Consider the following 122456-nt stretch of genomic DNA (forward strand, 5'->3'; position numbering starts at 1 on the left):
AAATGACAGGATATTACAGGGGGGGGGGGACTTGTTGAGAGAACAGTCTAGCTAGTGTCTGCCAGATTTTTTTTTCCACCAGAGCACTATATGCATATGGTGTTTCCTGCTTGGCAGGGGGTTGCTTGGCAGGGGGTTGGACTCAATGGCACTTGTGGTCTCTTCCAACTCTATGATTCTATGATTCTATGATTCTATGCTTCTGTAGTCAGTGGTGATGCAGAAGACTGTTCTTACCTATAAATGATTTTTAAAATGACAATAAAAGAAATACACTTTTCAAATTTTACATAATGGCACAGGTGAGGAGAAGCTGTCACTTATTATTTTGTGGGTCCCTACAGTCATTCCCCAATAACCTGAGAGTATTCATCCTGATTTGTTTGCACAATACTTGCAGGGATGTTACATGACATGCACTGCTTACTGAGAATTCATTCCGGTTTGTTTGTGGGGAGGCTAGATGGCATTCTGTTGAACAATTGTGACCCCATACTTTCCAGTGCATTTTCTCGCCACTTTCCTTACCACCCAAAGTTTTTGAAGTGAGTTTGTTGTACAAGAGTGACAAATCCACTTTAATTGTGCACTATATAATTTTCCTTGTTCAATCACACTCTTCGCTGGCAGCTTAAAAACAATATTTTTTTATTTGGTAGTTTTCTGAGCTATTCCAACATAACAAAAGTCTCCCTCGGGAAATTTAAAAAACACTGTCTGTGAATCTCCAATTTTCAGACACTTTTCTACTTACCCCAGTGTTGAAAGTGTAATGAGAAAAACTGAGCAAGTGGTAGATTGATTTGTATTTTTGTACATTTGCATGAAACATTTGTATTCAGAGATTAAAAATACGTGATTTGGTAAGAGGTCGAGTCATGCATTTACTGCTGCTTATTTCAAATAACAGTGGGACTTGATTATTATCAGGCCATTCAAAATAATTAGTCATTGTTACTTTCTGGGAACACTGTCATTAAAAGTAACAGCAGAGGCACCAATTAAACCCCAAGTGGCTGTAGCTGGAAACAAAACAAGAAGGATGATCGCTCTCCTGATGGTGCTGGACACAGAGAAGTGAGAAAATGTCAAGGGTTTACATTAAAGATAAAACATTTCTCACCCATGTCCTCATACAATTTATTTGCCTGGCAGAAACATCAAGTGTCATGTTGTTTTTAAATCAAGCAATGTCCTTCCCTCTGCACTGGTCCAGATACATACAGTTAGAACCTCTGGTGTTTCACGTTTGTGGTTTAGGACCCAAAAAACAAACAAACGGCTTGGCAAATAATGGAACACTCTGACACATGGGGATCAGCAATAGAACATAAGAATATAGGAATCTACGTTTATACATTGGTCCATGTAGCTCAGCATTGTCTACACTGACTAGAGTTGCTCTCCAGGGTCTCAGATAGAATTCTCTCTCAGTGCTAGTGGACCTGGCAGGGACTGAATGTGGGACCTTCTTTAAGGAAGGCTTTAAAGAAGGATAATGTAGACCTTTTGAGGGCTTGTAGGATGTTCTTTATATTTAAGAGTAAGGACTTTTGAGTGTCACATACTACTACTTGTACTACTACTACTACTACCACTACTACTACTATTTTATTTATATGGCACTAGACAGCACCCAACAAAATATTAAAAACACAATAAAACATCAACCATAAAAACTTCCCTGAACAGGGCTGCCTTCAGATATCTTCTAAAGGTTGTGCAGTGGTACCTTGGTAGTTGAACGGCTTGGCTCTGGAACAAATCGGCTCCCGAATACCGCAAACCTGGAAGTGAGTGTTTAGGTTTGCAAATGTTTTTTGGAAGCCAAACATCCGATGCAGCCCTTCCTGAAGAAACCAGAGGCCTTTCTTCTGGGCATTGTCGGCCAATTGGTGCCAAAGAAGGACAGAACTTTTTTTATGTATGCTACAACAGCAGCAAGGATTCTTATTGCAAAGTATTGGAAGACACAAGATTTACCCACTTTGGAAGAATGGCAGATGAAGGTGATGGACTATATGGGATTGGCAGAAATGACCGGCAGAATCCGAGACCAGGGAGAAGAGTCGGTGGAAGAAGATTGGAAGAAATTTAAGGACTATTTACAGAAACATTGTAAAATTAAAGAATGTTGAATGATGTTGGATTGAAATTAAGCGGTTTCCAGCTGTAATGATTTAAGAGAATATGGAAAAAAGGATTATAAATAGGTAATAATATAATGGTAAGGATTTGCTGAACTAACAATTTGTGGTGGAGTACAAAAAAGGGAGGTACAAGGAGGTCCGGGAAACAAGTTAAAGGAAAATAAGCAATTGAAAATATATGTGTTTTTAAATTTTCTTCCGGGTTAGCGCCAGCGGCTAATGGCGGATTCCCTCCGAGCTCCGGAGGGAATCGGCTCCACAGGATTAGGGTCGTACCGCTGCGGCGACGCGAAGACCCTTAAAAATCACAGGCGGTGAAGTCTCAGGAAGCCCATGCAGCTGAACAAGAAGAGAAACTTGAGAGCTTTGAGAGTGTGAAGAAAGAGATTGATGTTGTTCCTGAGAAAAAGGAAGGAGGAGCTGTAATTTTACAGATGGTAAAGGAGAGCCAGAGGCCTGACATGATGGCTGCAAAGGAAAATAAGAACTTGATGGTGAAAATTTGGTTTGAATTGGAGACTGAAGAATGGAGAGATCTCCTTGTGTGGAGATCTGAAGACCCAAGGATTACAAATCTGATTAAGGTGGAAGTTGGAGCTTTGGAGACATTTGGACTTGAAAGGAGTAAGAAACAAGATTTAGGCTCCACTTTTAAGTATGGAGGTCTGGTTGGAAGAAACATGGACTTTATTGGACTAGAGCTTCTCCGAGATTTGGTGTTTAATACCAAGGACTATCAAAAAAGCCGGCAGAGAGGAATTGAGAGAGAATTAAGAGATTTGTTAAATATTTATTGGTATTTTCAAGAAACACACAACAAACAAGAACAAAAAATAAACAAAATAAAAACAACACAAAAATACATAATATTCAAAACTAAACAGAAAAATAGAAAAAACACATAAAGTTTCTGATACTTATTTTCCTTAACCTTATTTCTCAGACCTCCTCACACCTCCCCTTCTTGTATTCCAATTTAAATTGTCAAATTCAGCAAGTCCTTAACTTATTTCTTCTCCTTAGCTTAAACAGGTTGTTAAAAATAAATTGAGGAAATGGAAAAAAGAAGTAAAGTAAAATAATAGTATGTGAGAATTAAGAGCCTCGGACGTGAGGTCTCCAGGCTGAGAGTAGATTGATTGATGGACGATTATTGGGGATTGGAACCGGGAAAGGGGGGGTGGAGTTTGGGAATCCAAAGGCTGTATAACTATAATTTGTTTTGTTTTTATTTTGTTTTGTCATTTGTATGAGAATTGAGGAAATCGTGGAAGGGAATTTAGGTCGACTTTAGAAAAAGGCTTTAAGAATAAGCATGGATGTATAATTATTGATGTTTATAAGGCAAAATTGGTTTTTCAAAATGAACTAAATATAAAATATAAAACAAAAAAAGGTTAAAAATTAGGGACAAGAAGTTGTTGAACTGTTGTTTAAATATTGATGTTTATAAGTTAAAATTGGTTTTTTTTAAATGAATTAAATATAAAAAGGTTAAAAATTGGGGACAAGAACTTGTTGAACCAACAATCTGAATTGGAATACAAGAGGGGGAGGTATGGGGAAGTCAGGGAAATATGTCATTGAAAATAAGGACTTTGAATTCTATGTGTTTTTTTAAAAAAATTGTTTCGTTTTTTTCTGATTTTTTGATGTATTATAATGGAAAAAAATTTAATAAATATCATTTTAAAAAAAAGAAGATTGGAAGAAATTTAAAGACTATTTACAGAAATATTGTAAAATCAATGAATGTTAGAATGATGTTGGATTGAAATTAAGCGGTTTCCAGCTGTAATGATTTAAGAGAATATGGAAAAAAGGATTATAAATAGGTAATAATATAATGGTAAGGATTTGCTGAACTAACAATTTGTGGTGGAGTACAAAAAAGGGAGGTACGAGGAGGTCCGGGAAACAAGTTAAAGGAAAATAAGCAATTGAAAATATATGTGTTTTAAAATTTTCTTTATTCTGTATTTTTGTTATTTATCTGTTTTTTCTCTTTTTTATTTTATTGTAATATCTTAAAATTTTTTAATAAATATCTTATAAAAAAAAAAATCCGATGCAGCTTCCGCGGCTTTCGATTGAGTGCAGGAAGCTCCTGCAGCCAATTGGAAGCCACGCTTTGGTTTTCAAATGGTTTCAGGAGTTGAACGGACTACCAGAATGGATTAAGTTTGAGAACCAAAGTACCACTGTATAGTTACTGATCTCACTGACATCTGCTAGGAGTGCATTTCAGGGGGCGGGCGACACTACCAAGAAGGCCCTCTGCTTGGTTCCCTGTAGCTTCTCATCTCGCAGTGAGGGAAGCTCCAGAAGGCTTTTGAGGCTGGCCCATAATTCTGCTCTTCCTTGAGAATGAACAAATTATGTCACTTGAGGCAATCAGTTGAGGCTTGAAATAATTATCAGGGCTTGGATATTTGTAGAACATAAGATAGCCACTCAGTAATAGAAGTAGAACACCACAGCATAAGAGAGCTGTGCAGGAGACATGCACACCCCAACGTCAGTCTCTGGAAATAGCCCTGGTGCCAGCCCCAGCCCACAAAACCACTCCAGAAGAATACCATGATTGATGGTGTCAAAAGTCACTGAGCAATCAGGAAGAACCAACAGGGTCGATCTCTCATTCTCTCTCTCTCCCAGTATAGGTCATCAACCAAAGCAATCAAAGCTGTCTGAATGCTGAAACTGCGCCCAAAGCCAAATTCAAATGGGCCAAGTGCTATTCTAGGCTGAAATAACAGAAGTATAGTGTACAGATCAAGGGAAGTAATAGTACCACTCTATTCTGCCTTGGTCAGACCACACCTGGAATTCTGGGCACCACAATTTAAGAAGGATGTTGACAAACTGGAACGTGTGTGCAGAGGAGGGCATCCAAGATGATCAAAGGTCTGGAAACCAAGCCTTATGAAGAACAGTTGAAGGAGCTGGGTATGTTTAGACTGTGAGGAGATATGATAGCCGTCTTCAAATATCTCAAGGGCTGTGGCATGGAAGAGGAAACAAGCTTGTTTTCTCCTATTCTGGAGGTAGAACCTGAACCAGTGGCTTCAGGTTACAAGAAAGGAGATTCTGACTAAACATCAGGGAAAACCTTCTGACAGTAAGAGCTTTTCAACAGTGGAACGGTCTCCCTCAGAAGGTTCTTGCTCCAGTTCTATGATTCTAAGATAAGCTGCTTTGTCCATGGACACTTAAAATTGCACATCCATCCCATTTTATTGTTTCCACAGTACTGCAAACCTGCCAAAAGAAAGACGTGACAGCCCCACTCTTCTCAGCTGCACACACTAGTTTAGAGTCAGAAGCATGGGAAATATCCCTGAAAAGAGCAAATAAAATGAAACAAGATGTTAGCCATGGAGGTCGAAGCACCACTGTGGGCAAGGCAGGGCAGTTGTTCCCATCCGCCACTGCAGATGTCTTTGGAACCAAATTTGGTAAAAAGCACCTGCATGCGTTGATCTGAAGGGATTGGGTGCTTTAAAAGTATGCTTTTGGTTAAAGCCAGCTTCAGTGCTCTGCCAGCAAAATCTAAGAACTTCAAGGCAATAAATGTAAACAAAGGTACAAGAAATGTTAATGGTGCAACATGATGAATTCAGCATTTGCTTTATATGAAACCCCCCCCCCAAAAAAAAATAAATACTCTACATAAAACATAAAAGTGCTGTATTGGTTAGAATAATGATGTGATAAAAGATTTTTACTGCCAAAAGTATCAAAAAGGGCACACCTACCATATGTTCTTGTAGGAAATTCTCCAGCAAATTTTAAAGCAGAAATGTGCCTCACTCGAAAATAAAAAAGGACAAGCAAGTGGAATTAAACTAAGGGGATGAAGCAAGAAGTTTTCTTTTTCTTTTTAAGCAATTACAGGTCGCTTGGCAGTCTATGCTGTGCCATGAAATAAAACCAGTTAATAGGAGAGAACTGGTAGAAGCATTAGCTCCTGCGACTGGGATCCTTCTTGCATCTGGCAAGGCAGATCAAACCTGCGCAACGCCAAAATTTGGCATGCACCCCTGCCTCTTGCACTCTATTCTAAATAATAGTTGTGGCGTTCCCCTGGGGTTCCGCCCCCAGTATGATCAAACCAGTTGCTCTCCTCTAAATCCGCCTCTTTGTTCAGGTGCCTCCATATTGTCTCTGAAGTACAGTATTATTATTTTTTTTACATTGAAAGTGCTTTACTGGCATTTTTCAGGCTCACAACCAACAAACACGCAATCCGGTCTTTTTTTTATTATTGTTCCCTTTTTGCAAATGAGAAGCCTAGACTTGAGACATTATCCAAGTACACTCAGCACATTTATGGCTGGACAGAGATTTACAAACCAAAGTCTGCCAAAGCAGAGTTCAACATTTCATCCAGTATGCAGCACTAGGATTTCATACTTTTCAGATATCTTTTTCCCCTCCTTAAAAGAAATTGCTAATTTCCTGCCCTGAATAGTACAGGAGCTCCAAGAGCAAGCATTTCTGAAAAGTGTCAATGTGTTACAGGATTTAAACCCTGCGATACTTCAATAACAGCTAATAAAATTACTTTTGTCAAAATCTTAACGTCTCAGATGGGAATTCCAGAATATATTTTATGTGCAGCAAAAGATGCAGTTTTTCCTGTACAATCACTTTTATGAAGCATGTCTCTTTTAAATAAAAATGAACATCTTAGCTTATTAAAAAAAAACTAGTTTTCAAAGGAATGCCTTGGACCAAATACTGCAGGTCTGGTTGTTGTTTTGTAATGCTGGAATGATATTTTCCCAAAAGTTAAAGCTCTGTGTACATAACATTTCCTGCCACAGTCCAGTTATTTTTGAGAGGTGGGCCATCCCTAGTACAGTCCTGGTCTTGTTACTGCCGTGGCGGTTGTCTAACCAAACATCGTATACTGGCAGGATTCATTAGCTGAAAACATCCCAAACTAACAGCTACATTCCTCTTAGGGTCAACTGATGTACTTTGTAAATAAAAAAATAAATACCAGCTCAAGAAAATCATGTGCACATGTTTTTCAGAAGATCTGGACACCCTCATCTCTGTATCAGAGAAGGCTTAATTGTTTAAATCTGTTTCAGTATTTTAACTTTTGTCTGTTTTAAAGTATAGCTGTGGGGTTTTTTTCCCTTGATTTCCTTGTTTTACCTTTGCTTCGAGGGTTTTTTGTTGTTTTGTACAATCAAGAGACGAATAAATTTTATGAAATAAATAGAAAGAAAGAAAGAAATATCTGGTTGGGCTCTGCACATTGCATGGCACTTGTAAAAATGCAAGTTCAAGGTTCAAACTTTCAAGCAGGCATGTATGTGCAAAAGCAATCCTTCAAATCAACCCATCCCAAACCGTTGAGGGCTTTGAATACAAACATTAATACCTTGAATTGGGCCTGGTCCTAAATCAACAGCCGGTGCTGATCCTTCAACAACAGCAAGCAACACGTCGGCTAATAATATGCTGACAATATTTTACTATACTGTTTCAAAATATTGACTGTGGAAAGGCATTCTGCCTCCATTTCAGTGATCTTTGACAGTGACTTACCACTCCTACCATTCCTGTTCATGGAACATTTATCTGATCCTTATTAATCTGTGACTCCATGCACGTATTATATGTCTTCTGTTTATGAATTTTGAAACAGTAGAGTAAAATATTGTCACTATATTATTAGCTGACGTGTTGCTTATTGTTGTTCAGAGTGTTTTGCAACACAGGATTTTCTTTAGTGCTGATCTTTGAGCAGAAGTGTGATACGCTGACAGGATCTCCCTTCTTTTTCCCTCTTCTGCAGAAATTTCCTTTTAGATCAGGGCCAAAGAGTTGCTGTTTGGGAAAAATCTACACGGGCAGTAATAAAGCCTTTTCTTGCACACCTGCTCTTCTTTTTAAGATAAGTTAAAACTAATAAAAGGAAACATAATTATCTTTCCCCACTATATTATTCCTTTGGCTGAAAGGAGATGTCCATTGTTGCAAAAGTCTCACCGCCTATCATAGTACAGGATCAAGTGATGGCTCGGGCATTCCTTGATTTCAGAATTCAACCACATGAAACCAGTTAATCCCACATAATTCAACTGCAACAGCTGCCTTCATGAACAATGTCTTCTCCAACTTTTACAGTACACCAAGATCTTTTATTTGAAGGTTATAGCTCCCCTTAGTATTTTACCAGCACTTATTGATAGTGAATCATGCTCTCTTGAGAAGTGAAAGAAAGCAATGGTTGAAATTTCTCTGTGTAAAACATTTGTCTGTTATTTGACAAGAGAAAAACATTATTTTCATTTAAATGGTTTTTCTTTTTTCACAGAACCTTGAACAACTTTCTCAATAGAATATAGGACATAATATTCTTTCTTTCTTTTATCCAGATCTCAGCTGAAGTACTTTAGCCAATTCAGAAACAATTGTCTACAAATTTGAGGTTGCAAGGAGCGGTCCAAGGGAGTAGACCAATTCCACCTTCATCCATGTTAACTCTAAATTGATGGATGCTACTTGAAAATACTCTAAACCAGAAAGCAAATGGCTGCAGTAGGTAATTCCTCATAATACTTCTCCCCACACCGGCTCTCTTTTTAATGCAGCCTTCCAAACGGCTTGATAGTCCGCTGCTTAACCTTCCCACCACCTTTTGGCTCATTCCCCCACAATTTTTTTGCTACTCTCACCGCCTCTGGTTGAAATGGTGAAGGCAGGTGCCTGCAAATCAGGAATGAACTAGGTGCGGACCAATAAATTTAAATGCAAGCCAGTACGTTTGCCTCTCTAGAATGTGTTCTTGAATTCTTGCTTGGGTGGATAGAAGCTGGAGAGGCTGTTGAGATATAGGAAGCCTCTGGCTTTTTGGTGGCCACCATATAGCCTACTAAGGTTCACTGGATATCTTTTCAGTGCCAGCTAAAGATTTTTTTACTGCCCTTTCCAAAAATTTTATTTTTGCAGGTATGCTGTTGCTGCATTTGTGCCCTGTTATTGAATTCATTGTTTGTACTCTGAGGATCCCAAATTCACAAAGAATTGCCTTTTAAAAATTATGCATGTTTCAGATGCAATTAACCTTCGCATGGGTCCACATAATAGAAAGTAACAAAACACATTTGGCAACGATGCACTGGCACTACAGAAAATCTGAGTCTGCCCTACAATGCCCTGAAGTGATTACCGTAATAATCCTCACAGTTTAAACCTGCTGGATATCATATTTTTCCTTGTAATGATTTTAACCTGCAATCCTATACACAGTTGTCTGGGATCTCCCATTTAATTCAACAAATCTCGCATCTCAGGAAACATGTATACGATTGCCCTGTTAGTCATTGCTTCCAGTGTTCACAGTGTTTTCTTAAAATGACAGCCTTCCTATGATCATTCTCTTTGGCTGACCCAGCTATAATATTCCTGCATTATGGCTTTCCCCCTTTTTTTTTCGCCTTATCCAGTTCTGCTATTAATTTGCAAGTGGTTCTGCTCCATACACTTGGCAGAAGTGTCCTTTTTCCACAGTGTACTTCTCCAGTTACTCTTTGATTTTTCTGGTTTATTTATTATGCTAGCATGGTTTTCTCTTGCATTTGCCATGGTTGTTTCTCTTTCTTTTGCGCACTGTCTCTCTCTGGCTACAGACACGTCGATGTAATTCTGGGCCCCACTTCATCCCCCCCCCCCCAAAAAAAGTTAATAAGCCTTGATAAAACCTGGGAGTTTTCACATAATAAAACAACAGCAACAGATTTTCTCAATAACCCAGATCCAAAGATATTTGTGTTTTCGTATTTGGCTTTTGTATCCTAGACATTAGCAAACCTTTTCCCAAGTACCTCTTCTGGAAAGTCTAGAGGGAAACAATGGTATAAAACATGTTCCTTAACTGAAACTTTCAAACTTCTAAAGGATAGCAGGGCAGAATGTGTGATGCACATCAATCCATACAGAAAAGACTTTTGTGGCATTCTGTGGACCAGAAATCATTTTGCAGTGGAGCAATGGGGATGCACAGGGCCGGCCCAACCACGAGGCGGGTTGAGGCCATTGCCTCAGGCGATAAATCCCTCCAGACCGCTGCCACTGCTGTGCTCTCTACCTTCCCCGCCCCCTCCGCCTGTGCCTGTGACATCCGGGGTATGACTGCCCAGTATAGGTGGGGTGAGTCATTTTGCCTCAAGTGACAAAATGCCTTGGCCTGCCCCAGGAATGCAAGAGCAGCAAGTAAATAATGACAGACACAAACTGTGGTTTGGATAGAATAAGGCCACAACTTTATTGATTACAGTGCAACAGGTTTGGCCCAATGATATTGGGCATGAATCCATGTGATCAAACACCCATGTGCCAGCTGGTTACATACATGTAACGTATATATGCAATAGATCAGGGTTTCCCAAACTTGGGTCCCCAGCTGCTGTTGGACTACAACTCCCATCATCCCTAGCTAGCAGGACCAGAGGTCAGGGATGATGGGAATTGTAGTCTAAAAACAGCTGGATATCCAAGGTTGGGAAACCCTGAAATAGAAGGGTGGGTGAGTGGAAAGCTCTGCTGAAGCCTGGGGTAGGGTGGTTTGGCGCACCTGCCTTTTGTGCTGCAGAGGCGGGCCAGACCTCGGTAGTCTTCACTCTGGTCCACCTATGGAGCCCCACCGCCTCTGGGAGCACACCAATGAAGCTGGTTGGCTTCCCACAAGCTCAGAGTTTCCACGTCCCACACACGTGGTAGCATGATGTTTTGCACCACACAGAAGACTCTGGAGAATTCCCTATCTCCCACCACCATGCCATGACTGCAAGGACCATTTCTGGAAAGGTAGGAATGGCGATTTCAGTTGTGCTGCAACAGATGTGTATAGTTCGCCCTCTTGTAACTGTACATGTGTCAGTTTGGCTTCAAATGACACTTTCCTCCTGCAAATGCTATAGGTTGGCTGCAGGTCAGTTAGACAGTATGCAACTGTTCTGTACGTAGTGCTAATTGTAACTGCCTGGCCCATGCTTAAACTATTCATATGCTTGGTTGCTTGGATACAACTAGACTCCAGAGAATTCATTTAAATCCACAAACCATTCAACAGCACCCTCAAATCTCTCTTGCAGATGAAAACAGGTCCCCTCCCCCCCCAAAAAAACTAGGTTCATCTTCAAATTATTTTTTCTGCAATACTTTAATCAATTAAATCACAGATGGAATAGTAACTGCTAATATTGTAAACTGTTCATCATACCTTATAAGCTATTCCCATAGTCACCCGAAAAGTGTCTTTCAAAGACTGTAGTAAAAATTTGGTTTCATGGGCACAGATAAGATGAAAAAGCCAAGCTGACGGTTGAGGGTACCTAACAACCTGGCAATCTTAATATTTCATCAGCATGCGTTGACATGGCATAATTTTGTTCTGTTTTAGGCATGCTCTTGATTGATTATTTTGAAGAAGCCCTGTTCATCTTTTAACTTGGGCAATATTATTAGTTCATTACAATTGCAAATGCTTCCACTCTTTGGGCAATAAAAGTACCTCTTTGTATAATTAAGAGAACATATAAATGAATCAGTTGATGCACTGACGGTTTTATGTTTTCAGTAATGCAACAATCTACTTGCATATTTCCCTAAACTTTCAAATTATGACTGTTAGGGGGAAATTATGGAGGTGTTAACCATATACTTTCCCTTGAACAAAAGCCTTTGCTTTCATAAATTGCTAGCTGGGGTGAGATGTATTCTGGACTGAAAACCCAGTGGGGCATAGGGGAACTACAATGTCTTGCCCCCTCTGCATCGTGTCCCATGCACCTGCAATTTACAGCAGGGAGCTGCCACTGAAGTGAATGGAAGAAAAGGCTTGCACTCAACAGCAGACAAAGTGAAAAAGGTAACATGTGATTTGTACTAGGCAACTAAATATTGCTTATTATCCCATCACTCTTTTAGTTAGTCTGAAACTCCTTTGACATATTCAAATTTAATGATAGTTGAGATTAGAAATGCACTGAAAAAGGACCTAATCCTGGCACTGCATTAAAATTTATTTGTTACGGCCTAAGAGAGACAGAGACAAGCTGGTAACCTCTTCTCTGGAGTGCACCATTTTGAAAGCTGAAGCATTCAAAGTTCTAAGCCACAGACATAATGAAGGTCAGATTACAATCCTGCTTTCTTCATCTCCTTGACCCAGAAGACGCAAACAGCACCAATAAAGTGATGTCACTCACTGACAATAGGAAACTGCAGCTGACAGGCAATAAGAGTCTAGGGCAATAAAAAAACAACTGTAAGGACCTCAGACTTATGAGGATTACATTAAAACAAAGAAATGTGGATTGACGTAAATTAGAAAATACTGAGAGACAGAGAGCAGGAACTGAACACAGGATGCATGTACACGTTCATGCTTATATGAAAACCAATGGGATCCAATTCCAGAGCAGACTAAAATGAATAAACACTATTTTTCCAAACCAGGGAAAGGGAGTTGGGTGAGAAGCAAAAATAAATAAATTTTATAGTCTGTAACATATAAATGAGCACACCACAGAAAAGAGAGAAGAGAACAAGAAAAATTGTTTGTTTTCAGGGGTGCCAACTTGAATAACATATTGGGAGTGGGGCTGCTGCTGAGCCTGTAATGCTATTAGCCTGAATTAATACTTTCAAGAAAGAGTCACTGGTGCTGTGTTTTGGGATGGGAGCCTGACAGATACGTTCACACAGTAATACTTGAAGTGGCAAAGGCCTGGGGCAGAGCAGGGTGGAGTTTACATATTTTAGGTGGGTTTAGTAGACAGCCATCGTTTCTAGCAGCCAGCGAGCTCTGACTATGACTTCCTCCTCCACCGAGACACAAGAAGTCCTCCCCTGTTGTACCTTCTGCCTTGCAGGATGGTGGAGTTCATAGGGGAGCATGTGAAGAGGACATGTGTGAGTTTGGTGCTATTTTGAAAGAGGCACTCCAAAAGTTGCTGGCTGCTTATTACAAATTTAGTATACTACTGTGGTGGAGAATGCTAGAGAATTTTCCTACTGGCCACCAGAATTAAAATGTCTGCCTGCTCCTCTCCAGCAACCTGACCACTATAACTGTAGACTTCTGGTGAAGATATACTTCTGCATAGTCACAAGTGAAAGTGTCATGTAGGTAAGACTCGCACAATCCATACTGCATTTGAAGACACAATGCTGGTTCCCCCAAGTGGTTGGAAGCCTAACAGGAGAGTCCGAAAACTTGGTATTCATAAGGCTTGGTATTCTCTAGTAACTGATTGCTACTGCCATTTTAAGCATTTTTTGCCCTCTGGCCTCTCTAGATTCCTGCAATGATGGGTTGAAAGTTAACAACATATAGTCAGTGGCACAGTAACTATTTCAAAATGCAGTCATGCAGCAGGGGGTTTGTGTGCCGGTGACTCCCCATGGAATTCTGCTCATTTATCTCTCTTTCTGACCTAGGATTCTTGCAAATGTACACCTCAGATCATTAAAAGCAAACCTCGGAAGTGATTTAGAAAACATGGTTTGTTTATTTAGCATCCAAATACAAAAGAACATTGCAAAGATACAGCATTTGCACAAGTTAAGTTGAAACTGTTTTCAGTTTTGCTCAAGTGAGACATTTGGCTCATATGAAGTTACTGTTTGTGAAACAAATTTTAATTATTGGCTCCAGTCATCCTTCTGGACTGCTTAGAACTCAACCTGAAGGGCAGAAAACAATAAAAAGCACAGCCCAACTTTATGGAACACAAAACACACGAAACAAAAGTAATTAACAGAATTATGTGAACTTAAAGTGAAGCACTGCATAACAAACTCAGCATATTATGAGAGAGAGGAGGGGGCAGGAGAGGCTGGAATTGAAGTTGGCAGAACTCATCCATATAAGCAGACTTTCAAAAAGAAGTCCTACCAACTTTAATTCCAATCATGTTTTAAGCAAAACATATTAAATTGCATATTCGCCTTCCCCTTGTGTCAGATCTATAGGACTATAGCTTTGTAGTGACTTTTAACAGTTTTTATAATGTATTCAAGTGGACTTCATCTCCATGCTGTGGACCCTCCTCCAATTGTTTGATTTCTCACATAAATCACACAGATAAATCTCTGTATCACATCAAATCAGTTGTCCTTCCCTGTTCTAGGCACTGTTGTGATAAAAAGCATCTTGTTTCAATCATTTCAGTATTTTCATTTTTAGAGTCTCTGCCTTCACAGGAATCTGCTGTTCATTTATCCAAGTTTTTTTGAAGTGTCCACGCAACTTTGTCAGCATCAAATACCAGCCCTTTTTTCTGTTAATTTGGATTCATCCATTTGAAGGAAATCCAATAATAATTATTTTTTAAAACCTGCTGCCAAACACCCATTTGCAATATTAAGCCCCCCATCTGGGGGCACCCAGAGTCTCAGTTTACTGGCTTCGCACTTCTGTTTATTTCTGTAGTGTCAAAGACAGGTTAAGCTTCTGGCATAAGACAACCACCTTAACAGCTTCAGGGGTGGGGGGCGGAAGAAGTTTTCTACTCCCAATCTCTTTGCATCATTCCAAGAAGCCTGTTCACTAGTAGGAAAGTTTTATTTGCAAGATTCATCTCTTATGTGACTAAACATCCTTTATTAGTAAACAGCCTTTTCTCTATATGCTCAGGATTAGCAATATTTCATTTTGCCGAATAAGAGATGTGTGCTGCCCAAAGGTTTCTGTAGACTCAAAGAGATGCATTCTAATTAAAGCCCAGCATCTTGTATCATTTCTCTCATCTTCTTTCTTTTTCAATCATTGGCACATTAGCAATTCCTCAATATTCCAAGATTTACAAAAACTACATATACATATATATTAAAAAAATCAAAGGTTAATCTTAAGGATATTTACACCATTATTGCAACATCATCACATGAATAAATAGTTACAAATTACTTCTGCTTTTTTAAAGCGACCAACGTATTTTCCATGCAACAGTGCAACTCGAATAATCAAAATTACCTACAGAGCAGTCCCACCCATTTCCTAGGAACCTCCCCTGTATACGACTTGTCCAAAATAAATGGGCAGAGCAAAAAAAAAAGGTTGTCTTGTTGTCTATGGTAGAGCATACCACACCTGGCTTAGATATTTCACTTTGATACCCTTCACTAGTAAAGCCTCAAAACATTTGTGAAGCTTCCCAAAAGCATAAGGTTTTCTATAGTTTTCTAACACGCAAGAACAAAAAAAGAGATTCAAATTTAAGGCCGGGGGGGGGGGTCCACACTGTTCCCAGAGCATTTTGTACTAATACATTCATCTGAGCCCACTCATCCACAGGACTAACAAATGGAAAAAAGATTTCTTTCTCCTAAGTGACACTAAAACTGAACTTTAATTTGGGATGTGTCACTTCGAATGGCATTGATACAGAAAGGGAATCTAGAAGGCATTGTAAAACCAGAAGTACATTCCATCCATAGTTGTTGGTTTTTTCCATTTGATTTACAGAAGTGGGAAATGCCAAAACTGCTTTAAAAATCATTTGTGAAAGTGCCAAAGTTCTGAGACTCATATCCATAATAACCCCACCATAAAACATGGTGAAAGAATTCATCTGCTTGCTTATACAGTAGCATAAATATGAAGTTGTGTTATCCTGAGTCAGACTAATAGTCCATATATCTCAGTACCGGTAGCAGTTGTCAGTGTCTTAGACATTCCCAGCTTTCCCAAAATCCCAATTAAGTCCCAAGGGCTTACAAAGTGCAAAACATACACTCCACCAATGATGGCCTTTCCTCTACCCTCACAGTCTCAAAGTACTGTTTTGGGGAAGAAAATGCTGGAAATGCAGCATTGTACCCACTGGAGTAATTGGGAAAGAACAATGGACACAAGGTGTATTTTTTTTCCAATGAAATTTTGCTCAGGTTCGTCAGGTACTGGCACCATGCCTTCCGACACACTCCATTTTCATGGGATAGTCAACCTGCCCTCTTCTTTAACCACTAAGCCATATTCATTTATATAAGTAAATATGCAGAGAAAACTGCTTTGCAAAGTGTTTCAGATTAAGTGCTCATATGAGCCTAAAGCTTCATGAATGCAGTCTTGAACTCAACTTTATTTTAAAGGAATTTGTATCGGCATCAAATAACAGCTTACTTCATCCAGATTTCTGAACATTCAGATGCTTTCCGTATTCCATGCCATGTCTATAGATATATTCTTTACACAAGCTGATACTGTGCTCCGACAAAGTTTTCTGATGCTCATTAAAGCCGTCCTTGCATCGCATCACCAATGGCTCCCCACACATCAAAGACAAACTCATCTGGAAATGCAAAGTCTCCTAAAGCTTCATCGAGGGCAATGGCGAACTCATCTGGGTTGTTCTTGCCTTTCCCAGCTTCTACCATCGTTGCAGCTAAAAGGAAAAAAGGGGTAGCAGTTAGTTACCTACTGCATTTTTCAGAGACACAAATATGAAATAGGGTGGTTATGTATAGATGACCTGCTTGGGGGCGGGAATTGCAACCTGGTGGAAAATGCAAATTAAAAAAAATTAAGGGCGAACATTCATCAAGTTTCTAATAGTTTAGAAGCACAAGTTCTGGTGGAAGTCCATGAAACATGTCTTAAGGGCACGCTTTCTTAAGATGTGGTCACTGACTTCCTACATACCCGTGCCAATGCTCAGAGTAAACTTGTATAGGATCAGGCTGGAAAGTGTTTTAAGGAAGGGCATAGCTCATTGGGCAAAAAAATCCTGCATTGTAGAGAGTTGGACTAGATAAGCCTCAGGGTCCCTTCCAGCTCTACAATTCGACACACATAAAATGACACACATGCACACAAAATAGTTTAGATTCAAAGATGCCCTTTCACTCTGGCCAGAAACAGCCCTTCACTAACAGAGGGAATGTTCCCGGCCAGAAACCAGCACATGTAAGGAAAGTGCAGGGAAGTTCTTCCATTAGCATAAGCTGTTACACAAATTCTGCTCTAGCTCTTTTACAGCCTTTTTTTTTTAATTGCTCACTGGAGTTTATATGCTAACACCTGTAACTTCCTTATGCTCCTGGCACTGTAACCCAACCCTGGACTGGAGCTGCACCAGAAAAGGTCTTTCACGAGCACTTGCAGAAAAGTTGGTGAAACCTCATTAAAACGTTATTCTTCTTCTGCTTGTGGTTCTCTGGATCCAAATCAATGTGTGCAAGAGAATGAACTGTGCGGTGAATTCAAAAGCTTAAGGTAATATGTCTAGTATTGAAGTATCATTAGAAAGCAATCTTAGAAACCATTGCATTTGAGTCAAACATACTGTATTACGTTTGTCAGAATGAAAACATTAGAGTTCAGCTCAGATTTTGACCCAAAAAAGCCCACAGTTCTAGTGACCACCACATTTTTAGTAGTGAATAAATTGTTTTATTAAGAGGTTTTTCTAGTTACACTTCTATATTTTGAGCGTCACATTTATGTAGCATCAAAAGTTTGCTGGTATTCAGTGATCACGTACTGACCCCTAGTGCTCACTGCAAAGGACTGCTATATTGTATAATGTTATAAGCTTTTACATGTTAACCTTTATATTTTTAAAATATATATTTTCTAGTACTGTACAAATATTGTGATGTTTCAAGTGCAATTCTACACACATTTACAGGATCATGGGTGCATTTGATGAGAGCAAGAGCTGGTTCTTAAGGAAAAACCTCTGCTCATACAAGTAACCTACCTGTGTGAACATCAAAGGGAGAGACTTTCAAGAGATCCAAGGCCCTCTTAGGAAACCTTCCATAAAGTTAAGATAATTTTTTTTAAAAAACCACACACTCCATCTGTGGGCCCAAACCCATGCAACAGATTCACCATTACAGTGTCAAACATCACCAGTTCTTCTGATCTAGTTATAGAGTTGCCGTCTGCATTTTTTCACAAGAAATTCTTTTCAGCATCCCAAGTGCAAGCTAAGTTGCATTTGCTTATAGCACAGTCCTAAGTACTTTAACTATAATCCCATGGGTTTCAGTGGGATTTACTTCCAAGCAAAGTGTGCCTAGAGTAGTTGCAAGGAAGTTACATGCAAAACGTGCCCCAAACAGGCACCTTTTACTAAAAACATTTTTTTATTAATTACAGTGTTAAGGTCCATTTTCAGAAAGGTACACATGTCACCTTTAGATCCCGGCTGGTTGAGCCAGTGGGTTCACAGTTCAAAAGAAGATGCCACATGTTTTAAACATTTGCAGCTACTGAGTATCTAGTGTAATATCAAAAAATATGAGCATTTTTTAATTTGTAATTGATCTGCATGTCACTCAAATAGCAAAGAGTTCTCACTCAGCTATATTGTAAACTTCTATGCCTCAAATGACTTTGCAGGGATCATCATTTAGTGGACATTGAAAGCCTATGTTACCTAAGAGTAAACTCCTTTTCTGAAATGAGCACAGTGGGGATGGGGAAGCATTAATCTTTTCCCTATTGAGTGCATTTCACAGTCCTAGCGATTAGGCTAATTTAGCATGAGTAATACAAATGAAATTCCTAACTGAACAGTAATTGGTGTTATTGGAACGAATCCACTTTTCACTTTTCATTTTGCTGAGCGATTGATCATATCTGCCGTCAGGGGCTTGTATCCAACAGTGAAAGGAATCCTGCTAACGGGGGTAAAATTCATCAGCGGAACGGGGAGGTAGTCCATCTTTGGCACTCCCCATGGTAGTGCCCTCTGCCCCCCACATCTAAATCTGCTCTAGAGAGTTGGGAGGGGTCCTCAAAAGCAGGTTTGGTGGTGAAGGGGAGAAGAGGAATTGGCAAAAAACCCATCCATCCCAGTTCCATTGAGAGTGTCTCTTCTGTCAATCACCACTGGATGCCACCATGGTATGAAATTAACTGGCATTTAACAGATTTGTGATAGCTAATTGTTATATATAAACAGAACATTGACATAAGAACCATTAGACACAACAAGATGTGCTCATTTCGTTGCCTTACTTTGCACTCTCAGATACGCAGAGATGATACAGTGGCTCCACACACAATATACATTGACAACCGGTGTATGCTTTGATTGCGACAAAAAGCAACAACCCCGTTTTGAAACCTTGGCCCTGATCCTAATGTAAGTGGAACAGTGTGTGGAATATGCAATGCATCCCCCCCAAAAAAAATTTATATATGATTGCATATATTCATCATCTACATTATCGGTACAGCAGGTGGCGCTGTGGTCTAAACCACTGAGCCTAGGGCATGCCAATCAGAAGGTCGGCGGTTCGAATCCCCGCGACGGGGTGAGCTCCCATTGCTCGGTCCCAGCTCCTGCCAACCTAGCAGCTCGAAAGCACGTCAAAGTGAGAGTAGATAAATAGGTACCGCTCTGATGGGAAAGTCACATGACCTGGAAAAACTGTCTGCGGACAAACGTCAGCTCCCTCGGCCAGTAAAGCAAGATGAGAGCCGCAATCCCAGAGTTGTCCATGATGAGACTTAACTGTCAGGGACTTTAAGCTCCAGCAGCACCAATTCATTGATTGGGAGAGATGGAATACACATTCAGTCTGCAATCCTCTACCCATCTACCTCAGAGAAAGCCCAATTGAGCTCAGCAGGAGTTACTTCTGAGCAGGCACGTATATCATTGTTTTCAGTGTGATAATTAAATATAATAAATAATAATAATAATAATAATAATAATAATAATAATAATATATTATCATCATCATCAGATAAAGATGTATATGTGGGATCTTATGCAGCACATACATGCAGCATGCGGGTTTCAACCCCACACATCTCTTTTGCAACGGAATCTGTGCATTAAAGCAGTCATTTATACGTTATGTTGGAAACTGTTGCAAGCAGAGAGACTGGAGAGTCATATGTTAATGTGGTCAATTAATTGGATTCCTAGCCTACCACGGCAGTGGCTCTGGGAACATAATAGCTCTATATCCAGGTCATTCTGAATATGGCTTACAGCAGCGTGTGAGGAGCAGAGTTTGCGCACGAGCATCAACCTCTCGTCTTGTTTGCTATCGCCCTTCCCATTTTCCAGGGTGACTGCTTGCATCGGGGAAGCCATCCTCTGTACACAGGGGAGGCATACATCTGGAAAATCGGAGTTCCAAAACGCATCGGAGCCTCCACATGCTGAGGAGGATTCCCCACTTCATAGAGTAGCTTCGGAAAACACAGAGGACAACGTTGGCGAGGATGGGAGGGTGAAGCCTCTGCTACCCGAGTGCTGCTCTAGGCTGCATTCCAAATGCCTGAATATGGCTAATATGTTAAACTGCTTGTTACAATGCAATGCAAAATTTAAATGAACCGGAAATCTGGACCCATATTAGAACTCCTCACACTTTGAAAACTGCAAACAAAATGTAGGATGCAGGAGAGACGTTTTACAACACTTACAGAAGACGCTCAGACTCAGATTTGGCAGCTCTCCAGCTGAACTAGAAATGAATCTTTCAGCGCAATCTCATACATGTCGCATCGGAAGTTAAGCCCCACTGAGCTTACTGGGCTTAGTCCCGTGTAAGTTTGTGTAGGCTTGTGCAGGGGATACTACTTTACTCGCAGTTCCATAAACACCCTTACCTAGTTCGAGGTCTCTTATTCCCATGTACATTTCAAGAAGATCATCAACCTTCTTAGTAGCTTTTTCTTCAACATCTGAAGGCTTTGACAAAACAAAGACACAAAGGTGAGAAGCAGTGATCGGACCAAAGGAGGGGTTTTCCGACCCCTTCCCTTCCCCTTCTTCTGCAGAAGCAGGAGAACTACATCCGCTATGGTCCCCTGGTTTATTGTAACATGCAGATACCCGGGTGACAGAGAGTGGGGGAGAAGGAAGAAAAACTTCCCTGTTCTCAGTGCTCACCTCTCTAGCTCATCCCAGCACCACCGATTAGAGGCAAGTAAGGAAGGAGGGGAATTTGTCTGGGGTGGGGCAGGAGTGGGATTGTCTTAGAAAGATGTTTTAATTAAACTAAGGTAGACTTTTGGTAGTTTGCGAAGCTATAGTCTAACACAAACACAAGTTGAAAGGTATATAACCTGCTTTCAAAAAACAATACCTCACAATCAGGGTGGTTTTTTAATCAACAGCACTTTCCAATAAAAGAAGAAAAGGAGGAGAACCTGCATTTGTTGTACTAGTATAATGAAGGAATGCCACAATTGGGTCTTGGCAGGAAGTAACCCTCATTTAAATTCCTAGGATTTTCCCTTATGTAACGTTTAAGAAGGAAAACAGAAACCCCAGTGTTTTGTTATTGTTATAATCTGTTCAACTGTGGCTACTTAAGTTTTGATGTTGGAGCTCACCATTTCTTCCACTGTTGCAGGGCCTTTGGATCTCAGTCGAAGAGTCTCTCTCCCTCGGGAGATTTTCCCCTCTGCAAAACCTCCACCTTTCGACCGTGGTTCAATCATTTCTGTAGCAGACATATTAATTAGGCAATTTGGAATTGCAATTCAAAAATAATAGTTGTTCTTTTAGATTATAAAACGGCAAGTCAAAATTAGGGTCACATTCTGCAATGTGATGGAGATTGGCAATCAATCAACACAAACATCTAAACTGAATTCTGCAGGGCTGTTAAACTGCTGGGGAAAGTCAATGTTTCAAACAACACTTTCTTAAGAGCTCTGGCAGGAACACTAACTATCCATACAGCAAAAGCTGGAAAAACTTAGTAAATAGACAAGATCCAGCAATGACAGCTTGCTGTTTTTAGAAAAAGTTTCTTTACTAACAGTTTAGTGCTGCCTAGAGCCTTACTCTAAGCTACTGAGTGTTTATCTGCAAAATACTTTCAAAACATTATGTAAATTATTTTTCAGAAATATTTCGTGTGTTTTGGCAAGCCTTATAGAATGTTGACATGTGCTTTAACTTTGCTTTTAGTTTATTATTGATTGTCTTTATTATTATTTTGAGCCGTTGTTTTAACTGTTTTGTACAGATAATTTTATTGTTTTATTCTTTCTGCAAACACTTTGAGGTTTTATTACAATGAAGCAGCAGATAATTTTTGTGAAATAAATATGTTCTTACAATGCTATTGCAGACATTACCAGCATTACCAGTTTTTAAATGCCTCTTTTTAAATGTATGCATTCTGACACCAAGTGTCCACTAGGATGCACAACAGCTCTGCTGATTATTTTATACCTTTCCTTTCCTTCCACTAGCCCCAAGTTCAATCACCTGAGATACCACTGAAATTGGGAACTTTCTGGAATTATACTAGGGTAGCTAATAATAAAATGAGGTAGGCAAGTGCTCTGCAATCAAATGCTCTGTATTGCCTTCTCTAAGGTGAGAGGGCAACACTACATCCCATTAAAAGTTAGGAACGAAATTACTCATAACTCAAATGGACTACATACCTGTGGACTGAAGGGCAGACACAGAATAAACCTGCCAAGAACAACTGCAATATATGTTTACCTCCTTTACAACTCTTTGCCCTACCTTTTGGAACTTGGAATACATATTTTGAGGGCCCACCTCATGTTTTATGATTCTAAGTTGTGTTAAACTGTTTTTCACATTGTGTTTTAATTGTTATAATCAGCCTCGAAGGGCAGGCATATTAATAATGACGATGATGTTTCAGCCATCCAAAAGTCCTCCACAACAGTGTTATAGGGCTAAAAACAATATTTACATTGTTATCCCACCCTGTCCCACTCAGATAGGTTTCTAACATATTTAAGCAAATAAAAATAAAATTTAAAATGTTATTTTAAAAAGGAGGGAAGGCTTTTCCCCTTCAAAAAAAGAAGAAGTCAGGCCCTCTCTCTATTCCCTACCCCTCTTTTCTTTTACAAAATCAAGCTTCAGAAATTACTTATCATTGTTTTCCAAAGGCTGCAATATGACTTGCCAGCAGAAACAAAATATTATCACTGGGCATCACTCCTGAAAACTGCCTCAGATCATTCAGAGACCTTAGGATTTGTTTGGTCATCTATCTGAAGAAGGTAGCCACATCAGCGTAGAAGATTAGCAGCTAATTGAATTGATTTTTTAAAAAATGAAATCAGGACCAGCACAGGGTCCACCATGCTTTGTTGGACATCACACTTTCAGACAAATGAGACTTGTGTTCGAACCATTATCAGTACAATTGTGCTATATTGTAGTTGCAGCTGGTTTCTACATACAGGACAAAGTGCTGCTTTTGCCCTATAAAGTCCTAAACAATCTGGATCCATGGCATCTGAAGGACTAGCTTCATCTGCATTAACCTACCCAATAATTACTGTCAATGTGACAGCACAGACTGCACTGTGAGAGGGAAAGAAGAGATGAGCCAACCTACTATCTTGGCTCCCTCCTGTGGTCTTTTGCTGCTGCCACCAAGTGGAAGTATTTCATTTTCCTGGCTGCTTCTACCCAAACAGCCCTTTATCCTCTGTGACTTCCTTACTGACCCAGCATACTACTGTACCAGGCAGTATGGGAAGGCAATTGGGCATGGGGTGAAAATCAAGGCATCAGAACAATCTTAAAGCAAGAATAAATGTAGCATCTACTGCAGGTTTTGAAAAGTTAAAACACAGTAAAAGCGGAATTTAAAATAGTTATCTGTAAGAATCATAGAATCAGTAATTAGAATATCAAAATACTATTTTAAAAGGACTGTTTCCCTACAAGATCTAGTAATAAAGCCATTTATTTCAACTCATCCCAGTTCACCAGCAGTTCAGTGTCCAGCCTTCTTGCTTACGTCCCCATAGCTTGAGCCTGCTACACAGCATCCAGAACACAAACACAGAGGTCTGGGTCCCATGCTCAGTCTGTCCCCTGCTGAATTAGACCTGAAACAGCAGAAGGCTTCTTTCATGCCTAACTAAGGCGGGGGGGGGGGTGATTCTGGTGGGAGACTTAATGCCAAAAAATACCCCCCCCCCGCAACCTGCATTTAGGCTTCTCCTGTTGTTACGATCCCACACACAGAGATAAAAGCAAGTTTATGGAACCCCAAGCGGAGCATCATACATGACGGGTGGCTGCAATTAGCTTAATAAGACAACGTTCGTTTTATGTCTCACCCTTCTAATTGCTTAAGCTTCCTCTGACTAATCAAACAGGCCAAGTTTTACCCAATTTGGAATCAAAAACAAAAGGAAACTACAGGTATAATTTATGGCGGATACATGTCACTCACCAAATGATTTCATAGGCTCTATCAATTTTAGCGTAAATGTCTGACCCTTCTCCAAGTCCTTTAAATTCTTAGCAACTTCATAATGGCGATAGCCCACTACGCTTTTTCCATTTATAGATTCTATGTGATCACCAACACATACCAGTTTTATTTGGTCAATAAGACTGCCTGCTTTAATTCTCTGTTGGATAAAAAGGCATTATTGTTAGTTGCGATGAATGCAGTAAACAAACAGCCTGGGCCAAAAGGGCTATGATGTGCATAGTATGACATACACAAAATACAAACCACAAAGCTCACCTTTTGAGCTAGAGGGAGTAAACAAGGAAGCACTGTAAAAGGATACAAAGAGCCCAGTTACCCAAACTAGGATACCCATATAATTTAAAATCTTATTGTTCGATTGAATTGATTTGCTGCTTATAACCCTACCACTTTTGAAATAGGTTAGTTTTTTGCCTTTTTTTACAATAAAGTTTCATATAAAATTTGTTAACAAAAATAAATAATTGGTAAGCATGGAACAGTGCTTGCACAGGCAGATTGCTAGATACTGTACCTTCAGTGCAGACAATGCAACTCAGACTAGACATGCAACAAATAACATTTCATACTTATCAAAATCAATACTTAAGGAAGGCAAGCATGCTGTGCAATCAAGAACTCAGACTCCATGTACATGTTCATAAAATGTACATGATACTGCTGAGTTATAATATTGTGCGACTTAATTCTTAGGGAGAATACATTTCTGGTCACCCAGCAGTTTCTGGGAACAAAGTGATTATCACTCCCAGTAAGATATTAGATCATTAGGATGATTAAATACACTTATAATGCTGCATCCAGACAAACCCATGGGCGAAACTCCAACAACAAGGGCACTCTGCTGTGGAAAGGGGGCAAATATAATTTCCACCAGTTCCACCTTCCCCCTGCAGTCCCCGCCCCCCGAAAAAAGCTGCTAGAGAGGATTGTGGGACCCTCTGGAACAGCATGGGGGTGGCATAATAGGCTGCAGGCAGAAGGAAGAATTGGCAAAAATCACTGCCCCCCTCCTTTCTTCAGAGGCAGCCTCTACTGCAGGCATAGGCAAACTCAGCCCTCCAGATGCTTTGGGACTACAATCCCCATCACCCCAACCACTGGTCCTGTTAGCTAGGGATCATGGGAGTTGTAGTCCCAATACATCTGGAGGGCTGAGTTTGCCTATGGTCTACTGCTGGACCTCAGTTCCTCCGTGAATGAGACACTTCCATTCGGAAAGCACAGGGCATACCAACCCATAGCAGACTAAAATATACTGTATGTGTTCTGCTAAATCTCTATAAGTTGGCCAGGTGGTTTTTATATTGTTTTTTAATGTCAGGGTTGCCCCGACCCAGTTTTTCCTCCCTGTGGCTTTTTACATTTTAGTTGGAAAATCTAATACAGGCAATTGTCATTTTGCGTGGGGGTTACGCTCCGGACATCTGTGCATGTCAGCAGGATCCATGTAAATGTTCTGTTCTACCTCACACCCATTCCACCCTTTTAGTGACTTTGCGGGTCACGCCTGGGTTCAGCGGTGTGCACGTGTGCGTGCACCAGTTGAATGTGCATCAATCAGTTGTTGCCTGTAATGGCTCTCCTACTATCAGATCTACTTTTGCACTGAGTTTGGAAAACACATCTCTTGACCAGTACACATGTATGCTAATGACATGTCCCTAAACAAGCCAGCATACTGCTTCATGCCTACCACTACCAATAACCGTATAATAGTCAATAAAATGTTGCTGACTCTGTTTGAGTTACGTGTATTCTAACAACGAGTTGCATCCAAAACTGCCCTTCCATGAACAGAAGGGTTCCTTTGGTTTGTGAAAGGAACTGAAGCCCAGTGGAAGTTTGAGAGGAGAGGTGTCTGAATAAGCTTTTCTGAGGGCTGAAGGGGAAAGAAGAAATCAGTGAAAAAGACCTCTCTCCAAGTGGGAACATCCATTGAGTATAATTCTTCAATACCCCCATTCAAATTATTGCTTTTGGATGTTTGCTAACTTACTTCCATAGTGCCAACACTACACCATTCTTGCTAACACAAAGAAGTATTTGTAACAATTTGCAACTCCATTTCTGCTCAGATCCCTCACAACTCATGGCATTATTCTTACCTTTATGAAGGCGCATCCGTTTCCATTGTCAGTAATGGTAAGCCCAAGTGACTCCTCTGATTTGAAAACCTCCACTTCCTTTTTGACTCCTTTTACATGAGCAAATATAAAGTCTTCGAGACCAATCTGCACTCCTAAGAGCTTGTCCATATCAATTTTGTGTGTGTTCAAAGTACAAAACATAATCTACAAGAAAAAAGAGGAAACAAATGCATTTTATCTGAGATACCTGGCATACACCCATGACTGACATATCATGGCCAACAAAACTGACCTATGAATGCAGGTGGTGCAAGCTGCTGTACCCTGTGAAAGCTTCTACACTCTTCAAAGTGCTCCTATAGTCTGAAGCGTGTGATCCCTTTGTCTATGTGTAGGTTGATCCCAGAGGCTTTTCCATGGAGAAAGCCTGTGTCACCCATGGATTATTGTAGGACATATTCCACAGAAGCAGAACCTTGAAATTATGCTGCTGTGGCTTTTACACACAATGATCTCCCAAAGTCTCTGCAATAATTATGTTACATAAATATTTGCCGTATGAAGTAAACGTAAAATATCTCATGAGAAGTAACATTCCCCTAAGTACTGCAAGATGGGTCTTGCAGGAAGATAACCAATACTTGAGAAGGTCGGTAGGAGCCTAATAAGTTTTTAAGTCTTTAAGTCTACAGTTAGAGGAGTCGGTTTGTAGAAGCTGGCATGAAGGTGCTCAAAAGTGAAAGTTATGGAGACTGAGGTGCAGAAAAGAGTGAAGAAAACTGTGTCTTGCCTACCCTGTTTCAGCACTTATCATCCCCTCTTTATCCAAGCTTCTACGAAACCCTGTGTAAGCCGCCTGGAACTCCCTGGAATCATGTACCACTTAGAGATTGGGGGTGATGTGCAACAGTAACATAAAAACTTAAGAATTTAAGACTGAAGGAACATTGTTTTTACAGTTTTGCAAAAGAAGTGTTTCCTTAGGTATCCTAAGCCGTGGATCTATAAGAGGGGCATAAGCATGAGGATCTGAGTAGAAGAAGAAAAAAGGAACACAACAGAGGTGTCTTTAGATGTTGCTTAAAAGTTATGCTACATTGCATGAATTTCTTCAACTTAAAAACAAGTTGTTACTGCCCATGGAAGTAATCCTTCAACTAGGGCAATTCACCGGCATTGAACTTTGTACTTCCTGGAGCAAATCATAAATGCTGGGTCTTTCTTGAGACTTCCTTTTTCACTAATGCCAAAAACCAGTAATAAAGTTTTGCACAGACTGGTTTTCCCCACACAAATGTTCAGACAAGCCTGACATCAGCTGTATGCTAAAGCACAACTGCACTGTACAACCTACACTCTGCTACAGTTTGGTTACATGCATGCTGTGTGCTGTTTCACAGCCAAGTACAGCCTGGGCTCAACAGTAACCATCTGAACATAATACCCATAATTTCAGATCAGCTAATGGTTTCTTTTTCCTTAATTGCAAGTAGTCGTCCTGATTATTCATTTCTACTCAGAAGTCCCATTGAGTTCAATAGGGTTTACTCCCAGGTTAAAAAAGATTTTTGTTGTCGGGTAAAATATAAAAGCTATAAATAAATGTGTATAGGATTGCAATCTTAACTGGTTCAAAGTATTTTGCTTTTACAGAGCCTGGAAAGATATGGCACTGTCTACCCAGCAACCCAAGTGAGCTAACAAGTTGCAATAATAATGAACCCTATAACAAGAGGCAAGTTCAGGATATATTTGTTTATCTGAATGTCTCCCAACCAATTAAAGATAAAATGAATTTGCATATTACCAAAAGTTCAGTATAGGTGACTTTGAGAATAATTGGGGGCGGGGGGAAAGAACACTTAAATTTATCCTAAGCGCACAAAATTGCAATTTGATAAACAAAAGCTACCATGAGTTGTTAGAAGGAAATGCCATCTTTGCTATTTTACATTTCATTAATTTGGGTTTCTCTAATATACCTGTCACATTAATATAGCAGCGCCTTCAAACATGAACAATTTCAAATCCATAATCACTGTGGAAGATTAATAAATGTTAATTAAGAAATGGTTAATTCAATATTCAAATAAGCATTTTAAGTTTGAGTTTCCTGTGGGGTTTTTTTAATTATTCCATTATGAATTCATACTGAAATACAAAATTTCCACTAGCTTTAGATACAAACAGAAAAGAAAAGCCCTCATAACCCTTATTTTTACTAGGTTTGCCAATAAGAAAAGACCAAATATTTCTAGGTGACTTGCATCTAGAAAGTGCTTTTTCATTCTCAACAAATTTTAACTTGCAATCAGTCTGCAGATCAACTAAAACTTTCAGCTAATTAAAACTCTGAAGCAGTACTAAAAATATGGTTCAGCCCTGATAAAACATTCAGGAAATAATTGTAGTGCCTCCATATAGCAATTTCCAAGCTCCTCAGATATTAGCATTGCTAGCTCTTGTGATTCGCATTAACAAAATCACTGCATTCCTGTTGTTTTTCTTTAAAAAAAAAATCAAGGGCATTTGCCATTTAAAAAAAATATTCTTGTTACTTCGACCTTGTCAACATACAGCTATAATCTCATAACTGGTTTCACACCTTTGACTAGATACAACTGGCAACAGAAAAGAAATGTGATATTTAGAAACATGAGATGATCTAACTCAATTTAGAACTGCAACTGGGCAGCACAAACAGACTGCCGCCTCTTCATGAACCAATTTTATGCCACCTCCATTGGGAAAGAAATGTCAGCCAAACTAGAACTTGGATTATTCATTCCACTCTGGATTTTTCTAGCAAGAATTCATTTTTATACGAGAAAGTGACAAAATTCTGTGCATCAGCATGCATTGTTAGGAAATTGGTGGTTAAATCTTTTTACCAACCATACTAGCACTCAGCAATCCATTCCAAGAGTGACTGTGAATGTGCAACAAAGCACGCCCATTTCTTAGTCCCTTGAGGTGCTGTTAATTCCTAACAGTCTTTTGCTGGCCTCTAAACTGTTAACTGCATTTGTTTGACTGTAATTTACACCTGATCTGTGATTGTAATATTGAAGATTGATTGATTGATTGATTGATTGATTGATTGATACAAGAGAGTAATGGCAGAACAAAATGTTTTCCCCCCCCCGAACTCTTAAAGGAGTAACTCAAGTTTCAAATAAACATGGCAAAAAAAGCACAAGAGAAAAATGTAAAATAGTAACATGAACATTTTATTTATTTATAATCTATATAGGTCACTTTTCTTAACAGATATCTCTCAAGGTGACTTACATGTTTCAACAGCAATACAAAAAAATGTGAAATATTGTAAAAGAATATTTGTACAAAAACAAAGCACTAAATGAACCCGAAATAATAAAGCACTTTCTCGGGGTGTTAATGCTTTGAGCCCTCCATTGTAGGCTCAGATTGTATGTATTTGTAAACAAACCACATATCATAAAGATACTGCAGTCAGCACTGTACCTCAATCCAAAGGGAACAATGAACCCTGGGTAAGTGTCTGTCACCCCTGGAATTTTGCACCGCTCAGAGACCGAGGTGGCATGCAACAATATTTTGCAGGAAATAGAGTCTCTACCCCAGACCTCAGGGAATGGGGGGGCAGGGGGAATGTATGGGAGAAGATGTTTCTAGAAGGCTACCAAACCCATTCCATTCAGGTCTGTAAAAGGTACTCACTTCTTTGCTTCCAAGTTCGTCAACATTGACGAATTTGGAAGCAATTAGGTAGCCAGTGGAGTTGAGCTACCATTGATGTTATATGCTCCCTATAAGGAGACATTTTAATACTATGGTATTTTGTAACATTTATCAAGTGTTCTTTTTCATTTCATATCAAACTCTGTTTGGTTTTGGTTTAAAAAATAATAATGCTGTTGCCGAAATTCCAGAGCTTAAGTGTTCATATTCTAGCAAAGGTTTGGGGGAACTTGGCTCATACTTCTCTTAATAGAAAGCAAACAAACTCCACTTCCTCTGGTTTCATCTATGCCCTCCTTTCAGGCATTATGAAAAGGTTCTGGAAGTGGAGCACACACACACACACATGCCTCAAAAAAGAATTTCTGCTGACTCAACACTGTTTCCTCCCTTTGCTGCTATCCCTAGTGCAGCCTCCCAAAGGAGGATACTAGTTTGGAGAAAGGTCCAATCGGGGTGAAACAGCAAGGGATAGACTCGTAGAACAAATTGCATAGTAATACGGTGATAAATCTACAGTCCTTAAAAACAACCGATTCAATGGGAAATCCACACAAGGAATGACATAACATCAAGAAAGCCCTGGATTTATTTTTAGCTGTATCGGAGTTTCACTTCTCCAACAAGTTTAACTCACTATTCAATAATTTACAGTAACCAGCACTGAAATAACTATTCCTAGAGCAAGAGAATTCTACATCCATTACGTGAAGTAGAATGTTTCCTGTGTGAGTCTTAAACGCACCTTTGTTTTCAGTTATTTCCAAATACATTCAAGTTACATGTTGCCACAATGTATAGTAGATTTTACCACTCACTGCTGACACAAAAAGGGGCTTTGCTTTTATTCTTTATGTGTTGATGTTAGCAATGCAGTACATAACTTTCAGCCCTTAAAAAACTCCGGATGTTAACTGCTGATTGAACTGGACACAGGATGAAATGCAGGTTGCACAATCCTTTTCTGATATAAATTCAGAAATAAATCTCATAAAATATAGACAGATAATCAGTAGAGGGAGATGAAACAGGCATAAGTTCAACAAGAAATGGAGACGGCACAGACTGGTGTGTAGAGGAATGGAAACAATACTACTTAATTATCTAATGGAACTGAGTAACTAGGTAGATTGTTTTCCACAATATGTCCACTCTCACCTTTATAAAGCATTAGTGACATGCTAGCAAATGGAGAGATCCCCTCAAAGTCTACTCCCTCTGAGCTATAGCAAGAAGCAATCAAGTTATTTGTACTTTGCCTAGAAATAAAAATACAGTAATAGTGTGCAAGAAAACTGCACAGAGCCACCATAGATATATGGATTTACAAATGGATGCAAAGCACACCAAGAAGAAATCTTTTTGAAATCTGAGCCACTAAAAGGAGTTATGTTAATTAAACCATGTAGCTTGCTGTAATCCTCCATGCTCAAAAAGGAGGAATGTGTTTATTTTACTCGAAATTGAGCTGTCAGCACCATTCAGAAGTTCCATAAACAGAACTAATACTTGAGCCCATGTTGCAATCATTGACAATGACACTGAAAAGTATAATTGGACACAATGCAAAAAAAAATGTATGATTGATGTTACAATACGACATTTCATCTGTATACCATTTGTTACAAATTCCGCTTCATTATAATTCACAGTTCCTAGTAGATGAAAGCCAAATAGTCTAAACATTTCCTTCACATAGTTTGCAAAAACCAACTTAGGAATTAGAATTCTTCCATGCATGTTCCAAATTTTAAAAGATGGTAAACAGAGATTGTATATCCCAGTCTCACGCAGCATTCTGATGGAATGATTTGTATATTTTGCACTTGCTTCAAGAAGAATTTCTATTTATTAAATTCCCATGCCTTCATTCATTCAAAGATCTCAGGACAGTTTACAATAGAAATGCTTATGTACAATTTTATTTTATTTTTTGTATCATATAGCCAGCTCTCTCATGATCCTCTGAACAAAACTCTACTGCACTGATGCAAGAAGCAAACAAGCTACTACCATTTCCAGGTTTTTTATAAAATGACCTACTCCCAAGCAATAGTGCATATCACTAGCATATTTTCCCTGATTTGCATAAGGCGTGTTAAATAGAGTGCATCAATTTTAAACAAGGCCAGAGTTAAACACCATCATACTTCAAGATAAACTAAGTAATGGATGACCAGGTGCAGAACTCCAAGCAACTCCTAGTTACAGGATTTATTTGTACAGGAATAAAAAGAATAAGAGTTGCCCCATTCTATGTGCTGCAAGCTGCCAGTCTGAGGACCATGTCTGGTGTGAAATAACTTTTGCAGTTCTTCGTCACTGGGGAAAACTTCACTGTCTTTCAAAGACCTTATTGTTCTTCATGATAATAAAGAAGAGATACTATTGTGACAAGCTGCAATGCCAAGGTAAAATGATCCATGTAGCCAGGAGTATAATTACATGTGTTCAGGCTTGCTTCTTTTTCGGTGCTCAAAGCTACACATATAGGACAATTACAACAACTTGGATAATGAATAAAAATGTTGCCTTTGGTTTAAGGTTAGCAACCTTTACAGAAGCAATTATACAAACCACAATGGAACCTGACCAACCTAAGAGGTTTGATAGATGCCATCAAACGATTTAAATGCATTCTCTTCGGAACAATAGCTGCAGAGCCCCTGCCCAGCCATTAGGCACAGTGAGACAATCTATCTCAAGTGCCATGTCTTCAGGTGCCATTAAAGGACAAATTATTGATTATATAGTTTATTACAGTTTTTTAAAATTATTATTACTTTCAGGGCAATAACATTTTTCTGCTTTTGGTACCATAATGACTGCAAACGACACCCAAACTGTTCAGTGGATCAAGACTTTGCCCTAAAAAGCTACCAAGTCTCATGACACAAGCATAGTATTGCGCCCATATATTGTGCTTTTAATGAATACGCAGTTACGATCTACAGTTCTATACTGACTTCCAGTTCGAATCAGAATCCTCACATCACCATGTGCTTATACTAAAAGGGTGCAAGAAAATCCACACTTCTATCACTTTCATGAGCTCCTTCCTCCAAAATTTAACATTTAAAAAAAAACCAAGGTGATTGAAGCAGAAAAGTGACACCCGACTCACATGTAGAAGTCTAGAATGCACCTTTCCACACCACTCATTGCCTTACTGCAAGAGTAGAGAAACAGAGATGTTCCTGATGCCACTGGGCTCCAACACCCGTCTGCTCTAGCCAGCATGGCCAAAGGTCAGGGTCAATGGGAGTCCAACGAGATCTAGAGCTGAGGTCGCCAATGTGGTGCAGCTGGACTGCAACCCCCATCATCACTGGCTATTGTGGCCATGCCAGCTGGGGTTGAATGAAGTTGTAGTCCAAAAACATCCATAGGGCACCATGCTGGCTACCTATGGATCTAGAGGTTTGTGGATTCTTCACCCCTGTCTTAAAGCTCCACCGCGTGTCAGAAAAAGAGAGATACAGGCTGCAATCCTAAACAGATATTCCTCAGGATAGTCTCATTGAACTCAGAAAAACTTCTCTGTAAACAAGTCTAGGATAGCTCAGACAGTTGCAGTGGGTTTGTGCAATGGTCTGCTCCTAATAATGCCCTGAGCTGCACTTCAGTTATCATATAGATGCATTGTGGTGGCAGGTGCAGTTATATATTCTCAACTTTCTTTCATCATGTAAGCCAAGGCATTGCATATATGATTCCAGAAGATACATAGGGCCAAGCACTGCTGAGCACAGAAAAACGCACTCCCCCTATACTCTGAGGCATCTTTTTAATAATAATCAATCAATGTTTCACTGTTGTTTGAACCAGGAGAGATCAGCACCATCGGCTGATCCACACTCAGTTAACTCAGTCCCTCTTGCCAAAAAATACCTTAAGGAGCTTTGAAATACAGGGTTGGCCCAGAATTAAGAGCAGATGAAATGCCCACAAAAGCAATTCTGGACACTTTTTTGTTGTTTCAGGAGTCAGCAGGAAAAAGGGAAAGAAAAGTGTGGCCTAGAAACTCGTGAAGTATTGTAGGGAAGAGGGCCTCTGAGCATGTGAGGAGTGCGTTTTAACTACAGCCTACTCCCATAGGCAGCAAGGCACCCTCCATTATCTCAATTTCCAGAAACACTTCCTTGCTAAGATCCTTAAAAAAAACCACCACCCACCCAAAAAGCTCTGTCTCTGGACTAACCCACCACTCCCTTGATGCTGATTTTTGCCACGCGTGGATTGGCAACTAAGCCAACATTTCGCCCAAACATGGAGCCATGAACGATGCTCGGGGTGATGGAAGAGCGTCGGAGGCGAACAGCCGAGCCAAACCAAAGAGCCGGTGCCCCGAGAAAGAGAGAGAGACCAGTCGGCTTTGGGGCTTTTGTCCCCCTGCCGAAGGGGGGCGCCAGATTTGGAACAAATCCCCCGTAGCGGGGGGCTTCCGTTCACGAGGGAGGCGGGGGGGATACCGCCCAGTCCCCTCTGGGCACGTACCTCGCTGGGGGCGATGTGGAACGCCTCGGCTATCTTGGCGTAAAGCTCCCTGACGCTGGCGAAGCCCTCCACGCGCCCCGTGGGGCTGCCGTGCGCCAGCTGCGTGTGGAACACCAGCCGGATGGGGCCCTGGCGCGCCGAGGAGGAGGACGACGAGGCGGCGGCGCCTCCTCCGACGCCAGCCCCACCGACGGCGCTGCTGCCGCTGGCGTCGTCGTCGTCGCCCCCGTCGCCCCTGCCCCGCGCCAGGGGGGCTTCGCCCTCCACCAGCGTGGACGTCTCCCTGGACTTGCCTTTCTTCTTGCCCCTCAGCCCCAGAGGCATTTTCCCGCGCGCCTGCACGCAGCCACAGAGAGGGCGAGGGGGGGAGATGCAGAACCGCCGCCACCACCACCTGCTGCTGCTGCTGCTGCTGCTCTTTCCTCGCCCTGCTCCCTGGACTCTGCCCCTTCAGGGCTGTGCGCTCATCTCCTCGCGGCTCACCCACCCGGCGGGCAGGTGATGGCACCCGGCAGCCAATGGGCAGCGGCGAGCAACCGCGCGCGTCTTGCGCGCGCTTTCGCAGCACCGGACCTTTCCCCCCCCCTCCCCGCTGCCCTGGCTTTAGAGCCGCGCCAGGGATGGATGGACGGACGCTGAGCACACAAGAGTACCTGCCCCTTTAAGGCTGCAGTCCTCACCAAAGCACTGCAACCCTAAACCATCCGAAGTCAAGCAGGGTAAGCTCCGGGAGCGGCTCACTTGTCTCCTTTATTTGTTTGTTTGTTTGTTTATACTTTTCAGGCTTGTACATTTCACTGATTTTACAGTCCTTTTGACATTTCAGAACTTGACTTCCTCCCCCCCTCTCTTCCTGCGGTTCCTTAAATTTGTTTTTAATATCTTCTGCATATCCAAATTAACTTACTTTGCTCATTTGTTCGTCTTCTTTAAATATATACTCTTACGAAACTGCAGGTTATCACAGTAATCCTGCCAATGTTCTTATCTGTTTGCAATTTATATGTAAATATTCAATAAACCATTTCCATTTTTTAATAATAAAAAAAGTTTGTTATCTTGATTTCTTACTCTTCCGGCAAGTTTCGCCATTTCTGCATATTCCATGTTTTTGCATCCATTCTTCCTTTGCTGGGACTTCTGCTTCTTTCCATTTTGGGGCAAGTAACATTCTTGCCGCTGTAGTTGCATACACAAATAAGTTTCTATACAGTTTACGTAGTTCTGTCCCTATAAAAAAAGGTAAAAGTAAAGGACCCCAGACAGTTAAGTCCAGTTGCGAACGACTCTGGCGTTGCAGCGCTCATCTCGCTTTACTGGCCGAGGGAGCCAACGTTTGTTCACAGACAGTTTTTCTGGGTCATGTGGCTAGCATGACTAAGCTGCTATCATTTCCCAATTTTTTTTGATAATCTTGCAATCCCACCACATATGATTTTGCCATTAGATTTTATCTTATTTATATGTTTTTTTGCTCTCTGTTCCTCATTTATCTACTTGCACTTCGACGTGCTTTCGTACTGCTAGGTTGGCAGGAGCTCGGGAGCTCACCCCATCACAGGGATTCCAACTGCCGACCTTCTGATCGGCAAGCCCTAGGCTCAGTGGTTTAGACCACAGCGCCACCTGCGTCCCTTTAATTCTGTCCCTATAATCCCCCCCCCCAAGGCTTCTGGGTTTTTTACAAAAATTATTTTAAACATCCTTTTAATTTCATTATATATCATTTCCCAGTAAGCCCTAACTTTACTACAAGACCACCACATATGATAAAAAGAAGCTTCTTTCTCTTTACATTTCCAGCATTTAATTTAGATTTATACATTTTTGCTCACTTCTCTGCAGTTTGTGCTTCGGATGGCAGCGCCCACCCAGGTAACCTGAATCGTAGAGTTGGATGGGACCATGAGCAGGGTTGCCAACTTGAATAAAATATTCGGGGGAACCCAGGTAAGCCCCGCCCCACATAATTGATCATATGACACGGCACTTGCACATCATTTGAATGGCAATGCCCATCAACTTTGAGGGGGCCCAGCCACCTCAAATATTTTATTTGGGGAGGTCCCCTAGGACTTGGCTCCTATGACCATGATGAGCATCTAATCCAACCCCTTGCAATGCAGCAATTTTTCGTCCAACGTGGGCAAACGTTTACTGCTTGGCAGGCTAGGCAGCAGACGAGATGTCCTCCATAAATAAATTTCAGCAATGAAACGAAACAGAACAACACAAGTCCTTGGTAGTTTAAAGACAAGAAGGATTGGTACTGCATATTGCTTTGTGGACTAGAGGCCACTTCAGGGGTGCCATCAGCACAGATTGTTAGTAGTAGTAGTAGTATTTATTGAATTTATATACTGCCATATACCCGGAGGTCTCAGGGCAGTTCACAGAAAAGATCAACATAAAAACCACAATATATATAATCAAAATAAAAACAACAACCCAATAACACATCCCCGCCCCCACCCAAAAGAGCCACATTTTAAAAGGGCCTAGAATGTCAATCTGCAGTTGAAGGTCAAAAACCCCACTGGTTGGCTTTCCACAATTAGAAATAAATGAACACTTAAATTGCGATTAAATTGTGTGTGTCACAAGGAATCATAAGGTGATTTAAGTCCAGAGTCTAAAGTTGCCACTGCACAACCATTCCACTTGGAACTTCCAAGGAAAACACGCATAGGGTTGAACATGAAGCTTACATCCTGTCTACGGGTATCAGTAGGGTTTATTTCAAACAAATTCTGCATAGGAGCGGACCACAGTAGTGGCCAATTAGGTTGTACTAATATATTCCCGCTTTCAGCCCAAAACTCTGCATCTAGATCTTCTTGACTCCCATCTCTTAAGACTCCTTGCCTCTGGCACCCGTTTCACAATTAACTACACAAACCGCTTATTGTCTTACAGTTCTGTTACAGGTTTGTTATTTTTCCCTTTCCTTCAGACCTACTTCCACCATGCACCCATCCTTCATACACAAATATCCTGAAGGATTGTATGCAAAATAATGGAATAATGGAAAGTTGGCAGACAGTATTGTAGTGAAATTATATGAACAAATCACAGCAACTCACCTAATGGCTGAGGTCAAGGTAAACAGAGAAACAGGTAAATCAATCCAGGCAATAGCCAGGTTGTAACTTGATTTCATATAATATACAATGTGTATAATATACACTAACTGTAATATCTCTCTTAATGGAAAACTATTTAAAGAAAATGTATTAGGTCATTTTAAAAAAGAAGGGAAGTGCTCAAAAAAAGCATCCACCTACATTTTGAAATGGAAGAACTTTAGACTTGTGGTCTGCTCTCTCCTAGGTTTTCATTTAGAAGCAATAAAATGAAACATACTTTTAAACCACATCATGGTGACTAATAAATATTGATCAAGATGATCACAATAGAAAATGCTATTAAGTATATAAGTTTATGGAGACAAGGATTCTTGCCAAACTTCATTTATATAAATTATTTACACTGACTGTTCAGGACATTGCTATAAATGATACTAGAGGTCAACAGGACTACTTTACAAATTTCAGCATTTTGCATTCTCCCACTTTAATGTTTACATAAACTCTGCAAACAATTAATCAGGCCCAGATTTACAGTTAATTGTGTGTTATAAGAAACAGTGATTTATCTGCGTGAAACAGTCACTGTGCATAGTGTTATACAGAGTGCAAGAGCCCCACTCCTTGCCCCATTGAGCTTACATTCTAATGTTTGATGGAGGGAAAACAAAAAAAAAGGCAAGAGAAGGAAGGAATATGCAATTGTTTCAGTTAGTAGGTACTAAGCTTAATTACAGGCTAATTGAGTAAGGAACCCAGCTTTGTCACCACGTAATGGACAGGAAAAACTCTTTGTGGTAGCAGAAATAAATAAACATTATTCCCTTGACAGATCAGTACTGAAGGTTCCTCAGACTTTCACAGACAGCATCCCCTGGTTGAGCCCTGTCCAAGCTACTACACTGCTGGCAGCTTTAAAGACCCAGGTAAACATTAATTAAAGACCCAGCTAAATAAATGAGCTTTGCCAACCCATGCATTTCCCTAGCTAACATCCAATAAAACAAATGCATGAGACACTGTCATGACGTTACATATTTCCCTACAAACATAGCCCCCTAATCCAACACACTGGATGCTATGTGCAGGTGATGGGGAATAGTTAGACACAATGGTATCTTGTTTCCTGGCTATCTATGCCTGGAAAGTCTACAGCAGAGCTTTCCCAAATGTGTGTCGTCAGGTTAGCGTGTCTGCTACAATGTAATGCGAAAGCTCTTCACGCTCCTCCTGGGACTGGAAAGGAGTTAGTTGAACCTCCGGTTTTCTGGTAAAACTGAATTGCTGTATCACAAAATAATGCATGTTTAAAAAGTCTGTCACCAACATGAAAAGTTTGGAAAGCATCCAGCAGCTGTTGATCTATGTGATGACTAAACATCCAAGCCTCGATTCAGATTGGGGATAATAGTTATGAGCAACATTGCAGAAAGCTTGTAGAAATATATGCATATTTCTCTCTGAGATTGCTACTGTCAGCACCTCACATGTGAGCCCTCCAACTCCTTCGTATGCAGCTGTGGGGGCTGCAATAGTGGTGACAGCTATGTCATTATGACTGGGAGGAAAAGAGATCTTTCTCTGCCTTCACTTTTTCTCAGCTCAGCCAATCCCTGGCACCTGGAATGCTGAGACCTACGTAGTTCCGAGAAACTCTTGGATCAGGTTTTCTAGATCCATACCAGTCAGAATGTAAAATATTCTTCAATTAGTTACCCTAATGAACTGTCTGTGCCTCTTCCTGTAAGAGAATGCGAACCTGCTTGCTCTTCTTAATTAACTTATAAACTCAGAAGCATCTGACACACTTTTACCAGCTAAGACAATTGGGAGTGTAGGAAGTATTGAGATGCAACTCAGCTTGCACTGGAGGCTAATGTGTCTGCGTGGGAAAGAGTACATAGAAATAGGAACCTCCAAGTTTCCTAGGTGGTCCTTTCTGATTTAACCTGTGTTGTCCTTCCCTTGGGTGCTAAAATGATACTCTTAAGCAGTGCTTCTTTTCTAGAAAAATAGGTGCCAGTACTCACCATGAAGTTGTTAAAGTAAGTGTCACACTTTTAAACCAAATGTAACAAATTTCCTACTTCTTTCTTCATCCTTACCTTCCACAAGGAAATATTTTCTGCATCTCTCCTGCTGAGTTGCAAAAGCAAGCATCGCTCAAGGCATCTCTACCAAAGTCAGATAGAATGGGGATCTTTCCTATCATGCATTTCTTATAATAAACATAGCTTTTTTATTTTGCTAAACTTATAGTCTCATTGTGATTATATCCAGGGCAAAAGTGTGCTCCTCCAGCAGGGACTCAGTAAGTTCAATTTCTGCTGAGCATTTGAATTCCGAAAACCAACAGTGGATAAACCGATTTGCAGTGGCTCTGTTCCTTCCTTCCTGTTTGATTCCAGATGGTTCTATCTTAGCCTCTCTGCTTTTTAACATTATATTTAACATTATTGTACATTTACCAAAGGGATGTATTACATAAGTGTAGACAGCAGCATTATATGCTGTTGACATCTATTTATATCAAATAAAAAACAGCAAGATTCCCTGAATCCAGATAAGACAGAGAGCAGCAATGCAGGGAGACTGAATTTCTCTGTTCTTTCAGAAGTTGAATTCCCACTCAAAAAGCGACTTCTTATTCAGAGAGTGACTCAACTCTGATTTGGTGCTTCTTGGGTGACAGCTGTGGCAAGGAGTACACCTTTTGCCATTTTAAGCTGGGAAGCAAGTTATATCCCTTTCTCATCAGAATTTTAGCCATTCTTTAGTAACATCTCATTTTGGATACTGTAATGTGATCTGCATTGAGCTGCCCTTGAAGATTGTTTGGAAGCTACTGCTGCAGCCTATTCTGACAGGAGCAGACCACACAGCATGTAACTGATCTTAACTCAGCTGCCTATTAGTATTCTTTTTGACATTTACAGCCCTTAAACAGCCAGCATTCCACATACAGTGGTGCCCCGCAAGACGAATGCCTCGCAAGACGGAAAACCCGCTAGACGAAAGGGTTTTCCGTTTGCGATGCACTTCGCAAGACGAATTTCCCTATGGGCTTGCTTCGCAAGACGAAAACGTCTTGCGAGTCTCGCCCTTTCCCCCCGCTTTCCCCCCCCCTTTTTCAAAGCCGCTAAGCCGTTAATAGCCTTTTAACAGCTTAGCCACTAAGCCTTTAATAGCCGCTAAGCCGCTAAATTGCTAATAGCGCTAATCCGCTTAGCCGCTAATGGGGTTGCTTCACAAGACGAAAAAACCGCTAGACGAAAAGAATCGCGGAACGGATTCTTTTCGTCTTGCGAGGCACCACTGTATCTAAAGGGTCATCTTACCTAGGATTAAACCTTGAATGCACACTAGTCTTCATGTGTTCTAGAGATTGTACTATTATATCTACTTTTCTCTTGGATTCTGAACTATTTTATTGTTAAACTTTAACATATAAAAAGGGGAGGGGGTCACTAGTGAATGTTGAAAAGCGTATTTACTCTCAAGTGTACATAAGATTGCAGTCCTAATATTGCAGCTATAGTTTTTTACTAAACAAACTCTTAAATAGCCATTGGTTTTTGACAACTCACATCCAGTTGCATGCTGTCCATCCTCTTCTTAGAAAAGATGATTCAGAGAGTTGTTGTGCACACCAACTGTAAGTACTTTTGGATGAAACAGATTATCTTGACCCATTTCAGTCTGGGTGCAGGACTGGTTATGGGACTCAATCAGCTTTGGCTTCCCTGATGGATCATCTTTATAAGGGGAGTACAACCCTATAACCTATCTTTCGGATCCCATTTTCAAAGCTGGTTTCAGATAATAGCATTAGGTTATTCTTCCAGGCCCCTGGCAGCTGTACTACAGGCAGTGCTATTTTTCTATAAAAAGGCTCACCTTGTTCTCTTAGAATGGCAATGACACTCACCTGAGAGCCCTGGACCTCTACTGAGCTGGCTGAAGACCAACCAACTCACCCTGAATCCTGGCAAAATGGAGGTCCTGTAGGTAAGCGGTTTCTGGGTCCAGATAATTGGGTGATTGCCTGCTTTTGATGGGGTTGTACTTCCCCTGAAGGAGGTTCATAGTCTGGGGGTGTTTCTGGATCCATCTTGGATACTTAGAGACCTAGGTGGCCTTGTGGCTAGGGGTACCTTTCACCAGCTTTGGCTAGTAAGACAGGATTTGGGCCTTTATCATTGTGGCATCTACCCTTCTGAATTCCATCCCTTTAAGTATTAAGCAGATGTCATCCTTGTTGGGTTTTGGCACAACTTAAATGACTTTTTTTTAAAAAGTCATTTAAGTTGATTTCCTTCCCAGTCTACATCTATATTGGAATTGTTTTTATCCCTTGTTGTCTGCTACCCTGGGAAGCAAGAGCAGGATATAAATTCAATAAAGTCATAGATAACTAATAATTACATGCATTTGCTCTCACGCACCCAACTCAGTTGAAATTACAAAAACAGAAAAAACAAGTTAGAAACAATATATTTAATTAAAAAACATATAAATGCAATACAGATCATGAATGATATGTAAATGCATAAACAATATGCATAAGGATGAAGCAGCCATTTTCTACTTTCTCACTTTTAGTGTCATGAGTGCTAGTGTCACGAACGCAAGTTCTGGATCCTTCTACTTTCAGAATGTACATATTTCTTCACATCCCATGTATAAAATCTTATTAAATGTTGCCAATTCATTCAAATGGGTAGTTTCTAGAATGCCCCCCCCCCATTATAACTATTCTGCATTATAGATGGCTACTGCTTAGGGAAAGGGTGTCATAATTAATTTTCTACATAAAAGCATACAAAATTGTTAATTACCCTGTTGGTTAACAGTGCAGCTACCTAGCACATTTCTATGTACATAAAATCATTTATTTTCTTTAAAGAATATCACTTTCAGATATTAAAATATTGCAGCAAGTTTAGAGACAAATGCTAAAAGGATGCTAAAAGGTTGTTAATTTTTGCCATCCAAGGGTACCAGCCCTATAGATTCCTTTTCTTTTCTTTTAGAAAACTATAATTGAGGGCATTTTCTTCCCTTCGTTTAGATAATTCAGAACAAGCTTACAACTTCTTAAGTGGGACCGAGAACTACTAATTTACTGACCACAGAAGTTTCAAGGGGGTTAAACTGTGAAAGATTGTGAAGTTAGTGTGCTTGAAATAGGCCCATTCCCTTGACATTTGTTCAGATAGCCCTTCTATATAGACCCCCCTCTCTCAGCAGGCAGGTTCCACAATTTGGACATATGTTTTAATGGACATTAAAGCAACTGCTGTCACATTTTTTCCATATGGAAATCTGGTATATCAGCTGTGAGCTTGTTGACTGGAATGGTTGCTTGAGCTGGGTTTGGTGGGAAAGCATGTAGCCTAAAGTGCCAGAAAGTTGGGGGGTCTTGAGGCCTTTTTACAGGTTAACAAGATTTACCTAGGTCGCTATGCCTTTTAGAAGAAAGCAGGCCCTTACTTTTGGCAGGGAACACCCCACCTTCGGATCATATTTAGATTACCTTGCTCTGTGTTGTATGCTTTTGTCCCTGCAAAGCCAATGATTTTATTGATATGTACAGAACTGACTGGTTTAGCAGTTTGTTTGATTTGACATAATTGCCCAAATATACTTGTTCTCACTAATGTTTCCTTTTATCAAATAAATGTACCTCCTTTTGGAATTGTGTGTGCGTGAGCTTTATTTAGGTAATGCCTTGTTACTAAATCCAATGCTTGACTGCTTAGTTCCCTACAAGGTACTGTGTTTTTAGAATAAGGTCAGACAGCAGAGGGTATTGCTTTGACCCTTGTTCCCTTGGAATCTTAGGAACGTCAGGTGAAGTCTGGGAGTCTCTTGGCCTGGGCTGAATAGGAGTGGAGGCTGTGTAAATGTAGGGTAGGGGTTAGACCCTGAATATTTGGCAACTACTGAGTCACCCTCTATATGTTCTGGTTTGGAGCATGTTCATGACATGGTACATATATGTATGATTGTGGAATGGCACATATAATTTTCTGTTAGGCAAGCATCTGTAGAATACTGAGGAAAGGAATCCAAAAACAATGCAGAAAAAAAACTTACCCTTCAGGCTCATGAACATTTCAAGTGAGATTTCCTGCCTTCTGCTGTGTGCAATGTAAACATAGCGAATTGGCATATACACAACATAAATATTGCAAACGTTACATAGATTCATACTACGAATTCCGATTTCTGATCCTGCAATATAATAATCTCACATAGATGATAAAGAAATATCTGAAATAAAATGCTTTAAAACTCAAGCACTTCATGATTCTGTGCATATGAGATATGCACAGAAGTGCCCCCCTCACACACACAAAAATACATCTTACTTATAAGCAAATACTGGATAAAACTTTTTGAAAAGGAAAATCCAATACACAGCAAATGGTTTTAGCTTCATACTTGATTGCAAGTATTTTGTACTTTTGCCTCCTATTCTCATGCAGCACTGCATAATTCTCTCCCCAATCCACACACAAAAAAGTTAAGTTCCACAGTTATAGATTGCACTTTTACAGCATAAACCTCAACTCTTCAATTTTCAGTGTCCTTTTGGAACAAGTTCAAAAAAGTACGTTGTTTTATGAAACAGGAAGATTTCTCCTGAGTACTTCTTTTGATGCTGGAGCTATACTGTCTGGAAAGGTTACTTCAAACTCTATAATCAAGTCACCTCGTTGGTCAGGATTTTTGGGAAATGGCAAGCCATATCCTATAATTCTTCTTCTCATTCCAGGTTTTACAACTTCATTTACTGTCATAGGTATGGTTCGACCTTCTATTGTTGGTACATTGATTGAGGTGCCACACAAGGCCTAAAAAATAAGTTTAAAAAGCCAAATCAGAAGCAGCAGGGCATTTTTTTTGTAAAGCACTTAAAGAAAGATAAGTATCGATGAAATACAACTTAGAAATACAGTTACAGTATTATACATCCTATACTGTTACTCTATGTTGGGTGTATTGGTAATGCTATAAACACTACAAGTAAACGTATTTTCAAGTAATGCCTAGGGTGTAATTTTCAGAAGCAGAGATTGACTCTTATACAAATAATTACTGTGTAGCCCAAATTCTTACAGCACAATCCTATGTATGCATTTCATAACTGTAAATGGTTTTGTAAATGGAAAACAATAAGCAAACATAGCTGAACAGTTCCCACTACGTAGAGCAGAAGTGGCTAACCTGTGACCACTCCCATATGACCAATGACATTGCTGGCTCAGGTTTATGGGAGTTAGCGTCCAACAACAACTGGAGGGTTACAGGCTCTCCATCCTTCCTTTACATGGAGCTTCTTGTGCATATAAGCACTACCAGTAGTGGTTGGCAGGGCAGTGGCCGGTGGAGCTGCTTTGCTGACCTAGTTTCCCAATGTCATGCATTGCTGCCCATTACCAAGAGGGAGAGGGGCAAGGCAATGGGGACCTCTGTGTAGCGCAAAGGCATCAGATTAGCTGCACCCATACCAAGCTGCCTGCTGCTTTGCCACTCCTCCTCTTGCTAACCAGCAGTGACTTCATGGTGTTGGCAAGTCAGGTTAGCAATCCAGCCCCACTGGTCACTACTGGACACCATCCATCTTCTCCTTGAGGTAGGAACCATCCATGCCAGATGTAGGTAACATGGTACCCTTCAGATAATGCTGTCTACAACTTGCTTTATTCGTTATCAGTGGTTACGGTGGATGGGAGTTTTAGTTCCAAATACAGAGGGCATCATGTTGCCTATCCCTGATCTATTCATGCAAAGCCTAAGTGCACTACACTCGTTTTGCAACCCATGGACAAAAATGAAGGAGTCCTACATGCACGGAATTCAGTGTTCATGTAAGAATCCCAGTAAACCACTGTCAGCAAACCTATTAGGAATGCCAGACTCTCTTAACTAATTGTATTTGAAACAAAACAAAAAAGCGTGGCCTAAGCTGTATTCAAAATAAAATTAGCAAAATATTAGTTGTTTAGATTCACTATAGAGAGGTATTTACACAGTATCTGTAATATTATTGTAAGGCATAGCTCATAGTGCTATTTAGTTTAGTTTAGTTTAGTTTTGTTCTATTTCATTTTGCTTGTTTAGTTCTAACTGCAACATAATGTACATATACATCAATTTAACACCCATTTATATAAAAGCATTGGTTTAAAATTAAACCTGTGCCATCTCAGCTAAGTTTACTGTTGCTTACATTGGCCAAGTGTTGGTTTGCATAACTGCACCATTTTGTATCCAACTACTCAATTGCTACAAAATTAGAAGCAAAGCAGATCTTGTTGTCCACACAGCACTGATTTCTCTGCTGTTTTAAAAATCTGCAACTTTATTAGAGTGTAGGTGGGTGCTTCCCCCACCCCCCAGAGGCATTCTGGTGGGAGTTTTGCTCATGAGTCCGTTTTGGGTTTCTGCATTTGTGTTCCAATAACCTTTTAGACCAACACATTTTCTATCACGCTGCAGAGCGATGCCACATCCTCATACTGCAAAAAGCCTCTGAACAGAATCAGAAAACATCCCAGCCAGTTAAAAGGTAGGCTCAACTGAGTACATGACTAACTTTTGTTGCAGGCAGAGAGTTGTGCCCAATACTAGCCCTACTCAGAGTAGATCCATTGAAGTAAATGAACCTGAGTTAGCCAGATCCTTTAACTTCAGTGGGTCTACTCCAAGTTGGACTAGCATTGGATTCAACCCAGAATAGAACAGAAAATGGCTACGAGGGGAAAGCAAGAGATGGCACAAGCAGCAACCAGAATTATGACGTACAGTATTAGCTTTGGATATTTTATCCCACACTCTGTTATGACATGCTAAAGTCAAAGCATAGCAGTCATCCTTCTTCCAAATGGTGCTGAACTATTCAACACAGTGGGTGGAATCCAGTGTTACACCATGGTGGAAGTGCCCTCAATGCAAGCACTGCAGCTTGCCAGATGGAACTATCCCCCTCTCCTCCTCCCTGGGTGCTGCTCTGGGAGTTCTCCCAACACTCCCCCAGAGTCAATTTTGGGGCATGCTGGTTGGAGGGGGCGCTGGGGTGAGGAGAGGGGAAAGCCCCGTTGTGCAAGTGGAAGTTCTTCTGCAGGGCTTGCGCTGACAGGACTCGTTAGGTGAATCACGCCCATTATCCGGGTGTCTACATGTTTATCAAACAACATCATCTATGGCAGGCTTCCTCAAACTCGGCCCTCCAGATGTTATGAGACTATAATTCCCATCATCCCTGACCACTGGTCCTACTAGCTAGGGATCATGGGAGTTGTAGGCCAAAAACATCTGGCGGGCCAAGTTTTAGGAAGCCTGATCTATGGGCTATTATCAAGTTTGACTCAGCTTTGACTGTAAAACAATGTGAACAAGTTTGAAGCACAGATGGCATGAAGTTTTAACAATACCATTCCAAAGCATAACAAGGTACTTACCTCTCGTAAGGTGATCTTGACAGGATAGACAATATTTGAACCATCCCTCTTGAAGTGAGGATGTATTTTATCTTTAATAACAAACACAATATCAGCTGGTATGGTGCTAGGTGTTTCATCGCCTTCTTTGGGGAATGTAATTTTGGTGCCCTCTTTCCATCCTCTCTTGATATCAATAGTGAGGATTTTATCCTCCGTTCTGACACTTCTACCATCCGGGTTGAGCCGTTTTCGGGAAATTCTCATTCTTTTTGTGCATCCATGGTAAATCTCTTCCAGTGATACCTTGAGTTCATGAACAATAGGGGGATCTTGCTTACGACGGGGTTGGCTACCAACAGTGTTTCTTTCCCTTGGGAATCCATTCATATTGAAAGAAGTAAAGGAACCAAATGGATCTCCATCCACTTCCATGTCTTCAGTGTCTCTGCCACCAGGCATCCTTCTTCCAAAGAAGATCTCAAAAGGATTCGCACCACCAAAAAATGCTGCAAATGTGGCATGTGGGTCTCCATGAAAGGAGTACCGGAAAGTACCACCTTGCCCATCTGGCCCTCCAGCTCCTCCTTTCAGTCCTACAAAAGGGAACAAATAAGTTTAACAATGCTAAACTTAAATACAGGGAACCAGGCAGAGGGCCTTCTCTGTAGTGGCACCCACCCTGTGGAACACCCTCCCATCAGTTGTCAAGGAGATGAGTAACTATATAACCCTTAGAAAATATTGAAAGGTAGCCCATTATAGGCAAGCCTTTTAATGTGTAATGTTTTATTATGTTTTTATACATGTTGGAAGCCACCCAGATTGGCTGGGGCAACCCAGTCAGATGGGTGGGGTACAATAATAAAATTATTATTATAATACTGGTTTAGAAATGCAAGGCACAATCTCCAACTATAATCATGTATACATTTAATGATGGGACTTACTTTAGAGTATTCAGTAGGGTCTACTTTGAGGAAGCAACCATTGGATTGGGCCACACATCAAATATAACACAGCCCAATCTTACATGCATTTATTTGGAAGCCCAGCTGAGTTTAATTGGACCTACTTCTGAGTTTTGAATAGACTACAGCCCAAGAAATTAGAAAATGCTAAAGTACTGCAAGCTACGCAAAGTGATATTTATAAAGAGATCTTATGAAGTTATGCTATCACACTCATGCTGACAGTTACCTCAGCTATTTCAAGCCTGCCATTTCTTCCAACGTTATGGCACCCACCTACACTCTGTGATTAATTACACCTACGCAGCCATCCTAAATTTAAACAGTTTCTTAGCTTTCTAGTCTATCTTCAAAACACCTAAGCAGACTCTGTATGAGAAGGCTGTGGGCCATAACTCTATACTCTTTGGTTCTAAATGTCATCTGCTGCTTGGTAGAGTGTGTGTGTGTGTGTGTGTGTGTGTGTGTGTGAGAGAGAGAGAGAGAGAGAGAGAGAGAGAGAGGGAGAGAGAGAGAGAATAGAAAAGAACACGAATGTTTTCAAGCTGGGGATGTAGTACCCAAAGTTAGGAGAGAAAATATGCTGTGATGGATTTTAATCAAATTTACATTAGGATGGGATTCAGAAATGTAAGAATACAAATCTCTAGAAAGGTTTTAAAACTCTACTTTCAAAAATCTTATTTGTGTTGACTTAGAACCATGAAAACAAAAATCAAGTCTTTTCTCCAAGCTGAGAAAATATTCGGTAAATAAAAATAGCTTGCTAAAATGGCTTTTCAGGCTAAACCTAGTCTCTTAGCTATGATGAGCATGATGATCATATACAGATGTAGTACTAATGCCAAGCGGGCTGACAAACCATACCATGTGCTTAGCGGAATGACACTTCCTAGAATAGATAATGGATAGGTTTTGCTGAAAGGACACCGGGTCCCATGGCTATAAAAAGGGGCTCTGGACCCACAGTCTGCCCGTGTCCTGGGCAGCAGTAAAGCTGCTGCATTCACCAAGCTTTAAAGCTTTATAAGCTTATTAAATATCTAATGTGTTACACAGAAATATTAGGCATGATTTTATGTTTGGTGACAGCTGCTTCTATTCCTTTCATTTTAATTTCTCACAGAACGAGTAGAAAATCCATGCTGATATTGGCTGGGAAAGAAGCAGACACACACACACTGGTATAATTAGGAAAAGAAGGTAGGAATGAAAAGGGGACTAAAGAACATGTGAATGCCTAAAGAATGCTGATCCTTGACTAAGAATAAGGAACCCACTTGTTTCAAGGCCTCATGGAAGTCCAATGACTACAAGAGAAACAGTGATCCTGGAGCTGCAGTATTAAAACTTCAAGTAGAACCAGCATTTATAGAAATGTGTAGATTTGTGATGAATTCAAACTTCTCAGAGCAATCATCATCAAGAGCTCATCAATTAAGTGTTCACATGTTTTCAATAGACCATCATAAAGTGAAATGTCTTGTTTCATTGAGGGAGTATGTTATTGTAATGAAGCCAGCTTAGGTCAGCACAAGATTTTGAACCATAAAGGTAGCAACCCAGTTCCAAAAGTTCTAAGAATCCATCTAAACTAAATTATTTTAACATAATAGTTTTAAGCTAAACACACTGCTTCTGGGCCTCATTTCCTTGGCACTTTAGCACTGTTTACAATTAAGCTGAAAACTTGTCCTAGTATTTCATGACATCAGACAAATTCTTTCCTTTCCAGGCAAGATGCCAATATTGGCTGAAGTCTGGACACCTGGACCCTGGCTGAGAAGGGCCATTTTTAATAAAAGCTTATTTTAATAAAACTATACCCGTATATTTTATGCTACCTTGGAAGAGTGAGACAAACTCAGCACGCTATTGCAAAGTTTTTGTAACATAAATTAAACAGTATCTACTAACATGTTTGACAGGTGAATCAAATAGATTCACATAGAAAATAACCTAAATTAGAACATTCCATAGAAGTATTAGACTCCCAAGCAAGACTTGAATCCTCAAACTATGTTACTACATCTAATTGCTCAAACCTGCTTCTTAAAAACTGCCTCACTGCATCTGACATTTAAAAAAAAGCTTTCTATTTTAAGCTAAAACTACAGTACATAAAATTCTTTTACCTTCTTCTCCATACTGATCATAAATTTCTCTTTTTTGGGGATCACTCAGCACCTCATAAGCTTCTGCAATCTCTTTGAATTTTTCTTCTGCGTGGGGAGATTTGTTCTTATCTGGATGCCATTTAAGGGCTTGTTTTCTGTAAGCTTTCTTTATGTCTTCATCAGATGCTCCCTTTTCGATCCCAAGAACGGAATAATAATCCTTTCCCATACTGAACCTTCACAAAGTTTATTTCCTTCTATATAACAGCGTCCAGTTTCTCAGCTTGCGATGTTGCTGGAAAAGCGTTAACAGAAGTCACAAGAGCAGCAGTTTTAGTAAGCAGCGGGCAGACTGCTTATTACATTCTCCCCTTCTTGGTCGTTTCATACAGATAAATATACACAGTGGTAGAGACACTGCCACCCAGAGCCCTCCCAATTATACTACGTGTCTGTGCTCTTTCTAGAACAGCAAATGCTGTAAGACGTCACTTCCCAAGCTAACTACAGCCAAAACTCTGCAGTGTTCCCTTTCTGCAGTTAACTATTCAATGTCCTTCTCCCTCTGAATCTGAATGAATTGCTGATAGGGGAGGAAAAACCTTAACCCCCACTTTCCTTTTGTACACGGACCTGTGTATTTCAGACACTGGTCAAATTTTGTACACTGTGATAAAGTAATAAGTGTGAAAAATGAAACTGTTAGATAAAAACAACAACAACAACGCCCTGATTTCTTAGTTGTGAGGAATCGGTTAACAGGATAGAGATGGCATGCAATTAACAACAAAAATTATGGGAAAGTAAAGATCTTATAAAACACAGGCCATGTCTCCTGCTCCCAGTACATTGGTTTTGATTTCTTCACATTCAGCCTATAAAAGCAAAATGCAAGTGCTTCTCTAGCAGCAACACAAATGAATGATTGATTGCCTCGCAGCACCAGTCACTTTCCATGCTACCCTCTAGGCACGAGTGACAGATACAAAATAGATTAAGCCTTTGCGTGAATTTGCTTTCCTCATGGAATGTCAAATGTTGAAAAAAAAGCCTAGCATAGAGTAGGGTACAAAAAGCAACCTGTCAATTTTTTGCAGTCATTTTAGTTGCAGGTGGCACCAATATATAGGTGGACAGTACAATCAGGTAGCTGAAACAGCAGAAGCAACAAGAGCCAATTTCAATTGTTTCAGGGAAAATATAAAAGTAAATAGGGGCTAGTAGTTGCTTTTCAGTTAACCTTAGATCGCATTAAGTATGACTTACAAAAGACCATGACTTAAATTATGTATTATAGTTTCACTCTTCTTTTTCCCAGAGAGCCAGTTCGCATGCCTGTTAAGGGAGAACCCAACCACATATTCTCTATCCAGGCTTTTTTGACTGCCTAACCCAAGCAGTTAAAATCATCCGTTTGTTACATTGATTTCACACTGGAGTGAAATTCAAGCATTCTAGTTTATGTTTGTTTGCTTATTCCAGTAAGCGGTGGATTCTGATACCTTTAAAACCAGCCTGTATTCTCAGACATGGTACAATCAATCATTTTCCAAGTCTCGGGGTAGGAGAGCCTTGGAACATCCATGAAGGCATTATCTTTTTGCCTTTAAATTTCTCATAATAGAACTGCCATTGACATCAAAACTAGAATTTCTTTCTACCAATGTTTGGAATTCCAAGAGAGAGTTTGGAACCTGCCCTCAACAGCTGCTCCATGCCAAGAGACGGTTTGCTCATTCAGTCCTGATTACAAAGGGCCTGGGGGTGTCCTTGGGGGAATTTATCCCTCCCTTTGCCCATCTCCCTTGCAGCTTTCTTATAATTTGAAGAAATGCATGTAAGGTATGCAACAAAGAGATGCAGTGTAGAGTGATCCTGTTCAGCACTCCCCATTGCATTTCTCTTCCCTCCCAGTTTTCTTCCACACACCCCAACAGACAGTCAGCATTCCATTCCTGATAAATTCTACTGAAGTGCAACAGCTGAAATTATATGAAGTTTCTCATATACAGCTGTCCAGATAAGGGAATGGATGGATGTTTGAGGCGGGTGGGGAAGAATGAGGATGGGAGAAAGCCTGCCAAGAGACATTGGGAGGAAGTAGAATAGGCTACCACCAGCAAAATTACACTTGTGTTGCAGCATTTTCTATAGCCTTCAGGAGCAACTCAAGATAGTTTTCCTCTGAATTGTTTAGTTCTCATACCTCGTAGATTGCCTACTCCACATCATCCTACTAAAGCCAACTGATTTTTTGGTTAGCTACCTTGAAACTTTTGTCTGAAAGATGGCCTAGAAACCTTTTACCAAAAATAAAGCAGGCATGCCAACAATGACACTTGTGTCCTCTGTGTGTCAGATATGAATGGAAATGGCATAGATGTGCGCACAGAAACCTTTGCCTTGCTCTGGAACGCAGCATACTCTAGTAGTTAATTTGGACACACAAGCAATCCAAATAACACATTCCTCTTCTTTCACTAGTATCGCTTCTCACTACACCAGAAGGTTCTTCATGGAAATAAACAGGGAGCAATTCTCATTACGTGTTGGTGAGTACTTATCCTCCTACCAACTCTAAAATATTTCATGAGCCATTTCACAATTCTGCTTGACTTAGTCCACAGAGATGTGAGTGAAGCAAAACAAAAAGCAGTGATGCCTCTGTAAGTCGAGCATATGTGGGAAAGGGGGTTGGCATGAAACTGTGTGTGACTTATTAAATGACATTTTGGCTTTCTTTTTCTTTTATAGATTCAAGTCCTTATGTCAAACTAGTTTACCAATAGAAAACAGACATATTCATCAAAAACATTTTTGCAGTTAAAATTAGTAATGTGTATATTTCTTTTTTTACATGCGAGGTGGTATTTGTGCTGTTTCTGACACGTTATATAACCATAAAATGAGATGAAAATACAGCTGGTCTTTTCTTCAGAAAGTGTATTTATAGCTTGTTTGAATAATATATTCCTGTTAATAGGAAGGTAAGACCTAGGAAAGAGCTTATTCTATTTTCTACAACATGGCTTCAAAATGATGTGATCTATTCTATTAACCAAAACACTTCAAGTAGTGTGAACAATTCAAAGTAAATAACAGGTCAATCTAAATTTTAAAAAAACAAATTTCTATTTGTAAAGCCTTTCCCCCCAAAAAAACATGGAATTTGAGTTATCTATTGGTCTAGATCGGGCATGTCCAACAGGTAGATCACAATCTACTGGTAGATCACAGGGTGTTCCTGGTAGATATTTGGCCCCTCAGTGATCTCCCCCCCCCAAAAAAAAAAAATTGCAGTATTGGGAGTTGGACGTCCCTGGTCTAGATGGACATCTAGCCTTTAAAACCAAGGCTGGTGGTTTTACTGGAAGCAAGGTGAGGTGTATATAGTGAGGCATCATATAGCATACTGTAACTTGCTGTAAAGAATTGGTAGGAATAGCTTTTGTATGCAAAGAGAGAGGCAACAAGAACTTATTTTACAAAAAACTTATTATCTTACTTTGCCAACCTATGTAAATAAAAGTTAATGGGTGCTTCCCTCTGTTCTATCATCCTGCCCCATTCTTCTACCTTCAACATAGTACAGTCTTCTTCCTATACACTTCTCTGCACGACCAGAGCAGGAAGGAGTTGGAATGAGCAGCTTCCACAGCACAAATGGGGGCTGTTGTTCATCCTACATACAGTCTGGCAATTTTAAGGTTATGGCAGAAACAGATACATATTGGACAGCTGTTTCAGGGGCTATGTTCTGTCCACCTAACTTAAAAGGTAAATAACTCTCGTAAAGGAAAACAGGACCTTACCTGACCACAATCCTTACACACAGCAATACGTGAAGTTTCCTCTGATCTTGATCTGCTCAGTTTATTTTTGTGAGAAAGGAACTCAGGATATCATGTTCTGGAACTGAGCAGGGAATATTTTGTGTAAACATCCTCTCCTTGTCTTTCAGTTGCCAAGTAAAAGCTCTAGTTAGATTCTTTCACTGGCTTTGTTTTTGGCAAGACCAACATAGAAACCAACTTTTGTGATGGGCTTAATAGAGAGTAAAGACAGAAGAGCACTGAAGCTTATAGAAAAAGTGTCTGTTCTGTTGCTGCTCATGCTATTTGTGTACTGTACATCAGTGGAGAATTTTACTCAGACACTCAGTTCAATGTCACACAAAGGATATTGAACACTAAGCAGCTGAAAATTAACATGACACAACAACTGCATGGAATCCATGATCAGAGTGCAAGGGTTCTGTTCTGAAAGCAAAGAATTTTCTCTCATTTTCTCCAGGTTCCTGCTTGACATACTGTAAAATACTTCTCCTAAGAAAGTTTCCTCTTCCTGGCCTATCTTTTGCCAGGTACTTTTAAGGAAGCCAACCAACATTTTGAAACTACTTCATTTAGCATTATGAGAACAAGCCTCATCAGCCTTCAGGCTCCCACACTTTTCCTCCAGCTACCCATGTCATCTGAACTCAGGCAAACCATAGTTATCCTAATTATGGTTTGTTGAAACAAGCCAGCTTCATATAGTAGTTTATGAAGCTGACTTGTTTCAACTAATCATAGTTAAGATTAACCAGTATCTAAGGGGCGGCGACACTAAACTGTGCTTTAATCTGGAATGAAAGCTCCAAAACTCCACCTTATAGCCATACTAAAAGTACTGAACCAGTTTAGCATTTCATCAAAATTCAGCCAATGCATTTCCAGCAGATTAAAATATGTCATGGGTAATGGGGTTGAGAAAAAGGTAAACATCCTCAAAAATATACCAGTGAATAATTAGAGCTCTTCTCATTTACTTTCTAGAAGTACTTTAAAACATGACTTAGTGTCTATCCCACTATTTAATCCCAAATAGAGCATAAGAAAATTATTCCTATCAAAACTTTACCAAAAAAGGAACAGCACAAATTTCAGCTGTAGACATGCAACGTATTTCAGGGGGGTGGAGTGTGTTTCCAAGTATCCATGCCAGAGACTTACTCTCAAGGGCTTTTCTCCACCCACACATTGGAGTATGACTCACAGTGCTAAAGTTAAAGTTTACAGAAGACTTAGAAGTCCAATTCTCTTGCGCTGTGAAATCCAGTAAGAAAAGACTGGATTTGATTCCTTAAACCTAACCAGCAGGAAGATCCATGGCAGGTAATTGGGTGACAGAAGCGACAAATGTTTTGAACTAAAATTCCCAGATGATGTCACACATTAGGAGCTCTACAGAAAGAGAAAGCTACAAAGCTATGAGCATAATTTGTCTATTCAGATCAGAAACAACTAAAGGTGGTTGCTTAAGTCTTTGAGTTTTAATATTCCTCTGCCACTCCATATCTCACAAGAGGCCCTTCTTCGAACCCGTTACAAATAATACGGCATGTTACAAATAATTTCATAACCCAGAACTACCATATTCAGTATTTGTATTCATAACTCAAGAATGTGTTTTCCCTTGCAAACAAGTAGTGAGGGGTGTTGCCTACCCCCATTCTACTTGACAGCAGCTTATTAAATGAGCCATTTAGACGCAGCCAGCAAGCAGCCCTTTGGCCAAGGTACTGCAAGTTGTATCACACCTGACTGCAAATCCTCAAAAAGATTTACAAATCGTACAACTATATTGCTTCCCTCAAGATTTTACCTTGGCTAAATCTATTTACAAAAGTAGAGAATGATTTAAGCACTGCCGATGATTCGCCTCAGAAACATCTGTTCAGCTACCACAAAATCCTGTCTAGATCCGACTATAAATAATTCAATGGTTGCTTTCCAAAAGGCTTTTCTTCTCATTCTTCCCCCCCCAAAAAACCTCCTGTAGAATGCAGGAATATTAAATGAAGGCCTCGCATGGGTTATGTTGTTATAGCAGGGAAAAAGCCAAGCAGCTCTCCACTCCAAGAGTCTAGCCCCCTTTGTTGGGCGGCAAGAACACTTTCACGAAATAATGAACTTCATGTGATTACATGCAGTTCATGAGTTAGTGCACAATCTAGTGCTCCTCCTCTAAATTAAGCTGTAAAGCAGGATCAAGAACGTATGGAACTCTAGATGTTACTGCCAGCATGTTTATGCTTCAGGGAAAATTGCATGAAATGTAACCAACTTCTTATTGTGGATAAACGCTTGCAAGCTACTTTATTAGTACATTTTGAAAAACTGTGTTTTAAACTCTTTGGATGTTTTATATGAGCACCATCTGACTATGCCCACTAGAGGTCACTAAACAAATATTAATCTTTACAAATACTAGAAATCTTACCATCCCAAGGTTTTCAGTTTAGAAACATTATGGAAAATAAGTACTGTAGTTGTTTTTGTTACATTAAACTCGCCCTTTGTCCAGTGTAGTTTCTTTGCCACTTGCTCTTTAGTCTTAATCATGTGTTGTAGGTATACAGCTGAGGTAGTGGTTGGCCCAGGGTCAATGTTATTTTCATATCAAGCAGCAATTTGAACCTAGGTCAATGACTATCTTACAAATTTCAATTTGTGGCATACTCCTGATAATGAAACTTCTCTGGCTGTCCCATGATCATTCCTATTTCTTGCCCCCCGCCACAAGCTCACAGCTTCAAAATAGATGTTATGATGAGCAGTGGATTCCAGAAAAAACACATTATGAATTATTTTGAGGATGTCTGTCGCGTTGAGCCTGTCTCTATCTCCACTGCTTGAAGGCAAAAAAAGCTGTACAATACCCCCATATCATTGTTTCCACCAATCACTATGTTCAAGGAATTAAGAGAGAATTATGCAACTTACCGTATATCAAGGCTTAAAGTGTCAACACTAAGTCCCTTAACTCGCTAAATCTTGCCTAGTGAACCCTACGTAAACCTTTCAGCTAAAAAGGAAAACAGTGTAACTGTATGTCTTACAAAAAATATAAATCTAACATGCAAGTTACCGGTTCTTCTATGGACCCTGCTCTTTGGGATATATTTCTCCCTGCTTAACACATAATATAACCCAATCTTATATATACTTTTTTGGAAAGTTTTTGATGCCAATGGGATTTTGGTTTTCAAACTTTTCTATCCTGAAGAAGCACTTTCCACATAGCAGTATCTTTGGGACCCACAGTTGTCATCTATGAACCAGTGTCACACTTCCCTACAGTCATACATTGCAAAGGAACATCAACAACAGCAGACAAGCTGTGTTTCAGCAAAGGTTGTACACAATTACTGAACTTATTGAGGAATCGTTAAGTTTCCAATCAACCTCAAGATTCTACAGAACAGTATAAAAACACTACACTAAACTAGACATGCAAGTTTAAGATCACAGATTAAGAAAAAGGATTGTCTCCAATTAAGTCATACTCAGAATAAAGCCCTTGTAATCAACAGACTTTACTGAATTCACCAAATTTACTTCCAAGTATGAGCTCATCCACACTTACCTTTTGCTCCATACTTTCTAGGCACAGGTCCACCTGCCACTTTCCCCAGGAAAACCTGATATTTACTGCCAAATTGGAGTAAATGGCAATATGGGTTTTCTGCAGATTGCTGTTTGGTCTGATTTAGCAGCAAAGAGCAGGAAGTTTTGGAGAAAGCACTGGAGCAAAAAGAAGAACTAGAAAGCCTGGACCTGTGCCTAGAAATGTGGAGCAAAGGTAAGTGTGGATGAGCCCTAGGACTCTGCAAGCAATTTAAACCCTTGACCCCACCTCACTGCCTGGTGGGACTTTACAGAGCAGCAGGAACCCTGTTGTACCAGCAGCCCTGCTACACACTTGGCAGCCAAGGTAGGGAGTCAGGCAGATTGCTGCACTGGCCTGGAGCTGCTCAAGCCAAAATTGGGCTTGCTGTTATGTGGCAGCTTGTGTGGGCTCTGCACTGCTGAGATTCTGCCAGTGGCACTTCAATCCACCTGCACATTTGAAAGGCTGAAAGTGGAGTTTCACAGCATCACTGTGCAGGCAGAAACCACACCCAAAACATGTGTCCCCCTACCCTCAGTCCAGCACAAAGGGGGGGTATGGATTCCAGTTGGATACAGCCCAAGGAGTTTGTCAGATCCAAAATGTCCAAGATGCTGTAACTGTAATGCATTTAGAAAGGATTAGATTAGATGGTGCATGGAAAATACACACCATATGCTTAAAAGCACATCCCCACCTCTTAAGAATCCTGGGAACTGCAGTTCACCCTCTTGCAGAGCTATGGTTTCTAGCACCCACAGGCTACTGTTCCCAGAATTTGGGGGTGGGAATCGGATGCAAGCCCCTTAGGGCATGTTATTACTTATAGACAGCATCTAGTCCCTGGAGTGTTTCTGAGGCCTATGCATCAGTACCAGAAACCCACGAGACATTTGCCCCTCCCCTCGCCGCCACATCCAAATTTAAGACATCACCGCCTGGAGGAAAAAAACACGTGTTTGTTTTTTGGGAACAGCAGGTGGAAAAGCTTTAATATAAACGTTATGGGCAGATACGAAATCAGCATTCATGGTTTTCTCCGGGACCTTACATGCTTGTTTCAGGGGCGTGTGCTTCTCTTTCGTTTTAACAACGTTCATCAAAACTTTAGCGGCGCTTCGCAGGCCCACCAATTTTGCTTGGGTTTGTCGCTACATATAAGGCGACCGCGAATGGCGGGCCGAGCCCGTTACTTTACGCGCCTTGCCCCCTGAGAGAGGCAGGCCCTCGTCGCGCTCACTCCACCCGCCCTGACAGACTCACTCGCAGGCCCAGAGGCTAAGGCCGCGACGACGGCGCTCCTCGAGAGACGCGACGCCAACTCCCTCAGAGCCGTCTCCTCCCCTCCGCTATTGTCCGAACACGCCGGCTCTGGAGAAACGTCAAAACGCCCGGGGGAGGGGGTTTTAAAAAAAGAGCGCGAGAGGGAGGGCTTTTGGGGATAACCTATCGCGAGATGTAATGCCGCCCACCCCGCTTAAAACGTCACCACTGCAGCTCGCTCGCGAAGAAATCGCGCGAGCCTCTCCCGCCCCCTAAGGGAGCACGCAACCCCTCCCCTTTCCACATTTGCAAATCTCGGCCTGTAATTCGTCCCATCTCGCGATAATCTCCTCCCTTTTCCCTCTTCAAAAGCTTTCCCCCTCCCTTTTTTTACCTTCCCGCCTTGAAATCTCATGCCCTTTTCATAGACGTCTCGCGAGCTTTTGCCGCGCGCCTCCTCCCCCTCTCCACCCCCCCGCCCTCCTCTCGTGGAACACGATGCGACGCAGGAATGTGAAAGGCTCCCGCCCGCCGCCATTTTCTTTCTTTCTTGGCAGGCAGAGAGCGCGGTAGGAAGCGGCGAAGCGGACATGGCGGATTATTCTACGGTACCCCCTCCTTCTTCGGGCGCGCCCGGGGGAGGCGGAGGAGGTGGCGGGGCAGTCAATGATGCTTTTAAAGACGCGCTGCAACGGGCTAGGCAGGTGTGTATCGTCGGCACCGGGCAATGGGTGCCGCTTCCCAGGCCGGCCTGGCCCGCCAGGCTTTTTCAAGCAGGCCGCCCAATTCGCCCCTCCGTCGCTCGGCGTCCTGCGCAAGGGGGAGCGGGGCACGCCCCACCACCACCGCCGCCGTCCCGTAGGCCGCCAGAGGCGCTCCCTCCGTTAGGAGCTGAGGCGGTTTTTTGTTCCGTGGGCCTTCGGGAGGACTTTTCGGGCAGGGGCGTCGTAGTTCCCTCAGTGACTAGAAAAAGGGGGTGGAAAGAGAAAGTCCTGTGGCGCCTCGGTTCCATTCGCGCCTCACGGGAACGAGGGAGGGAAGTGAGATTTGAGAGACACCATCCCTCGGATTATGAGGGAATTTCTTCCTCGGGGTCCTTTCCCCCCCTCTCAAGCCGCCTTCCCGTAATGGCGGCGTCCTCTCTACGTGCACCACCAACCCAGAAAGAAAGAGGCGGGTGGGTCAGCATTTCTGATTTCCCCCAACTTCCACCTCGCTCGCTCTTCGTCCACGAGGACCGTCTCCTTCCTTCCCCGCGTGCAATACCTGTACTTGTAGCGATTTTCATCGTTTGATGAATAGTTTCCACTGCACAGGATGAGGGAGGAATTAGCGCTCGTCCTCAAGGGGGGGGGGTAGCCTCTTGAATGGCCGAGGCACATTTTACTTGAGTTTCCGCCTCTTTACTTGGGATATTTTTGTCCTCCCTTTTACTCACAGTTCAGGGTTTCCCTAATTTTTTTATTTACACAGTCGCACAACAAGGAGAAACCCGAAACACCGCTTTTATAAAATAGAAATTGTTGCCTAATAAGGTAGCTGGTCCACTCTTTCCTTTCCTCTTGTTCACATAATAATTAGAAGGTGTTGTTTCTATATCACTTTATATGACCCCATAAGTTTTTAGATTAATTTTTTTCAGTCGCCTGCTGTATAGATGAGATAAGAGCATTTTCTAAATCAGAAAAAAGACTCCCTTTCGATTCTGTAAGAGGTTATTTGAAATACAATAGTTGTCAACTAGTCCTGACTGAAGTGTCTCTGTCCTGGTTGTGTGGTTTGGGGAAGTCGGGGAAAAAGAATTGGCTTCCTACTTGACGGTTGAAGATAATTGCCGCCATTTTTAGCAACTATGCTTCCCTTCCATTTATTTAGTTGCCTTAAGCTTTCTTGTTTCCTAGCAACTTACTTAGACCAGTTAGATGTAACAACCAGCCCAAATTCAGAAAAGTTTGATCTAGGAACCACATCTCTTACTAATTTATAAAAGCAAAGAGAATTTGGTTAAGAGTTCCTTGCCATCAGCAGTTGCCAATATCTTTGTTCAAACGTTTCATACAAACTGAAAGAGGATCACAGTCCTCTTCTTTGCAAGTGGGTGAGGTAAGGCAAGGAGGATAGTACTGAATCCAGTAAATTGTTGGTGTAGTTTTGTTAACGGAGAGGAAGTGGCAAAATAATTTATAAGCTGTAGTATGAAGCTAAATTTTCAGGGCCCAACACTACCACCTTACTTCATAGGTGACTGAATATACTCGTTTATAAAAAGAGAAAGACGTGGATTCTTTATAGCTGCACTCTTTCATATACACTAATTGATGAACCATTCTACACATTTTTTTTAGATGCAGAATGGCTGTTATTTTAGATTAGTTATCTTCTTAGTGGCTGAAGATATAATCTTGAAAATGAGGTGTTGGTACAATTTAAAAACAAGACAAAAAGGTTGTGAGAGTGCTTTTAATACATGCTTACAACAACAAAAAATTCTTGACTAAGGGCAGCTTGGAGTAGTATAATGTGTAACTCATTCCTATCCCAAATCTAGCACACTGAGGTGGCTCAGATACAGCAACATGCCATAATTCAGAGTTACATAAATGACTCTGTCAAGAGTCTTGGGTTTGCACACTCCCTACTTGTCTTTCACCTTGTACTGTAATTTCTTTCTGCTTTGAGATGGGATTTGAACTGTCAGGCTTGTTTCTTTCAAACTAAAATAAAGAGAGAATCATAGGGGATAAGGAGATGAAGGGAACATTCAAATATAAGCATGAGCCAATTAAGTTGTATTTCATTTCGGCTGTGATATTAAATAATGCAATTCTAAACACGCTCAAAAGTAAGTTCTCCTGAAATGGGGTCTATTAGATGGGGAAAAGTTCCACTGAACACATTTACTTGTGAATAAATATGACTTTTGCTCTTGTTTTTAAAACAGGAGAACCCAGATTTACAGGATCTTAAATTAATTTCATTTTAGTCATTAAAAATGCTAATTACCTACCTTTTATCTATTGATTCTCAGGTAGAGTAGAGAACATAAAATAAACAATCCACCATACAACAATAAAATGGTAAACCAAATAAGGCAGTTAAAATAGAGTGAGATGATCAATTACCAACTTATTAAAATACCTGGACGCAAATAGGTATGTTTTGACCAGGTGCTGAAATCATGATTGCTTGAGCTCCAATCATAAGTCTTAGGAGAGCATTCCATGTATGCAGTGCCACCACAGCAAAGGCTTTACCGCAGCACAACTGAGGTATGGCACTACATAGTGGAAATTGCCCTGGTTATAGAACTGAAAACCCACCTTGGAAGATCTAAACACCCTGGCAACCTGGCATTGGTGGATATGTTCCTTTAGGTATTTTGGTGATGAGCTACTTAAGAGTTGAAAAGATAGGCATCAGCACTTTGAATTGTGTTTTGAAGTGAATAATAATAATAATAATAATATCTTTATTGTCATTACCCCCTCTCGGGGACAACGAAATTACTTGACTGCTCCATAAAAACACTAATTAAAACAATACAGTATAGTACAGCAAGGAAGATTAGATGACTTTCAAAGTCCAGGCTTCCCATTCAGGGCCGATATCGCTCTGGAGAAGAAGCTGATCTTAAGACGGCTCGTTCTTGTCTTCATTGTCCTGTATCTCCGTCCCGACGGCAGGAGCTCGAAGAGACAGTGACCAGGATGCGATGGATCTTTTACTATGTCCAGTGCCTTCCTATGGCACCTTGTGGCATAAATCTGCTCTAAGGTGGAGAGTGGGCTGCCAACAATGCTCTCTGCTGCCTTAACAACTCTGCACAACCCTATCCTGTCCTGGGTAGTACAGCTTCCGTACCGCTAATGTAAATCACTGTGGTGTCATTCCGTCTGTCCAGTAAAGAGAGAGAGAGAGAGCAGCTATATTCTGCCCTGACTTAAGTTTCTGGATTGTCTTCAAGGGATAGAACCATGCACGGCGCATTACAGTAACCCAGTCAGTAGGTCACCAGAGCATGGGTCACTATGGTCAGACTATCCATGTCAAGGAACAGTTATAGCTTTTAAAAAGACACTTTGTGTCGCTCATGCTACCTGTGCCTCTTGTGACAATGCTAGATCAAAGAACACCCCGAAATTGCATCCCTTCTTTCAAGGAGAATGTAGCACAGGCTGTATACCTAAGTCTCCAGACATGGGCATCTACAAATCAGAGTTTTATCATGTCAGTGTTCAACTGCAGTTTATTAGCCACCATCAATCCCATACTAAATCCAAGCACTGGTCTAAGCACATGCACTGCTTGATATTTCAAAAGGATCTTCGCTGACATTAACCTTTGGAAGATTTACTGCAATTACTGTATGAAGTATCTATACACTGGCTTGGGGCCAGTTTACACCTTGGAGAAGGAGGAGCATTTATAACACTGCACTTTGACTTTAGGCAGGCACCCTCACTATATTGTTTTAAAAGCCAGTTCCCTTTAAATTAATCATTTGGGCAAAATAGCAGGCAACTCACTGTTAGCTTCTATATGGTATGCGGTTCTATAAGAAATTGCTTGCGTGTTTGTGCCTGCCACAAGCAAGCACACTAACTTCTGATAACATAATTGGTTGCTGTTGTATTTCAACAGTTGCATGTCTGATTCTTCCAGTTAAGCTGACACCAGTTGTTCTTCTCTTAATATAAAGGTTTGTCCTGATCTTCAAATGGTGGCCTCCCAGAGCAAAAATCATAGTTAGACAACTTGTGTTTAGTGTAATTTAATGCTTGACAACATATTAATGTATGATGTAAGGTATCTGTTACAGCAAGTGTAAAAAAAATCATTCTTTGACACATTACTTTTTACAACATAGTCCAAAAAAAAAAGACTTTATATGCTTGCCTTTGCTTTTCTTTCAGATTGCAGCAAAAATTGGAAATGAATCTGGAACATCTGTGAATTCAAATGATTACAGTTATGGAGGACAAAAAAGACCTCTTGAAGATGGAGGTATGCTGTCAATCAGTATATAAGATGCTAATATATTCAATTCTAAAAATTATAAACTGATAGTGTGTGTGTGAGTGCATGAGTTAGTTTAGCCTTTCTGCATTACTTTAATCATCGTTATTGGTTAGAAGGTAGAATAGTCCATCTTCAACATGGATATGATCTTTTAGACATAACTAAAAACCTAAGGTAGGTAAAATATGTATTATTTAAAAATGCATCAGAAGCACAGTGTTGAAATATTTGTGACAGGATTAACAGCTCCTCTAATTTATATGGAGAATGCTCATTTGTTAATCTTTTTCAAACCTGGTGGTTTGGTATATAAGTTACATTGTGCAGGCACAACATTTTAAAATGTAGTTATTTCATTAAAAAGACAAGCATTGAAATATATGGAGAAATGTCTTCCTCTAACTTGCTTGAACCTTTTGTTTGTTTTTAAAACGTTACTGAAATGTGTAGCATTTTTTAATTTTAAAAAGCTTTTGTGGGCTTAACAGGGTTTAATATGTTTATCTTCTAAAAGCAAAGCATTGTGTAATATTTTTTTTAATTCATGAAGACAGTTTCTGACCTTGGAGGAGAATGTAGGTTTTGATGGATTATAATTTTGTTTACAGAAAATTTCTAAGGCTCTTGACAAGGAGTACTTGTGTACTTTATTAAAGTGCCTTTTATTATTAGTGAGGTTTTTAATATTCAAAAATGAGCTAATGATGCTTCAAATGATGTATGTAATGTATTCTTTTTATTTTATGTGTAGATGGCTCTTGGACAAGTCCGAGCAGTACAACACACTGGGAGGGAATGCCCTCTCCTTTTAAAGGCAGGAATTTTTATTTATTACCTGTGTTTAGTATGTAAACGTGAAATGAACTAGTGGATCTTTTGAAATGGATGACACAAATATTTCTTGGAATATGTGTCTGACTTTTACTGCACTTAATAATGGTGGTTCATCATATATTCCTGAATATGGGGTGGGACGGAAACATTTGAGGTAATTTTTATCAGATATCAGTTATCTACGACTTTCACTCATACTAAACGGATTTGGATGGTAGTGATGGTAGTGGCTTTGAATCTGCTGTTTTGACGTCTTATGCCGTGAAATTTTCAGTATTTGGTTAGGAAGTCTGTATGACAGTTCCCAGATTGAGATTGTATTGCTATGTGTTGGTTGAATCTTAAATTTTGATTTTCTATTTAGTATTGTGGTCGTTGTCAGATATAATTGTAAAATGATTATTTCTCACAATGGTGGTCTTTTCAGTTTTTGTTACAGAAGCATCATTAGCTTTAGTGTCAAATTACTAATAATACAGCTAAATGTTTGTTAGTTATGTTTTAGTGACCTGGACATCCGTAATAGTGTGTTTAAACCTGCGTGCCTTATTAAACCTTGAACAGTTTATCTGATAAATGGAAGTACTTTGCATTTTTCCCCCCTGACTATACTAACCAAGTGTTAAACATATAAGATTTTTCCTTGTTTAGATGACCTATTCCCTGAAATTTCAAAAACATGCTAAAATGCATTGGACAAGTTGCATTTTGCACTTCTGGAACAACCATTTATTTAAATTGCCTATCTTTGTGACAAAAAACATTTAAAAAAATCTTACTTTTGCAGATCAACCAGAGCCTAAGAAAGTTGCTCCTCCAAATAATGATTGTAAGTATGTTTTTACCTTGTGGTCAGCTCTTAAGTGTACTTGTCAAAGCAAGTGTTTAGTATTCTATTCTATACATAATTATGATATACCAGTGCTTATGTGCACATAGTGGTTGAGTTCATGCGGCAGAGTTGCTGGGTGGTCTTGTGCCTCTATCCCTAGAAGCAGTAATTAGATCTGCAATACAAACCACTTTTGAAACTGCACCACATGTGTTGTATATAGGGATTCTGTTTGTGGGAGAGCTATCTTAAATAGGAGTGGAAGGAGTCTTTCTGAATCAGTCAGTGTTTGCTTTTTAAAAACAGAATATTCATATTAATAAAAGGAATATAGTTTTGAAATGAACCAAACGTTAGATAGTTAAAAAGTGGTAGCTGGCAGGGTTTTTTACTCAGGAAGATATGCTGTAATGAGTCAGAACATGTATCCATAGAACACTATTGTCTTTAGTAACTGTCAGTGGCTGCCCCCAAGGCTTTAGGCAGTAGTTTTTTCCTACTATTGAGATACCATGGGTCTGCTGCCGAGCTTTGGCCCTTACCTCCCTTTTAAAAAAAACCACAACCACTGTATGTATTTATTTAATAAAATCTATACACCATTTGATTGTTTAGAAAACTCAAAAACAGTTTACAAAAGCTAAAACAGTAAAATCAAGAAAAATCTACTACCTTACTTTAAGTTAAAATACAAAAGTTAAAATGCTGAAACAGAATAAAACTCCCTCAGATTTCTAAGCATCTGGGTGAACTTCTCTAAACAGGAATGTTTTTAGCAAGCACTGAAAAGAATACAATGAAGACGCCTTCTTGATCTCAATAGGCAGGGAGTTCCAAAGTGTACGCACTGCCTCACTAAGCCTGATCAAGTTCATACAAATGCAGAACAGATATTATGTGGCATCTGTATTAGTGTCAATTCTGCCGATCAAAGCGATCAAGAGGACACATGTTGGGTAGGGCAATCTCGTAAGTAAACTGGTCCCAAGTGATAGTAACACCTTGAACTTGACCCGGTAGCAAATTGACAACCAGGGCAGATCTCTCAGCACAGGTGTTATATGCTGACAAGTCATTATACACTAAACTGTAGCTTCTGTATCAAGCACAAAGGAAACCCCACATAGAGCACGTTGCAATAATCCAGTCTTGGAAGTAACCAACACGTGAGAAGTGAACATAGCATTTGAGCAGTCGTCATGAAGTGATGCAAAAGACAAGCCAGGAGACAGATGTACACTTTCCATAGACAGATTGTTTGTGAGCTGCTAATCCAACATTTTATTACCGCTTTTCAGTTTGTAGCAGCCTTTTATGTAGAAGAGGAAATATGGGAAAGGACATTCTATAGTTTTCTATTATCCCTCTTGAGGATATTTTCTTGCCCAATCCTATCTTCTAATCATGTTTTATATCTTGTTGGGCCCAAATATCCAGTGTAAAAAGGTTAAAAGTAAATTTAGACAGCAGGTTGGATTCAGTGTTGCATCAGAAGTTTGTTTGCGCAAGGTGCCTCTGCATGATTTTCACATATTCTCACATCACACCTTTCTCCTTGGAAAGGTTTTTTTGAGGAGATGCGGGGACCTGTAACAGGGAAGGGATTGAAAGCCCTTATTTTGTGAACAGATGTCAGCTTCTGCAATGTTTGGTCAAAAGCAATGGGATGGCTGCTTACATGGATTTGGAAGGAGACTATCTGAGTTCTGTTTTTAAATATGCTGCTGCTTTTAATGGAAAACCCCAAATAGAAAAATATGTAAAAATTTCAACAGGAAATTTCTTACTGCATAATTGGTTTTATTATAAGCCTGCAGACTTGTTTAGAGTTCAGTTATAAAAATCTGAACTGGTTAAGTAAGGTTACATTTTTAATGGGTTATAGAATGTTGTAGCCCATTAAAAATGTTATAGAATGGGTTATAGAATGTTGTAGGAGGGGACGTGGGTGGCGCTGTGGGTAAAACCTCAGTGCCTAGGGCTTGCCGATTGCATGGTCGGCAGTTCAAATCCCCGCGGTGGGGTGAGCTCCCGTCTTTCGGTCCCAGCTCCTGCCCACCTAGCAGTTCGAAAGCACCCTTAAGTGCAAGTAGATAAATAGGTACCGCTTTATAGCGGGAAGGTAAACGGCGTTTCCGTGTGCTGCGCTGGTGCTGGCTCGCCAGAGCAGCTTCGTCACGCTGGCCACGTGACCCGGAAGTGTCTCCGGACAGCGCTGGCCCCCGGCCTCTTAAGTGAGATGGGCGCACAACCCTAGAGTCGGACACGACTGGCCCGTACGGGCAGGGGTGCCTCAGAATGTTGTAGATACTGCAGCATGTTCTTTCAATGCATTTGAAATGTGTGCTTCCCATCATGTTTAGAAATACCTCCCATAATAATTGGTTAACACTATGCTGAACTTAACTAGCAATGTACCCAATGAGACAAGTTGTTAAAAGGCATTATAGTATAATCCCATGCCTTACCTTGTTGTCTGCTGCTTATAATAGAGAATAGAGATATTAAAGCTTATTGAGCAGCTAGGTTCTTTAATGGTGCTTGGGAGACAGGTAGCAATATATAGCTGCAGCATAAAAGGATTGAGTACAGTATCTAGTTGGGGCAAGACGTAGGTTCAGAGTATGGTTTGCATCAATTTGAATTTGTGTATGCACAGTAGGTCTTTGATTTGCCACTCTGCTGTGGAATTTAGAGCAGGTTTCTCATATGTGTAGCATTATGAAGGAGAGGGGTGTGGTGAATTTACTAAAAACCATTTTTCCTTTTATTTTTGCCTTCTGAAAGACCAGATAGTTACTTTGGAAATATTTTGTTAGATCCAAAAGCTTCCTTCTTTGTGTGGAAGATGTCTTCTGCTCACTGGAGGACTGTTTTATACTTCATTCCAAAGAACTCTGTAAGAAAAGTGAAACAACTATGTTCTTACACTTAACCTTTACAGAAGTATCGGTGGAAAGGCATTAGTTTATATTTTCCTATTGTTAATAGTTCATTGTTCCAACCCATAACTGCAATTATTGTATAGAGCAGCACATCTTTTGGTGTGTGAGAAATGCAGTCTGGAAGCCTGATAAGCACATTAATTAGTCATTCATCAAGGCGTCTCTATGTGTTGGTTAATATTGTGAAATGCACAGAAGTAAAAGCAGCCTAATGTAAAAGTGTTGAGAAACTTGTTTTTAGTAAAGTGTTTCTCAAACTTGGGTCCCCAACTGGTGAGCTTGCGGATAGTAGCGTGTTCTGGGGGTCAGGGGAAGCTCGGGCTTGGGGGGGGGAATAAAATTTTTTTTCTTTATTTCCCCCCCAAAAAACTAGGTGCACCCTATGGGCCGGTGCGCCCTATAGGGCTAAAAATACGGTACATCACAGAAGTCAAACATCACAGAAGTCATAAACAATAAATAAAACATCAAAATGTACACAACCAAATGGAAACAATTTCCATGTAAATCATAAGATCTAAAGCTAAAGATACAACAATAATATTAATAACTGCAAGAAGCTCTCTCAACAACCCCCCCCCCCCGTAAACAATATTCCAGCCCAAGAATCTGTTCAACAGCTTTTGTAGCTGGAGTCAGTCAGCACTCCACTCTCCCAGGCCAGATGGGAAAAGGCCAGCAAGGCAGGGTCCAGGGCTGACAGCCAAGATTCTTATTTAAAACAACACAGATAAAAATTAAAAGAGGAACCCTCTGCTGAGCAGCAGCTGCAGTCCTTCTGAAGCCTGTCAAGCCCCGCCCCAAGCCAGGTGGAAAGAGGCCCTCAGCAGGCAGTCCTCTTGGGAGCAGCAGCATTCTTTAAGAGCCCGTCAGACTACAACTCCCATCATCCCTATGCCTGCTATAAACACTCAAATGTTGTAAGTTCCCTTGTAGGACAGTGTTTCGGCTCCATGATCATCTTGGTTGCCCTTTCTTGAAACTTCCAGCTCTGCAATACCCCTTTATAGTTGTGATGATCAGAACTTTCTTTTGAATTTTTATACCCTGCCTTTCAGGCAAATGATATATGGCATACATATGCATTATAACCAAAATAAGCATATAAAAACAAAACAGTTAACACTTTAGATCATCATGAAAACATACAAACAGCAGCAGGAACAATAAAAACCCCACAGTGCATCTCACCTCTGGCCGCAAGGAAGGTGAACAGGTACACACTATTCCAAGTGCATTTGAATTGAAGGCATTGCAATATGGGCTGGTAATGATTTCTAGAATGGAGCTTGCCTTTTTCACAGACTGGAGTCAACAATTTGATGTTATGCAAACCTGGCTGCCTCACTTCTCCAGGTCATTTATGAACAAGTATAAAGTGCAAGTCCCAGGATTCATCCTTGGGAGACCACACTTTATGGAACCATCCCATTTATTCCTCAGAAATCCGCCATTCACCTTCCATACAGTAGCGGACAGGTGCCACAATCCTCTAGAACAGATTTTGGGAGTCAGGAAGGGAAATAATTGAAAACTCGATATACTGAATGTTTGCTGTGATCTTTCAAGGCATACAGGATCTCCTTTTACTTTTTTGGAGCCCTAGATTTTAAACAGTTGAATATGGACCCTATCAATAATATGCGTAACAAAAAAAGAAAGTTACTATTGGTAAGGAGCAAAATACAAAATAATGGGTTGTATCCAACACTACACCAGCAGAGTTCTGTTTGCTCAACTGACTTCCCCTGCCTCTTCTCTCACCTGTGCCCTACAATCTGTTCTGGTGGGTTCTCCAACCTCCTGGAGAAGGTTTTTAGGGTTAGGGTGCATTGTGGACTACAGGGGAGGAGTGCCATTGTGTGCGTGAACTAGCAGCATTAAAAACAACCCAAAGTATTACAGCTGGAAAGGCTAGCAATAACAGATTAAATCCAATGCTGCTATTACAGGAAGTATCAGCTGCTGTTAAAAAAAAACAAAAACCAAGGGAAGGTAATTCTATCCAATGCAGTGGCATCAGGGTTCCACTGGCATAACAGGACTTAGTTTTCCTATCTTCTGCCCCATCCATCTGCTCCAGTGGGTTCCCCAAACTCTGGAGCTGATCTTGTGGAAGGGAAGGGACGTTTTCTTGCTAACACTGCAATATCTTGTGCTAGTGAAGCTGCAGTGTTGGATAGAGCCAGTGATAATTCTGTTACTAAAGTGGCAAGCCACATGCAACTCGTACCCCTTGCTTCAAAAGAGAGTGGGAAATAGGACTTTGGGTTGGTGATTGTTCATACCTAAGTACATATAGTGTGCTACCCCAACACAAAGAAAATCCTAATGCATGTTTATTGACTACTTATTCATTGGGATAGGAGAAGAAACCTTAAAGGTGAAGGCAAAAATGTTCTGCCCACTGAAGAGACAAGTTCCATTGATCTTACTTCATAATAATGCGCTGTATAAGGGTAGGGAGAGAGGGGGGAAGTTTTACATAAGAGTAGGAAAAACAGTGAGCTTGGTCCTTGCTCTCCTATCCTTGTATTCTTGACCTAATTCATTTCTTCTCAGTTTGTGGCAATCTATAATTTGTCTTTACTTTCTGGCTGGCAGATTATGTCTGTTTTCCATGCATACCAGGGTTTGATATTGATTTGCAATCCAGATATACCTTGTGAAGCCTCAGTCATAGTTTGCTTCTCAGCTATCAGCAGAGTTGGAAGGAAATGGTTACACTGGGCATACGACAGGACAAAAACCTAAGCCTATGTCTCATTCTAGGCTTGTTCAATCATCAATTCATGGTTTGGTTCTCTGTCTGACCTCAGCTATTGTACCCAGTGCTGTATTTCCCCCGTGTGAGATAATTATAGTGCAGTCTTGCCCACCTCTATCTGTTGAGTTCAGTGAGGATTACTCCCACTACATGAGTTTAGGATTGTAATTGTAGTTGTGATACTTTGGGTTGAATGGGAGAGATGAAAAAAGTTAATATATATGCAAATTGTTCATATGGTAGGCTGTGTGTTGCACCCGTTGTCATTTATTCCAGAGCATTTAATGGAATTAAAATATTTACCGTATATATTTATTTTAGCCTTTGGAAATCAGATGCCACCCATGCATCAGCAACAGAGGTAGGATACTTTTTTCTGATTCTTCTAAGATGTAACTGTTCATATTGACTTCTCCCAAAAATTTATAAAAGTACTTCAAAATTGCATATAACAATCCCAAGCAGGAATGACTCCAGTATGTTAATTCATCGACTTTGCAAATTTAATTTGTCCCTTTTGAATAGACCTAAAAACTGCCAGGAAATTTGGATCTGGTGTAACTTTACACCAGTTTAACTTGCATCAGCTTGCTTTACTTCAGCTAATGTGTATAGTATTACTCCCTTACAGTTGGTATATTTGTGCTTATTACATACCTCTAAGCAAGCATTGTACAGGATTGGATGCTTAGCAAGGCATATTTTAGAAACAGGCAACTGATTAATAATGTAGCATGTGTGTGTGGTTTCTTAGAGTAACCATGCCACTTTCCAAAAAGTATGATTTTTAAAAATATGCCATCCATATTAAACCAACATTCTCTTACTGCCTTCAGCTAAAATTGAATCAGGATGTTATTCATTACTTTGATGGCAATGTAAGCAAATCTGTCATTGCTACTCAAATCTCTTTGAAAATAAGATGCCAGTCAGTTCAGCATGACAGAGAAATCATTGCCTCTTTCAAAATAGCTTGGATCAGTAAGGGTGTTACTATGTTTAAGGACAAGAAATAAGGCTTAAATCAGCTTGATAGGGTTCGTTTGAAAAGGTAAATGAAAAGAACGTGTTCATTAGTGAATTTCCTCCTGCATTGTAGGATAGATCATGCATGTAGTTTTATTACATTTCCCCAATCTTTTCTTTCTCTTTACATATGCTTTTCATATATTTGCTGTTATTTGTGACTTCTGTATTTAAATTAAAAGTAGACAGGGCTATTTTCTATTTATGTGGACTCAGAGGCATCTCCACCTGACCATGTTTTCTCCTGCATCCCCAGCAAATGGTCACAAATTGTCCATTGCTGTTCTTGTGTGAGCAGAATAGCTCTCCACTCACACAGTGGGGCTTAACCTTCCTCTCCTTCCTCCTACATGCCCCCAAATCTGCTCTTGCATGTTGGGGAAAACCAGAGTAAATTTTAGAGGCATGTAGGGGGATGCAGGATGGAGAAGAGCAAGGTAAAATCCTGTTGCATAAGTGGAAGTCCTCTTGTGCAAACCTCTGCCTTAAATCACATGTAGTGATTATGAAATTCAAATCTATGCAAAGTATTGATATTATTGTACCTATTCATTTAAAATAATTGGCTACTGATAAAATTACTATCATTTGTAGGCTTGCAAAACTACAAATCTGGCAAAGAAAAAAAACCTAATAGGAACTAGATAACACAATATAATTCTGAAGTTTATTGAGAGAATTCCAAGCAAGGTGCAATATAGTTTTTGTTATTTTTTCAGGTCTGTAATGACAGAAGAATACAAAGTTCCTGATGGAATGGTTGGATTCAGTAAGTAGTATAACCTTGCTATAAAGTAATTAAAATATACTGAATGCAATTCGTGCAATAATTCTGGTTTGTTTGTCCATTTTTCAAGTAATTGGCAGAGGAGGAGAACAGATTTCTCGCATACAGCAAGAATCTGGATGCAAAATACAGATTGCACCTGGTAACTATTTCATTTCCTGTTCTATTAATGAAAAGTATGGAACACAAGCAAGTAATGTTACAACCAAACCAGTGTTTTTAATTATTTTCCACTCTTTAGGAGAAGCTATTTTGGGAACAAGTAATGGGTTAAAATTTGGATACATTATGGACAATTGATTTTGAGTACCTTTTGAATGTGTAATTCAGTTAATGCATAATTGCTAGCTACTGATTTCTTTCTTTAGTAGTATTAATTCTGTACTATTTCCATTTTATAGATAGTGGTGGCATGCCTGAAAGATCTTGCATGTTAACTGGAACCCCAGAGTCAGTACAGTAAGTGTTCGCTTAAAACTTTCAAATAGGCTGATGTGTTTTTAATTATGGTTCTGTATGTTAAAGAGCATAGTGTACTATGTCAGAAATTACTTTCTGGTGTCCTAGGTGAAGAGTGATCATTGTTTAGGCATGGCTAAACTTGTATAGTTTGAGGTTTCCCCCCAGGTATATCCAGTACGTTTTAACCTACCTTTCTCTTATCTGCACTATTTTGCAGATCTTCACGTTCTGTGTTTTCGATCATCTGCATGCCCTGCCTTTTTCTTTTTGCATCCGTGCTGCTTATACTCAATGACATGTTTCTTGTCCTCCTTCCTAAATGGAAGTGCTGTGGGCATTGTAAAGAGTCACAGATTTTCATTTACTGTTAAGCAGATTACCGTATTTTTCGCCCTATAGGACGCACATTTTCCCCTCAAAAAATGAAGGGGAAATGTGTGTGCGTCCTATGGGGCGAATGCAGGCTTTCGCTGAAGCCTGGAGAGCGAGAGGCGTAGGTGCACACCGACCCCTCTCGCTCTCCAGGCTCCAGGAAGCTATCCGCAAGCCTTGCACGCCCGGGGGGAGTTCCCCCCGGGCGCGCAAGGCTTGCAGGCGGCAGCCTGCAGCGCGGAGGACACCCCGTGCTTCGCGCATGTGTCGGCAAGCCTTGCGCGCCCGGGGGATCTCCCCCCGGGAGCGCAAGGCTTGCGGGCGGCAGCGCGGAGCACGGGGCGCACTCCGGAGGATGCGCCGTGCTTCGCGCAGGTGTCCGCAAGCCTTGCGCGCCCGGGGGGGGGAGATCCCGCCGGCGCGCAAGGCTTACGGGCGGCAGCATGGAGCACGGGGCACCCTTCGACGGACGCCCCGTGCTTCGCGCAGGTGTCGGCAAGCCTTGCGCGCCCGGGGGAACTCCCCCCTGGCGCACACGGCTTGCGGGCGGGAGCACGGGGCGCCCTTCGACGGATGCCCCATGCTTCGCACAAGTGTCGGCAAGCCTTGCGCGCCCGGGGGAACTCCCCCCTGGCGCGCACGGCTTGCGGGTGGCAGCCTGCAGCACGGAGCACAGGGCGCCCTTTGACGGATGCCCCGTGCTTCGCGCAGGCGTCGGCAAGCCTTGCGCGCCCGGGGGAACTCCCCCCTGGCGCACACGGCTTGCGGGCGGGAGCACGGGGCGCCCTTCGACGGACGCCCCATGCTTCGCACAAGTGTCGGCAAGCCTTGCGCGCCCGGGGGAACTCTCCCCGGGCGCGCAAGGCTTGCGGGCGGGAGCACGGGGCGCCCTCCGGAGGACGCCCCGTGCTTCGCGCAGGTGTCCGCAGCCTGCCGCCCAGCGCGTGGGGTGCCCTGAAGCAGAGCACCCCTCACGCTGGGCAGACATCGGCCAGCCCCACAAGCTCGGGGGACAGCGGGGAGGCCAGCGCCGCCATCCCACTGTTCCCCGACCTGGTTTTGGGGGGGGGGAAATAAAGGGAAAAAAATTTTCCTTTATTTCCCCCCAAAAAAAGCAGGTGCGTACTATGGGACGAAAAATACGGTACTTGCTTTTCTAGTTAGCCATCACCCATTTTACTCTGCTGTTTGTTCCAGTTATGTTTTCCCCCAGTCTTGCCACTATTATAAATTGTATATTTTTCAAGGTCTGCAAAGAGATTACTTGATCAGATAGTTGAAAAAGGAAGGCCTACGCCAGGATTCCATCATGGGGATGGTCCAGGAAATGCAGTCCAGGAAATTATGATTCCAGCTAGCAAAGCAGGATTAGTTATTGGAAAAGGTGGAGAGACAATAAAGCAACTTCAGGTAAGCTGAAAAAAATTAATTTGTGGGCAAATGCATTAAAGTACTAAATTTGCATGATCTGTACAGATTACTTTTGTTGAATGTAGGAGAGAGCTGGTGTAAAAATGGTAATGATTCAAGATGGACCACAGAACACTGGAGCAGACAAACCTCTTAGAATCACAGGAGATCCTTACAAAGTTCAAGTAAGATGATATTTTAATTTTAAAAAATAATGTTCCTTTATATAATGTTCCTGCATCTGAATTGTACCTCATTCTCTTTTAGCAAGCCAAGGAAATGGTTTTGGACCTAATTCGTGATCAAGGTGGTTTTAGAGAGGTGCGCAATGAATATGGCTCAAGAATAGGAGGAAATGAAGGATTAGATGTGAGTATAATGAGAACATTTTATGAAGTGTGTCTTTTTCAGAGCACTTCTTTTTCTTCAAATTGGAATAAAGGGCAGGAAAGTATGTAATGAGATGCTTGTATATACTATTAATGTATTTTTTATTTTATTTTTAGCGATTGCTTTCCCCCCTATGTTTTTAGCTGTTTCTGTTTTAGCTGTATGCCGCCTTGATTCTTCCAGGAGAAAGGACAGGATATAAATAAAAAGAATAATAACAGATTTTCATTTCATTTTTTGACCCTTATAAACTTAGCGATGAACTTCTTGGCAATTATTGAACTATTTCTCTAAAACATAATGGTTATGATACTTATGGGTTGTATTAAATATTTTGTTAGAAAAATAGCTTGGAAAGGTTTACAGCAGGCTTCCTCGACCTCGGCCCTCCAGATGTTTTGAGACTACAATTCCCATCATCCCTTACTAGTCCTGCTAGTTAGGGATCATGGGAGTTGTGGGCCAAAAACATTTGGAGGGCCGAGGTTGAGGAAGCCTGGTGTACAGCTATTAAATTTCCTACTGTTCTCTGACCTTTTGTTAACCTAATCCTCTTCACGGCGGCTTTATTGTGGGTTGCTTGTATGTTTGAGATGTGTCAAAAGTAGTGACCTAAACCTAGATAAATACTTTTGATTGCTTTGAAACATTTGCTGAAAATTTGTTTTGTTTCTTCAGGTACCAATTCCAAGATTTGCAGTTGGTATTGTAATTGGAAGAAATGGAGAAATGATTAAAAAGATACAGAATGATGCTGGTGTGAGGATACAGTTCAAACCAGGTGAACTGCCTATATGTACATGACATAAAATTCAGAGGTTTTCTCCTAATTTTTAAAGGAAATTTGTTTTAATATTCCATTCCTCTTCCAGATGATGGAACAACTCCAGACAGAATAGCCCAAATCACAGGACCTCCAGACAGATGCCAACATGCAGCAGAAATTATTACGGATCTTCTTCGAAGTGTTCAGGTTGGTTCATAGCTGCTAGGAATGTTTATGAAATCAAGTGGTTTATAAAATATTACTGGGTTTCTTTTAAAATGTGTTTGAATACATTTCTCAACTTCAAAGGAAGTGGGCTAATGGGAGCTTTAGTATTTGTGATAGTTACTTAAATAGCTGTGTTAATAAATTTCTAGCCTTGAAACCAAAAATATCCACTAGCCTACCTATGATAGCCATTCTGGGTTAAAAGAAAACATCAACTCTGCAAATTGTCAATGCCTGTTTGTGATTCTTGTTCAACCACTGCAAGGCTACAGAAATCCTCAATTCAGGAAAAAATACTTTGCAAAATAATTTAATGGTATGAAATAAGTTCCCATCAGTTTCTGGGGTGTGCTTTCATATGTAAAACTGCTGGCATGAGACTCTTTAATTCTAGGATTAATGGAACTTTGTCCTTCTAAGCTTTGTGGCATTTGATGGTTTTCAGTGGGATAGATAAATGCTGAGCCTCACCTCAGTGTGGGTTAGCCAACACTGTGTTTGCCAAGCATGGTGTTGCTGATTAGCAGTGTACATAGAAAGATTGTTGACTGAAAGCTGTCATTCTGGGGAAATACAGGCAACATTGATAGGTAAGGTTGTTTGTCAAAGACATGGTTTTCACTATGGTGGTTGTGCTCATCCTGCTTGCGGTCTTCCCATAGGCATCTGGTTGATCCTTGGGAGAACAGAATGCTTAATAAGATGGGCCATTGGTCTAGTCCATCAGGGTGCCTTTTGTATCCTTAAAGCTATGTCTGCACTGAGTTACTTCAGATTGCAGGTAGAGGCTCATACAAAAAAAAAAAAAGCATGTCAAAGAAGGGCTAAATGTGGACCCTATTCCATGCCATTTATTTGGTATGGAGGTAAATGCACTCCTTTGGTTGCCAGTTGTGAAATATCAGCTCTCCTACCCCACTATATAGAGCAATACTCACGTCATGTCAATTTGAAGCAGTATACCCTGGGCAGACATTTGCTAGTGGTAGCTATGCTTTTTGTTTCACACCTCTGCCCCAGGTGCACATAAAATGGATGCCATATTTTAGGTAAACCCCTATCCCTGCCTTACCCATCCCCATGGTTCCTTGGCCCAAATGCTTTTCATTCAGCTGACTTTGAGGTATCAGAAGGATCAAAAAAAGGTAAAATAGATTCTCCAACGTCTGCAAAAATATTGTTCCTCTCTTTTTTTAGACATTGGCATATATACACTATGCATTGTATTTTTGTAATTTTGGCAGAGGGAAAATTGCTAGTCTTTTTAGGTTGCAGTAATTTTGAATTATTTCTGATTTTCTTTTGTTTCATTCATCTCAATCTAGGCTGGCAATCCTGGTGGTCCAGGACCTGGTGGTCGTGGACGAGGTAGAGGTCAGGGCAATTGGAATATGGGACCACCTGGTGGATTGCAAGAATTTAATTTCATTGTCCCGACTGGAAAAACTGGATTAATTATTGGGAAAGGTAATAAACTTGATTTATTTGGCAGATCGCTTTTCTATCTTCTGTTACATTTAAACTGAGATTTTCTAAATGGGGTAGCTGTATTCAGTGTTGAGTGATGTGTGACAACATCTTACTGTCATTGATTAGGCACTGGGACTTAAGGTGGTGGAAGTGTCACTTTTCCTTGAGGAGCTAAAGAATGTGTGACTTGTTACTCCTCCTCCTGAATAGGGCCAGTAAAACAATGGAACAAAAAGGTTCCCACCACAAATTCAAATACAGCCTGAAGTTAATCTGTTCAAGAGGTCTTGCTCTGTTTTAGGCTGATAATATTTCTTCAGAGGAGAATAGACTTGTTTAAAATTTCCCTACTCTGTTTCTTTAGGAACTAGCAACAAATTCAGTGCAATAATTTGTACTTAAAATTTCAGGTGGTGAAACTATCAAGAGCATTAGCCAACAGTCTGGTGCTAGAATAGAACTGCAAAGAAACCCACCACCAAATGCAGATCCAAATATGAAATTGTTTACCATCCGGGGGACACCACAGCAGATTGACTATGCTCGGCAGCTCATAGAAGAAAAGATTGGAGTAAGTATTCTGAAAAACCATATTTCTTTAATTGTTATGTAAAGTAAGAGGAAACCAGTTCCTATGATACTTGTGCGGAAGTTGCCTCTTGATGCTAGTAGTAATTGGGGAGAAATACACAAAATATACCTTGCATTCTTGATGCATTTTCTCACATGTCATAGAGCTATTTGAGTAGCGAATATGTCAAGCTGTTTGCCCTAGTACAATTGCTGTTTACCCCATGAACTGTTAGCAGTCAAGGAGCTAGTAGTAACAAGCTTGTTCTTACAGTTGGTTGATAGCAACTTCATCCATGTCATTTATCTTTGCTTTCAGGGTCCAGTAAATCCTTTGGGACCACCTGTGCCACATGGACCTCATGGTGTTGTCCCTGGGCCACATGGGCCCCCTGGGCCGCCTCCTGGGGCTCCAATGGGACCTTACAATCCAGCTCCCTATACACCTGGCCCTCCTGGTCCTGCACCTCAGTAAGTAACTTAGTCTTATAAATAAATTGGCAAAGGTATCAAATAGAAATCACAAACCCTTTTACTACTGGGATGGGTTTTGTTTTGTTTTGACAACTACTTAACCACAAAACTGATCAGACCTCTTCTCCACCTTCACTCTCCCCACCCCCAAACACTGGGCTACATCAGTAGAACTCAGGCCAGAACTTGTTTTTGCTGCCTAATAACACATTTTCTAAGTGCTAGTAAATTAACATTTTTATTCACCAAGTAACCAAAAACATTATTGCATAACCCTTTGGTTTCAACCCATTTCCAGGATTGCTTTTAATGCATTTGATACAGTAGTTGCAGCTGTAAATAGCTAATTAGCGCTTTCCCCAGAAATAGGGTGCTCCAGCACTGGGTGGGGAAAGTGCTGTAAATTGGGGGTTCTGCCCCTCCAAGCACCAGTGGCAACCACGTGACTTGTTTAGAAGTCTGAAGTAGCTGCAGCTGCTGTGTTTTGTTGCTTTCCATTTCTGATTAATAATGATTGCACATACGCTTCCTCCTTAGTGGCCCTCCAGCACCATATGCTCCGCAAGGATGGGGTAATGCTTATCCACACTGGCAGCCACCGAATCCTCCAGATCCTGGTAAGGAGAAACGGTTTAAAAAACTACATGTATTCTCGTGTCCAGCCAAGATGGTGTTCGATTGCATTGAGTTCCATGTTTAAAACGAGACATAAAATGGTACATTATTTTTAAAATTCCTAAATATGTTGATTCTGAAACAAATCCTACTGATTTATTGACATTCACTACCAAGGAAGTTTGCATAGGATTGCAATTTGAGTCACGTGACTACAGACTAAATACTGTTGAAAGTTTAAGAAATTGACCTGGGCTACTTTGACTTAAAGCAAAATCCTGTGCATGCCATAGTGTTAAAAATAAGTGTATTTAGGATTGCAGCCTTGAACCAGATATGGTTTGTATACGGCCAATTAGACAGGAACTGTGTGACTAAACTATAACCTATGGAAAATAAAGGAAGCCTACCAAAGATATGTTGAACTTAAAGTAATGTTTCATTTCCTAGGTAAGCCAACAGACCCCAATTCAGCAGCATGGGCAGCTTATTATGCTCACTACTATCAGCAGCAAGCACAGCCACCACCTGCAGCTCCGCCTAGTGCACCACCAGCCACTCAGACCAATGGACAAGGTACCCAATCAGTTTTGTAAGATCATTGCATTTGGAGGCTTGGATCCTAAGACTTTAATTTAAGGAAGTTCACTGAAGGAAGGTTTGACTCTTTGAAAAAGCTGTTCAGGGACCTCTCCTGAATAATGTGGGGAAATGTGCAAGAATCCCTTGGAAGGATGATTCACCAAAAAGGTGCAGAGGTCTGCTCGATTTAGAGTGATTCTCCCATCCCACATTGTACATTAAAGAATCTCCAGTCCACAGAAGTGGCTTTTCAGGGAGGCACAAGTTGGTAGGAGGGAGGGGTGGCAAAATTTCATTTCATGAACTTCCTTGAGTTCATTCAAACTTTGAATCCAGGACATTGTTTTGACCAGATAGTCTCATGTAATCTGAGACACACAGTCTTGCCTCACAAATTCCACCTGAAATTCTGATAATTTGATGGTATAACAAAAAAGATTTGTTGCAAAAATGAATGCTGGTTATTTCTAAGACTAGAATTGAAAATTGTATTGAGCACTATGTGGCATGCTGGTGCATTGAGGCTAGAGATTACCAGCTTCTGCAAGGGGAATCAGCATAACCTAGGAAGTGCCTGCTGGATCATGTCCAATCCTCTTTGTTTTCCAAGTCAGTGGCCATCTCTATCTCAAGTTTTTCCTGTCCTGAATCTTCCAAGATTCAGCTTCCTTGGATGTCACCAAAGTTCTAGTATTTTGTGAGAGGAAGAAAAGCTTTTCACTGTTTACTTTCTCCACAGCACGCATAATTGTATGCACCTTTCTGTCCCTTCTTATTTCTCTAAACTAAAAAGCCCCAAATGTTGCAATCTTGTCTCATTGGGAAGTTGCATAATCTTCCTGATCATTTTGATTGCCCTTTTCTATATGTATTCCAGCTCTACCAACTGAGCTATCCCAGCACTTTTATTTTCAGTCCCTTTCCTAAGTATGGAATGGAAAGGAGCGGGAAGTACTCACTGGTACACAGAAATATATATGTTACCCTATCCAAAGTTTCACTTTTTATGGCCCTATCATCTTAATCTTAAACTTACTTTCAGCAAAAGTGCCCAGGGCATTGTCAAGGTCTTGGCTACCTCTGGATTGCTGCTATATCTGTCACCTTTGTTTCTACCCTTCTCCATCCAGTTTCCTTTGGGCTTGATGTCTTATCCTTTTTTTCTCATTCTTTTCACTATGATAGTGGGGCGAACATTATGTCAGAGGCTGACATGCTGTCACCTATTCACCACTGCAGTTCAGGATTCTAGTCCTGATTTAGCAGTAAACTGTAGTTTCTCATGTTATTCAGACAGCTGCAATAAGCTTGGCAAATGCAAATCATGTGTTGGCAAGTCCTGGATTGAAATTCCTGGATCTCTGTGGATAAGCAGCAAGAAGAATAACGTGAGCCTGAAACTGTTCGTGGCTTATTCCTATAGTGCCAGAGCATTGATGTGGCATTGTGTGAATCACACACCTGTTTCTTCCACCTTTCCTTCTATACAGAGATAGGATAAGGCTAGTGTCACACACAGCCATACATACTCAGCTCCTGCTTGGAAATGCCAAATAGAAAAGAAACCAGTGCTCCAGATACCATATACTAATCTGTGCATTTGGGTAGAAATTTGGCCTGCACAACTTGGTGCATGACAACTGTAGGATGCCCAAATTTTGTCTAGATTTCATCACTGGTGTGCTTGTTGATACCATTAATAGATCAAAATACTAGCCTTTTAATATACATAATATATTCTACTGTAGTGCTTTTATTTGGTACTATCAAACAACTCTTCCAAAAAAAACTGCAATGCATACACATTTTCAGACACGTAGTCATCATGGTATATAGACCAGACTTTCTCAAATTGGAATCTGAGGGAGCCTTGGTAGAGCAAAGGAGTGGCTGGGGAAACCCAGCCAGATGGGCGGGGTACAAATAATAAATTATTATTATTTGAGGCAACTCTTAACCAGGCTCCATACAAATCAGTGGAAGGGATTTTTTGTTACTGACTTTTTGAAGAAAGGACATTGATGGATGTGGGGTGCCCACCAACAGTCATCATGTATGTCCTATGCCTTGAGTCTTTGACTGTAAAAAATACCAGTTTCAGAATCATTGCTTTAAACTACTTGGAAAATGTGTATGTTGTATTTTGCATCAGCTGTATGCTTCTACATTTCAGTGTTGGCATCTCAATATGGCAAAGCTTTTCCTCTGCAGTTCCTAAATAAGTGGCTGACACTCACCCATAATGTAATTTTTCTCATTCTGCTGTGAGATACCTTCCAGTTGACCTTGTGGGTTTTTTTGTCTCTGTCAGCTGTTGACTTCACATAATGTGTGTAAATTTAAATGCACAACTATCTCTGCTAGTATTTCTATGCATGTTCGCACAAAAAACTTTTTCTTTCAACTTTATTTTCATGTAGGAGATCAGCCAAATCCAGCACCAGCAGGGCAGGTAGATTACACCAAGGCATGGGAAGAGTACTATAAAAAAATGGGTATGTTTTACATTTTTATTGATGTAAAAAGGAGGCTTTTATTATTTACTTCTCTAAAAAGCTTTGCTGTTTCATATGCTTTTTTAAAGTAGCAAGACAATTTACTTGGTTGCTCCTGAAATTAAGAATTGGGAGTCTTATGAATACCTCTTCATTATGTATCAAGAAAAGTGGGTTCTCAGGGAATTGCAAGGATAGCTATTTTGCATGAAGTGTAGAGTAACTTAGGTTTTGTAACCTAAAACATCTAACCATCTTTTTCCCTACCTTGTGGCGTTATCAGTGCTTGATAACAACAGCCATTACACTTAATGACCATCATCATATCAGATGATGTACGCTGCCAGTAACGAGCATACAGTGGTGCCTCGCAAGACGAAAAACCCGCTAGACGAAAGGGTTTTCCGTTTTTCGATGCGCTTCGCAAGACGAATTTCCCTATGGGCTTGCTTATCAAGACGAAAACGTCTTGCGAGTCTTGCGATTTTTTCTCGCTTTCCCCCCCTTTTTCTAAGCCGCTAATAGGGTTGCTTCGCAAGACGAAAAGACCGCTAGACGAAGAGACTCGCGGAACGGATTATTTTCAACTTGGGAGGCACCACTGTATCTCTAGCTAGCTAAATGGAAAAGTCTGCCACACTTAATAGACACCATCTCACAGTTCTATCATGAGCCAGCATTTCCATTCATGCCAGATGTGTGTCATGAGAAGACCCATGTAGTTCTTTCTCCTCTAATGTAGGGACACACCAGAATTCAGTGTCAGAGTGCCTGCAAAGAGCAGAGGGGAAAGGTGAAGCTGTACCATGTGAGTTAGGTTGAGGCAGGAACAACAAAAAATGTGATTGAGAGAGACTTGAGCCCTTTTGGAATTTCAAGGGACATTAACCATTCTTACAGAATTATCACATCCTGGTTGTTGTTTTTAATGAGCATAATTCAGAAATTTACAATAAATCCCATATATTTCAGACATAAGGTTAGCCAGGTATTCTCAATTAAGGAAATATATGCAGGTCTGACAGAATGCTAAATCTCTTAACATAGACCAGCCTCATTCTGGTATTTGTGCTTGGGTGTGCCCGTAAATTAAAATTATGTTAATCATTACTCCTGGATTCATTTGTGTGTGTGGCAGAGTGGGGGAGAATAATGATTGTCACGACTATCCTGCCCTTCTCTTGGTATTGCCATGTTTTTCATTAAAGGCATGACTGAATCTGAGTTGTGGAGCAGAGATTTTAAAATAGAGTATATGCAGGACTAGTTTTTTCAGTCGGATTTCAAGGAATGCCAAATTAGTTCTTGAGGGCATAATAGCCTTGTTAGCAGATAAATGTAGGCATTTTCTTGAGTTTAGAGTTCTTCCAAATGTTCTTAATCAGCCTGGCATATGTGATCTACAGACTAGTTCAAATACAGCAATTCCATATGATGATTCTCTTAAGAAACTGCTAAGACCCCTAGTACTGCTTTCTCAATATTTACAACTTTACCAGAAGTTCTAGTATGGATTAATTCACAGTAACACCCTTGTTTGTGGTTTTCTACTGCTTACTCTGGTACAAATTTATTCAAACCTTGTTAGAGCAAAATAGAGGTTTGGATCCAGAGACCCAACAGTTTGAGTAGAAAGTGCTTCCCTCAGGTGGAGGGGCATATTGAAAGAAGTAATGCACCCCTATAACTGGTTTCAGGTAGTTAGACTCTCTAGAATGGCTCTTGAGAACAGAGGGTGGTTGAGTCAGTAATACACTCCTGTGGACAAGCAGAAATGCCTTACATGATGCAGTGGGATTTTTGGATCCATTCAAAGATTCTAGTAGTCATATCCAAGGCTATTATTTTATGACTGTGACATATTTGTAAAAGTAACTTATTAACATCACTGCAGGAAATATCTATGCCCTCCACTCCTAAATCTTGCATAGCTTCAGATTCAAAGACTTTTAAGTCCCAGTGTATAGTATGCGTCCAATAATTTCAGCACCTTGCTGAAGCTAAGCAGTTATGGTGTTTAGATGGGCGACTATCTGGGAACCATGTCAGAAAATAAAAAATAATACATTTGCTGCTGTGCACTAAGAGCAGTATCCAACCAAGTTGTTCTGTTAGTATAACAATTTCCATTTTGTCAAAAGTTTTACTACAACTTGGCACTAGTTTTTTGCATGCATTTCTTGTTCATGTGTCCCCTCAACTCCCTTTGACTATACAGTGATATATTTTTTAAAAATGTAGAATTAATCCTTTTATGGATCAAGTTAATACCTTGTTTATAGTAAGATATTAAAGCATGCATCAATAAATTGAAACAAAATGCTATACTTTAAATATCACATTAATGTTAAACATTGCTTCAATATTTCTATTCTGCCATTTTTCTAAGGTGTTCAGTACTTAAAAGATTCCCGAACATTATCCTATCTGAGCCGCCTTGATTATTTCAGAAATAGAATTAACAGTAGACACTTGGAGGCCACTTTTTGGTCTGATAAATTACAACTTGCGGAAAAGACACATCAGTATAGCAGTACTTTGCCTTCAGCCATTTTTATCAGTATGGATGTCCTTATAGTTGGAATTGTCTGATTCCAAAGTAAGATATGAGCCAGTTACAGAACTTTTGATTTAATATGTATGTTGTTTTTACCTGAAATTGGGGGCTCATGATATTATATATGAAGCTCAGTAGATGACCTCTATCACATAGGTTAAGCAACTTCACAGAATTCCTTGTGATACTAAAAGTTTAACTCCGTATATCTGATAGTTCTTTGGAGGAATGACAGGATGTGGTGCTTCTAAATCCTTTGAGTTCCTTCTCCCACCATTACATGCCAACTCACTTAGAATGTGTGGGGAAAACATCAAGGACAGGCTTGATTTCCTTTAGTTTTTATTGTGACCCTTTCCTGTTTCAAAATTGCTGACACTTGCAACTTTAAGACTAAAGATCTTGCTTCATTCAGTATAAATATATAATATCCTTCAAAAATCTAATTTATATTATTTATTTAAAAGATACACAATTAATCAGTGAGCTGATTTAAAGGGACCCATGTGGTCACTAGGAATTGACCAGCCTGACTCCTCTATGTACTGCATTGGCAGCAATTGAAAAATCTAATGTTGTTAAATGTGTGTTAAACATGATTTGACAGGAAATGTGTTCTTAATTTTTGAAGCAGTGTTGGGAGAAGTAATGTTCAAACTTTCTCAGTTTGATAGACTTCAGGGCTGGTTCACCTTGTAGGAACACGGCAGTGACTCCTGTGTGCCCACTTTGTAGAATATTGTGTATACGTGCTGTACATTTCCCCACCCACCCCAGCAATACAATTCTCACAGAGGGGGCAATAACATGGATCGGGTGGGATAGTTTATGTATGTAACAATATACTTAATATGGAGTAGGGCATCTCAGCTATAGATTCCCCCCCACACACACTTCTGCCATAATTTTTTTTGGGGGGGGGGCTATGAGCCATTCTACAAATGCTGAGCTCAAATGTAGGCATACAGTGCTTAAATCTTTATTTTAAACTGTGGAACAATGTGTAGAAGAAAATATTATACAAATTAGAGATTTAATATTATCTCTTTGTTTGCACTAAACTTCAAATAAAACAGCAAAGAACTCTTCCACTGTATTCTTGTCTGTAATTTTGGTGTACCTGGGAGCTGTGTTTACATTAAAATGTGGGGGGTTTTGCAGGTCAACAAGGGCAGCCACAAGATTATTCAAAGGCTTGGGAGGAATATTACAAGAAGCAAGGTAATGTTTGTTAGAAACGAGATTATTTTGAGCTTCTTTTGTCCCTTTTATGGCACCAGAGTTGTGTAATGTATGTTTGTTCTAGGTCAGGCAGTTCCAGCTCCAGCCGGAGCCCCACCAGCGGGTCAGCCAGATTATAGTGCAGCGTGGGCTGAATACTATAGACAGCAGGCAGCCTATTATGCCCAGACAAGTCCACAAGGAATGCCACAACATCCTCCAGCACCACAGGTATAACAATCTTGACTTATTTGGCTGATATTTTAGTGATTTATTATTATTATTTACCTTTATCTCGTGGGGTGTTTTTTGTTTTTGTTTTTTGCATGTCTCCCACTTTGATATCTTACCTGGAGTATGCATTATTTATCCTGGTAAAAGATAATCCGTAAATTGATTTATGCTCTGTTAACTGGAGTTCTGTCTCTTTCTTTGCATACATTCGATGTTTTTGATCAAAAAAATTTCTCCTCCCAGGGTTTTTGAAGCCATGCAGGAAGCCACCACCATTACATTAACCAATTTTTCTTTCTTAAAGGCTTCACTCCTGAGTTAGCACAATTTAAAAAAGATTTTCTTTAACTTTTTGTGTATCTCTTATGTATTTCTTCGCACAGGGCCAATAATAAGAAGTGGACAATACAGTATTTGCTTCATTATGTGGGGGAAAAAAACCTTTGTTAAATGTATGGATGCAGACGCCTTCTTGAAGATCATAATTTTGTTTGGTTTAAAAATAGTGTTTTTGAAAATGTACAAAATATCTATCACTACTGATAGGAGGTAATATTTCTGTGTAGAAATGGAAATTGGTTTGTTTTTAGTACATTAGTGTAGATGTACACATTCCAGCAAATGTATTTGCAACTATTATGTGGTCAATGCTTTGTGATATAAATGTACTTTTTCAATGTATACTTGATCACTTTTAAATGCCTGTTTTGTGCTTTACAATAAATAATATGAAACCTCCTGTGTCGGTAAGTTGGATATGTGGGTACTCGGAGAATTCAAGGGTTTCTTAGTAATGCTGTACATGTACACAATTAAGGTTTTTTTCCTTGAAAGTTTGAGCTTTACATTGGTATTCTCCCTTTGCAGAATAGTTATAGAAGGATCTTTTTCATTACTGTATTTTGCTGTTTAGCATCTTGATATCCTCCTCTTTCTTCTTGATTAAAAATTGCATGTACATGAAGATGTTCCTTGACATACTTCTACTGCATTAACAGTTGCATTTTCTTTTTTATCCATGACCACTGTCTCAGACCCATATAGCTGCTATAGTTAACATTTGTTTTTATACATGGTTTAATTCTTTAGTATATTTTTTCAGGCTTGTTATTGAATCGTTCTAAAAGGCAATATGTGCTAAGCAATCGGTTTGCAGCACTTTGCTTAAGAATTCAGTGTAGTAAGGATTATATGCATTTTAGTTACTAAAACTGCGTTTGTGTTAGAAATATGCCATTTGGAGTCTGGGAGTGCTTAACAGAAAAACGTCTTGCAGATGAGCTCTGTTTTAAAATGCTGAAGACTAGTCATTAAGTTATATTTTGAAAAATCTCCATAAAACTTTTTTACTTTTACTAATTCATACTGAAAATTGGTATACTGTTAAAATCCACTGTTTGCTTTTTTTGCATCTATTAGATTACATGCAATACAGTCTGTCTTGCCATTGTCTGTTGAAGTGCAGGTTTGATCCAGCCAGTATAGAACTAGCTCTGTAGGGGTGAGGAGGACTGTGCTGTGTATCATCCTTGATTGTTCCTTCAAGGAGCATTGCACTGTAAGTACATCAGAATGACAAAATGATGAACTGCAACAGTATCTTTTTGTCACTGTTCCACATAATGCAAATGCCATACCTGTGTGAATATTATGTTGGAATAAAATACAGTGCTGATATTTTAGCAAATCATAATTGCTTCTTAATTCAGAAACCTAGGTGTTCATAAATGTATGTGTATGAGCTTAATGGTAAGTATTCTTGAGCTATTTAGCTTTAGCAAAAGAAATTGTCATTTACCTAAGTAATAATTGTTCCTTAGGGTTCAAAAATGAGATATATTCAGATAAAAACTTGTGCATTGTTAAAAACAAAAGTTTGAAATGCTTGTCAGGAGGAAGTTGTATTGTCTTCAGTTGTCTGCATTTATTTGGTGATAGAAGTATATGTTAATTTCTAAACCTTTATTAGCCTTATTTTTGGAAAACTATTTTGTTGTTTTGGAGTATACTCTTAGGATGGCTGCAAGAAAAGAACAAAATGAGATCAGAAATGAAGTAGTTTTACTGCACAGATAATTAGAAATGCATTTTGTTGTACTGTAGAATCAGGAGGGAATTATTTTTATCCCAATTTAGGGTAGGATTTAAATTTTGAAAAGACTACTAGGAAGTTATTAAATATATTTAGTGTAGGCTGTAAAGTCTCTAGATCAAATATTTTGCATGATTAGTCTGTAGCTTATTCGAAAATGGTGTAGTTACTAACTAAACAGAGCAACAATTCACCAGATTCTTTATCATTCACCAAATGGAGGCTGTTGATTTTGATTCATTTAAAGTATAAAATCTTTATTAATTGCAAACAGTGCAATTATTTATACTTCACAGTGCCTTCCCAGACCTTCCACCTTAGGTTCTGCTGCAAAAAGCACAGGTAAGCACAACCTAAGGAAGTGTATAAATACATATTTCAGTTTATTAATGTTGTCCCTGTGAGAATTTTTTGTGCTTGTGTATTCAAAAGCAATCTGCCAATATCTTCCCCAAATGTATTCTGCTCTTCATGGTTTCATTCCAATGGAAAGTCTAAAACAATTATTTACATTTCTGGGTAAATGTGTATCTTTATTTTTAAAAGATAAGTGGATTGCTGCAATAATTTTTGAGTAAGTCACTTTTACTATTTTTCCCTCAATAACAGAGTTGTTACAAATGAATATAAAATATTTTTTCAAGATACAGGAAATATTGGTCAGAATTTCAACAGCCTTCACAAATGCTTTTATAATGTTCAAAGGATGTTATACCCAATACTACTTATTCAAGCATACTGTGTGTTTCATTCCCAAGGCAATAACGGATTTTAAGTTATACACCATAAAACATAACCTAGCCTGCTTATTTGATAAAGAAGGGAAATTTAGACTTGGAATTTTGCAGAATAGTTGTAGAAAGCATGTATTACCAGTGAAATGTTAACAGTTCAGCAAATCTTTCCTTTTTATAGGAAACTCCTTCCTACTTTGCTATTTCAGCTGAATCGCTGTATATTTTTGCCAGTTTAAATGTTTTGTATATGGCTTATTTAGATAGCTTAACTGGTGCATTTTTTTCAGTTTAGATAGACGATGCTAAGGCAGTACCATCAGTTTTTTGTTTGTCACTTAATAAAATGCTTTGATTTTATCAAAAGTCCTGCTTTTCTCTGCATCAAAGAAAAATATTCAAAAAACCCTGCCTTCATTTTCACACACAGTGCTGAAGATGCTGCAAGCACCAAATCATAGCTCATAAAATCAGGTCCTGAGATAGTTACTTCCAATAAAGAGGATTCCTTTGAGTGTATGGCCTTGATGAGCCGATGAGCATGGACCATAGAAGGGCTCCATGTAGAAGGTAAAATTGGCAAAACAATACCGATTTTAAATGTATCCCATACTTAATGGTGTAGGGTATAATTTGCCTGTTTTAATCGCTTCTCATTCTTTAAAGTGCTATTTGCTTGACCATAAATGTTCCATAATTTGTTATGTGGTAATAATACAAACCATCTATCAAGTTACACTTTGCTGAATAGTCAAGCATAGATAATGTTTTGCATTTCACAACTAAATTAATAGTTGTACTTGAATTCCCTCGAGCCACTTCATATTTTGTTGTAGTTCAACATGTCAGATTTCATTATTATATGAGAACTAGATACGTGCTGAAGAGCTTCATCTCTGTTGGATTTTGTTTCCCCATTTTAAAACAGCTTGTTTTCGCTGCTCAGTTTTTAATATAAACATAGCTTGAAATTTCAAGGGAAGGGATGTAATAGAAACTAGAATGAAATTGTTGGCATAGGGGATTATGCATCTGCTTTGATAATCTTTATACTAAGCATTTTTTTATTTTCATTATCAATTTGCTGGTGGACCTACAGGCATCTTCTTGCACCAAGTGTAGTTTTGGTATTCAGTTTTGTCTGATTTCTGTCAGAAACCTTGCATTGAATCAGAAGGTTCCATTCCATTCATTGAGTTCGAACCTTTATATACATAGTTGCCTCGTTTTCCTTGAGCGGTTCTTGTGCTATGGCAGGGGGGAAATAAGTGCAAATTTCCCGGTCACAGAATGTTAGGCAGTGAGAGTAATGAATGTTTGGAAAGATGATCTTAATTTCAACTAATAACAATGTTTATAGATCACCCTTCAGTATGTGTGCTGTATAGGATATGCTTTGCTAGTTTAAAAAAGTGAACTTTAGATTCGTGTAAATTGCAGTTATTTTTAGTAACTAGGTAGGCTATATCATTCACCTTTCTGAAAACATTACATCAGCTGCTGAGAAATCTTTCTTTTCATAATCTAGGCAGTAGAAAGAACTTTTCGATTTTTGTTGTGTGTACTAGCAGTTCATAAGGCAAAACATTCGGCCCTACACAATGCAAACAGTAGCTACTCCTTTCCTACTGGTAGTACCCTATGAAAGTCCTGTGTTTATGCAACCTTTATCTTATATGCATGCAAGATGCATTTTCGTCCTAAGATAGTGTTCTCTACAGAAACTACCCGTGTAAAAAAAAGAAGATTGTCTTTTAAAGGCTACTGTGATGGGAAGTATCTTAGGGACATGCAGCTTGGACGTGAGGTAAATCAAATGCTTTACAGTATGTTGTGTTGAGCTTGCAATATTGACACTGTATGTACTCATGAATACACATTAATTGTAATGTTTTTGTATAAGTTCTCAATAAATGTAAACTAATGGGTAATTTGTCTCCTGTGGGTTTTTTGGGGGTAAGGGGCAGGTACTTAAAGCTTTCAAGTGGAAGATGAAGTGTTACCGTTTCTTCCAGTATTTGCAGCTGTGCATGTATTAAATAAAGAACATGCTCAATTTTAGGAACTGAACATATTTATTAACCTTCCAGTTCAGGTACAGAATAAGTCATTTGGTACAACATAAGGAAGAGACCCAGTTATCTCCTGCATAAAATGTAAATCAGTTGTCCTGATCAATAAAAGTAAGCCAAAATCCCATGGAAGATTATGCAAATTTCTTCCATATCTCTCCATTCCAGCACACATTTTAGTCTGTATTGGAGTTCTGTTGGTTGTTTCTCATGTAGCAAAAAGCATGGCTGTAATATCTTGTTATACATACATATTTCTGTATTGTGTCTGGTATATACTGAGTGAGATGATTCAGTAAATAATTATACAATACGAGATGTAAGTTGAAACATCATTCACTATGATTCTAACACTTCCAACCTGAAAGATACAAATTTGGTTCAATATTCCAAGCAAGATGCTGGACAACGCCTACCATCTAATACAAAACAAATGCAAATGTTTTATTTCAAAGAACATGACATACAACTGTGTGTACACATTTAGTTACATAATCCTGCTTTCAAGCCAATATAATCTTGGTTTAATTTTATTAAAGCATATTAAAGGAAAAGTTGCATTAAACAAAGGCATAACTTAAATAAAGCACTACATTATTTTTGGCTACTTAATAGTTTAACCAAAAAAATACACTTTTTGCTCTCAAAGCTTCCAGGACCAAATAAATAAAGATCATTTTTTATGTAGTACGAATTAAGTGGTCTTTGGATTTGATTTGATTTAATACTGTGTTTGTATATGGTTTTGGCTGAATTTTCTATATGAAAACTAACATTAAGTAGTCTGCTACTTAGGGTAACCTTACATGAAGTAGCCGATCACATTCAAGACAATCGTGCATTTTGATTAACATGGTGAAGACTTGATGGGATCATATGACAAGCTGTTTCATATGAACAGCTTGGCTTTCCTGATAAGAATCTCCTTGTCACAGAAGCAATTCAGTGGCATTAACAAGCAGCCACAGTGCTGTTTACAAGTGGAAATTGAGCCATTGTTTGTCAAATGAACCAAACTTCTGTTGCCAAACTTCAGTCTGAAACCAAGAGATAAATCTGGCAATTGGGTATCTTATTTGAGGAATGATAGACAACTTCTTGTTGGCCCCACCACAGGAGAGAGAAAGAAAGATGGATGTAGTAAATTTAGGGAAGGAAGGCTCCAGAAAAAGTAGGATATTAATAGTCATCAGCTAGAGAAGAGAAAAGAAAATAAAGTTAAGAAAAGATCAACAGACATGAACAAGAACTAAAGAGCTGAGAACTTTTTAAAAACGCTAACTCTTACTCTCAATAGTGAGAATACAGGTGCTAGCTGCTGTTCCTCTGCTGTTTACTGCTTTACACATATATTCTCCTTCATCTTCTGGGAAAGTTTCTGGTAAGTAAAGGCAGTAGGTTTCTCCTCTCTCAATATATTGATAGTCCTCGCAGTCCTGCAACATTTCGCCTTCAAACCACCATGTAACCTCTGGCTTGGGTTCTCCAGTTATTTTAACAGTAAACCTTACTGGTTCGCTATCCACAACAGACACATTTTTAAGAGGCTTTTTGAACCATGGAGCACCAGAACGTGCTTGCTGTTCTTCATCCTCATAGACTGAGCCGTTAACAATGCTGCCATCCTCTTCCTCCTCTTCCTTTTTCTGCATTTTGAAATATAAATTGCAACAACAAATGCTGAAACACATTATACATCACATTGAACAGTACCAGTATGGTCAGCTTGGATAGCTCAGTTAGTTAGTGTGTGGCGCTGATAACACTAAAGATTGCAGGTTTGATCCCTATGTATTCCTCCATTGCAGAGGTTTGGACAATATCCTCTGGGTCCCTTCTATTTTTTCTATTCTAGGTACAGCTGTTCTCAAGATCTATCCTCACACTAGTCTAACCACACTAATGTGACAACCGAAACAATGCAAGGATGGAGTTCTGCAAAGGAAAGCAGGCCTAAGTCTCAAAAACAAGTCAGTGGGATAACCAGGAGATTGTCTTTTTAGCCTTTAATGTTTTGTGTTTTCTAGGCCTTGTAGAACAATGCAATAGTAATCCTTGCCCGCTTGCCAAAAAAAAAACAAGCCTTGGTTCCACTGCATGTACCTAGAGCTTCTGCTAGATAATAGATCATCTCTTACTCTAACGAACCAGCACGTGGATAGGCTTTCAATTTTTAAGAGCTCAACTTTTTAGGGATGTGCATTGACTCAAAGATTAAATTTGCGGATGTAGCAACAGGCTGCAGCCTTATCGAAGCACTCTTTCTAATTGACGTATTTGGAAGCATTTTTTTTTCTCTTAAAACCTCTGCTTTCCTTCTATTCACTGTAAAGGAGAATACGCTTTCTGTTTTCACAGCGGTAGATAAAATTTGCAGGCATAGGAGCCCCTCCAGAATTGATAAACCCTGCCAAATTGTAAGCAGTTGCACCCAAGGCTTTTCATGCAGAGCACCTTAAAAGTATATTATTGCCTGTCAGACGTGGGCGCATTTGCAGGCATGATCTCCCGTTTTGAGGGGATGAGGCCTCCCCAATGTTGGCGTTATGGCTGCAGGGGTTCTGCTGCAAGGGAAGAGTTAATTACTTTGGGGTGGCTAATATGAATTTAAGGTGGGAAAAGGAGAATGAGCCCCAAAGGAGGACTGGGGTAGGGGAAATGTCACACAGCAAGGATTCTCTTACCCTAACAAAAGAGAAAGGATGCAGTTTCTCCCTGGGAATTCTCTATTGCACCCGGGTGGGGGTGGAGCCCCACTTTCCCACCCCTTCAAGATTAGGGCATTTCCTTAGCTTTGTTTTACTTTCCCTTCCCCACCCCAACTAAACCCAGTCACTTTTGGGGGTTCCTGACTCCACGGAGCAAATCCCTGATCTCACTTGACACTGCTAATGGCTCAAACTAGTTTGGGCATGCGAAAACCACTGCATCACCTTTTGCAATGCAGCATCAATTTCCTTCTGTTCAAATTGCATGCGTAGCATTTTTTGTTCTTCAATTCTTCTCTGCTCCTCCTCTTCTCTTGCCTTTGCCATTTGCTCAAATCGGGCCTTCATGTCTATCTTGTGTGTAAATGGAGCTTCAGATTTTGTGGCTGGCTTTACATCTACTTCATCTTCCTGGAATAATAAAAACATGAGATGGCACCAAGTTTTTGGAAAAAGTGGAGGGCGGGGCGAGAGAGCTGTTATTACTGGATATGGAAAACAGGCAGAAAGCTCACTACTCAATAAACTGAATATATAGAGTCTGTTACCACAAAATGTTAAGCTGTAGGCAAAACAAAACAAGTTTCTTCTAGTGACATAAAGCATATCCTGTAGTATCGCCATAATTTAATGCTTCAAGAAGAAATTACAGTGCGCTGTCACAATTAAACATAATTCTAAGCTTTATAATCCTGAGAGGGTGGTGTTTGCTACATGATTTGCAGGAAACTTGGATCATAAATACTACTGCCTTTAAACCTACTTGATTTTTCCATTTTGTGAAGATAATACGTATGAAATCTGGAAAGGAATTTTCATCTACCTCGCTAGAGGTAAAATAGCACAGTCCATGATCAAAACAAGATGCAGGGCAAAAAAAGTAAAATTTCATCATTGTCGCTATACAGCAGCAATCAGACATACAGCATTAGCACTGTGACATATGGTAGGACTCAGACTAGACGTGGCATGCTGAAGATAAGCGTCATATTTAATAAGTTCCTGGAGTTAGATCTTTTTGCCCAAATCCATTTCAAAAGGCAGGGAAAGAAGACATTAGACAGAATGTGGTCATTCTGACCACAGAGGACTCTCTTTGTCCTCTTAAATTGAGTAGATCTCTGGAAAAACTGGTTAAATAACTGCTGCAGGCATAGGCAAACTAGCTAACAGGACCAATGGTCAGGGATGATGGGAGTTGTAGTCCCAAAATATCTGGAGAGCTGAGTTTACCTATGCCTGGTCTGCCGGCATAGCAGAGTCATGCCCGAAGGGGATCATCATAGTTTCTATTTAGCCACACAGACACTGCGAAATTGACATACTACAGATTCAAACAAGCTGTAATTTTACACAACTAGTTATAGGTATCAGCTAGTAGCCCAAGAAGTGGATGTGAATCCCCCATTTGGATGCCTGCAAAAACATTTTTACTTCCAACAAGCCTATCCAGATAAGCATTTGCTTTTAAATTTTTCTGATTTTCATCTGTGTACTGTTGATAATTATTATATATATTGTCCTGTGCACACTATGTGAATATTTTTTTTGAAAAAGCACTTTGGCATTTTTTCAAAATGGTTTAAAAAAACACACACAAGACCTGTTCAGCCAAGCCAGTGGTGCTCAGACCTTATCACAAGGCAGATTCAAAATACTGCTCCTTTGGTTGATAACAGTACCTGTCTGTATTGTGGTTGCAAGTTTCCCGTGGGTGGATCACACAATGCAGCAACATATAAATTTCGTAACCATATGTGACCTTTCCTACCTGCAGTTACTAGATTGAAACATTCCCACCATCCCATAGGATCCAGTTATGCAAAGTAGTAACCATGTGGAGATAGGTTTACACAAACAGTGCTATCAGTAAGGCTTCAAGTCTTGTGGTTGCCACACAAGCCCTAGCAAGAGCTAGCGCAAGGCAGCCACTGAATTGAAAATGGGACCTACCTCTTGAAATTTCTCTGCTTCCCTTTCTTTTATTTCCTGATCCATAGCTCTTCTCCTTGCTCTTTCTTCTTCAATTTTTTTCTGTATTTCTTCTTCGGAGAGCTGCCCAATTTTCTCAAACTTTTTCTTCAAGCTCTTCGCTTGAATAGAACCACTTCTTTTTAATTTTATTAGCTCCTCATATTCCCTGCTTAGCTCAAAGGTTTCACACTCCTCCTCTTCCTATTTAAAGGAAAATATGCCACAAGGTTATTGACAATCAAATAATACCAAAAAAAACCCCTAAATGTGCAGTGCTTAAATAACGCACTGTTAATTATGTAATTTACATTGCTTTGAGCAGCGGCATTGAATTGCCTGGGTCCGCAACACACTGCCTGCTATTTATATTGAAGTCCAGTTAGCTACTAACTATAATTTTCACAACAAGCTTTTAAACTGCATGCTTTTCTCGCCCCTCGTATTAATTCAAGAAGCAGAAAATTCTGCATGCGCTTATCACAACAATTCATGTTAAGAATTGACAGACCTCTCCCATTTCTTGTCTGAGCTGCTCAAATTCCTGCTTTTCCATTTCCAGTTTTTGTCGGCGCTCCTCTTCTGTACGCCTCTTTTCTTCTTCCATTTTTTGTCTCAGTAGCTCCTCAAAGTTAATTTCCAGTTTTCCAGGTGTGAGAGATTCTTGGGATACAGTTTTAGACATTGGCGAAAGCTCATCATCTGGACTCTGTTTGAAATAGTTTTATCATTGCACTAATGAAAAAATACATTTGTGTTGAGCATCCCATTATATTATAATTTAGATCCACAAAGTGACTTGGATCTAGAGAGACCCTGAAAGAGGTTCACTTTATTTGGCTCCTCAAGATCCCCCAACAAACCTCTGGCACTCACAAAAAGTGCTTCTATATGATTTTTGAGTATCCCTTCTCCTTTACCTCAAGGGGCGTAGCCAGGGGGGGCAGTTCCTCCCCCAGATCAAGTAAAACAATAGAAATACTTAACTAACTGACCAATCACGTCAGTTCTGCCCTCCTAACAAAAATCCTGCCCCCCCAACAAAAATCCTGGCTACGCCCATGTTATCCTCACTTCTCAATTCAGCAAAAGCCTTTGGAAAAGCTTTTCAGGGGTGACGGCAAGGCCTTACTGGAAGAAAGAACTAAGAAAATCAGCTTCAGCTAGGCATTCTTTGCAGGCTTGCTCCAAACCTATAAAATTTATATGTACAGGTGTTTTTTGGTTTAAGGTGCAGCTATGCTTAATGATTGTTGTGATATGTTTGCTTATTTGTGACTCTACACTAAGGGTTTGATATAAAACATCACTTCTTACTTGGATAAAATCTCCATTGAAATTAAGGCAATCAACATCCTCATAATGAACACTGATTCCCCCCCCCCCCTCTCTCTCTCTCTCTCTCTCTTTCTTTCTCATTCACTCACTCACACACACACACCCCTACACCTTCAGTCGACAGGGCAGTTATGTATATGGAAGTTACAGCTTGACGGGGAAAGGTAAGATGTTAATGTACCAAAGCACATTAATGTATTAAAGGATTGTGAAAAGTGAAATACTAAATAAATCCAACCCTACAAACACTGCCAGCAGAACACTGACACAGGATCTGGGCACTAATCAGTTCTTCCAAATAGGAAATTGAAACCAAATGCTCCGTGATGTTCCCACATTTAAAACAAAACACCACATGCTCCATTTCCTCACCAGATGCAATCCTTACCCTCTGCACAATGGTTGCAATCCCTATTTACTTATTAGTAGCTCCAGGACCATAATGGGAAGTGCTCTTTCTCTGAGCTAAATTAGAGGATTGTAATTTTTATCCAAACTTCTTAAACTGCTAGCCTTTCCCTTTGCCAAGCTCACATGAAGCAGAGTTATGGGACAGGGACCAGTTAATAGAAACAAGTTCTTGAAGGACATGCTTTGTATTTACATGTGCTAATTTCAGTAAATTGAAACAGAACAGTGTGTTTCCGATCTTCTGCAGATTATAATCCCATGAGCATAACTTGCACCCATAGGAGATGTGAGGGAGGTGATTTACACTTGGACCATTGGGTTGCTCTCTGCAAATATGGTGGGGGAGCTCTTGCAACAGAAAGGGGAAGACATGGGCACTGCAAGGGAAATTTGGTGGGAAACGCCTGTCGTGGAGACTGCTGGGTCTAAGTCCATGGAAGAGCAAGTTTGTTGAAGCCTATGGACTAGTTGGTTTTCCTGCTACAGTTTGCCTTGACCACTAAGCTGTTGGATTCCTCCTCTTGTGTGTACGGAGAGAGAGAGATGCCACCAAAGTGACTAAGATGTGCTGGTCATCATGCAAGTTGTTGAGGCTCATTTGACATTGACATGAAATGGGGCATATAGTGTCATCAGCCCAGTCCTATGTGATGCTCTTGCAAGAGAGATTTAGTAGGCACCTCCCCTTGACCTTGACCTTGACCTTAAAGCGTTTGCTAAAAATGTTTCTATGCTGCCAGGCTTATCCAAGCAACTAGGAATACTTCGGGGATAGTTTGTTGATGCTCTGTGGTTTAAAAGTCTTACATAGTTTTTATTGTATAGATATAACTGGCAAACTACTCTGTATTTTTGTGTGAAATAGTGGTATACAAGTATTTTTATGAATAAATAAATGACCTACCATGCTTTTTCTTGCTTCAGCAAATGCCTTTTTCTCTTCTTCTATGCGCCTTCTGGCTTCCTCTTCTGTTCTCTTTTTTTCTTCTTCTTGCCTTTGCCTTTCTATTTCCTCAAAGGTAAGTATCAGTTTCCCAGGACGGAACTCCTTGACGGAATTTTCATTTTCCTGATCATCATAATCTTCATTTAGCTTTCAGGAGAGAGGAGAAAAAACCATGTAAATAGTAATAATGATGATGAAAGGTGCAGCAAATTTGGGAGGTATTGAACTTTTAAAAATAACCAAGAAAAAGTTTTAGTATTAAAATAATGTATATAGATTCCCACCCCCTTCCCACTAAAATATACCAAAGGTCATGCATGGAAGCTAATATAGATATAATTAAATAGCACAGTAATTCAAGTAATATTCAAGCAAATGCAAGTGGAAGCCCCCTGCAGAACATAAGGATTCATGCAGGACATGATGTGTGAGAGAACATTGAGGTAGGGTTGCATATGTGTCCCCCTGCTTTGAATTTTCATATGGTCAGGCATACATGTCTCCAAGTCCATCCATCCTCCACTAAGACCATATTTTGCTCCATATGCTTACCATTTGCTGCCTTGCCTCCTCAAATGCACGTTTTTCCTCTTCCAGACGTTGCCTCGCCTCTTCCTCTGCTTGCCTTTTCTGATTTTCTTGTCTCTGTCTTTCCAATTCTTCAAATGTTAGTTTCACTTTGCCAGGGCTGGGTGATTCTTTTCTTTCGCTGTCAAGCATTTCATCTTCATCCTATATACAAAAGTTTGTTATTCCGACTTAAATCCTCATGATACTTAATGCATGCAGTCTTAAAATCCCAGATTTCCCTGCACTCCTGAATCCACTTAGTTGGAAGCAAGTTTTGCTGTAATAACGGGAGCCTTTTTCCAATGAAGCATGCTTAGGGTCAACATGCAAGGGGTTCCCCCCGCAATCTTGCTTACCACATCTGGTGAGAAATATTTGACTTCCCTGAGAGCTTGCTTTTCCTGCTCATATCTCAATCGCTTTTCTTCTTCAAGCTTTCGCCTTTCTTGTTCTTCTCTCTCTCTCTCTAGGTCCTCAAAACTTATTTTCATCTTCCCAGGTGTTTTGCTAGGTTTTATGGGAACTACTGTCACTAGCAATGAATCATCACCTTCCTGTTGTTAAAAACAAATGTCACCGTGAACATTTGGACTGTGCAACTACTACTGCCTGTGAAGAATTATGCTTCTGCCAAAATGTTCAATTTCTTGGAGGATGTCTGGACAAAATCTGTGGCCACAGCTGTCTTTAGGGTAGCAAAATGGCATCAGGAGGAGATGCTGCTCCAGCTCTGGGCACAGCTGCTGTCAATCATTTGTGAATACTTGAATCGTGCCATCAGTTTAGCACTTCTGAACATTCAGCAGAATAATATATATCTATGAAGCTGTTTGTAGTCCTTACAACAACCCTGTAAGGTAGGTCAGCATTATTCCTATATTGCTCATGGAGAAGCTAAGAGGGACTTGCCTAAACCAGCTAGTAAGTCCGTGACAAATGAGAGACTCCAACGTATTGTAACTCCATTTATCTTTTTCTCAAAAGTTCAGGTCATTCAGGTAAAAACCCAGTCCGGATAGAAGATGAGCACCTAATTTGACACTGATATGCTGCTTTACCAGGTCCTTAAGTTGACAAGAGTTATCTCAAGACAACTACATCTATTAAACTGAGCTTTGCTTCTACTTTTCAAGCATTAAAAGATGGGTGGGGGGTACAGGAGATTAGCTCCAAATGTAGTAAATACCCTTTTCTAATCTGATCTAGGTAGATGTTGTGACGTGTGAAAGGATGCTCTTGAATAAATAGAGCAGATATGGTTATTAAATGCCTGGGGCATATGCTCAAATAAAACTATAGAAGGTCCATGTTTATCTGGACCATATCTAGCGGGCAGGGCACTCCTATTTGTGCCACTTCGGTGAATGTGATATAAATGAATATGTGGGAAGTGCAGTGCTACTAATACAGGCACAGATCTACCACACATCAGTATTAAAATTCCGATTACAACACTTGCTAAGAAAAGAAGATCACACACACACATACACACAGCCCTGGGATGGCACCCTCTTCTGTCCTCAAACCTACTTTCCACGCCAAAAAAACAAAACAATACAGAAAAACACCATGGTGTTACGAACTGGTGGTACCACACAAAGAGCATCGTAAAATTGTGGGACCATGCAGCAGTGTAGTAATCCTTGTGTCAGATTCTATGCTCCTCATCCACTATGCAGAAGAATTCACTTTCATGCAGGAGCAGCTATTTTGATGACTGTCAGTAGATGGTAGTTACACTCCATGAAATCATGGTAGGATATCTGAAAACGTTTGGTTAGCCTAATTTCTGGTAAATACATTAGAACAGGAGTACCCAAACTATGATTCATAGACTTTCAATGGCCCATGAACTTTTGTTGAGGTGGTCCAAGGCATGTTGATATTAAATACTCATATTGCTTTTCATTGCTTCTTTTGTTTCTTGTATTTTATTCTACTACCATCTATAAAATTCAGATTGCAGCGTTAAAATACAACACAACAAATAGCAATTAAAATACAATGAAAAATCACACAGCATCTACCACAGCTGTTAAAATTGCTACAACAGGCAGGAAAACCATTAAGTGGCCTGCCAAGTCCATCAGCAATTTTCAAGTGGTCCATGGGGTGTGGGGAGTTCAGAAACCACAGCAATGTCATTTTTATTCACTAGATTTTAATGTTTTCTCCCATTATAGAATTTAAGACTAGGATTCTCAAGCAATCCCACACTCAAGTACTGACCAGATGCAGATCGGCTTAGCTTCAAGCAAGAGTCCTTTCCCATCTGGGACTACCTAAATCTTAGTCATTTAAAATGTAGCCAGTTTCTTGAGGGATCTTAAATTTTAAAAGATACTGCCAAGGCAAATAACATAAAAAATTCAAAGGACTTCATAAAGACCATCTTAGAAAGTGAACAGCTCTGAAAGCCTAAGCTGGCTTTAATTAAGACACTCTTGTGTCTAGTTAATCATTTGGCTATTAACTTGTTCCACAACTTCTGGAAAAAAAGTTGTCTCAAACCATAATGGGTAGATGCACTCCTAATTCTGTTAATTACTGTATGTAGATGTATTGCAACTGCCATAGTGGAATCAAGATAGCGCTGTCTGCAGATAGCCCACAGGCCACATACAATGTGTCTGTAATGGCATTACATCAATTCAAGCAGTAAATATAGTAGCTGCCTTAGGGTTTATGAGACCACAACATTTACCTTGGGGCTACTGACCTCATTTCAGAATGCACTTCACATTACTGTAAGAATAGAGCTAAGCAACATGGTGCCTTCCAATTGTATTACGCTACCATTCCCTTCAGCCCTGGCCAGAAGCAGATTAAGTAAACATTAAGAAACAGCATTGTAAAATAATGTGCAGGCGTCCATGTCATCAACGGTTACCGGCAAATGGCAAAGAGCCAAGAAAAGTCACAGTGTAAAGAAGCAAAAGTCATTGTAATTCTGGTCACATTTACCTCATGGCGAGTGCCGAAAGCACTGATCAGTCTGATAGTATACTGTCTCTGCTAGCAAAGTGTGCTTTCGTGTCTTTCCCAAGTGTTTTTGTTTAACCCGGCCATTACTAGATATGTAATAAACAGTGAGTCACAAATAGGTGAATGTTTCATGGTAAAGAAGTCTGATTACCTCCGATGCCGATTCGCTTCCCGAATTGTTTAACTGCTCATCAATCTATTAAATAAGAATTTCACACAATAATGTTACTTTGACTCTTTGGCTCCCCCTTGCAAAAACATTTTAAAATATGAAAATATTGTGCCGAATGACAAATCGAAATGTGGCATTAAAAGGTGCACTTCCAGTGTGTACATCTAATCTAAGCAGCCGCTGGTCAGACATTGCTCTCCAGAGGTATTTACCTCAACTGTACAAGAGGTTCAGACTTTAGCATGCCCTCCTCCATCGTACACCATGTGCAGCAGCTAGAAAGCAACCACGCTGAACACAACCCACTAATTTTGTGCCATGGCCTGTGGTGTGCTGGACAAGCAGCAAAACCAGCAGGCCCCAGGAGACCTGGAGTAGATGGCTGGTGAAGGGTTGGTAACAGGTGAACTGAGCTGAAGCATATTCACTGGAAAAGCACAGTCTCCCTGTCCCTGCCATCTGGAAAGCCTTTAAAATCCTTGCTACTGCTGCAGAGATATCCTGCATTCACCTATGCACAGAACAGCGCACTTAATTTGTATCTTTCTCCACAGCCTAACGTGCTTACTGGGTTGAGATTTTCCCCTAGAGAACAATGTCTGGCCAAGGCTATGTGGCAATTCCTTCACACAACCCTATTTTGTGCTCATTTATGGATACGTAGGTCCATCAGCTATGAGCCACATGTAAAATTTTGCATATATCCCTTTAAAAATACTCAAATGTGATCAGAGTGGATCAAGCTCTTGCTTCCTGGTTAATGTCTGGGAATGAGATTGGGTTAGGTCTGGGGGGGAAGGCAGGATATACCGGTAATTATAAATATAATTACAACAATAACAATTAAAGGTAAAGGTAAAGGACCCCTGACAGTTAAGTCCAGTCACAAATGACTCTGGGGTTGCGGCGCCCATCTCGCTTTACTGGCCGAGGGAGCCGACGTTTGTCTGCAGACAGTTTTTCTGGGTCATGTGGCCAGCATGACTAAGCCACTTCTGGCAAAACCAGAGCAGCGCATGGTAGCTTTCCTGAATTTCACACACTGTATTCATTTGATAGGGTGTGGAGTACATTGTTACTTAAGGGTGCCTATAACATCTAGTGTGAATATCTAATGTGTAAAACCATCCTTTACATACTAGTTCCCACACTACACAGGCATTCTCTGCTTCAATTAAATATTTGGCAACCACTATTGCCACAGTCCGTAAGGCTAACTGTTCAGTTAGACCTTTATTACTCGTGCTTCACCTTTCATTATGATACTGAGAATACCGGAATTTCTGGCAGGCTGAGGGTGGCTTAGTTACTGTCTACAGCGACAATGAATGTTTGTTGCCTTGTAAAACAAGAGAAAGAACTCTAAAAGGGCATCTTTCCGGTGACCATAAGTTATGGGTAAATTTAAATGCTACAGTGTCTGTGTGGAGGTCACCCAAAAGCCCGTGTCAACATTCAACACAACACACAGCATGCAGAGGCGAAACTAGGCTTTATTTTACCCGGGTCAAAGACCCAGTTTGGCACTCCTCATGTGTATTTGCATACACACACAGAGGCAGGTAACCTCAATGGCACCCCAATGGAGGCTTCACCCGGGCAAAAAAACCGGGCTAGCCACCCCCCTGCAGCTACGGCTCTGCAGCATGTAAAGCTAACATCTTGCTTCTCCTGTCTTTTGTAGTATCTGTACTTCTGGAACTGCCAGCTCCACAGAAGTATAAAGGTGAAGCATGCAATCAGCAGGGAACACTGCATGGGATTTCTGGTGGCTTCTGACCATAATGTTTAAAGCAGCTCTTAGGAGTTAAGCTGGAAAGGAATGCTTTAAAGAAAGCATGGCTGCACAAATTATCCTGTTTGCAAGAAGCTTTCAGTAGCACAGTAGACAAGTTAACCCAAGCAGCTATTTGGGCTCATGGGGCAAAAAATCCCCAATCTTCCTCAATGCCGTAAAGGAACACTGGAACTTCTAATGGTATTTACTTTCTAGTTGTGAGCAATGGCTTGTAGTACAAGATCTGGACAAAAGCCGTGTCCCAAAATTGGTGTTAGATCACCAGCATCTTAACTGCTTCTGTACATTTCATCCCATGAAACAAGCAAATCATTCTTCATACAAGATACCGGCCTCAGAAATGCTTTTGAACTGATCAATTATCAATTTCAAAATACAAAAACACTTTAATAAGTCATACAGATCCTTTACAGAAACTCCGAGTGCAATTCACCTGTTCTCCCTCTGTATGCAAATAGAAGAGCATTTTATTTCTTAGCTTATTCAAACCAGTAAAAAACTGCCTTACATAACCTTTTCTCTACTTCTCTCATTCTTCAAATATCAGAAAACATATATTTCAACATCTTGTAACATGTTGCATCTTATAAGCCTGAGAGGTATATGAGCATTACTGGAAAATTGACTTGATTAATGTGGTTGTACCAGCACAGCACAGGACATCTTTCTATTGACAGCAACCAGTCATTCATACATATACACACACATTTGGAAATTAAAGCATGAGACACCTGATCCTAGCACCCAATTCTCATAAAGAAAATGGCATTTTAATACTGAATGCTAAGAATGCAGGCAACACACCAAATATGACACTCCCCAAGGAAGAATGTGGCTATGTTGCATTCACAAATGGCTACAGAATTGATATTCAGTGTCAGTACGGTAGGTAAGAGACTTTTTAACTTGCCCTGGTTTTACCCATTTTCTGCAGAGAGGACCAAGTACAGTCAAGCCAGGTTCAGTTAGTCTCTTAACATTCAAATGCAACTTGTCCATTTTGCAAATAAACATTTGCTGCTGCGGTCAAATTGTATTTTCAGCAATTTAAAACATCAGAACATTGTATCTCCTTCATTGCTGAATATGACACTCTGTGACTATGTAGGCAAACAAACAAAATGTTTCAAACGCCCAACGTAATTGAATGGAAGAATACATAGTTATAGTAAATAAAATACTGATGTGGTAGGAAAAGCTCCATATACCACCTGATGCTTCAAATGCACTGTTTGTGGAAGACTACTGTTTATAATTTAAATGGCTAGGGTTTTTTATTTTAACATTTGAATGGGATATTGTAAATTACTATAAGCCTACCTCTTGTGCTTTCTTTGCTAGTTCTCTCTGAATTTTCCTTTTCTCTATCATGTCTTGTTCAATCCTCCGCTTCCTCTCCTCTTCCATTCTTTTCCTTTCTTCCTCCTGCCTCTGCTTTTCCATTTCTGCAAACTTCCCTTTGACAGTCCCTATGAAAAACAAAAGGGAAAAACAAACAGCTCAGTTTATCACCTGACTATCCATCATTCGTAAAACACTAGTTTTCTTTAGCATAAATATATTTGTTTAGAAATGTGAAGGAGGAGGTAGCAAGTTGAACAGAAGCATAGTTTAGAGCTTGGATAGGGAACTTGCAGCTTGTGGGGGACATGCTACTGTCCTTGGCGTAATTTTCATGTGGTCGAGAGATGGGATGGCACACAGAAAGCGTATTATACAGCCATGTGGTGCTGTATGGCTCCTGAATGACTTTCACCATGGGTCAATTGCCCTTCATAGGAAAAAGGTTAATCCAGGCAGATGAAGATGATGGACTTTATGGAGCTGGCTTATCTCACTGGGAGAATCCGCGACCAGAAAGAAGAGGAATATCAAGAAGACTGGAAGAAATTTAAAGATTATTTGAATAAATATTGTAATATTAAAGATTAGTAGTTACTTGAAAGTACTAAACAGGCCTAGGATTAAATTAGGATAAATTAAATAAATGCAATATAGAATATTAAGGAAAGTTTTAAAAATTGATAATAATCGGAATATTGTTTTTTCAATAATGATATTGGAAAACTGCTACATTCAGTTACAAGGAAATTTAGATGGAAGAGATTAGAGGAAGTCAAGTAATATGTTCATGAAGTTGGAAACTTAGTTAACTAATTAATTTTTATTGTTTGTTTGTGGTTATATTTTTGGTTATTTTTTATGCCTTTTTTCTTTTTCTTTCCTTTTTCTCTATTTTTGTTTTATTGGTTTTACAGTATGTGTTGTATTTGTTGGAAACTTAATAAATATTATTGGGAGGGGAGGAAAAAGGTTAACCCATCGCTGCTCTAGAGCATAGGCAGCACCACGGTGCGCCTTGCTTTTGTAGATTTATCTAAGAGATAGAATGCAGAGCAACACACCTCCTAAGGAAGGAGGCAGGAATGTGTTGACTGGGGGCTTAATGGAGTTACTCAAGGCCGTAGACCATAGAAAGCTTTAGAGATGATCGCCAGCATTTTTTATTGGTCCTGGAAGGAAGCATGAAGACAGCCAATGCAGTTGGTCAGATACATTCTTTGTGCCCTCGTATCCCTGTCAGGAGGCAAGCCACAGCATTCTGTACTACCCACAGCTGCAGAACTTCTTAAAAGTTGGCAGCCCCACAGAGTGTTGCAGTAATCAACATGAGCTGTTACCAAAGGATAGGTGACGGAGGTCCAATCTCTTGCAAAATAGACTTTAACTCTTAATTCTTACCTGTTAGTTTTGGAACATAAGCTTTCTCAACTTTAGACTTTTCTTCCTCGTCATCAGAAGCAAGTAGTTCTATCATCTGAAATAATGAATGAGAAACATAAATTTTCATTTGTTTTTTTTGAAGGATTTAAAACGTAAATAAATCTAGAGAGTTTATGCAAGGTTATAAAATAGTTTATATAGCTGGATCAAAGTATATTTATTTGTACTGCAGTGTAGAAGTTGGCAAGTTATTTTTAAAAGCTTGAAAGGAAATAAAAGTAACAGAAATGAATTTTTGCAAAGGAATTGACCTCCTGCTTCCGCCTGCTCCATTCTCTTTCTCTAACATACTGTTCTTTTCTTCTTTGCTTCTCATCTCTAGATCGCCTTTGATTTCTTTCTTCCCTTGCTTTCTGCATGGCTTCGAATTTATCCTTTACATCACCCTTTCGAAGTTTGGGCACATAGGACTTTGGGACAGGTTTAGACGAAGAAAGCAGAATCTTTGTGAAGACAGGGAGAAGGCAAAGACAAGAGAAAGATGGTAGAAGCAGATGAAGAGAAATTGCATGGAATATTAGACAGAATGTGAGACTTTTGAAGAGACAGGAAATAAATTGGAACCTGAGCTGCATTTACAATGTTTGCTTTTAAAGAGAAAAACAAACTCTTTCTTTTGCACAGGTATAGGAAGCTCTCATGAAGTTGCTTTTGTATTAAACCTAAACCTAAACCTAAAGCTTCCAATAACAGATGGATCACAGTCATGTCTAGAAAAATTTGTTATTAAAAAAAAACACAATTGCTAATTGAACCAGACTTTTGCCTGGATAGTGTAGATTTTCCCTCTCTTTACTTTTCCATTTATTTTAATGCCACAGAACAACTTCACAGTTTGACAATTGTACTGTTTTAAACTGAAATACTCTACAATTTTTGCTTTAGGATTACACACACACATGCGCGCGCGATGGGCTAGAAGACTTATTGGGCTAGAAGTCAGATGTACATCTTAGGAACAGTTTGTGCAACAAATGGAAATCCTATCAAATGTGGCTTCCCCATTCATTCAGTAACAGTAGATGATGATCTGTGCATGCTTTTCCCCCTTGTGCATGTGAACTCACACAGTTTTCTGGACAGAGTGAAAATATGCAGAGCCCTAAGATGTGTGCATTCCCTGACAACCATCCCGTCACTCTACAGGTGCCCACTTCACATGCTGAGAATCAAGGATCTAAGTCTCTTGGTTATATTATATTATTTAATTTAGGCTACTATAATAAAGCCAGAGTTTGTTGTTTGTACTTCCCCCTTCATACCACCATACATACCTCTGTCTTCTGTGCAACGTCATTCATGGCTACTTTCTGTGATCTAGCAGCAGCAGTGTGCAAAAATGGATGTGTCCAGGCTTTACCTTTGTAAGGAAAAAAAAGAGATATGACCTCACTTGGTTGATATATATAAAAAGGAGGGTGGTGGTGGTTCTCTCTCTCTCCCTCTCCCTCTCTAAGTACTCAACTACTAGGTCCCTGCAGTTTCTATCCCAGTAGAGAATAAAGTAGGGTCCTTGAGTCCTCTGCCTCCCAGTAAATTCAAACTGTGCATTTACATTTCCAGTGAGGTTGGAAGCCTGTAAACATGTCTTATAAAACATTAAGGCCTCATATCCACATAGAAGTGTTATTCTGTTTATATCACAGCTTTCCTCCAAGGAAAACAAGGTCTCGTACACGGTACATTTCCCTATTTTATCCTCACAACAAACCTGCTATGTAAGTTAGGCTGAGAGATATGAAGTGGCTTGGCCTGTTCAGTCCTGTTCAAACCCTCTAACCACTAAACCACATTAGCTCCGGAATGAACCACATATTTGCAGATGAGCTCAATCTCAGATTCTTCTAATATTTCCCCCATTCCTTCTTCGAGCCCGTTATATCACCACAGTAAAAACTGCATCCTGATTAAGCCTTCACATAAATTGTTAAGAGGGGAAATGAAAAGAGATTGGTTGTCTGCAAAAGTTTCAAAGAAGCCTAATATCTGCTACAAGGGACCAAGCTAATGGCCTCTGATTCCCACATTCTTGTAGTTGAAATTACTTCCCCGGCTTGAATGAAGTAATTTTGCCTTGGGAGAGTCACTTGCTAGCAGATGTGGAGTGTTAGCACATGGTGGCTTGTATGTATTTATCATTTCACTCACTAAGAAGCTAAATCCAGACAAGAGAGAGACTCTTTTGGACAGGAATAAGGTGTACAGCCTGTTCTGGGCAGGGTTGGACTTCCTGCAACAGCCTGGATCCAGCCCAAGTTCTAAATGGCTAGATTGCAACAGTTGCCAAGGAATGCTTCTTACCAGTTTTGCCTTATACACTAGCTGCACACATGGGAAGAGAAACCAGACCAGCATTTCATGCTCCAGATTAGGCTGCTATGGTGTGGTCTACATGGGGCTGCCCATGAAGACCATCCAAAAAATGCAGCTGGTGGTGATGTGACATACAAGCTGCTTGGGAAGATAATAGTGAGTAGGGATAGAAGGAGTTAAACTCCCTTCATCTTTCCCCCATTCCATTGCCACCCCCCAAAGTTGTTTATCCACTAGGAAACTATCCATTGGATTTTAAATAATGCATATTTATACATATGCAGTTTGCTTCTCTTAAAGGGACAGAAGTTTGAAGGCAGGTGCGCAGGCAGGCACTCCCTTAATCCAACCCTATATAGAAAACAAGTTTTTCCAACCCTGTCTTGCTTCCAAGGCCAAGGTAATTGACCACAGTTTTATGCCAGTAATATACAGAAACAGCTTTATATGGGCTGCAGCCAGAGTACTATGGAGAGTATACTCCATCAAAACCTATTTTGGAAGAAAATTGGGGGTAAGGACTAGCATTCCAATTGCACTGTCATGGCAACCATAAAAAGTCAAGAAGCAATGCTTAAGGCATTTAAGCACTATTATTTTGTTAACATCATTACCCATTGGAAAAGGGGCACATGATGAGTGCCACTCTTAAACAGATAAGTTGCCAGGAGTCAGAGTTTAAGAAGTGCCACATGTGAGCTGTTGCATTGTTTTACTATTCAAAGTTATCATTGGTTCTCTATTCGCACTGTCTCCAAATATATGTTTTCTATACAATAGAAACATTTTGAACATATATCTCTTTTCTGAAAATTCTATAGCACATACTTCTTTTTTTTCCAAAAAAGGAGGGGAGTATTTGAATTTTATATTATTTGCTGGAGTAACCTCTTCACCATTTTCTGGCCATGCAGCTCAACTATTCAACATGCTTCTGAATGTGGATACATGAGCAGGCTATGCATGTAAGGTGCTGACAGCCATTTCTATGATAGCAACTTTGCTTTTAATAATAGCTGGAAAAAAGTTCTATTCACAAAACTCTTTGTATGCATTCATGTACCCACATGCATCATTACATACAGGAATTTATAGTCCACATGAAGTACATCAAGACAACTTACAACTGATATGATAAAATCGGCCCATAAATATGTATCAAATAATTTAAAATGTGGGGGAAATGTATAGATACTTGTTGGCTAAAAAGATAAATTCATATTGTGAAGGCCTGTCCAAATAGTACATGCCTGAAAAGGCAGGGGCAATTTGACAATATTGATAACCTCTTCAGTATAGCAGATGGTAGATTCACTAGACATTAATAATCTGATTTATGAAGAGTCTATTATTTGATCCAACATTTCATATTTGTCATGTATGTGTTACATAGGTGACAAATAGATGTAGGATCTTCTGGCTGCTAAAAAGACTTATGGCAGCTCAATAAGCTAATGGAGCTATCATTTACTTTCTTCCTGCTAGCTGCTCTAGAATAGCAGAAGGTCTCTCAGCAGCTGAGGCTGCTCTTGCCCCCTCTGCCAGACTCAGTAAGGTTAATACTTAGAGATTCTAAGTCATGGCTAGGCAAACTAAGGCCCGGGAGCCGGATCCAGCCGAATCGCCTTCTAAATCTGGCCCACGGACAGTCCGGGAATCAGCGTGTTTTTACATGAGTAGAATGTGCCCTTTTATTTAAAATGCATTTGTGGTGTGGGGTGGGTTATTTGTGGGGCATAGGAATTCATTCATTTTTACCCCCTTCAAAATATAGTCCGGACCCCCCACAAGGTCTGAGGGACAGTGGACCGGCCCTGGGCTGAAAAAGTTCTAGGTGATGAGAGTACAGCAGGCAAAACTTCCTCTTACAGAACAGGTGTGCTGATGTAATGCCTGTATGTACAAGTAGAGGGACAGAGGCAACACTGATACAATTGCTGCTGTTGGGTGCTAGTTGGGTGCCTTTGCATGGATGTGTTTGCATGCACATAAACACATCATTGTGGTAATGCAGTTGATAGTAAAAAATAATACAGTAATCAGGGCTATATACTTCTTGCTGAAGATTTTGACAGTCAAAACCAATTTTTTTAAAAAGGAAAATAAAAACATAACATTCTGCATGTGTGCACATGGAGGATATAACCAAATATATTTTTTAAAAAATCATAAACTTAAATAATCATAAGCTATTTTTCTGCACAGTCTTTAAAAAGTAAGAGACTAGGTGCTCTGACATCTGCAAAATGCATGCCTTGGGTGCTCTCCTTCTCTTGATTTACCATTTTAACCCTTCTTGTGGGTTGTTCTTCAAGCTATAGCTTGCATAGTACTTCAGGGGGAAGAGGACATGTCAGCTATACATAATAACATCAAGATGCAGTCAAATGGCCATCCTGTAGGAAGTAAAGCCTATTGCAACAGTTCAATAGCACACTAATAACAGAAATAGATCTTCACAGAAAGGATCGACATGTGAAACAAAACGTACCAGTATTCTTGTTTCAACACAAGTGAGAACAAGCACTTCTGGCAAATAACACTGCCTGAACACCTGGCAACATGTGCAGATATAACAAGACCTGAATTACAAGTTTGTAAAAAAATAGGTAAGGATAGTTACTTAATTAGGAACCCTACCCTATTTCCTCATTTCTTTCTTTCACTTTTCAAAATCACTTTATTCTTAAAGCACATTGAAATATAAAAAAATATTCAGGCAAACCACACTCTGTTGACCAGAGTAAAAAGTTGTAATCCTCCACAATTCAGAAGTAGCTCATGTCTAATCCACAGTCAAGATACAGAATGTTGTTGATCTTATGTGGGAATAGGGATGGGATCAAAATATATGGGGGGGATACTCTCTAGAGCAGGGACGTCCAACTCCCAATAGGCTGCAATCTACTTACAGTATAAAAAAACTGGCAGTGATCTACCCATTGTCGTTGAATGGACCAAAGTTGCTGAGCTTTCTTTAGGAAGCCAAAGTTCTTGACCTTTTTAGGAACCACGGTTGTTGTTTTTCTCCTTCTTGGGGGGAGGAGGAGATCACTGAGGGGCCAAAGATCTACCTGGATCTACCAGGAACACCCCACAATCTACTAGTAGATCACAATCTACGTGTTGGACATGCCTGCTCTAGAACAAAGACCTTGGACACCAGGTATTATCTTCAAGCCATAAACAGGGCAGATCCATATGAGCCAACGACAAAATGGCATTTTAGACAAACACTCAAAGATACATCTAAGAAGAAAAGCACCAGGCAGGGTAGACTAGGGAGTTACTGAGCATGACTGACATTTTGTTGATGGGGAACCTGTTGGAATCCAGTCCCCAGCCAGCGTTGCTAATGATCAAGGATGCTGGAAGATTTAATCCAGCAACATCTGGAGGACTGCATGTTCCTGATCCTTGCATTATACGATGCAAGGCTGTAGAAATAGAGCTTATGTCAGCAAGTGAACAGAGTTGCCTCAAAATCATTAATTCCCCATCACTCCACCAGTCTGGTCACTTTTTTTTTTGAAGCTTGCTGGCTGCTTTGTACAATTTCCATGTGATCTCTTGAACTTTTCAAAGGCTTCACAGAGCTGAATTTTATATTCAACATTACATTTCTCATTGAGTTTTACTTTATTTCAGGGTTTAGGTTGTGGTAGTTGTCCAGTCATTATACGTATGTCTACTTTTAAAAAAGAAAGAAAAAAAGTCCTTAATAGCATGTCCTGGACTATAGCTGCCAGTTTCCATTTCACTGCAAACTTGCAGCACATAAATTAGAAAAAGGAGCACATTGTTCCAAAACATCTTCCTTGATCTTGTTAACTGAATTACTTTTTCCACATCCATATGTGGAAGTCATCACACATCACCACACCATCTTACCCCTTTTTATTTTCTCATCAGAATCTACAAACAGTGATGTTGCATTATTTTATGATTTCAAGAAGAGGAGGCTGCACAAAGGACAAAAATGCTCATCCACTGCTATCAGTAAAACCGCAAACACAGAAAACAATGAAACCAGCTTCATTGCCTAGCATATGAATGAAATATGAATGTGCAAAGCCTAGCAGTTTTCATTCCAGTAGTGATTTGCAGATGTCAAGTTAACCAATAGCTGCCACCATTGGGATCAAAGGAAGATTCCCAGGATACCAACAATTTGGAACAGGCGTCGGAAACAACGTGCTCCAAGGTACTGAAGAACATTAACTTCCTCGGCACCCCCACCCCAAATTTCTGGGTCACTTTATAACATTTTTAGAAACACCACTTCATATCTGCTTTGAATAGTCCTATTAAAAAAATAAATCTTAGGCCACGATTCAAAGAGCTGCTTGGGTCATACAAGAGAGTTTCTGCAGTCAGAAGAATGTTCTACTCTCTTTTTTGCCTTTGAACTCTGCATCATAATAAAAAAGCTGGTTGTTATCATTCCCTTCAGTTTCAAAAGCAATATGCCATATGGCATGGGGGCACTGCTTTCTTAAAAATAAAATAAATAGTACAAGCCGTCCTATACATTTATACCCACCAGCACCTGTCCAAAGGTCTCCAGTTCCCTTAAATGATGCTAGCCATTTTTCCTTGTTGCCCCTTATTCTTGGAATGCAACTACTATTCTTGATTTCCTTTTCAGTCCCTCCTCAAAACTTGGATTTCAGATTACCACCTTAGTCCTGGTGCCTTATTGCAGTTAAACCAGAATACATTCAGTTTAAATATTCACATAACAACTGCAAATAAACTGTTATAATAAACTATTTTACCTAGTTCAAAACAGGATTGCTCTTGATCAAAACTATCTGGAAGGGATTGACTGGGTGGGTTCATGTGGTCATGGATTCTTCTTTGTGTGAAGGTGCCAGGAGCTGTAGCATAGCTGTTCCTTAAGAAGCCCTATTTGAATTCATGAGACTAACAACTATCACCTAGTCACTGATATCCCCTTTTAGGGACAAGGTGCCTGAGAAGATGGTGGCCTCTTTTATCCATGTTCAGGGCTGGTTGGAACTGAAACAACCCTTGGTTCTTTGATGGTGTATGGAGAGAGATAGGGAGAACAAAACCTGCTGATTCTCCTGGATCTCTCCAAGGTTTTTGATGCTATCAGTCATGGTATCTTGCTGGATCGATTCTGTGTAATGGGAGTTGCAGGCATGCTGATATGATGACATAATTCCTACTTCCTGAGTCATTTTTAGGAAATAACATTGGGGGACTTCTGCTTGGGCCCCAACAGCTGTGCTGTGAAGTCCTGCAAGGTATTATTCATCGTGACGCCCATGGTCTTCAACATGTGGATGAAACTGCTAAGTAAGGTCATCAGAAGATTTGGAGTGAGCTGTCATCAGTGTATCATTGAAACACAGTTCTGTTTGTCATCTGAGTCATGTGAGGCTACGTAGGTGCTGGACTGGTGCCTGGGTTTGGTAATGGGCTCAATGAAGGTCAATAAACCAAGACTGAATCCTGACAAGACGGATGTACTGCAGGTAGGTGGTTCCCATGTTCAGGAAGTGAGTATGCAGTCTGTTCTGGACGAGGTCTTTGGGGAGTCCTGGATCCAGCATTGTCACCTGAGGGCCAGCTAACCTTGGTGACACGGAGGTGAAGATACACTGAAACATTTTGTTGCAGTTCCTTCTAATTACTTATGTGGTTTAGAACTTATCAGTGTGGAAGTGAAATGGGGCAGCCAAAAATAAGGTAGTGGCTTCTACATACTTGGGAGATATTCTAGGTACACATAAATACACACTAATTAAAATAAAATGGCATTTTCCTTTAAATCCCAAAACTGGCTATCAGGAACCTGTAAGTGTATAAGATGCTGATGACAGTTGGGCCTGCACAGAAACCAGATATCAGGTAGGCTACATGAGGGAGAGTCATAACTCAGTGACAGAACATGTTATTTATGTGCAAAAGGTCTCAAATTCAATCCTCAGGGTCTCTAGGTAGAGCTGGGAGAAAACCCTGTCTGAAACCCTGGAAAGCCATCTCTAGTCAGCATGGACAGTACTGAAATGAAGTGTTGATGTTTTAGACCGCAGTTTCCACCAGTCCCAGACAGAACAGCCAATGGTGGCAAGGCCGTTCTACCCAAGAGGCAAGATGAGGCAACTGCCTCAGGTGGCAGGATCCACATGGGCATCAGATCCTGATGTAGATCTTTATTCCTTCCTTGTTCTTGACGTAGATTTTAACTCACTCCTTCTCATGCCAATTTGTGATCCGCCTCTGATGTCAAAATATCTCAGGTGAACCCTGGATGATGGGAATTGTAGTCCAAAACATCGAGAGGGCAGCTGGTTGGGAAAGGGTAATCTAGTAGGTTCATTGCAGAGGTCAGATCTGATTGTGCACTTTGCCATTCACATAATAGTACTGACCATTACTTGCATATATGTACATTTAAGGTTTTACAGAGAAACTGCTCCAGTTGGGCTGGCATTCACACAGACCTCCTTGCGATAAAATACCACCAGAGCGTTGAGAAGTGTCACAATGAAAAATAGGTTTCATTTAGTAAAATAGATCAGCTACATGATGATATAAAATAAAAGGCAACCACGCTTGCTCCCCCACCTCGTTTAATAGAACGTATGGTTGAAGATATCTCAGTACACAAAACAAAATGAATATTTCTGTTTAGCACCAAATCTAGTATATTTTTTAATGCAAAAATATTTCTGAAAGCAGTCTGTTAAGCATTCATAAACGTGCATACACTCATAGCACACCCCTCTTATTCAAAAAGTCTTAAATTCAAAATATTCTACCTAAAATTGGCTGATATTTTATGCACAAACCTCACACCCCTGATTCACTTGTAAAAGATATATCTCCTAAACAAGAAGCTTTGGGCTTTCTAGTTTAGGTTTTCTTTGGTTCCACTGACCAATTAACCTTTTGCCTTTCCATTTATGATTATATCTTTCTCTGTACATTTCAGCACGGAATAAGGCTATGCAGTGGATACAAGCAGCTAAAACACTTGAAACTTTGAGGAGCAACTTTTAATGAATTATGAAGATTATCAGTGTCACCCAGACCAGCTTTCTCACATCTCATTAGCACAAAGCAAGGCAAAATCACTACTACAGGACGAACAAATGACAAGAGCAAGAAAGGTTTGCTGAGCCGGGTTTAGAGATCACCCACCCACTTATCTGGCGACACTATCGCTACTGCTGCTGCTGCCGCCACCCCCCTTGCTCTAATATTAGCTCAGCACCTTATTCCTAGTTGTCATCTCCTTAGCCACTGATCAGTTCCACACCTTTCAGCAAAAGGTTTCTGACCTCGGGAAAGCAGAAAAGGCACCTGCATTAATCCAAGATGTTCTCTCCAGGACTTAGTTCAACTCCCTTCCACAACCCACCCCTCGCCCTGGGAAAGTTGCATTCAATTGCCATTTCATTAAAAAAAAATAATATGTGAGAGCTGCTGGCTCTGGATTTTGAGCGTTGCGATATGTCCAAGGGAGTTTTGTTTCAGAATAGAAGAGGGCCCTGGTTGGAAATGGATTTATTAGCCTGTTCCAGCGGTGCCACACAAGCAACAGCCTACTTCTCCAGGGCTGTAAATGCACAACAAGCCCGACCAACTCAGAAGCTGCAAAGGGACCCACAGCGAAGCCCCCAGAATGTTCTTCCAAATAAAACCCGTTTCTAGTCTAGACAAGAATGTGCGCCAACTGTTGCTCTTCGGACGTCAAGGGAAACTAAAGCCCTGCGACCGGTGGGTGTGGGGGGAGCGAGAGAAGAACGACAGAGAAATTCGACCGTCTGAGGAGACATGAAACAGATCGCGCTGACTGGTGGAGAGAAGAGGGGGTAGAAAAAGGAATTTCCACTGTGCCAAAATAAATTTAAAAATCCGTGGGGGACGGAGAGGGGTTGCTAGCCCTCCCTCTCTCCTGTCACAGGAAGACCGAATTAAGGACAAAATGCAAGTCAAGCTGGACAAGGTCAAGCCAAAGGGAACCCTCTTGTTTGTAGAGGGAGAGAGCTCTCCCTCGCGACCGTCCCCCCTGGGGCTCCCTCGCCTCATTGCGCGCCAAAACGCCCGCCTCTCAGGCCGACCTTCGCGCCAAAACAACACCAAACACTCTCTCGTGCCCCCGAAGGCAGCTTCCCGTACCTGAGAGCCCTCTGCGCGCTTCGCTCTGCGTCTCCAGATAATCCCAGCGGCTGGGTGGGCGGGAGGGAAGCTGGGAAGCTGCTCTGCTTCTTCTGCTGCTGCTGCTACCGTCTGCTGGTGGTGCTGCTGCTGCTGCTGTTGCCGCCGCCGCCGCCGCGCGCCCCTTGGCTGCGGCTTCAGCAGCGCCGGGCTCTGCAAGTTTCCATAAAAGTCCCGGTGCGCAGCCCGCTCCCGCATTCCAAGCGAGCCCCGGCCCGGCTGCAGCTGTCCCGACGCAGCACACGCGCGCCCTGGCCGCCCCCCTCCTCCTCCTCTCTCAGCGCCCTGGCCGCGCCGCCTGGGCCCCTCTCTCTGGCCCAGCCGGGTTATTTTAGGCTGGAAGCGCCGTGAAGCTATAAATACACCCAGGGACTCGGGGAAACTGGAGAATTCCCCGGCCGTCCTGGAGGGGTGGGGGGCTCTGGCAAAATGAAAAGCGGGGGGTAATGGAGATGAGGGGAAGAGGCCAGGCTATCATTCTGAGCCGGCATCCCTGCCGGCGCTCATTCTGCGCTGCAAAAGTGTCCTTGAGCAGGTGCAGAGTGCATTTCCTCCAAGGACTGGTTGCTCCGGAATAAAATGTTGGGAGGGGGCAGGTAAGTCCCAACCCGCACAATCGATCACATGACACAACACCACACACACTATTTGAATGGAAATGCCCATCTATTTTTTTGGGGGGGGGCGGAGTTCCTCTGGAGAGGTCCAACATGGAAAACTCGTTTATTCTCCAAGAACACAGACCCAATTAACTCTCAGCTTCCACCATGCCCTATATACTAGACTCCGTAGGGTCACCACCATCATTCAACAAAGATGTCCACGTAAACAGGCACCCCCCCAAAAAAAAATCAATTCAAACAGATCAGTTAGATCTAAAAGGCAGTCATTACTTAGCAGTGAGAAAAATACTTACTATCAGGACTTGAAAATGTATTTCCCCCCTTCTCCCTTCAGCACACAAGTATTTCTGGTCCAGTTGATGGCAGTACTTTAGGGCAGTGGATCAACTCCTGACAAGCTTCACTTTTGTATATTAGAAAAAATCTGTTCTGACTCTGAGATCCTGGTGGCTTTTTTATAGCTCTAAACTGACTGAGAGCAAGTAACTAATAATAGTAACTTACCAGATAATTGTAGCAGCCTGAAGTCCACTCAGTACCCTATCTATATGGGTGTTAGCCAGCATTACTCATACTCAGAGTAGACCCACTGAAATAAATGTGGGTTTCTTTTCAATGGGTCTTTATGACTAAAGTATTTGTGTGTTCTGAATATTTTGCTAGTGTTCAGAATATAGGATCAGCCCACCATAAACATCAGCATTTATTTATTTTTTGAATGTCACTCTTCATCTGAAGATCACAGAGTGGTTCACAGCATAAAAATACAAAATGAAAACACAAAATTTGTAATAAAACAAAAGCAAAACAAACTAATAAACCCCTTCTCCCACAGGCACATTTTAAATCCTTTCACATTTGCAAAGGTGCAATTGTTAAAATTAAGGCTTGAACATCCAGAACCAGTTACTTCTGTTCCTGAATTACTTTGCAGAGTAGAGGGCAGCAGAGAGATTTGATTGCTTTTTTTTCCTGGACACATAATGGGACTCTGCTATTCTTTCCCCTCCTTTCCATTCTGTTTTTCTCACACAAGACAATACACTGGGGGCAGCTATGAATATCTTATTCTATAGAAATAAAGAGGAAATTTATTTACTTATTTGTTCAATAATATTTGATTCCTTGAGAATGCAAGGTGGACAAAAATAGTCAATATTCTTCCAGTTACTATGTGGACAGGGCTAAACACAAGGTTAAAAGCATAACTCCAGGCTGCAGTGAAAACTACTAAACTGTAGTGGGGCACATCCAAGACTTTTGCTCCTTTATCTGTATGAAAAGAGGAGGAGGAACCTTCTCTGTGTTGCATTACTGATTGTGGCATTTAACCCTGATTCCACTGCATATTCCACACTTCTAACCAATTCCCAGCTGATAGACGCTGACTGAACAGCAGCAGTGCCATAAATGTGCTATAGTTGAAATTAACAACCTCCACTTCCCTTTCCTGCTGCAAGCTGACTTTGACCCATCTTCCTTTCCATCGACCTCAACTTCCACGAGTTCTATTTTCTCCTTGGTCCCTTGCTTTCTCCTTCTTTCCCTTGTCCCTCCCTTCCTCTCTCCTCATCTTTTGTTTAGACTACAGTAACTCTGCAACTTAACAAGGGGAGCTACATTCTGGGGATTGTGCCTGAAGCCAAAAATGCGTATAGCCAAAACACATTGGGTTCACTGGTGGGTGGGATTGCCAAAGCCTTTTTTTCCTAGACACCCACCACACCCCTTTTACTTTTTTTAATGATTTTTTTTTGCCAAGCATGTAAAGCTGAATGCACACAAGTTATATGTGCATAAGCTGCAGGCTTACTGTACTTGCTTTCTTCCATCATTACCTCTGTTCGCTGGCTTCAGACTCCCACTTTATAGCTGTTGTCAGTCACAGATAGCATTCTGCAGCGCCAGTTCGTGTGAATGGAATGAGGGTGCGACTGTAGAGAAGGAAGTAGCTCAGTGGTAAGAGCATCAAGGTAGGGCTGAGACAGCATCTCAGGTAGGGCTGAGAGCAACACTTTGGCTGAAACCTTGGACAGCGTCTGCCATTCAGTGGAAGCAAGACTGAGCTAGATGAACCAGTGGTCTGACTCAATACTGTATAAGGCAACTTCCAATGTTCACCTATGTGTTGCCTACTGCTGTCGGCTCATCGTACCGGCTTTGGTGCACTTTCCCATGCTGACTCATGAAACATTGGACAGGGAGATGGATAAACCTATTTGATTCATGTGTGCTGGGGGGTGGGGAACCTGAGGTCTGACCCTTGAGTCCACACATGCAGTCCATATCCAGGCCATGCTGCTCCTCTTGTTAACTCTGGTTCCATCCCCGTCCCCATGTATACTTTTGCCTGGCTGAAATTGTGCCCCTGTAAGGGGGGGGCGGCGCTGTGGGTTAAACAACAGAGCCTAGGACTTGCCTATCAGAAGGTCGGTGGTTCGAAGCCCCGCGACAGGGTGAGCTCCCGTTGCTCGGTCCCTGCTCCTGTCAACCTAGCAGTTCGAAAGCACGTCAAAGTGCAAGTAGATAAATAGGTACTGCTCTGGCGGGTTCACCAGAAGCGGCTTAGTCATGCTGGCCACGTGACCCGGAAGGTGTACGCCAGCTCCCTCGGCCAATAAAGTGAGATGAGCGCCGCAACCCCAGAGTCGTTCGTGACTGGACCTACTGGTCATGGGTCCCTTTACCTTTAAGAGGGGGGAGGCGGTTACATCACATTTACTTGCTTGGATGGAGATGTACCTGTGTAAAAACACACACATGAATTGAGCATAGCTTGAATGTAGCCTGCTGTACAAAGGCAAGGATCACAACCATTGCTCCACAGATGCTGTTTTGCCACAATCACCCCTGGTAGGCAGCCCCCAGCAAAGTCCCCATAATGAAACATGGCCCCTAGATTGAAAAACGGTCTTGTTTCTCCCCTTGCTGTATGCAGATATAGTTCCCCACATATTAGTAGCAGCATGAACTAGGCAGTTCAGAGAAACAGCTGCCAGCTAATTCTGTATCATGTTGACTTCCTCGCCCCCTGACTGTCACTATCAGCCTCAACTTCCATGATACATCCGAGCCATTTATTAAGATGAATACAGATGACCATGCCATGTTGCATACATGCACACTGCAAGTTAACCAGCTTGTAACTGGAATCAACCTAAACATAAGAATGTTGATGCAGAAAGTCTGTCACAACTCTTATTTCAGAACAGTGACTACAAATCCTCTAGGTTTCCTCCTTGGCTAAATGAGAAATTGATTATTCAGGCAGTTTGTAACTAGAGAATAAGTGAAAGTTCAATACTGTATAATACCAGCCCTACATTTTCCCAAAAGGGGCCCATGACGTAGTGTACAATAATTTTTTAAAAATCCAAATTAAAATAAAAAAAGGAAACATGAAGCTATTCATGATTTTTATGTGGCATAGAGGGAAGAATGGATTGGGGTAAAAGAAGTAATAGATTAATTACTTCCCAAAGCTTCGGTGAAGGAAAATGGCTTTGGCTGGCTTCCAGAAGCTGAATGTGCAGACTTCAGAGAGACCATCCTATGACCAAAAAGTTCTATTTCTAGTATAACGTTTTTGGGGCTGGGGCACATTTTCAAACTGGAGAAATTGGAATGGGCAGCATGCACCCCCCCACCTATTGGTTGTAACACAATGC

The 122456-nt window shown here is 40.4% G+C and overlaps 4 protein-coding genes and 1 long non-coding RNA gene across 27 annotated transcripts; 2 read left to right on the forward strand and 3 right to left on the reverse strand.

The window, feature by feature from the left end:
- Positions 1 to 13667: 13667 nt before the first annotated feature.
- Positions 13668 to 35023, reverse strand: GIPC2 (GIPC PDZ domain containing family member 2). The gene is made up of 6 exons (XM_053391986.1): positions 34700 to 35023; positions 26498 to 26683; positions 24345 to 24525; positions 21490 to 21599; positions 20761 to 20842; positions 13668 to 16564 (listed from the first exon to the last, which is right to left on the reverse strand). The coding sequence occupies exons 1-6, from the start codon at positions 35021 to 35023 to the stop codon at positions 16413 to 16415; spliced, it is 1035 nt and encodes a 344-aa protein (XP_053247961.1). The 3' UTR covers positions 13668 to 16412.
- Positions 34996 to 53876, forward strand: LOC128415584 (uncharacterized). 3 transcript variants are annotated; one of them, XR_008330997.1, is made up of 6 exons: positions 35064 to 35418; positions 36545 to 36649; positions 46294 to 46363; positions 49332 to 49408; positions 52807 to 52874; positions 53077 to 53876. It is a non-coding gene; the product is annotated as an uncharacterized LOC128415584 (long non-coding RNA). The 3 variants fall into 3 exon arrangements; XR_008330995.1 differs by lacking the exon at positions 36545 to 36649 and having other exon boundaries at positions 34996 to 35418; XR_008330996.1 differs by lacking the exons at positions 36545 to 36649; positions 49332 to 49408.
- On the reverse strand, positions 42268 to 59197 carry DNAJB4 (DnaJ heat shock protein family (Hsp40) member B4). Of its 5 annotated transcripts, XM_053391988.1 has the most exons (5): positions 59020 to 59118; positions 58289 to 58376; positions 50341 to 50617; positions 47256 to 47830; positions 42268 to 44645 (listed from the first exon to the last, which is right to left on the reverse strand). In XM_053391988.1, the coding sequence occupies exons 3-5, from the start codon at positions 50549 to 50551 to the stop codon at positions 44412 to 44414; spliced, it is 1020 nt and encodes a 339-aa protein (XP_053247963.1). In that variant the 5' UTR covers positions 50552 to 50617; positions 58289 to 58376; positions 59020 to 59118; the 3' UTR covers positions 42268 to 44411. The 5 variants fall into 5 exon arrangements, with proteins under 5 accessions (XP_053247963.1, XP_053247962.1, XP_053247964.1 ...); XM_053391987.1 differs by lacking the exon at positions 58289 to 58376 and having other exon boundaries at positions 59020 to 59128; XM_053391989.1 differs by lacking the exons at positions 58289 to 58376; positions 59020 to 59118 and adding an exon at positions 58808 to 59013.
- A 303-nt stretch (positions 59198 to 59500) lies between these two features.
- On the forward strand, positions 59501 to 91832 carry FUBP1 (far upstream element binding protein 1). Of its 11 annotated transcripts, XM_053391967.1 has the most exons (23): positions 59501 to 59723; positions 63933 to 64023; positions 64790 to 64852; positions 65660 to 65701; positions 71738 to 71777; positions 73162 to 73211; positions 73300 to 73371; positions 73631 to 73688; positions 75311 to 75473; positions 75560 to 75658; positions 75741 to 75842; positions 76542 to 76644; positions 76736 to 76836; positions 78183 to 78324; positions 78738 to 78898; positions 79217 to 79368; positions 79909 to 79988; positions 80437 to 80562; positions 82989 to 83063; positions 86782 to 86841; positions 86927 to 87072; positions 89464 to 89509; positions 90332 to 91832. In XM_053391967.1, the coding sequence occupies exons 1-23, from the start codon at positions 59610 to 59612 to the stop codon at positions 90367 to 90369; spliced, it is 2124 nt and encodes a 707-aa protein (XP_053247942.1). In that variant the 5' UTR covers positions 59501 to 59609; the 3' UTR covers positions 90370 to 91832. The 11 variants fall into 11 exon arrangements, with proteins under 11 accessions (XP_053247942.1, XP_053247941.1, XP_053247944.1 ...); XM_053391966.1 differs by having other exon boundaries at positions 89464 to 91832; XM_053391970.1 differs by having other exon boundaries at positions 59502 to 59627; positions 89464 to 91832.
- On the reverse strand, positions 90735 to 119209 carry NEXN (nexilin F-actin binding protein). 7 transcript variants are annotated; one of them, XM_053391978.1, is made up of 14 exons: positions 119082 to 119209; positions 108931 to 109016; positions 107908 to 108099; positions 107615 to 107690; positions 106193 to 106341; positions 103054 to 103098; positions 100274 to 100471; positions 99900 to 100079; positions 99306 to 99494; positions 97164 to 97361; positions 96635 to 96856; positions 94907 to 95092; positions 93262 to 93619; positions 90735 to 93166 (listed from the first exon to the last, which is right to left on the reverse strand). In XM_053391978.1, exons 2-14 carry the CDS (start codon positions 108955 to 108957, stop codon positions 93153 to 93155), a joined length of 2034 nt encoding a protein of 677 aa, XP_053247953.1. In that variant the 5' UTR covers positions 108958 to 109016; positions 119082 to 119209; the 3' UTR covers positions 90735 to 93152. The 7 variants fall into 7 exon arrangements, with proteins under 7 accessions (XP_053247953.1, XP_053247954.1, XP_053247956.1 ...); XM_053391979.1 differs by lacking the exon at positions 119082 to 119209 and adding an exon at positions 118127 to 118406; XM_053391981.1 differs by lacking the exon at positions 107908 to 108099.
- Positions 119210 to 122456: the final 3247 nt, after the last annotated feature.

The sequence above is a fragment of the Podarcis raffonei genome, chromosome 6 (genome assembly GCF_027172205.1).
Source record: "Podarcis raffonei isolate rPodRaf1 chromosome 6, rPodRaf1.pri, whole genome shotgun sequence".
Taxonomy (NCBI): Eukaryota; Metazoa; Chordata; class Lepidosauria; order Squamata; family Lacertidae; genus Podarcis; species Podarcis raffonei.

What these genes read in the sequence shown, in the direction of transcription:
- GIPC2 (XM_053391986.1), bottom strand. Translation starts at nt 35,023, where the DNA reads ATGCCTCTGGGGCTGAGGGGCAAGAAGAAAGGCAAGTCCAGGGAGACG. An exon ending in ACGGATGCGCCTTCATAAAG is followed by an intron (nt 24,526 to 26,497) that starts GTAAGAATAATG and finishes TTTATCCAACAG; the next exon opens with AGAATTAAAGCAGGCAGTCT. An exon ending in CTGCAACAGTGGAAGAAATG is followed by an intron (nt 20,843 to 21,489) that starts GTGAGCTCCAAC and finishes GTTTTGTCAAAG; the next exon opens with CCTTCAGATGTTGAAGAAAA.
- DNAJB4 (XM_053391987.1), bottom strand. Translation starts at nt 50,551, where the DNA reads ATGGGAAAGGATTATTATTCCGTTCTTGGGATCGAAAAGGGAGCATCT. An exon ending in TGATCAGTATGGAGAAGAAG is followed by an intron (nt 47,831 to 50,340) that starts GTAAAAGAATTT and finishes TCCCTTTTGTAG; the next exon opens with GACTGAAAGGAGGAGCTGGA. An exon ending in TCAAGATCACCTTACGAGAG is followed by an intron (nt 44,646 to 47,255) that starts GTAAGTACCTTG and finishes CTTATTTTTTAG; the next exon opens with GCCTTGTGTGGCACCTCAAT.
- FUBP1 (XM_053391966.1), top strand. Translation starts at nt 59,610, where the DNA reads ATGGCGGATTATTCTACGGTACCCCCTCCTTCTTCGGGCGCGCCCGGG. An exon ending in GGAACCCCAGAGTCAGTACA is followed by an intron (nt 73,689 to 75,310) that starts GTAAGTGTTCGC and finishes ATATTTTTCAAG; the next exon opens with GTCTGCAAAGAGATTACTTG. An exon ending in ACCGAATCCTCCAGATCCTG is followed by an intron (nt 79,989 to 80,436) that starts GTAAGGAGAAAC and finishes TTCATTTCCTAG; the next exon opens with GTAAGCCAACAGACCCCAAT.
- NEXN (XM_053391978.1), bottom strand. Translation starts at nt 108,957, where the DNA reads ATGAATGACGTTGCACAGAAGACAGAG. An exon ending in TAGCAAAGAAAGCACAAGAG is followed by an intron (nt 103,099 to 106,192) that starts GTAGGCTTATAG and finishes CTTATTTAATAG; the next exon opens with ATTGATGAGCAGTTAAACAA. An exon ending in CTGAAGCAAGAAAAAGCATG is followed by an intron (nt 97,362 to 99,305) that starts GTAGGTCATTTA and finishes TATTTCAAACAG; the next exon opens with AGTCCAGATGATGAGCTTTC.